At 45.9% G+C, this 128,516-nt stretch overlaps 2 protein-coding genes across 2 annotated transcripts; both read right to left on the minus strand.

Annotated features, from left to right (window-relative positions):
• Positions 1-5,422: 5,422 nt before the first annotated feature.
• On the minus strand, positions 5,423-97,317 carry LOC147125321 (uncharacterized). Its single transcript, XM_086001223.1, has 16 exons — positions 97,070-97,317; positions 85,924-86,020; positions 75,771-75,987; positions 64,505-64,647; positions 62,817-62,967; positions 61,317-61,363; positions 57,578-57,762; positions 55,302-55,388; positions 48,731-48,859; positions 45,964-46,077; positions 43,564-43,683; positions 37,885-38,218; positions 33,869-33,932; positions 27,087-27,265; positions 8,845-8,936; positions 5,423-7,061 (listed from the first exon to the last, which is right to left on the minus strand). Exons 1-16 carry the CDS (start codon positions 97,244-97,246, stop codon positions 6,942-6,944), a joined length of 2,256 nt encoding a protein of 751 aa, XP_085857349.1. The 5' UTR covers positions 97,247-97,317; the 3' UTR covers positions 5,423-6,941.
• Positions 97,318-99,658: 2,341 nt separating this feature from the next.
• Positions 99,659-100,755, minus strand: LOC147125322 (uncharacterized). Its single transcript, XM_085994312.1, has 2 exons — positions 100,637-100,755; positions 99,659-100,508 (listed from the first exon to the last, which is right to left on the minus strand). Exons 1-2 carry the CDS (start codon positions 100,753-100,755, stop codon positions 99,659-99,661), a joined length of 969 nt encoding a protein of 322 aa, XP_085850438.1.
• Positions 100,756-128,516: the final 27,761 nt, after the last annotated feature.

The following is a 128,516-nucleotide window of genomic DNA, read 5'->3' on the forward strand; positions in this document are numbered from 1 at the left end:
CAGGATAAATGCATCGTGGCTGCTTCCTGGGAAGCGGGCATTGACAGCTAGGATGCGCTGCCTGTGGTCACACACCAGCTGTACATTTAGGGAATGGTAGCCCTTCCGGTTGCGGTAATCCTCGGCATTGTGGATAGGTGCCCGCATAGCCACATGTGTGCAGTCAATGGCGCCCTGCACCATGGGGAAGCCCGCGATCCTGCCAAATCTGACTGCACGCTGCTCCTGCCTCTGTCGGGTCATGGGGAAGGAGATGAATTGGCGTCTCCTCGCGTAAAGTGCATCGGTGACCTGCCGGATGCAGCGATGCGCGGCGAACTGGGAGATGTTCGCTATGTCCGCAGCAGCGGCTTGGAAGGAGCCGCTTGCATAAAAGTTCAGAGCCACCGTGACCTTCACTTCCACCGAGAGAGACGTCCTGCACAGCAGCTGTGGACGCAGATCTGTGTGAAGCAGCTGGCAGATCTCTGCAACCACCTCCCTTCTGAAGCGCAGCCTCTTCACACAATGCGCCGCAGTCATGGTGAGATAGGACACCTGCTGCCGGTATTGCCTGAGTGGGTAAGGCCTACGTTGCCGATGCCTGATGGCCCCTCTGCGTCTAGGCATGGCTGGCCCTCTCTCACAGCGTCTGCGAGCCCTTCGCACATAATGCTGCAACTGAGGGTTGGCCCCCCATACAGCCTCCATAATAAAGTTGAGAACAGATAAATCACAATGAATCAAATGTCAAAGCACTGGCCAGAAGCCAAAAATACCTCTCCTATGTTGTCCCAAATCAGTAAGCTCTGTCCCTTGGTCTCTGTCCAGAAATCCAAAGCAGTAAAGTCATTGCAGCAAAATGGCTGGGCTTTATAGGTCAGTGTAAGTGCCCTTTAATTTGCGCTCCCCGAGGCCCACAGGGCCTCTTTTGCATTCCACCTCACAGTTCTTAGCAGCGCCACGCCCACATTGGGCGGGCGCCATTGAATTTCCGGTTTGGGGCGCACAAACAGCGTTGCGCGACGATATGACGTCATAAGCTGTGCGCGCACCTGAGCGGGCGCACTTTGCGCCGGCGCTAAAAGTCAACTGAATTTGGGCGTCGGCGCAGATCGGACTGCGTTCAGGCGCTAAGTGTCTAGCGCCGGAAATATAGCCCTTTTATGGCATTAGCGGCTGGCGCAACCCACTGAATTTCTAGGCCTGTAAGTCCCGCATTGGACTAATCAGCCACCTGCGAGCTCATTTTTAATGTGGAAGCAAGTCATCCTCAGTTCCGAGGGACTGCCTAAGAAGATGCACTCGTGAGGAGTTTAATTGGCCAAATTAGAAGTTCAAACTCCATACTTCACCTCTCCAGATACACAGACTCCACATGTTGGTCCTTTCACCAGCATTCTGTAGTAAGGCTTCAGGACGCTGTAAGTCACAAGAACTCTGTTCAAAAACTGGAAGCTGTACTTACTGAAAATGGCCAGTGAGTGTCACAAACTGATACGAACTAGGCAAGTGCTGATGGGGGAAATGTGCAGTGCATTAACCAAGGGACCTTGGGGCTGATTTTGGTGGCATAAAACTAGTGGTGGTGAATCGACCGCCCGTTATGCACCCCGCCCGTTATGCACCCTGCCCGATTGTGAAGCCAGTGGAACGGAAAATCGGGTGGGGTGTAAAATGATCCACAGCCACCAGTTTTCCGCCCGTACCCAGTGTGACAATTGCCGCCTTTATTCCCACGGTCCACTTACATTGCCACCTGAAGGCTTGCCAGAACGGTAACATAGAAACATAGAAGATAGGAGCAGGAGTAGGCCATTCGGCCCCTCGAGCCTGCTCCGCCATTCAATGAGATCATGGCTGATCATCCAAATTCAGTACCCTGTCCCTGCTTTCTCCCCATATCCCTTGATCCCTTTAGCCTTAAGAAATATATCCAACTCCTTCTTGAATATACTTAATGAATTGGCCTCTACTGCCTTCTTTGGTAGAGAATTCCACAGGTTCACCACTCTCTGGGTGAAGAAATTCCTCCTCATCTCTGTCCTAAATGGCTTACCCCTTATCCTTAGACTGTGACCCCTGGTTCTGGACTCCCCGACCATCGGGAACATCCTTCCAGCATCTAGTCTGTCTAGTCCTGCTAGAATTTTATAAGTTTCGATGAGATCCTCTCTCATTCTTCTAAACTCCAGCGAGTACAAGCCCAATCGACCCAATCTCTCCTCATACGTCATTCCTGCCATCCCAGATATCAGCCTGGTGAATCTTCGCTGAACTCCTTCCATTGCAAGAACATCCTTCCTCAGATAAGGTGACCAAGACTGCACACAATACTCAACATGTGGTCTCACCAAGGCCCTGTACAACTGCAGCAAGACATCCTCGTTCCTGTACTAAAACCCTCTTGCTACGAAGGCCAACATACCATTTGCTTTCTTAACCGCCTGCTGCACCTGCATGCTTACTTTCAGCGACTGGTGCACAAGGACGCCCAGGTCTCGTTGCACTTCCCCTTCTCGCAATCTATTGCTGTTCAGATAATAATCTGCCTTCCTATTTTTGACACCAAAGTGGATAACCTCGCATTTATCCACGTTATATTGCATCTGCTATGCTTCTGCCCAATCACCCAACCTGTCCAAATCATACTGGAGTTTCTCAGCATCCTCCTCACAGCACACACGCCCACCCAGCTTTGTGTCGTCGGCAACATGAGTGTGTGGTATTGGACATGTCCTCTGGGTCTGCGCTTCCAGAGATTGCGTTGTTGGAATTTCCTAGACCAAATGCTGGAAAAGTAGCGATAGGAAAGATGTCATATTACAAAATGTATCCTGCTATTGAACACATTCATCTTATGTAGCCACATTCTAAGAGGGCTGACTGCTGTTATAATGCAGCCAGTGTGTAGTTTAAATTTTAAAACCACCAGGTGTGAGCCGCTTGTTTATCCCATCACTGTCAAGGTGACACCGGGACCCCATTGCTGCAGTTTGGAGATCTGCTTGACAAAAAGATCAGTGTAGTACAAGTCCCAAAATTGTGATACTTGTTAAAAAAAAAAAAAAAAAATTAATTCTCGGGATGCGGCGTCGCTGGCAATTATTGCCCATCCTTACGATAGCAAAATACTGCGGATGCTGGAAATCCGAAATAACAACAGAAAACGCTGGAAAAACTCAGCAGGCCAGGGCAGCATCCGTGGAGAGAGAAATAGAGTCAACGTTTCAGGTCGAAGACCCTTCGTCAGAACTGGAAAAAAAGCAGGAAAAGGGAATAGATTTTAAAGCAAGTTGGGGCTGGGAAACGGGGAGGGGATGAAAGAACAACAGGGAAGGTCAGAGATAGGATAGAAAGCAGGAGAGATTAAGAGACATTGACATTCAAGGAATAAAGGATGGCTCTGGATGAAGTGAGAATGGCGCTGGCAGAGTGAAGGACAGCTGCCGTGTGGGAGGGAAGAAAAAAACCCAGACGAAAGTGTGGATTAAAAAAATTATTGCCCATCCTTAGTTGCCCCGAGTTAAGAGTCAACCACGTTGGCATGGGACTGGAGTCTAGGCTGGGTAAGGATGGCCGGGACATTGGGCTTTAAACTTGGTTTTACTTCATTTGAAGGAAGGTAGAAATACAAAACGGAGCTATTGGCCCAGATTTTGCGTCACTGTATCAGCGTTCACCGTTATTAGGGAGTAAATTGGACAGTAACTTCCGGCGTCCGCACATGTGCAGTTAAATCCGGAAGCTACTGTCTGAGTTGCCGTGCTCCTCCACAAGCTTTGCTTCACCGGTACCACACAAAGAAAGACTTGCATTCATATAGCGCCTTTCACAAACACCGGGCGGCTCAAAGCGCTTTACAACCAATGAAGTACTTTTGGAGTGTAGTCGCTGTTGTAATGTGGGATACGCGACAGCCAATTTGCGCACAGCAAGCTCCCACAAACAGTAATGTGAAAATGACCAGATCATCTGTTTTAGTGATGTATGGTTGAGGGAGAAATATTGGTCCCAGGACACCGGGGAGAACTCCCCTGTTCTTCTTCAATATAGTGCCACGGGATCTTTTACGTTCACCTGAGAGGGCAGACGGGGCCTCGGTTTAACCTCTCATCCAAAAGATGGCATCTCCGACAGTGCAGCACTCCCTCAGCACTGCACTGGAGTGTCGGCCTAGCTTCAGGTGCTACCTAAACCTTTATTTATATAGCATCTTCCATAACCTCAGAACATCCTAATGCCCTTTACAGCCAATTAAGTACGCTGATACAGTGACGCAAAATCCGGGCCAATAGCTCCGTTTTGTATTTCTACCTTCCTTCAAATGAAGTAAAACCATGTTTAAAGCCCAATGTCCCGGCCATCCTTACCCAGCCTAGACTCCAGTCCCATGCCAACGTGGTTGACTCTTAACTTGGGGCAACTAAGGATGGGCAATAATTTTTTTAATCCACAACCTTCTGACTCCGAGGCGAGTGTCCTACCAACTGAGCAACAACTGACACTTGGAGAGTGAAGCTGGGGTACTTACCCACTAAACTGCCAAGTAATCTTTCTGGAGCTGAAAATGTACTTTTAGAAGCCTGGAGTCTAATTCCTTCAGATTTTAATTATTGCTGGAGATTTTTTTAAAATTAAAGAAGTTAAATAATTGATTTTTAACTTTTTCTTTCTCTTTTATCTCTCTCTCTTTATTCCATTTGCTTTCTGTACATGATCTTACATTGAATTAAATAGTCTAACTTACACTTCCTGGTTTAGACACTGTGCTGCTCATTAAGAATTGCTCAATCTGATTGGTTAAGGAGATACAGTTGCTTGCCCTGTTCACACAGGCCGCAGATCCCCTGTACAGGGCTCCACGCCACAATGGCTCTCTAGTCACCGCAAGTTCCTGTGCGCAGTGCAAAAGCCCACAGAAAGCCTGTGGACAAGCCTACGTGTAACGAATGGGAGAGTCGTTCGTTCACTGCTGACCGCAAAATCCTGGCCAATAGCTTTTGTTCCTTCTCTTGTGAACCTGAAGGGCCGACACCTGCTGGTGTGCAGTGCCATAGGCCACAACAGCATTCCAGTACCCCAGCTAGATGGCCATTCCCTATCCGAGCCTGGATAGCAACTACTGGTATTGTTGATAAGCTATCAAACTGTGGGGACATCAAAGCCAAAATCCAATGTTACTGGTTTTACTGAGGCTTGTGTTCTATGACATTGGCAACAGGCCTGTTCTTTTAAATGATACCACCACTCCTTAAAGACTACTGTGCAGCGAGATCGACTCATAGGATACAGTGACAACTTTTTAAAAAGAATGTGATTCCTCTTCAGATTTTTAGATCTTTTTACTTATATATTCTGTGGAAGCAGCAATGCAATAACTGAAAGATAACACGACATTGGTTATCCCAATGTATTCAATAAAGTTGTGCTGAGCTACGAATTTTTAAGTCGCAAATTGAAAGAAAGAACTTTTATTTATATAGCATCTTCCATAACGTCAGGACACCCTAATGCCCTTTACAGCCAATTAAGTACTTTTGAAGTGTAATCTCTATTGTAGGGAAATGCAGCTGCCATTTAAAAAAATATTCATTCAAGGGATGTGGGCGCCGCTGGCAAGGCCAGCATTTAGTGCCCATCCCTAATTGTACTCGAGAAGGTGACGGTGAGCACAGCAAAGTCCCACAACAGCAATGAGGTAATGACCAGGTAAGCTGTTTTTAGTGATGTTGGTTGAGGGATAAATATTGTCCAGGACACCGGGGAGAACTCCCCTGCACTTCTTCAAATAGTGCCGTGGGATATTTTACACCCGCCTCAGAGAGCAGGCGGGGCCTCGATTCAACGTCACATCCGAAAGGTGCGACCTCCGACAGTGCAGCACTCCCTCAGCACTGCAATAGTGTCAGCATGGATGATGTGCTCAAGTCTCTGGAGTGGGGTCTGTCTCGGAGGCGAGAGCACTACCAGCCTACCACTGAACCAAACTGAAATTTAAAAGAGACAGCATGTTTGGCAAATACAACTAGAAGGTGAAATGTTTTAATTAAGCACAAGTATCAATAAAATGTTGCAAATAAAATTGCAGATATTAACTTCAGTGTCTGAAGTTTGATCAAGGTTCTGTCTAACCTGCAGGCGGTATGCGATTTCCAGGACTGACAATATATGCCAAACAAGCAAATCTCTTCCAAATGTCAAGTCACTTGAAATGCACCATTTCTACTAACTTAAGCACAGAGCCCCTCAAACATCAGCTCTAGGCAGCAAACATTCTCAGAAATACATTATTAGAATTTAAAAAATAATCCCTGAATTGGTGAGGATTAGGAATCTGCCAGCAACAACATCTTGCATTTATATATTGCCTTTAACATAGTAAAATGCCCAAGTGCTCTCAGGAGTGCAAAAAATAGCATAATTAAAAAATTAGGAAGCAAATCAATGGGAATTACCTTCCGACTCACAAGTTCAGGTCAGAGGTCCTGCAACCTCTGACCAGACAAGAGTCTCCAGAAAGAGATCATTTTCAATCCGTCATGGTAGAGATGAATGGACCAGACAAGTTCAGTGGCTTGGAGACATCGCACTGCAATAGCTGTGCAATCCCTTGTGCAAACACTAACTTTTAAGATATTTGCAGATAGTCTGCCAACGTCGGGGAAATAGTAGCAAGTGGCAGGTAATCCTGAAATAATATGGGCCTTTAAAATACAAGGCTTAACCAGCAATATCTGGCAATGTCACAGAAGTAGATTCATCGATGGATAACGGCTGCAAAAAGCATTGCAGCTCCCACAAGCATTTCACTTCCTTCATCGTCTAGTGGTCAGATGCGGAGATAGTAAGGAGGAAACTTTGCAGTCTGCAGAATAGTGGTTTGCAAACACATTTCTAATTGTTGCCATTGTTTATGAATGTTATCGCTTGATCCAGGTGTTTTCCCAATTTGTTTGTTCTCACAGCGGTTTATCATTTAACTCATCGGCATCTAAGTTTTTCAAACAAGGCATTACATTGCCATTCCAAGAATCCTTTAACCCAGGGATGATTTCAAACAACAGAAACACCAGCACTTTCTGTGTAAAAACACACCAAAAAAAACATCTGATTAATCTACATCTTTATAACAGAATAGAAATACAACATGAATTAATGTCCCCTTCATTTTATTTTATTGGCACGTCCTAATTAAAGCATATTAACCGAGAGAATCCCTGGGACTGACCAATAACACTTTTAAGCAACTTTGTTCAAAGCAACTTTATAAGCTGATTAAAGAATAAATGTTAGTGTGATGCTATAATAAATGCCTCTTGGGTTAGCCTATGGAAGCCAGAGTCCAAATGAAAATTGCTGGGGAGACAGCAGGTTAACATACAGGAAACTTTCGATTTACCGGCACCTAAATAACCGGAAATCTCGGTTAACCGGCAAAATTCAGGAGTAAGTTCAGGTAACTTTTATTACTTGCCTTCCTCCATCTGTTGCTGTGCAAGGGTGTGGCTGCAGCTGTTGCTAAGCTACAGAGACGCTTGCAACTTGTGGCCATTGTTCTGAACCTGTTGCTAAGCAACAGGGTTTGTTGCTTTATACGGAGCTCTCCGCTCCGTATCTTTTACTATAGCGTTCAGTTATCTGGAATTTTTGATGAACCGGCACCACGTTGGTCCCGTATAAAAAAAAAAGTTTCCTGTAAATAGACTTTCATGGAATCTCAACGGAGTGAAAAAAATGAAGATAAAAATCTTATCCTATTCAACAGATGGCTTTTTGTGGTCGGAACAGGACTCAACATGTGCCGTAGAGCATTTGAACATTTGAGGGATAGGGTGAGAATTGTACCATGAGAAAGGGACAGATGTGTCGGCACCCAATAGTCTTTTGTTAATATTAAGAATTTTTAGAAACAAAAGAAATGTTAAAACTTGCAATCCTGAAGACCTTGTCCAATCAACACCGTTACACATAGCAGTCAGCCATTAATCTCCCGAGAGAAAGAAGCTGTACAAATACTTCCCAATCCGCACAGGTAATCATGTAAAACCTAAACAGCACTCATCCATCCTTACATCGCTACCTTTCAGCCTTGGGCGACTGTGCTTCTTACAGTATTCCCAATCCCCTCCCCCTCACCCGAGAGGCACTTGTTACTCCAGTCCATCTACTTCAATTTATTCTTTATCCGAGGCAAATTGTAAAGGACTGTGAGTTTGCTGAAAATAATCTCAGTTATACTTTGCAATACCTCCAGGGTCAATGGTTTTCAATTCAAGAATACAGTAAGTTTTTGAATTGAGAGAAAAAATGATCACATAGGAGCGTGCATGAGATGGCGTCACTCGAAAGAAAGGGGAGGACTTGCACTTATATGGCGCTTTTCATGACTAAAATGCGTCCGAAAGCGCTTCACAGCCAATTAAATTACTTTTGAAGTGTAGTCACTGTTGTAATGTAGGAAACGCAGCAGCCAATGTGTGCACAGCAAGCTCCCACAAACAGCAATGAGATCATGACCAGATCATCTGTTTTAGGGCTGCTGGCTGAGGGATAAATAAATATTGGCCAGGACACCGGGGATAATGCCTCTGCTCTTCTTCGAAATAGCGCCGCGAGATCTTTTACGCACACCCGAGAGGTTTAACGTCTCATCCAAAATACAGCGCCTCCGACAGTGCAGCACTCCCTCAGTACTGCAATGGAGTGTCAACCTAGATTTTCTTTTGTGCTCAAGCCTCTGGGGTGGGCCTGTGAATCCACAATTGAGCCGCGGCCGACAATCAAATTTAGCGCGAAACAACATTTTGAAGCTGTCCAAGTCGAAAACACGATGTCGTGCAAGAAACATTTTGTGATACTTACATATACAAGTCTCTTATTGGTTTCTGCGTCTTGAAATATGGTTAACAAAATTCTGGCATTCTCCTTTCCATGGGATAAAAGTCGGAAGAAAGCTGAAATAAAAAACACTGGTAAAGTTCAACTTGTCCTCAACTCAATAAGAAAAAAGTCACACCTATATCAAATTTTCATTTCGATTAAGATGATGCATAGTTAATTTTTTTTAAAGTATTTTTGTTAAAAAAAACACACACACTTCTGCAATTCATTGGGCCATGCAACAAGATCACTGCTGAGAGAGAGAGAGAGTAGTAATTGTAAGGATATTAGTAAACAGATTGAGCGCACAGTAATTGTCAATCATCACTGTACACTGACAGAGTGGGCTGAATCATAAACTCCAAAAACGGATGGGCTGGGGTCGGGTGATATGTTAAAACTTAAAAAATCTCAAGCTCGACCCCAACCCACCCACTTCCGGGTTTAACAGAGGCAGGACAAGGGGCGGGCAGTCAACCCATTCCCAGGAGGTGGGTTGGCCAATTAAATATTTTAATGAGATTGGCAGCCTTTGCTTTATCCTGCCTCGGGAAACCCGGCAGCTCAAGGGAGACGAGGACAGCTTCGAGGGAAAATGTAAGTGCTTGTCCCACGGCACCCCAAGCTCTCCCCCGTACATCCCCCCCCAGGTTGGGGATAGGATCCACCCCCAGGATCAGGTGTCGCACCCCACCCTCAGGGTCGGGGATTAGACACACGCCCACTAGCAGGAGCAGGTGATTTACCTGCGGCTGTGGCCTCCACCGGAGTGTTCCCCGCCCGACTGGAAGCCAAGCCAGTCAGTCAATCAGGCTGACTTCCGGGCGGGGAACCGGTCAAAGCAAAACTATGCACACTGTGGAGTCAAAACTCCACAGTGTGCGGGGGAACCTGAATCTCCGGGTTTCCCAACAGAAATTCCGCCACCTTCCACCTACACAGCTCTCCCCGTCAGGATTCAGCCCATTGGCTCTGGAAATGGTGCTGCACTTGAAATATCCAGGAACAATTTAACTCTCAAAAATGGAACATCCTTTACAGAGGTCAAAATTCAGGATTTTGGTCACACAGTGCCATTGTTAAAGTATCTTCTGTAAATTTGTGATCTCAAAGGTCTCATAATAATGGGTGATTTTTTTTTTGGTGGTGGGGGGGGGGGGGGGGGGTGGTGGAGTTGAGGAGGGAATTTGTCCTGAGGTTATAGAATATTCCCCTCCCACTAACTAGATATTTTTTCACCAGCAGCATCTGTCGTGTATTGATTGCGAGTTTGACAGCAGTCAATACGGTAATGTAATGTGCGAGTTTAACACCAGTTAATACGGTGATGTAATGTGCCTTGCATTATGGGAATAACCCAGGAAAGCAGCAGTCAGCCATTTTAGAAATAAAGTAAAGATCACAGTTAGAAGCCTGTCTGCGTGACTTTGATTTAATTCGACGTATCTACATGCTTGATTGAACGTATTAAAGCATAGATACAACATTGGCGACGAGGATAACGAACAGGAATCATTTTAAATAGGTAGATGCCCAAGTTTTAGTTAGCTAGGATGGAGAAAACTGGCATTCAAAATTTTGCTTGCTTTGCCGAGCCAGCCACGTTGGGTCCAAGGTGGACGAGGTGGTTAACATCTTTTGAGCTTTATGCCAACGGCAAAGGACTCATTATCGACGATACCTCTACAGCTGCCACGAAGCAGAGGAGAAGAGCTCTACTTCTACACCTAGCAGGACCAGATGTCCAGGATGTGATAATAATAACAACTTCCGGGAAGTTATGTGTCACTTCCTGTGAACTGTGAACTTTGTACATACATCACTTCCTGTCATACGTCACTTCCTGTTGGACTGGTATAAATACTGAACTGCTCAGTATTGTAAAGGGGCTTCTACCAGAGGCATGGTGAAGACCTCTCTTGGATATAGTGTGATTATAAGTTGCTTAAAGCTTACTTTAAAGTTACTTGATGTGTGAGACTCCTTTTTCTTACATCAATTTAAGCAACTTAGTATTTACACTCACAAATACTAGACCTTCGGACAAACTCGGAGTTAAGGATCCAGGGAACCACCTATCATGGAAAACATCCTTAAACCTACTCGTCTGGACTTGGACCCAAACACACCAGCAGCTGGCAGGGTATGGAAGCATTGGTATCGTACTTTTGAGAATTTTCTTGATGAATGTAAAGCGAATGCTCCTACTAAACTGAGGATACTTATCAACTATGTGATCCCAACAGTGTTTGAATATGTTGATGAATGGGATAATTACGATGAGGTGATTCGGGCACTTAAAAAACTGTATGCCAAGACTCCAAATGAGGTCTATGCTAGACATCTACTGGCCACAGCCCGACAAGGGCCAGGGGAATCGATTAACGAATTCCTTCAAGAACTTCGCAGGCTCAGCGTAGATTGTAACTTTCAGGCAGCCTCAGCTGAGCTGTACCGCGGAGAAATGATTCGTGATGCTTTCATCTGCGGGATTGCCTCTCCATTTATACGCCAGCGTCTACTAGAAAGTAAAACACTTGAGCTACAAAAGGCTTTTGACCTAGCTTGTTCACTGGATTTGGCAAAGAGAAATGCAGACCTCTATCAGTTGCCCAGACCTCGATCTGCTGTTGTAACTGCAACCAGACAATGCAAGTGGTCTCAGGGTGAACCCCATCATGGAGGAATCTAATCCTGATAATTCTGATGAAGAGGAGGATGACCCCACTTTAGCAGCCTCTTGGCAATCTAGGAAGGAATGCTTCTTTTGTGGAGATTCTTTTCACCCTAGGAAATTCTGCCCTGCTTGCAATGCGATCTGCGGTCATTGCGAAAAAAAGGACACTTTGCTAAAGTTTGCCAATCAAGAGCCTCTAGGAGGGCCTATCCAGCTAAGGCCTACCGAACTGCCCCAATTAGGGCCTATCAAGATGCTCCAGCTAGGACCTATCAAGCTTCCTCTCGAGCTCTCTCCTGAAGCACACCGAGAGTTTTAGCCACTCTCTGTGCAACGACACCAATTGCAGCTGCTTGCCCACAGAACCTGTTTCATGCAGCTACAAAAGTTTCAATTAAAGGGCATATCTTAGATGCCTTAATTGACTCCGGAAGTACTGATAGCTTCATTACAGAAGAGATTGTTGCAAAATTGAAACTACATGTCTTCCCATCGGACCAGGCAATTGCGATGGCTCAGTCATCACTTAATACCAGAACCTCCGGCTTTTGTGTTGTTGATATGACACTTAATGGTCGCCTGTATCCCTCCACCCGACTTTCGGTGCTCAAGGACTTATGTAGTGATCTCATCTTAGGGCTGGATTTTCAAAAACAGCATAAGAAACTCACCATTGAGTTCGGCGGATCCAAACCTGGACTTACTATTTCTAATATACTGTCTAAATTACCGTTTTGTGCATTATCAGCAGCTTCACTTGATGAACCCTCATTATTTGCCAGTATTCCTCCTCGATGCAAACCAATAATAACGAAATCACGGCGCTTTAGTCAGGAAGACCAATCTTTTATTGAGGCTGAAATATCTCGACTTTTAGCAGAGGATATCATCGAACCATGTTCGTCGCCCTGGCGGGCTCAAATCGTCATCGTCAAGAACCCTCTAAAACCTCACAAACAACAACTATGCATTGATTATCCGCAAACCATCAAGCAATATACTGACTTGGACGCCTACCCATTGCCACGCATTGATGATATGGTTAATAAACTGGCCGAATACAAAGTGTTCTCAACTTATGATTTTAAAAAGTGCCTATCATCAGGTACCCTTGAAGGTCTCAGATAAGCAGTACACGGCCTTTGAGGCTAATGGACGGCTGTACCAATTTCGTCGCCTCCCATTCAGGGTTACTAATGGAGTGGCTGTCTTCCAATGGGCAATGGATGGCCTGGTTAAACAGGAAAACCTAAGGGACACTTTTCCCTATCTTGATAACATTACTATTGCAGGTCACGATCAACAGGAACACGACGCCAACCTCCAAAAATTTCGGGATGCCCTCCATCGCCGTAACTTAACCTTGAATGAATCTAAGTCTGTTGAGTCGCAACCGACCATCAACATCCTTGGCTACTGCGTAGGCAATGGTATCATTAAGCCAGACCCAGAAAGACTTCGCCCGCTCCAAGAGCTCCCATCACCTAAGAATCCGGCTTCTTTACGTCGGGCTCTCGGTCTGTTTGCATACTACGCTAAATGGATTCCTCATTTTTCAGACAAAATCCAACCCTTGCTGCATGCTAGATCATTTCCATTGGAAACAGCGGCTGTTGCAGCCTTTAACCTTCTCAAAAAACAGTTGGAGAAAGCGGCTCTTCACTCCATCGATGAAACATAGAGAAACATAGAGATAGGAACAGGAGTAGGCCATTCGGCCCTTCGAGCCTGCTCCGCCATTCAATGAGATCATGGCTGATCTTCGTCTGAGATCATAGCTGATCTTACCAGTTCAGTACCCCGTCCCCGCCTTTTCTCCGTAACCCTTAATCCCCTTAGCCTTCAGAAATATATCCAATTCTCTCTTGAAAATATTTATTGAATTAGCCTTCACAGCCCTCTGTGGCAGGGAATTCCACAGGCTCACCACTCTTTGAGTGAAGAAATTCTTCCTCATCTCGGTTTTAAATGATTTGCCCGCTATTTTTAGACTGTGGCCCCTGGTTCTGTGCTCCCCGGCCATTGGAAACATTCTCTCTGAATTCAGCCTGTCCAGGCCTGCCATAATTTTATATGTTTCGATGAGATCCCCTCTCAATCTTCTAAACTCCAGTGAGTACAAGCCCAAACTATTTAATCTCTCTTCGTAGGTCATTCCCGCCATTCCAGGTATCAGCCTGGTGAATCGCCGTTGCACTCTTTCCATGGCAAGAACATCCTTCCGCAGATGGGGCGACCAAAACTGTACACAATACTCCAGATGCGGTCTCACCAGCACCTTGTACAGCTGTAGTAAGGTATCCCTATTCCTATACTCGAACCCCCTTGATATGAAGGCCAACATACCATTTGCCTTCTTGATCGCCTGTTGCACCTGCATGCTCTCCTTCAGTGACTGGTGCACAAGAACACCCAGGTCCCTCTGCACTTCCCCATCTCCCAATCTATTGCCATTTAGATAATAATCTACCCTCCTGTTTTTACCCCCAAAGTGGATAACCTCGCATTTATCCACATTATAGTGCATCTGCCACGTATCTGCCCATTCCCCCAACCTGTCCAAATCGCACTGTAGCCTCCTGACATCCTCATCAGAGCCCACCCCTCCTCCTAGTTTAGTGTCGTCAGCGAATTTGGAAATATTGCATCCAATTCCCTGATCCAGATCATTTATATATATTGTGAACAGCTGGGGTCCCAGGACAGATCCTTGCGGCACCCCGCTGGTCACTGCCTGCCACTCCGAAAACGAGCCGTTTATTCCAACTCTCTGTTTTCTATCCGCCAGCCAGTTCTCTATCCACGTTAATACTTTGCCCCCAATCCCATGAGCCTTAATTTTGCATGATAATCTTTTGTGTGGAACCTTATCGAAGGCTTTCTGGAAGTCAAGGTACACCACATCCACTGGCTCTCCCCCATCTATTTTACCAGTTACTTCCTCAAAAAATTCCAGCAGATTAGTCAAACACGATTTACCCTTTGTAAATCCATGTTGACTCTGTCCGATCCTTTCCCCATTTGTCAAGTGCTCCGCTATTTTATCCTTAATAATGGACTCTAGCATTTTGCCCACAACCGATGTAAGGCTTACTGGTCTATAATTCCCTGCTTTCTCTCTACCCCCCTTTTTAAATATTGGGGTAACATTAGCTACCCTCCAATCCACGGGTACTGTTCCCGAGTCAATGGAGTTCCGGAAGATGATCCTTAGAGCATCTGCTATCTCCAGGGCCACCTCCTTAAGTACCCTAGGATGTAGTTTATCAGGCCCCGGGGATTTGTCGGCCTTCAGTCCCCTCAACTTACCCAACACCATATCCCTAGAGATACTAATTTCTGTCAGCTCCTCCCTCTCATTAGTCCCTATGTTTGCCGATATTCCTGGGAGGTTATTTGTGTCCTCCTTTGTGAATACAGAACCAAAGTATGAGTTTAATTGGTCTGCCATTTCCTTATTCTCCATTATATATTCTCCCGAATCGGACTGCAAGGGACCGACTTGGGATTTTACCAGTCTTTTCCTCCTGATATACCGATAAAAGCTTTTGCAGTCTGTCTTTATGTTTGCTGCAAGTTTACTTTCGTATTCTATTTTCCCCTTCCTGATTAATCCCTTTGTCCTCTTTTGCTGTATCCTGTACTGCCCCCAATCTTCCGGTCTGGTGCTTTTTTTTGCCAGTTGATATGCCCTTTTTTTTTATTTTATGCTGTCCCTAATTTCCCTCGTTATCCACGGTTGAGTCACCTTTTTAGGTTTATTTTTATGCCAAACCGGTATAAACATGTTCTGGAATTCTTCCATTCTATCTTTGAATGCTTGCCATTGTCTATCCACTGTTAATCCCCCCAGAAACACCACCCAATCAATCTTACCCAATTCCCGTCTCATACCCTCGTAATTCCCTTTATTTAAGTTCTGGACCTTAGTCTCTGATTCAATTTCCTCACTCTCCATCTCGACTGAGAGCTCGATCATATTATGATCGCTCTGACCCAAGGGGCCTCGTACAAGAAGATTGCTGATAAGTCCCTTCTCATTGCACAATACCCAGTCTAAAATGGCCTGATCTCGAGTCGGCTCCTCGACATATTGGTCCAGATAACCGTCCCGAAAACATTCCAGGAATTCCTCCTCCTCAGAATTTTTACTAATTTGGGTAGTCCAATCAATATGTAAATTAAAGTCACCCATGATGACAGCTGTGCTCTTATCGCACGCTTCTCTAATTTCCCTTTTTATGCCTTCCCTCACCTCCATATTACTATTTGGAGGCCTATATATCACACCCACTAACGTTTTCCTCCCCTTGCTATTTCTCATTTCTACCCATACAGATTCCGTTTCATCCGAGTTAATATCCTTCCTTTCCATTGCATTAATCCCCTCCTTTACCAGCAATGCTACCCCACCTCCCCTACCTTTTTGCCGATCCTTCCTAAATATTGTATATCCCTGGATGTTAAGTTCCCAGCCTTGCCCACCCTGCAGCCACGTTTCTGTAATCCCAATCAAATCATACTTGTTTACCTCTATTTCCACAACTAATTCATCCACCTTGTTCCTAATGCTTCTAGCATTAAGATACAAAGCCTTCAGGCTTGCTTTTTTCACACACTCATTATGAATTAGTTTGGCCCTTTGTGTTTCTCTCCTTTGCTTATTGCTTCTCACCTTTCTACCATCTATTTCTGACTTCATATGACTTCCCTCTTTTCCACTACCTAGGTTCCCATCCCCCTGCCAAATTAGTTTAAATCCTCCCGAACCGCCCTAGAAAATATTATAGTCGAATGTGATGCCTCGGAGGTGGCGATCTCGGCTACTCTAAATCAGGAAGGTCGTCCTGTAGCATTTATGTCAGAGTCTGTGTGGCCTGGATTACCCTGTGAAGGGTCGGGGAGATCATGGCTTCGTGTACGAGCCCCAATAGGACCTTACAAGGTGCCGAGCTACATTATCCTCCGGTTGAGAAGGAAGCCACAGCCATCATAGAGGCAGTACGGAAGTGGAACCATTTTCTAGCTCGCCAGCACTTTACATTAATCACGGACCAGCGATCAGTCGCCTTCATGCTCGATAATCGAAAACGAACCAAAATTAAGAATAATAAAATACAACTTTGGAGGATGGAACTGGCCTCTTTTGGTTATACCATTCACTATCGACCTGGCAAGGAGAATGTGGCCCCGGACACCCTCACGGGCATTCTGCTCCACTATGTCGTCCTCTACTCGCATAGGTGTCCATAATGGATTGTCATCCTGGCGTTACGCGCATGCTACATTTCGTACGATCACAGAATCTCCCTTTTTCTACTGGAGATGTAAAGAAAATATGCTCAGAATGCCGGCTTTGTGCGGAATTAAAACCTCAGTTCTTCCGCCCCTCAGATGGTATGCTCATACACGCAACCCAACCGATGCAACGACTTAGCATCGATTTTAAGGGCCCGGTGCCCTCTTCCACTCGGAACACATATTTGCTCACCATGATTGATGAATATTCACGTTTTCCGTTTGCCTTCCCCTGCTCCAATATGCTGGCGTCCACAGTAATCTGCTGCCTTGAGCAGGTATTTTCTCTGTGGCATGCCGGCTTATATTCACTCAGATCGGGGTCCATCCTTTATGTCAAGGGAACTCAAGGACTACCTCTCAGAACGGGGAGTTGCTACAAGCAAAACTACACCATACCATCGGAAATGGGCAGGTAGAGAGGTATAACGGTATCATCTGGAATTCCGTACGTCTTGCTTTCAGTCCAGCCGGATTGCCTCCCTCTCTTCCGTGGCCATGTTCGCGCCCGGGTGGCCCTGGAGCTGGAGCACGCGGTGTCCGCCGGCACGCTCGATCACTTTCGTGACCGGTGGGCGCCGCGGGGACTGGAGTGCATAATTGGGCTGGAGAACCAAATTTTAATTTGATTATTAAGGTTTATTTGGAGTTTTATTGGTTTATTTACAGTTTTATAGTTTATTTACAGTTTTTATTGTCTAAATTTATGGGTTCAAAAAAAAAGGACCAGACCAGCAATGGGAAGCAGTGCTTCCGGATGCATTGCACTCTATACGGTCCCTTCTTTCTACAGCCACAAATACTACACCTCATGAGCGCTTCTTTGGATTCCAGCGTTGCTCATCTCATGGGACATCACTCCCGTCATGGCTAACTACTCCTGGACCTGTACTACTCCGAAGATACGTTCGGACGTCTAAAAATGACCCTCTCGTAGACGAGGCCGAACTAACCGATGCCAACCCCACCTATGCAAACATACGATATCCCGACGGCCGAGAATCTACCGTATCATCACGGGATCTGGCTCCCTGCCCACCAGGACTTAGTGGGACATCGAGTGATGGTATTTTACCAGGAGCCTCTTGGAACCTATCGGGTACCCCTCTCCAGGATCCTGATCGGACACAAACTAGCTTGGTGCCGGTAGAACCCCGTACTCAAAGTTGCGACCCTCCCAGTACCGTGCACGAAAGTACTGATCCGCCACAGACCAGCTCTGCACCTCCCTCTGAACAGAGGCAGACCGACTTTGAACCTATTGGGGCTCATACACGAAGCCATGATCTCCCCGACCCTTCACAGGGTAATCCAGGCCACACAGACTCTGACAAATGGCCAACCACATGTAAGCGGACCAGCGACCCTCTACGACGGGAACCCAAACGGGTGCGACTCTTCCTCGTTCGGCAGCTGCGGAACAAAAGGAAGACCACAGCCTTCTAATCCTGCAGGAGGGAAGAATGTGATAATAATAACAACTTCCGGGAAGTTATGTGTCACTTCCTGTGAACTTTGTACATACATCACTTCCTGTTGGACTGGTATAAATACTGAACTGCTCAGTATTGTAAAGGGGCTTCTACCAGAGGCATGGTGAAGACCTCTCTTGTAGATAGTGTGATTATAAGTTGCTTAAAGCTTACTTTAAAGTTACTTGATGTGTGAGACTCCGTTTTCTTACATCACAGGATATCTTTTCGACTCTACCGGACACAGGAGAGCCAGCAGACTACACGGTGGCGGTTAGTGCTTTGAATCACTACTTTGTACCCCAGGTCAACGCAGCATTTGCTAGACAGACTTTTCATAAGTTGTCCCAGAAGACAGGTGAGACTGTGTGCAACAATTTGCTACTCGCTTGCGGCAGGCTGCTAAAGACTGTGCTTTTGGGGGGGGATGCGGATAATCAAATAAGAGACGCTATCCTGAGTAGGTGCACGTCAGCCTATGTGCGGAGGAAATTGTTAGAGGAAGGGTATGGTCTAACGCTCGGTCGTGCGTTATAATTGGCCTCACTATGTGAAAACGTCGAGGAGCAGATGTCAGCCATGTCATGTATAGAGAAGGCGGAGACAGATACTGTGTCGTGTTACGCAGAAAAGAGGGTATTATGTGAAAAGCTCGACAGAGAAACCAAAGGGAAATGGCGATAGGAAGGAAAGGAAATGTTACAGATGTGGACACACAGACCACATGGGCAGAGATCCAAAATGCCCAGCACGCGGACAGACGTGTCATAAGTGCAAGGGAAAGGATCATTTCTCCAGTATGCCACACAAAGGATACAAAGAAACACAGTGTGAACAATGTAGGAGGAACAAAATAACTGCATTTGCTGTTACTGGAAATAACGTGACAGAGACTTACCTTTTGTGTGGGGGAGTAAACCTGAGAATGTTAATTGATTCGGGTGCAACTAATAATGTGATAGATGAGAATACATGGGAGGGATTAAAGTCAGAACACTAAGTGTCAGCTCGACGGTGTTTAGTAAGCTAGACCTGAAATGGGGTTATCACCAGCTAGAACTGACCCATGAGTCACGAGAAATCACAACGTTTGCAGTACATAATGGAGTATACAGGTACAAGAGGCTGATATTCGGTGTATCTTCAGCTAGTGAGCAATATCAGCACGAGATAGCTAATGCCTTAGCTGGAATAGAGGGTGTTGAAAACATCTCAGACGACATTGTCGTGCATGCACACGACCAGGAAACGCACGACAGACGCCTGCATGCTGTCATGACCAGACTAATGGAAAGTGGACTGACACTAAACTCAGGTGTCAATTCAACATGGACCGATTGATTTTCATGGGAATCTTGTTGTCTGAAAAGGGCATCGGACCAACAGCAGAGAGTGCGAGCGGTGGCTGAAGCTCGGGAACCAGAGAATGCTACAGAGGTGAGGAGTTTCTTGGGACTCGTTGGGTACAGTAGCAGATTCATCCCGCAGTTTGCAACGCTATCAGAGCCACTGCGACGCCTGACGAGAAAAGACACACCATTTAAATTTGGATCACAACAGAGACAGTCATTCAGTGCACTCAAGGAAGAGTTGGCTAGAGCCAGCACTTTAGCATATTTTGATAAGGACGCACCAACCAAGGTGATAGCAGATGCCAGTCCTGCAGGTTTAGGCGCAGTACTAGTTCAGGACCAACGGGGACAAGAGGTGCCAATATGCTATGTAAGTTGTAGTTTAACAGACTGAGAGGAAATACACTCAAACAGAGAGAGAGGCCTTAGCTCGTGTATGGGCTTGAGAGAGGCTGCATCCATATGTGTATGGCCAAAAATTTAACTTGGTAACTGACCATAAGCCATTACAAGTGATATACGGCCCACACTCTAAACCCTGTGCCCGTATAGAGAGATGGGTACTTAGATTACAGCCGTACGATTTTAAGGTGATACACATTCCAGGCAAGCAAAACATTGCAGACCCACTGTCACGATTGCTGGGGGAGACAGCAAAACAGGAGAGACATTCTCACGGCTCAGATGAATATGTGAGATTTGTAGCTGTGAGTGCGACACCAAAAGCACTCACTACTAGAGAGGTGGAGGAAGCCTCTGCTACCGACCCAGAGCTGATTGAGGTACGGAAGGCAATCACAAACGGACATTTTGAGAACTGTAAAGCTTATGCAGCAATTGCAAACGAGCTGTGCGTAGTGGGGTACCTAGTTCTTCGGGGAACACGCATCGTGCTACCCACAGTGTTACACGCACGAACCCTGGTGTTAGTACATGAAGGACACTTGGGAATAGTTGGAACAAAGCAACATCTCAGAACCAAGGTTTGGTGGCCTGGCATGGACAAGGCAACTGAAAAACACTGTAATGCGTGCCACGGCTGTCAGATAGTAGCCAGACCCGACCCACCTGAACCGTTGAGACCAACACCATTACCGGAGGGCCCCTGGCAGGATGTAGCTATAGACTTACCGGGACCCTTGCCATCCAACCACTCCATTCTTGTGGTAGTTGATTATTATAGTCGCTACTATGAATACGACATCATGACCTCCACAACAACAGAGAAGGTTATTGATAGTTTAGAGTCAATCTTCAGCCGTCATGGTTTGCCAATCACCTGCAAATCTGATAATCTCAAAAGGAGTGCCGGGCTCACGGAGGGCAGCCGGCATCACGGGGGACAGCAACGGGGGCAGGTGCTGGCAGGCGGCCAGCAACAAAAATGGCCGCCCGCCACCTCCCCTTTAACTAGCACCACCCCGGCCGCAGGTAGGCCCCCCTGACCCCGGCGGAAATAGGCCTAGAAATTCAGTTGTTTGCGCCAGCCAGTAGCGCCTTAAGAGGAGGAGAAGTGGGGCGTTAAGCGGCTAGCGCCCGAATGCGGCGCGATCTGCGCCTCTCGCGAAATTCAGTTAAGATTTAGCGGCGGCGCAAAACCTTTGCGCACGCTCAGCTGCGCGCGCAGATCCTGACGTAATTTCATGGTGCAATGCCCTTTGTGCGCCCCGAACCGGAAAATCAGTTTCTGGCTGTGCAAGCGTCTAACTGAAGCTGTTGCTAAGCTACAGAGACGCTTGCAAGCTGTGCTGATTGTTTTGAAGCTGTTGCTAAGCAACAGGGTTTGTTGCTAGATACGGAGCTCAGAAGCTCCATATGTTTTAACTATAGCGCTCGATTCTCCGGCATTGTTGATAGACCGGCACCAGCTCAGTCCCGTCAGTGCCGGATACCAGAAAGTTTCCTGTACATTTATATAGCGTCTTTCGTGACCACCGGACGTCCCAAAGCGCTTTACAGCCAATGAAGTACTTTTTGAAGTGTAGTCACTGCTGTAATGCAGGGAAACAGGGCAGCCAATTTGTGCACAGCAAGCTCCCACAAACAGCAATGAGATAAATAAACAGATAATCTGTTTTAATGATATTGGTTAAGGGACAAATATTGGCTAGGACACCGGGGAGAACTCATTGCTCTTCATCAAATAGTGCCATGGGATCTTTTACAACCACCTGAGGGGGCAGACGGGGTAGAATTTCTGGGGGGAGGATTCCCTAATTTCCTTCGGTAACTTCAGCAGAAACCCTGGAGCAACAGCACAAATGGCCATTTATGCCGATTTACAGCGAGAGATCAGGACAACCTGCGTGGAAATTACTAGTGAATCATTTTAAGCTGCTGAAGCTTACAGGGTGAAGTGTGACGTAAATGGCGAGGTTAAAAAAAAATTAAAGCGCTATGTTGTAACCGGACAAATCGGGTCTGATGGAATGCAGAATGTCATGGCCTGCAGAGAAAAGGAGTTGAAAGTTAGGGCCCAGGCAGCTGTGCACAAGGTACAGTTTTTCCAGAGTAAGCAATAATCCTGTCTAAATCAAAGCAACAAATCACCTTATAGTTCAGGTGGCCGTACTGTCTGCCATAAATGGAGACCACTGTTTAGAAAAAGGATTTGGATGTGAGCTTTCTCGACATTGGGGCTATCTTACATGAAGATATTAATTGCTGCTTATGTAGGTAAGAGCACTGCTGGTGCCCCTGACATGCAGATCTTGAGCAGTTAGTGGCAACCTTAAAGTAAACTTTCTGGATTGTCTGAGGCTGGCCATTTAAGATCCGGTAAAATAAAACATGGGTTTCTCTGGTGGCTGAAACTGGTAAATTTACTTTAGAGTTGCCACTGACTCAAACACCAGGAGCTGACTGCACTAGCATAAGAAAGACTCGCATTTATATAGCGCCTTTCAGGACCACCGGACGTCTCAAAGCGCTTTACAGCCAATGAAGTATTTTTGAAGCGGAGTCACTGTTGTAATGTAGGAAACAAGGCAGCCAATTTGCACACAGCAAGCTCCCACACACAGCAATGTGATAATGACCCAGATAATCTGTTTTTTTTTTAATGTTGATTAAGGGATAAATATTGGCCAGGACACCGGGGATAACGCCCCTGCTTTTCTTCGATATAGTGCCATGGGATCTTTTACGTCCACCTGAGAGAGCAGACAGGGCCTCGGTTTAACGTCTCATCCGAAAGACGGCACCTCCCGACAGTGCAGCGCTCCCTCAGCACTGCACTGGAGTGTCAGCCTAGCTTTATGTGTTCAAGTCCCTGGAGTGGGACTGTGAACACATAAAGCTACATAATTCTCACCCCATAAAAAAGCAACTAATCATTGTCCACATTGTACTTGGAAGCTGTCCAATTGATGAATATGAATTATTCGCGAATCAATTCCATTTAGAAATTCTACTTGGCTCAATTGCACAAATTTTAAAGCATTCCTTTGTCTAAAATTGAAATCACAATTTCCAATGTGAACCCGACGCCAGAAATTTCAGTAACTAAACAAACTTCAAGCCCGTTAATAAGTATACAGAAAGCAGCCAGAAGTCATAAATGACATTCTGCAACTTCTTGCTTACCCAAACATCTTTCATGGGTTTTGTTTATCACAAATAATTGATATCAATGAAGGACAATTATTCAGAGACTGTTATCTATGTGTGAACTCATGACAAGCTCGGAATCACAATTGCTTGGCTGAACATTATTAGGGAAATTCTCGTGCACAGACACATATTTTCTAAGTTTAGCAACTAGGGTTATATTGGACAGCTAGAATTTTGAAGACCTTCACTAAATCTACAGGATTGCTTCCAATGCCAAGAACACTTGGAGAAACCGATTGTCAGCTTGGTTCAATTGTAGCACTCTTGCCTCCGAATCAGATGTTTATGGGGTCATTGACAAGATAAACACTAAAATGTTTAACATGGCTACAGATGCCACAACCCGACGGGTATAGATAGCCTCAAACTGAGATGAGAGAGAGTGAAAAGTGAGCTTAGATTTATCTACTGCCTGTAGAGGGTGGTGAATGTATGGAATGGACTGTCACGAGAGGCAGTGAGGGCTGTGTATCAGAGAGCTGTCTAAGTAGCTGGTGAAAGTTTGATAGATGGGTAAGAGAGGTATCGTGGGATATGATATTTCCTCGACAGTAAGACCAATTAGATGGACTGCAATGGTCTTTTCTGGTCGTGTACATGCCCATCTTCTTCCTGGTACATGCTTTCTGTTGCCTAGGCCCTCAGCTCTGGAATTCCCTGCCTAAACCTCTCCACCTCTCTTTCCTCCTTTAAGACGCTCCTTAAAACCTCTCTCTTTCATCTGTCCTAATATCTCTGTGATCGGTGTCCAATTTTGTGTCTTAAAATACTCCTGTGCAGCGCCTTGGGGCGTTTTACTACGTTAAAGGCGCTATATAAAAACAAAGTTTTTGTTGGAATCTCAGTTTTACTTGATGCCTCTGATCGAAATTGTTAGTGGCTTCAAATATAATCAGTACATAGAAACATAGAAGATAGGAGCAGGAGTAGGCCATTCGGGCCCTCGAGCCTGTTCCACCATTCAATGCGATCATGGCTGATCATCCAAATTCAGTACCCGGTCCCTGCTTTCTCCCCATATCCCTTGATCCCTTTAGCCTTAAGAAATATATCTAACTCCTTCTTGAATATATTTAATGAATTGGCCTCAACTGCCTTCTGTGGTAGAGAATTCCACAGGTTCACCACTCTCTGGGTGAAGAATTTCCTCCTCATCTCAGTCCTAAATGGCTTACCCCTTATCTTTAGACTGTGACCCCTGGTTCTGGACTCCCCCACCATTGGGAACAGCCTTCCTGCATCTAGTCTGTCTAGTCCTGTTAGAATTTTATAAGTTTCAATGAAATCCCCTCTCATTCTTCTAAACTCCAGCGAGTATAAGCCCAATCGACCCAATCTCTCTTCATAAGTCATTCCTGTCAGCCTGGTGAATCTTCGCCGCACTCCCTCCATGGCAAGAACATCCTTCCTCAGATAAGGCAACCAAAACTGCACACAATACTCAAGGTGTGGTCTCACCAAGGCCCTGTACAACTGCAGCAAGACATCCTTGTTCCTGTACTCGAATCCTCTCGCTACGAAGGCCAACATACCATTTGCCTTCTTAACCGCCTGCTGCACCTGCATGCTTACCTTCAGTGACTGGTGCACAAGGACACCCAGGTCTCGTTGTACTTCCCCTTCTCCCAATCTATTGCCGTTCAGATAATAATCTGCCTTCCGGTTTTTGCCAAAGTGGATAACCTCACATTCATCCACATTATACTGCATCTGCCATACATCTGCCCAATCACCCAACCTGTCCAAATCATACTGGAGTTTCTCGGCATCCTCCTCACAGCACACATGCCCACTCAGCTTTGTGTCGTCTGCAAACTTGGAGATATTACATCTAGTTCCCTCGTCTAGATCATTAATATATATTGTGAATAGCTGGGGTCCTAGCACCAATCCCTGCGGTACCCCACTAGTCACTGCCTGCCACTCTGAAAAAGAGCCGTTTATTCCAACTCTTTGCTTCCTGTCTGCCAACCAGTTCTCTATCCAAGTCAGTACCTTGCCCCCAATCTCATGTGCTTTAACTTTACACGCTAATCTCTTATGCAGGACCTTATCGAAAGTCCAAATACACCACATCCATTGGTTCTCCCATATCTATTCTACCAGTTACATCCTCAAAAAATTCCAGTAGATTAGTCAAGCACGATTTACCTTTTGTAAATCCATGTTGACTTTGTCCGATCCTGTCACGGTTTTCCAAGTGCTCTGCTATTACATCTTTTATAATGGACTCTAGCATTTTCCCCACTACCGATGTCACTAACAACACTTGGCACTGGGGTATCATTCATTTATGGGTCTGACTGTGGCCGGTTTGATCTCTCAGCCTGTCCGTACAAGCCAGTGATTCAATTTTGCAACAGCTGTATCAACCTCTTCCTGAACATTGAAAGGTCCCAGGCAAACTGGCAAAGTTGCAGCAATAATTCAATTTCCAACACTTCTGAATCAGCCCCACAGTATAAATAGAGATTTTTGATAGAAGGGAAACGGGCCCATATTCTGATAGTGTCCTTGGTGCATCAGGCAGGAATTACTGGCTCGAAGACCAATGAGGTAGTATTACCTCTCTTTAATGCCTATGGTTTAAATAATTCATCCAGCTCCTACTGTTCAGAAATAAAGTAACAAATATTTATACGAAGAAAAGCTGGGTTTTTTTTTTTTTTTTGCATTCAATCATACGAACGTACGAAAATGATGGGCGGGAAAAGATCAGCTGGTCCATGAAGGCTGGCCCACACTCGTGATGGCTGCAGCATCATGACTAGACACTTCCTACACCCCCACCCCCCAGGGGGGCTATGTCATCTCCTGGGACAGGCAAAAAGACAATGAAAAATCCAGGGCCAATAAGGGAAAATTACTCTCCGACCCCCTCGGATCAGGAGATCACATTGACCATGAGTAATTAACAAGACGACATCGGGCCAGAAATTAGGATCGGGTGCTTGCCGCGCGTGCAAGCCCCTGATGTGCACTCACCCGGCGCGCCGACATCTGAAACCTGGGCCTGCTTGGAATTCCTGTCACTGGCCCGGTTCAGATGTCGGCGCGATGTGCTTGCCTGATCCAGCGGCGTAGTTAGTACGATGTGCCGGCTGGGATCAGGTGAGCACTCTGCAGCCAATCAGGGGAAGGGAAACTTTATTCATGAGTTTGATAGTAAAGACTGTCAAACTCATGAAAAGTACGGGCACCCAAAAGACTAGTTTAACTTTAAATAAAATTTAAAAAAACATCCCAACAATTAAAAACTACAAATAACAAACTATTTTAAACAATTAATAAAATTTTTGAAAAAAATAATTTTTTAAGAAATCGGGTCTAAAGATAAACTTACCTTATTGTAAAGTCCTTAAAAACAATGAAGCTGTGGAAAAAATGTAATAATTTTAAATAATAGGCCACTTACCTTCAAGAATCCTCTCCTTACGCCTCCTTTTTATATGTGTAAAAAGTTGAGGCCCTTGCACACGGGCAAACCTGTCAAAAAGAAGGAAGTTCAACGCGTGCGCGCAGGACGTTGGACCTCTGAACCCCTTGGAGGAAATGCCGGTTTCCCGCGCATGCGCTGTGCATGCCGAAATCCGGCACTTCCAATGGGCCCACGCGAGAGTACCCCGTCCGTACTCACGCGTTGGGACCGGAATTACTGGCCCACCATGTTCTGATTTGATTCAACAGCAAGATTGGTGGCGTGTTTGAGAAAGTCAGGGGCCTGCTCCCGTGGTCAAGAAAGAGGTGGAATAGGGAGGATTTTTTTTAAAAAGGGGGCGGGGGAGATGAAAATTCTGGATCACTGAATTTTACCTGTTGCATTGTGTAGTAATTCTTCAGCTTTTTCTTTAGCAAAGGCTTTTTCTTCATTTGACCTTTCTGGAGGTGGCTCTGCAGGTTTCCCATTAGGCCACAAAGTCTCCCTCAGATGGTCAACGTACAGAGGCATCTGTTCTTTGCTGAAGCACTGGTCTAACTTTTTCTGAAGAGATCTATAAAAGAAATACAATTCAATGTGTCAAAAAGTAACTCACCCAAAAAGAGTCAGGGCAAAAAAGTTTAAACTACAGTTTAATCAACAAACGAGTAGACACATTGGGTTGGATTTTCCAAGCCCGGAGGAGGTGGAACTGCTGGGAAAGTCAAAAAGAATGGGAGCAGGTCCCGAACCCGCTTCTAACCAATCTTCCCGGGAGTCAGGTCCCCGATTTGCGCAGGGACCAGACTCCTAGTGGTGGGAAGAGGATTATAGCCACTTAACTGCCTGTTAACAGGTAGTTAACAGGCAGTTAAGAGGCTTTTTCCAATTTTTAGACTTCTGCTGCGGGCTTCCCGACGTCGGGGAACCCCGCCAGGGTAAGTGAGGCGTGCTGTGGGTCTGTTGTACTTTGGTGTACAGATGACAGCTGCAGAAGTGGTGTGAAGGATGCAATAGGACACTGGTGAGTATCAGAGGTAAGGAAATGTTGGGAAAGTCATTTTTAATGTGTTTAGATTTTTCTGTAGGTGACAAGCTTTGAAGTGTTTGTGTGGCCTCACCTCATTGAGAGGAGAAGTGACAGATCGCTTCTGTACCCACACCTGCATCTGCCAACTGTTTCATCCTAAGGAGAAAGTGACTGGAGAGCCTGGGTGCAAGGGCTCACCTGTGTACAGTGATCGACAGTGTTTGACAGCACCTCAATGCTGTCAAACATGGTCAAATCATCTTGTCAAAAATTTATGGTTTATGTGCCTTTTAAGAAAAGCAGCAGATGAAGCATCATCAACTGACATAGAAACATAGAAGATAGGAGCAGGAGTAGGCCATTCGGCCCTTCGAGCCTGCTCCGCCATTCAATAAGATCATGGCTGATCATCCAAATTCAGTACCCTGTCCCTGCCTTCTCCCCATATCCCTTGATCCCTTCAGCCTTAAGAAATATATCCAACTCTTTCTTGAATATACTTAATGAACTGGCCTCCACTGTCCTCTGTGGCAGAGAATTCCACAGGTTCACCACTCTCTGGGTGAAGAAATTCCTCCTCATTTCAGTCCTAAATGGCTTACCTCTTATCCTTAGACTATGACCCCTGGTTCTGGACTCCCCCGGCCATCAGAAACATCCTTCCTGCATCTAGTCTGTCCAGGCCTGACAGAATTTTATAGGTTTCGATGAGATCCCCTCTCAATCGTCTAAACTCCAGTGAGTATAAGCCCAATCGACACAATCTCTCCTCATACGTCATTCCTGCCACCCCAGGTATCAGCCTGGTGAATCTTCGCTGCACTCCTTCCATGGCAAGAACGTCCTTCCTCAGGTAAGGCAACCAAAACTGCACACAATACTCAAGGTGTGGTCTCACCAAGGCCCTGTACAACTGCAGCAAGACATCCTTGATCTTGTACTCGAACCCTCTTGCTACGAAGGCCAACATACCATTTGCCTTCTTAACCGCCTGCTGCACCTGCATGCTTACCTTCAGCGACTGGTGCACAAGAACACCCAGGTCTCTTTGCACTTCCCCTTCTCCCAATCTATTGCTATTCAGATAATAATCTGCCTTCCTGTTTTTGCCACCAAAGTGGATAACCTCACATTTATCCACATTATAGTGCATTTGCCATGTTTCTGCCCAATCACCCAACCTGTCCAAATCGTACTGGAGTTTCACGACATCCTCCTCACAGCATACCCTCCCACCCAGCTTTGTCGTCTGCAAATTTGGAGATATTACATCCAATTCCCTCGTCCAGATCATTAATATATATTGTGAACAGCTGGGGTCCTAGGACCGATCCTTGCGGTACCCCACTAGTCACTGCCTGCCACTCGGAAAACAACCCATTTATTCCAACTCTTTGCTTTCTGTCCGCCAACCAGTTCTCTATCCAAGTCAATACCTTGCCCCCAATCCCATGTGCCTTAATTTTGCACGCTAATCTCTTATGCAGGACCTTATCGAAAGCCTTCTGAAAGTCCAAATACACCACATCCACTGGTTCTCCCTTATCTATTCTACCAGTTACATCCTCAAAAAATTCCAGTAGATTAGTCAAGCATGATTTACCTTTTGTAAATCCATGTTGACTTTCTCCAATCCAGTCACTGCTTTCCAAGTGCTCTGCTATTACATCTTTTATAATGACACCGGCTTTCCCTTAATTGGCCAACAAGCCTGCAGGGCGGGCTTAACAAGGCCAATCAGGGGAAAATAGCGTCTGTGCGTCAGACGTCGCTAGGGGCGGGACTAAAACCCGGAAGGCAGCAGTCCCGCCCCCAACGTGTCTCGGTAAGTAAAGTCCAGCCCATTATGTTGCTAAGTATAGCACATACAGGAGTTTGCCTACTTTGAACATTTGGCCAGGTTTTGTCTCTACATGTAACTTTATTTAGGATACACATGTTTTCATCTGCTCTATTATAGAAGCTTTAGTTCATTAGGTTCCACTAATTAGGGAATAGTTAATGTGGTAATAACTAATGCATGGAGACACATCTCACCGTCAAACCTAGCATTTACATTTAAAATGTACCACCCACAATTAGAGTTATATTAGTTTAATTCCAGAATCCCTCCAAAATAATTTCCGACATATATTTAAAGCTACACAACAGAAAAACACGGTTTTCATTTTTTTTTTTTTGAATGAAGTGAACATATTAAGCTTCCTTATTTCAAATGTTTTTTCTGAAGAAATTGACATGAATACTAATATTATTGTTAAAATGCAACAGTTAATCAAATATAGACCATCAAAACTGCAGCAGAACTTCAATTTCACTGCTCCAACCTCTATTCCAGTTATTTAAACACTGAATTCAATTCAATGGCGCAATTTACTTTTGTCATGGAACTGCATTTGAAAATAGAATTAAATAGTTGTATTGTATTTTGAAGTCAGAGACCATTTTGCATTTTCCGTGGTCGCTTTTCATTTTATCTTCCTGCAAGGTGAAATGGAGAATGACTCCGTGACTAACCCTTTGATTTTCCTATCTCCCTCTGTTAGGAAGTGTCCAGCCTCCTTTGGGGCCTTCCGTAACTGAGAGTGGACACCGTTAAAGGATTTGCAAGCACAAAATCATATGGGCCATAATTTGCTGCCAATATAATGGTGAGGCTAATGGCGCTCGCTGTTATTTATGCGCAAATGGTACAGCAACTTCAGGCGAGGGGCAGATGCGCAGTTAAAGGCGGAAACCCAAAGTTGCAGTCCGAGATGCACTGCTCCGCCGTTAGCTTCGCGAAAACGGCATCTCGCTTTCTGCCTCACCATTGAAATGCACTGAGTGACGTGAAGTTGCTGTATTTGCGCGGAAGATACAAACTAAACTCGTTGCGGAAAGTTGGAGCCGGTCTGAAGTGACGCAAGGAGCCTTTCGTGGAACCAGTTACGGGGCACGTATATTTAATATTATGCCTGTATTAGCTGTCAGAGATTCTTTTAAATGATGTGCTAAGTGTTAATTACTGTCAATGAACCTCCCTGGCATTGAAAATCAACTATTAAAAAAGTGTGGAGTCTCATTCTTTCAGATTTTAATTGTTTTCGGAGATTTTAAAAATGTTAAATTAAAAATTTAAACTTTTTTTTAACTTTTCCTTTCTGTCTGTTTTTCCCCTGTCTCTTAATCCAATCTATTTCCCCCTCTTTATTTCCCTCTCTGTACCTGATTAGACATTGAATTCACCCTCTCTAATTTACACTTTCTTCTCAGTCCTTGCGCTGCTAATTTTACAATCCTTCAATCTGATTGGTTAAGGAGATACATGGGGGTCGATTTTCCTAAAGCTGTCGGGAAGGAGGTGGGACTACAACTTTCAGGTTTTAGTCCCGCCTACATCGACGTCCGGCCAATCCACGCGATTTTCCCTTGATTGACCTTGTTGAGCCCACCCAGCGGGCTCAGCAGGCCAATTAAGGGCCACCCGGCAACAGGTGACGTCACAGACTGAAATTTCATCTGTCAAGAGGTCTTGGCAGATGAAATATCAGTGTTTCACAGCTGTTTGAAGCTGTCAAACACTGACGGTCTGACTTCTAACCCGAGTCCTTCTCCACAGACTCAGTTAGAACTGTCACCGGCAATGAAAGCTGAAGGCTGTCACTTTTGACAGCTCGCAGCCATTTTGCTTTCTGTGCCGGCTGAGTGATGGACTCCCGACGCCTACAGGAAGAAAGGCTGTTAAGGTAAGTACAGGTAATTTAAACTTCTTTAGACACACCAAACACACTTACCTTTGCATTCATGCACCCATCACTCACCTGAACACCGACATCGCGACCCCTCCAAGTCCTTCAACCCGACGGCCTGACTCCTCTAACCTGGCGTGGTTTGGAGCCATCGGGAATCCCACACGACACCCCTCAAAATAGGGATTAGGCTAAAAACTGCCTGTTAACTACCTGTTAACAGGCAGTTAATTGGCACTAATCCCTTCCTGCCTCGGGTCGGCGGGTCCCAGTGCGGGGCGGGTACACACCTCCCCTGAAACTTACGTGGAGGCGGGTTTTGGGCGGGATGGTGTCGGGACCCCCGAATTCGGGATTTTCCTCCCCCCACACGCCTGAAATCCCGCCTGACGGCTCCAGTCTACCCCATGGTTGCTTATCCTGCTCACTCAGGTCCCAGATGCCCAGTTTCCTTTGCTGCAACATTATCGGCTCGCACTTTCAGCAACTTGCGGTGGATAGTATCATCGCAATTGAACGGGCGAGGGCAAGTTTAACTAACAGCAGACGATATTTGCTACAGCAAATTATGGCCGTATATCTGGCACAGCACATTGGAGCTCAGACATGGTGAATCACTGAGTCACACAGCATAGACACCACTCAGAGGCTAGATTTTCCATGTATTCATATTCATAATCACTAGGTGGAAAGTCTAGCCCTAATTAATCTTAGTTTTTTGCCAGTTAAAAGGGAACCAAAAGTAGTGATACAGACAAGGAATGGTATACATCCTTTGATATCAAGTCTTTTATTTTGTCGTAAACATGCAATTTACATGTATAAAAAAGTTGGTTAAAATAGCTGTCAACTAAATGTTCCAAAGTATCTGGAGTTTTTTTGGTGTGGTCAACCATGTCAAATGCTGCAGGGATGTCTAGGAGGACAGAAAGTCATTGGTGGCTTTGTCCAGGGACTGGTGGGTGTGCATGTTAGGTGACAATGAGACATTCTGGAATTTGAGATGGAGTGATGGTTGAAGAGGACAAAGGCGGGCTTTTTAAAAAGGAGGGGGTGAGGACAGTCATTTTGAAGGAGAAGTGAAAAAAAAAGTGCCTGAGGAAAGTGAGCAGTTGAGATGTAAGTGAGCCGTGGGCCCAGGAGGGGTGAGCTATACAGTCAGTGAACAGATTATGGGCGGGTGGGGGAGGGTTAAGAGAGCAGGTGGTGGGTTTCATTGAGGAGATTACTTTGTGGAGGGCTGAGGCAGTGATAGGTGAAAAACTACAGAGTGTTGCGGAGTAGTCGGAATGACCGTAAATAGCAAAAGGACATGTGCACTTCTAAAACAAAGAGGGAAGACCAAAGGAATATCAAGAATTTTATTGTAACATTGTTGAAATGACTGTACTCTCAGAGTGGAGCTTTTGAGTGCAGTCATGCCCACATGAATCAAAAACACAATTTCTAAATTTGCAGATGACACCAAATGTGTGGGGGGGGGGGGGTGGTGGTGGAGGCGAAGAGAGAGTCAATACTGAGGAGCACTGCAACAAATTACAAGCCGACATTAATAAACTTGCAGAATGGGCATATAATTGTCAAATGAATTTCAACACAGATAAATGTGAGGTATTACATTTTGGTAAGAAAAATAAGGAGGCCACATATTACAGGAAACTTTGGTTTATCCGGAGGTTGTATGTCCGGAATACTCGATCTAATGGCAAAAATCAGGAGCCATTTTCTGTAAGTTTTTTTAGATCTCGTTCTTTTTTTTTCCCCCAGTCAGCCACTGCAAGGTCTGTAGCTATAGCAACAGCTTCAGTTAGAGACGCTTGCAGCTGCAGCAGACTCTTTCGAAGCTGTTGCTAAGCAACAGTGTTTGTTGTCAAATACGGAGATGAAAACATGCTTCAACATTAACTTTGTATGTCCGGCAGTTTTGATAGATCGGCAACACGCCGGTCCCGTCAGTGCCGGATATCACAAAGTTTCCCGTACTTGGAAAATAAGAATCTAAGTGGGATAGAAGAGCAAAGGGATCTCCGAGTACAAATACACAAATCACTAAATGTAGCGATGCAGGTTAATAAGGCCATAAAAAAAAATCAAACCAAGCACTAGGGTTTATTTCTAGAGGGATAGAATTGACAAGTAGAGAAGTTATACTAAACTTGTATCGAACCTTGGTTAGACCACACAAGAGTACTGCGTACAGTTCTGGTTGCCATATTACAAAAAGGATATAGAGGCACTGGAGAGGGTGTCGAGAAGATTTACAAGGATGATACCAGAAATGTGAGCTGTTTCCAAGTTAAGACTTGAATTCAATGAACTACAAGAGTCTGCATTTTGAGATATTTTGTTTGCATCAGTATTAAATCAGAACCTACTGTTGGCAAACCTTTAAATACAGGAATTGTAAGCCACTTACTTCCTCATGAATGGCAGGAAATATTTCAGTATTTGAAGAAAACGTTTGTGCCAATAGGAATGCTCTGCAACAGAAAGATATATTTATCACTAAAATGACTGGTGATTACATTCATTCAATGTCACAAATAGGCTGATATATTAAGTGTAGTTAAGCATAGAATCGTACAACACAGAAGGAGGCCATTCGGCCCATTGTGCCTGTGCTGGCTCTCTTGGTCGAGCTTTCCAATTAGTCCCCCCCACCCCCACCCCGCTCTTTCCCCACAGCCCTGCAATTTCCCCCTTTTCAAGTATTTATCCAATTCCCTTCTGAAAGTTACTACTGAATCTGCTCCGCCACCTTGCCAGGCAGTGCGCTCTAGATCAGACATTGCTGAAACTTTACTCTTCTATCATAAGAAACGTAACAATGTTAATTGTAACATGTCTTCATATTATAAAAAGGATATAGAGGCACTGGAGAAGGTGCAATAAAGATTTACAAAGGATGATACCAAAACAGAGATGTTATAACTATCAGGAAAGACTGAACAGGCTGGGGCTCTTTTCTCCAGAGAAGAGAAGACTGAGGGATGACCTGATAGAGGTCTTTAAAATTATGAAAGGGTTTGGTGGGGTAGACGTAGAGAAGATGTTTCCACTTGTGAAGGAGTCCAAAACTAGAGGCCATCAATATAAGATAGTCACCAAGAAATCAAATAGGGAATTTAGGAGAAACTTCTTTACCCAAAGAGTGGTTAGAATGTGGAACTCGCTATCACAGGGAGTAGTTGAGGTGAATAGCATAGATGCCTTTAAGGAGAAGCTACATGAGGGAGAAAGGAATACAAGAATATGTTGATAGGATTAGATGAAGTAGGGTGGGTGAAGGCTCACCGTGGAGCTGTAATATGTAACGTGAAACAAGTCACAGCAGAGCGTCAACGTGACAGAAGAGTAGGGGACAGGTTCAGTTCACCTGCACGACCAAGTTCCCAACTTCATCTGAAAGATGCTGTTGATGGGGATGGGCAGGGAGAAAGAGAGTAGCCATCATCAGTGGCCGACATTGTCCACCTGAACAATGGCACTGAAAGGAGCTTAGAGGACACCGACCCACTCTCCAAGCTACAGGGGGCCTAGTGAGACCACTACAGAGGGGAAAGAAAGAGTGACTGCATACCTTTAACTATAATAAAACCAACGACAGCAATTTGACAAACCTGTGGAGGTTTCTTTCCACACACATCTTGCCACATTCTCCCTCCACAGATACAATTGCTTTAACATTAATATGCGAGAAACATGCAATTTACATGTTGAGAATAGCTGCTTAAAACAGCAGGCAACTAAACGCGGTAACTCTGGGATATTCCAAGGCAGGGTCTTATCCTGGAATGGTTCTTTAAGAAAGGAAACCCTGGTAATGATCAAATCAGAATTCTGGATTACTATTGATCCCTGCTGGAAAATGTATGTGTGGGCATCAGGCAAGGCTGTGATGCCCCTAATAGTTTTGAAGACTTTTGACATGCACTATCTATGCTCAAGTGCAGAACAGCCTCTTGGGTGAGGTACGGGAGGGCTACTGCTGCCCGAATACCACTCCAGCTCAAGTCACTGCCTCTTGGAGAGAAAAGAAAGCCAATTGTCGAGTTGCCTGATGGTAATATGAAGACTGTGTGAACATCTGTCAATTTTACACAGTTTTAAATGAAACTCTAGCCTTAATGAATGTAATTCATTGGTTAGGCTCCCTAAGGTAAGCATTTAATCCTCATCAACTAAGGGATTTAAATGGGAGATTGTTCCGTTCCAATTTAGAATGATTGGGGTGTGTTTTAGACATGTGAAGATTGCTTTGAGTATTTTCAAATGTATTAGGTGAATTGTGAAAGTATGTGGTTAAGGTACTGTAGTAGTCCAGTGCTTGTTTAAACAGTGCATTGTATTTGCAACATAATAATTATACAATAATTTAAAATACTTGCATTTCTATAGTCAGGGGAATCCAAGTTAACGTATATTCTAAATCAGTTTAGGTATCGTAGAGCAGTAGAAGTTGATGCAAGGTGTTGGCTGGATGTTACAGAAAGACGGCAGCTGCTGATATATCAGGTGGAAAGAAATGCCTGCAGGTGACTGGCTGAGGACACACCCCAAGGGTTGGGACCCAAGCACCAGAGAGGAGGACTTAACTTCAATCCAACGGTTAAACTGCCAACTGGCCCGAGGGGTTTACATCTCTTCATATTACCAATCATCCAACAGATTATAGACTTAATACTGAAAGCACATGGTTGCTTCCTTTTAACTCACTATACAAACTACATGAGCAAGCTTTGTATTACCCATTTATTGCCAAATACCAGGCAGTAAAAAGGTACCGTATTCTTTCTGTAACAATACCGTAGTTTCAGCCTATCTGTGCAGAGAACAGCCTCTTCTGAAATACACAACGGTCAGCCCTCCTACACAGAAACTTAAATATGTAACAGTAAGGTCCATTGTGACAGATACGGGCTCATCTTGCACCTTGTTATAAAATGTGTGTTATATCTTTTCCATATGAATTTTAGCACTAGACCTTTTAAAATTGCTGCCCTTGTCTGATGTTTACCATAGGATTTCCTTTGTTCGTTCATTAAGCACTTGTGGGTAGAGCAAATATCAAAAAATCGGGGTGGGGTAGAAATAAGCTAATTGTCTGCAACTGCTACAGCCCTAAAAGGTGCGAGACCAACATAAATTTCTAATGGGACATGTAATAAAATAGCCTGATGTAATAAAATAAAGAAAGAATTTATATAGCACCTCTCGTGACCTCAGAACATCCCAAAACACTTTACAGCCAATTTGATCTTTTAAAGTGTAGACCCTGGCGTAATGTAGGGAAATGTGGCAACCAATTTGCGCACAGCAAGGTCCCATAAACAGCAATGTGATAATGACCACAGAATCCATTTTTAGTGATGCTGGTTGAGGGATAAATATTGGCAAGGACTCCCCTGCTCTTCTTTGAAATAGTGCAGTGGGATCTTTTACGGCCACCCGAGAGGGCTTTGTTTTAACGCCTCAACCGAAAGACGACACCTCCGACAGTGCAGCTCTCCTTCAGCACTGCACTGAAGTGTCAGCCTAGATTTTGTGCTCAAGTCTCTGGAGTGGGACTTAAACCCACAACCTTCTGACTCAGAGGCGAGGGTGCTATCCACTGAGCCACGGCTGACACGTGGCTTCAGAAAGCCAGAGGAATTGCCTTCCACCTCCCAACCACCTGGAGTGATAATATTGATCAAGAAAAAAATATCTGGGCTTCTTCAAAAGAAACTTGCTTACTGTGTAAAAGAGTGTATTGATCTTAAGTGCAAGAAATTCCCTGGAACAGGTATAATTACCATAGTGTCTTCAGTTAATTCAGTTCTACTGTGGCAGAGCCACTGAGGGACTTTGAGCAACTGTACATAATTCCCTTTAACCAGGTTTGACTCCAACCTAAGCCTGTACCAGTCTGTTAGTGATTTCTGTGTTTGTACATACTGTTTGCATGCACGGGGCGCGGTCCCTTTAAGACTGCGGCAAAGCGCGGGTAAACGCGATGACGTCATGCCGCTAATCACGTGACCACCCAAGCGCGGGAGAAACGTCATGACGCCATCCACGGGACCGCCCTGGCAGTCCTCGTGGAGCCTCTGACCAGCAGACCTGTTTTCATGGTTCTTCAGTATCGATCTCGACAAACTGTTTAAACTCGTTAGTTCTGCATTAAAACTTGTTTGTTGAGTCGACCTCAGTTCTTAGATAGGAATTTGGCAATTCCTACACTACCGTATTTTGGGGCAACTGTGGAGAGGCATATAATGTGACACATGCTTATTTAAGAAGCTCATCAAAAAAGAATCTGCTTAAAGAAGTCCGAACAAGGCCTGCAGTGAACATGAACAAATAGTGTTGTGGGGAGTGCCCTGAATTGTAACACCCATCGTCTTATTTAGAAAATTAATGCAATTCTGCTGCAAAAGGGAAAGAGTTCACCTGTACAAATTAATTCTCCCAAGAGTTTGTGAAGTTGGCTTGTGATGCATTCTGGCTGTTCTGTTGTTCTTTCAACCTTTTTCTGAGAAGCCCGCTTTCTTCTCTTTCTGTGGTCAACGCCGACTGCATCTTTAGTTCCAGAAGTGGGTTGCATAGCTCTGAAGCCGAAATTGCACGCCGAGTTTTTATGATCTATTTCAGAAGGTCGAGGCTCGGCAAAGTCCCAGCTCCCTAGGGTCTCCCTGTTTTCTAGGGTTTTTTCTAGAGGCTCAAAATCTCCTTCCACATCCATGCCACATGGGCCCTCTGACGTATCACTGTCTGCATCAGTTTCCTATGATGTATACAGATATGTGAAACATCAGAACACTGAAATTATCATATGCAGAGTCTAATGAAGGTTTTACACTTCCTTTACAGAAACCTTGAATAGTAAATTAAGCAGATATCTCTAGCTCAGCAGTATCGAAGACTTTCCCTCCCTATCTATCTAACCTCCTCCAGCCCTACTGTGAAGGAATAAGCCATATATCCTATTTAGAAAAATAAACTATCTTATGAAAGTATTCTGGGCTTATTAAAACATGACAAACTGGGTTTGGAAATTTGGAAACCTAACTATGAAATAGCTATGAAAGAATTCTGGCTATTGAGATAAGACAGTTGTTGACCCTGAATAAATAACCTTATTGAAACAGAAGGTGCATGGCTCCGACAAGCTGATCTTTTGGGAACAAAACAATGGTTCACCCTGGATAAGGTGTTTTAATTTAAACTTCGTAAAGATGGCACATAAGATAAGGAACATCTGCCCTCGTAAAGATGACAAAATAAGGAACACCTGCCATTCACACCATTTTTATATGGTCAACCCAGAACACCTGGAGATGAGACAAGATTCTGGCTGATGTGGCAGTAAGAGTTGCAGAGGTCGGCAGAAAGATGAACAGGGATAATTTACTTGCATCAGCAGAAAACCTTAAAGGAAATACCACTGGGAAAGGGTATAAATATTGAACTCTCAAATGGGATATCAGACTCGCTTTAATCGGGCAAAGCGATTCTCGGCTTCAGAGGCGGCTTTGTAGTCTCCAACTCTTTGTACCTCGGGGATCAAAGGTATTTGATATTGATGGATATCCTGTATAAGAAACCTTTAAGCACTGTAATACTGTAGCGAAGTTAAGATTTAAAAGTAAGTTTCTCTGTTAAACAGACAGTATTTTTTCTCTTTTTAGACTGTTAATGTTGCGATTGACTGATTCACCAACTGTAAATTGCATGTTGGTTCTTTAATAAATTTCTATATATTTTTAGAATTGTCTCATAAGTCTTCCGTATCAAAAACTCGCGAACCCAATCTCTGTACACTCTTTGGTGAAGAGTTGCAGAATTCTAAGGAAGTTTTCCACACCCTCATAATATCCGGGACATTACAGTCTAGCTAAACTTATTAAAAGCGTGATCTGGAGGACGGTAACATTCTCAGGTTGTTCCTTTCCTTTATGGAGAGATAGCCCGGATCTTTAGTCCCAATTAAGCGTCTTTAGGATTCGGCTACCTCAAACTTTAGTTGAAAGTGAATGTCTGAGAAATACGCCTGATCCGGGGTAGCCCTAAAGGGGCTAGGACTAGTAAATATCCCTTCACTACAAACCCCCCCACCCTGCCCCCCTGCCGATCTCTGTGCTCCTCCAATTCTGGCCTCTTGCGCATCTCCAATATTCATTGCTCCACCATTGGCAGCTGTGCCTTTTGTTGCCTAGGCCCCAAGCTCTGGAATTCCCTGTGTAAACTTCTCTGCCTCTCTAACGCTCTACTCCTTTGACCAAGCTTTGTCACCTGCCTTAATATCTGCCTAAAATTTGTTGGATAATGTTGAGTGAAGCACCTTGGGATGTTTTACTATGCTAAAGGCGCTATATAAATGCAAGTAGTTGTTGTTTACCTTTGGGCTTCCTCACATCATCTTCTCTCTGCCCTCTGTTTAGTTCGACTCTTACCAATCCAATCATAGCCAGAGCATCTTCTTAATGGCTTCTCTTCCTGCCCTGCAACATAGTTCCCCAAGGATCTATCCTCAGCCCCAATCTGGTCCTCATCTCCAGGCTGCCCCTTGGCAGCATCATCCGAAGACATGGGGTCGCACATGTACGCCGACAACACCCAGCTCTGGCTCGCCACCACCCTCCACTGCCTCGGTGCTGTCAAACTGCTCGTCTGACATCTAGTTTTGGATGAACTGCATTTTCTTCCAGTTAAACATTAAGACGACTCAAAATCATCTTCACGCACCTCCCATCCCCCCCGATTCTATCCCCCTCCTGGGTGACTGGCTCGGGCTGAACCAGGCCATTCGCAATCTCAGCATCCTTTTCAACCCTGTGCGGAGCTTCCGACCTCATATCCTCTTCATCACAAAGACCGCTGACTTCCATCTCGGTAACATCTCCTGCCTCCATCCCTGCCACAGCCCACCTGCTGCTAAAAACCCTCATCTATGTCTTTTTCACCATTAGTCTTGACTATTCCAATGCTGTCCAGGCCAGCCTTCCATCCTCCACTCTAAGTAAACCTCAGCTCATCCGAAACTCTGCTGCCCATATCTGATCCCACAGAGTCCCGCTCACCCATCACTCCCATCCTTGCTGACTGACCTACAGTGGCTCCTGGTCACCAAACACATCCAATTTAAAATTCTCATCCTCATTCTTTCATGGCCTTGCTCTCCCTATCTCTGTGACCTTATTCAGCCCTTCAACCCGCACCCCGAAAACACACCAATCCTGACCACTTATGCAACCCCCCCACCTTTGGCAACTGTGCCTTCAACCATCTAGGCCCCCATGTTCTAGAATTCCCTACCTAAATAACTCCGCCCCTTTACGATCTTTCCTATAACCCACCTCTTTGACAAAGCTTTTGGTCACCCTTCCTAATATCTCTTTTTTGGCTTGGAGTCCATTTTTGTCTGATTTGGGACATTTTTGTGTTGAAGGCGCCATACGCATGCAAGTTGTTACTGTTGCTTTGCATTAGGGTAAATGACTGAGCTGAATGGAGTCAGTTCTGGTCACCGAGACACATAGAAAGCATTCTAGCGCTGGAGGCAGTGCAGAGAAGAGCAACGAGGTTGAACCCCAGTGTCAAAGGTCTTAGTTATGAAGAAAGACGGGAGAAACAACGTTTTACCCTTGCAAGGAGGCATCCGAGAGATGATCAAACGGAGGTACATAAGAGAGTGAGAGTGAATGGTATGGAAAGAGGTAAATCCAGAAACTTACTTTAAATATAATTGTGAGAGTAGGATAGTTCAAACAAGCAAAAGGCAAATTTAGAATTAATATCAGGAAGTTTTTCTTCACATAACAACAACTTGCATTTATATAGCACCTTTAACGTAGTGAACCATCCCAAGTGATTATCAATTAAAATTTGACACCGAGCCACATAAGGAGCTATTAGGGCAGATGGCCAAAAGCTTGGTCAAAGAGGTAAGTTTTAAGGAGCATCTTAAAGGAGGAAAGGTGCAGAGGTGGAGAGGTTTAGAGGGAGGGAATTCCAGCGCTTAGGGCCTCGGCAGCTGAAGGCATGGCCATCAATGGAGGAGCGATTAAAAATCGGGGCGGTGCAGGAGGCCAGAATTGGAGGAGCGCAGAGATCTTGGGTGGGGGGGGGATTTGTAGGCAACGATCCCTTTAAGCTGCAAGGCTGCGCGACACTCCAGGGGTCCTGCACAGCTGATGAGCTGACTTCTAAATTTTTAAAAAAACGCGCAAGCACAGACTTTTGAATGGGCCGCACGGCCCCCCAAAAAATGACGGGGAACATTGGTTGTAGGGCTGGAGGAGGTTACAGAGATAGGGAGGGGCGAGGCCATGGGGGGGATTTGAAAACAAGGATGAGAATTTTAATATCGAGTGATCAATAGATGGAATGGATCTCTGGATCGAGTGGTAGAGGCAAAAACTCTAGAATAATTAGAGATACACCTAACTGCTACAATGAGGGGACTTGAGGGTCCTTCTTGATGGATGAATGAAGATGGATCTAATGACCTTCCTCACTTGTAATTATCTTGTGAGTCCATGAGAGTTCAGTGATTTGCTGGTATTATATTGAAGTTAATTAAAAAAATAAAGTACTATTTATTGATAGCACAACACAAGGGAATTCGCAGAGAGTTGGGAAATAATGAGGAGATGATGGGGGTGGGCGGCTGTGTCAAACAGTGTGGGAAAGGTCGAGGAGTACAAGAAGGGATAACACACTGGCCATAATCACAAAGAATATTATTTGAAATTTTGGCCAGGGCTGTTATCAATGTTTGTAAGTGGGATAGAAGCTATCCCAAGGTATCTTGGTATCTTTACTGCCCCCTTTTTTTTTTTAAAGCAGGAACGTGATTGTAGCGAGACCAAAGTGACCAAATGAAACTTACTGTCGACTTCCCACCCGAGGCCCGTCAGTGTTCCCGCCGGAAACTGGCTGGAGCCTCGCTGAGGATGGGCAAAGAGATACCAGGGATGTTAAAGTGGAATAGAAAAGGTGACTCCTGAGCACACAAGTTAAATCATAGCTGCAGGACACAAGTACATATTGACCAAAAGCAAGTTCAGGATTGATGTTAAGAAGAACTTCCTTCTGCAAATAGTGATCAGTATCTCGAATGGTCTTCCAGGGACGCTCGTAGAGGCAAAAGCTCTGAAATCATTCAAGGGGCAGATGGGGATTGTAACTTTCTATGAATGTGGAGCGAGATGGACCAAATGGCCTCTTGTATATACTTATCTTTTGTGTAGAAAAATTGCAGTCACAAAGAGCGTGCAAAAATTATTTGCAGATTTGATTGCTTGGTTTTGTGGTACTTGCTGATTTACGCACGGTAGTCTGTACATCATCACATGTTTTGATTCATTGTAAAGGATACATTTTGATATTCCTTTATCTTCATTTGGGTTTCAAAGCAAAGTGGATACAACTATTGCCCCTTGACTAGGCTCATGGGGGTGGGCGGCCATGTCAAACAGTGCGGGAAAGGTCGAGGAGTACAAGAGGTAAAACACTGGCCATAATCACAATGGGGGAATCAAAATCTAGGCCGACACTCCAGTGCAGTGCTGAGGGAGTGCTGCACTGTCGGAGGTGCCGTCTTTCCGATGAGACGTTAAACCGAGGCCCCGTCTGCTGTCTCAGGTGGACGTAAAAGATCCCACGGCACTATTTCGAAGAGGAGCAGGGGAGTTATGTCGAATGCTAATTCTTTACAAACCTGATTCATAGTTTGCAGCCTCAGATTTATGGCCTGTCAGAGTACTAGTTGTCCATCTGTCAAAGAGAATCTGAGCGTACAAGGCTCCTCATTTTAGATTCAATGAGGTAAATCAGTAGGATAACTGTTTTAATTGTCCACCCCAGAGACACGACCTCCCCAATAAGAATGTCATAGGAAGTGTGGGCTTGTCTGTGGAAGGGGTCCATTGCACTCGGCATGAGAAAAGGTATCGATAGTAAGTGATAATGATAAACGTAACGTCAGAACTATTGATTTTCACACAAATAAAGACTGTAGCTGCAGGTTAAGTCTTTAAAAAAAGTTTTTGTTTTTAAAACTTGTTCATACAGTAAACTTGGTTCAGAACATAAAGAGAAACAACTAGCAACATCATGTGCTTGTACCTCATCCTCCTCGGTGAAGAGAGATGTTAACAGCCCCCAGTAGTCTCGAATCTGATCATTGGCCGAGAAGAAGTTAAGTATATTTTCATTACACAAAATGGACTCTTCAGACACCAGCTTCTGTAAGAGAAATAGCACCAGGTTTTAATTCAAGAGGTACAGTGGCAGATTGGCTATGTTACTGGACTAATGAGCTGGAGACACGATCCCACCACGGCAGCTGGGGAATTTAAATTCAATTAAATAAATCTGGAATAAAATTAAAAGTTAGTGTCAGTAATGGTGACCATGAAACTACCGGATTGTCGTAAAAACCCAGCTGGTTCACTAATGTCCTTCAGGGAAGGAAATCTGCCGTCCTTACCCGGTCTGGCCTGTATGTGACTCCAGACCCACAGCAATGTGTGCTCTGCCTCTGAAATGGCCTAGCAAAAGCACTCAGTTGTATAAGGTGGCTCACCACCACTTTCCCAAGGGCTTGCCAGCGACGCCCACATCCCATGAATGAATAATTTTTTTTTTTTAATTACTTTTTTTTTAAACTATAGAAGGGCTTCCCACTAAGGCAGATTGCCTTCCATACTGTAGAACCTAAGTGGAACTGCAGAAGCAGGTCACAACACTGTAACTGACTAGTTCCTACGGGGAACACATGAAACATTCGTATGGAAATGATGCGCTTCAGTCACCAATGGATTGTTTCTTTCAGAAGATGCGAAGGGAAGAGGAAAAGGCAAGAGATATTCTGTTACCTGTCGGCCATAAGCCACTTGCACCACACACTCCGGTTCCAGCCCAGAGGGCGGGACAGTCTAAGTGGCTTGTACTCGCTAGAGTTTAGAAGAATGAGAGGGGATCTCATTGAAACTTATAAAATTCTAACAGGACTAGACAGACTAGATGCAGGAAGGATGTTCCCGATGGCCGGGGAGTCCAGAACCAGGGGTCACAGTCTATGGATAAGGGGTAAGCCATTTAGGACAGAGATGAGGAGGAATTTCTTCACCCAGAGAGTGGAATTCTCTACCGCAGAAGGCAGCGGAGGCCAATTCATTAAATATATTCAAGAAGGAGTTAGATATATTTCTTAAGGCTAAAGGGATCAAGGGATATGGGGAGAAAGCAGGGACCAGGTACTGAATTTGGATGATCAACCATGATCGCATTGAATGGCGGAGCAGGCTCGAGAGGCCAAATGGCCTACTCCTGCTCCTATCTTCTATGTTTCTAAGTGAGTGGTTCTGAGTCTGTGGCTTCAAACCCCTCTGTGGGGTCATTGCTGCTCTGCTCCCCCGAGATGCCGTTCCTAACTCCCCGAAAACCTGTCATCGGGATCCCCGGCTCCTACTTCATTTAAAGAGGAGTGAACTCTTGGACTATGGGTATGAATTCCAGACTCGAGATCGTTTTTTCCCCCCAGTTATTACCAGATCAGGAATGACTGCACCCAGCACCAGACAGAGTATCCGCTCCTGGAACAATGACGACTTGGATTTATATAGTGCCGTTAATGTAGTAAAGCGTGCCAAGGTGCTTCACAGGAGCGTTATCAGACAAACTTTGACACCGAGCCACATAAGGGGATGTTGGGACAGGTGGCCAAAAGCTGGACAGAAGAGGTAGGTTTTAAGGAGCGTCTTAAAGCAGCACCTTCAGGTAGAAGCTTGGACCAACAAAGAGAAGCAAGCAGGAAGAGAAGGGATCAACCTTTTCATAGATCTATGATCCTGCCTTTGGGATAAGGGAGCTGGATTTAGCAATGCAAGCCTTGGAAGGGGGCACATAGATGCCACTTCCCTTGATCAGAACTACAGAAGTGATCAATGTAAAAGCAATGTAAGCTGTTTTTAACATTGCCACCGTTTTAATTCAGATTCCGGGAGACCGGCAACCATTAGTAGATGCCCAGCATTCACGCTGCTGAATCTGGTTCCACTATCCCAGTTTGTTGTGGGTCTACAGGTACACCACCAGGATAAGGGAGCCGACTTAAAGACACCAGTCTCCCGGAATCCCAATCAAAATGGCGGCAATATAAAAGCAGCTTTACACTGCTTACAGCGTCCAGCAGCAAAAGACGGCGAATGGCATCAGCTAGAGTTTTAAGATGTGAAAGTATCTCACGACATTTGACTCTGTTGTACTTCACTTAATTAATATTAATCATGCAGTTACTTCAATACATCTCTGCCACTTCAAATAAGCTGTTCATGACTGAGCTCAGCTTCAGATAGTAATGTTATGATTCATTTAATACAATCTGGAAAATAGAGAGTCATAAAAAAAAGGATTTGTGCAGCAAGATTATTCTTATAAGTAGAATGTTCATATCAGATATTCATTTAAACGATCTGCGTCATACAGAATTAAAGAATCACTGATCATATTTGGTTCTCCAACCTCTAAAAAGCCACTCAGTTGACGTTTAACGTCTTCCTTGAATTCACCGTTGATCTTGTCACATGACATCAATTTGACTGATGGGAGCTTTGTTTCAACAAAGGAGCTGATTGTCTGAAAAAGAGGAACAACGGAATTAATGGGACAATGGATCAGAACATCACCCTTTCAGTTCTGCACCCTGGGTTCAATCGCAGCCCCAACAGATGAAATGAACGTCTTCGGCAGCTGCAAGAATGCTGTATGGATTCAATTTAAGAATTCCTAGTGAGCAATTGGTCCACAACACAAAGGCCCGTGGGCCCATAACAAAGACCGCCTACTTCCACTTCCGTGACATCGCCTGTCTCCGCCCCTGCCTCAGCTCATCCGCTGCTGAAACCCTCATCCCTGCCTCTGTAACCTCTAGACTAGACTATTCCAATGCACGCCTGGCTGGCCTCCTATGTTCTACCCTATGTAGACTTGAGGTCATCCAAAGCTCGGCTGCCCGTGTCCTAACTCGCACCAAGTCCCCCATTCACCCATCACCCCTGTGCGAGCTAACCTACATTGGCTCCCGGTTAAGCAACACCTCGATTTCAAAATTCTCGTCCTTGTTTTCAAATCCCTCCATGGCCTCACCCCTCCCTATCTCTGTAACCTCCTCCAGCCCTACAACCTCCCCGAGATATCTGCGCTCCTCTAATTCTGCCCTCTTGAACATCCTGATATAATCACTCAACCATTGGTGGCCGCGCCTTCTGTTGCCTAGGCCCTAAGCTCTGGAATTCCCGGCCTAAACCTTTCTGCCTCGCTCCCTCTCTTTCCTCCTTTAAGACGCTCCTTAAAACCTACCTCTTTGACCAAGCTTTTGGTCATCTGCCCTAATTTCTCCTTATATGACTCGGTGTAAATACTTTTGTCTTATAACACTCCTGTGAAGCGCCTTGGGACGTTTTACTATGTTAAAAGGTGCTATATAAGTACAGGTTCTTGTTGTTTGGACTGGCTTGGGAACTAAATTCACACTGCCACACCAGGGGAGCTCTCCTGAATCTGGAGTCAATGCTGCCAATGTTGGGGCAGTGGGATTCCATTCACACTGCATGGGCTAAATTTTCACCTTCACTACATTAGGCCCAGGGAATTGTCACCCATTGTAGGACCCGTCCATGTTCCATTCCATACGGGTGGGCGATCTGGTCCACCAGATTATCACCCACGTGGTGAAGACAAAGATTTACCCACATAAGTTCATCATCAGTGTGAAGCTGAAACTGTCTCGCGCTGGCGTTAGAGTTGGAGCACAAGTTGGCCCAAACTGACTGAGGAGACCTCATCCTCCAGGGAATCGCACTCCGCTGTCAGATCATGCCCCAACTCCAGATTCAGGCTGCAGTCACACTATAGCTGCACTACTACTGAAGCCACTTGGCAGTCGAAGCCACCTTTGCACCCTCCTATCCGCACCTGGAATATGATGCTCACCTGGCCTTGTAACAAGCTTCACCTTGATGAGCGTAAAAAGTATAATTATGGAGAGAAACACAATTTAGAGTAGAGTGACCGCAAATTATTTTTAAATTACTAAAGAAGGTTTTTTTTCTTCCAAAGAACACTTTAGTTTAACCATTCAAAGATCACACACAAACAGGAGAACTGGCAACCATTTAACAATGAACGGCCCACTTGTAAAATTTTGAATTGCAAAATTCTTTGAAATTTTAAATGAGGGGGAAAAATCACATTGGTTTTTACACCGGTATAGTAGTGGTATATCAAGCAGGGTCTATCCCAATTTTTTTAGCATTGGTTTGGGTTGGGACCTAGAACCAACCGAACAGAGCGTATACTAACCTGATCACATCCAGTTAAGAATGGTGGACAACCAGGCAACTAACAGGAGGAAACAGCTCCATGAACATCCCTATCTTCAATCATGGGGGAGCCCAGCACACGAGTGCAAAACACAAGGTTGATTGGCATCCATTACTCATTTTATTATTTACTAAAGAGAAATGCAAGTATCTACATCTGGATTCCCAATTCATTCATCACATATAAAACACTGGCTAGACCTCAGATTCAATAGTAACTCTCAAACAGGAATTGGATAAATACTTGAAGGGAAAAAATTTACATGGCTGTGGGGAAGAGCAAGGGAGTGCGACTAATTGGATAGCTCTACCAAGGAGCCAGCACAGGCATGATGGGCCGAATGACCTCCTTCTGTGCTGTATCAATCTGTGATACTATGTGGCCATTGGCTAACATATTGGGCAACAATGGCCTACATGGCACTGGAGGCCGTTATCGTGGCTGTGCCAAGTCGGCCTAATCTGGGCTTCGACACGCCCCTCCATCCTTTGACCTTAGCTCCGCCCCTGTAGTCTGCCAACATTCACTGTCTAAACTCATGAAGATTGGCCGGAGGAGATCGTCAGAGGAGATGCTATGAGGAAGCCACTAGCGTTCATGGACCTGCAGCTCAGTATGAAATCAGTGCCCTCAGGAGAAAATGGGAGAAAAGATGAAATAAAAAAGAACCAGAGCAGCACATGGGTACAGGGAGGCCGAAAACTGCTTTGATTCTCCGCTCCAAAACGGCCAGTAACTCATCGAACACTAGTTGGCAAGTAGAAATTTCTAGACTGGCCACGGAGTTGTGCAGCTTTATTTACTGATACCACAAAATTTCTAAGTTTTAACTTGATTTTTATTTGCAGAAATTTTTCTGAACACTGAATGATCTACTCTGGAGTTTTGTACACAAGAAGCTGGTTACCTTACTCAGCTCTTTCTGAAGGTCCTCAAATTCGTGGTATTTTCTTTGAACAGACCAGCAATCCTCTGCAACTTGGAGGTTTTCTATGTCTAGTGTACAAGATGGATCCTCAATTTCTTCCCAGGATACCTGAAAGAAGTATAACATTACCATCTCAAAAATTCCCCTCACCTGTCCCAAAAAGTCAGCCAGGGCTCCCACTCTTCAATGGTGATATTGGTTAAGGACAAGATTAGCTCAGCTATGATACCTCCATTCAATCAAATAACCTGCAGACACTCACTGCCTAGGCTCAGATGTGAAGAATAATCACTTAAGTGAAGTACAAAGAGCTACAGAGGCCAGTTAAATCCTTACCCAACATGTGTCAGTCAGCACTCCCCCGCAGCTCTTTAAAAAGTATGGAATCATACAGTGAAATTACAGTATTACCAAGGCAGATTTTCAATTCAACAACAAATTGCATTTATATAGCGCCTTTAACATAGTAAAACGTTCCAAGGCACTTCACAGGAGCGTTATCAAACAAAATTTGACACCGAGCCACAAAGAGATATCAGGACAGATGACCAAAAACTTGGTCGAAGAGGTAGGTTTTAAGGAGCGTCTTAAAGGAGGAAAGAGAGGTAGCGAGGCGGAGAGGTTTAGGGAGGGAATTCCAGAAATAGGGCCTCGGCAGCTGAAGGCACAACCGTCAATGATGGAACGATTAAAAATCGGGGATGCTCAAGACGCCGGAATTGGAGGAGCGCAGATATCTCGGAGGGTTGTGGGGCTGGAAGAGATTACAGAGATAGGGAGGGGTTTGGCTATGGAGGGATTTGAAAACAAGGATGAGAATTTTAAAATCAAGGCGTTGCTTAACCGGGAGCCAATGTAGGTCAGCGAGCACAGGGGTGATGGATGAACGGGATTTGGTGTGAGTTAGGACACGGGCAGCAGAGTTTTGGATGAGCTTAAGTTTATGGAGGGTGGAAGATGGGCATCCGACCAGGAGTGCGTTGGAATAGTCAAGTCTAGAGGTAACAAAGGCATGGATAAGGGTTTCAGCAGCAGATGAGCTGAGCTGGGGCAGAGTTGGGCGATGTTACAGGAGGTGGAAATAGGCGGTCTTAATGGTGGCACGGATATGTGGTCAGAAGCTCATCTTGAGGTCAAGTACGACACCAAGGTTGCGAACGGACCGGCTCAGCTTCAGACGGTTGCCCGGGAGAGGGATAGAGTTTGTGGCTAGGGAATGGAGTTTGTGACGGGGACCGAAGGCAATGGCTTTGGTCTTCCCAATATTTAGTTGGAGGAAATTTCTGCTCATCCAGAACTGAATGTCGGACAAGCAGTCTGACAATTTAGAGACAGTGGAGGGGTTGAGAGAGGTGATGGTGAGGTAGAGCTGGGTGTCGCCAGTGTACATGTCCAACTTGACGTCGTGTTTTCAGATAATGTCGCCAAGGGGCAGCACGTAGATGAGGAATACAAGGGGGTCAAGGATGGATCCTGGGGGGACTCTAGAGGTAATGGTGGGGAGTGGGAAGAGAAGCTATTGCAAGTGGCTACGACAGGATAGGTAAGAATGGAACCAGGCGAGTGTCGTCCCATCCAGCTGCATGATAGAGAGTCATTGGAGGAAGATGGTGTGGTCAACCGTGTCAAAGGCTGCAGACAGGTCGAGAAGGACGGGTAGGGATAGTTTATCACAGTCACATAGGATGTCATTTGTGGCTTTGATAAGAGCAGTTTCGCAACTGTGGCAGGGCTGGAAGCCTGATTGGAGGGATTCGAACATGGAGTTCTACATGGTTTTTTATTTAACAAGTTATTATAAAAAAGTAGTAGGGCTAAGGCTACAGCGCTGGAGACCAAGGTTTAAAAAAAGGAGAGTAGACAAGATCAATCATTAATTATTAGATAAAGCTTGGGCTTCAAATGCTTCAAGATTCTAGGAACTAAAGAGGGAGACAAGGTATTTCAGTTTAAGATCCTGGGAAAACTCAAGTTAGAGTAGGAGATTGTGGCGTGAGTTTGGATTTCAACACAGTGTGGATATGGAAAGGAGAAGCGGGTGTAGTTGGGGATATTTGGGGGGGAAAATTCAGTTGTTTGCACCTCCCGTTAGCGCCTTAAGAGGGCGCTAACGGGACGCAAACTAACTAGCGCCCAGGCGCGGCACTGCCCACGCCTCCCGCAAAATTCAGTGGGAGGTTAGTGGTGGCGCTAACCGGTAGCGCCTTGTGGCGTTGCGCCACTGGCGATGTCATTGGCGTGCGCAGCGCCCCGCTCACGCCCCGGCCACGATCTTCGGGAGCACCCCCTGACTTACCGCCGGACGCTATGTCCGACGGGGTCAAGGGGGCATACCTGCGGCTGGGGAGGCGCAATTTAAAGGCGAGGTGCGGGGCAGCCATTTTTGTTGCTGGCCGCCTGCCAGCACCCCCGTCCCAGACCTCCTGAATCCCCCCCCCCCCCCCCCCCTCGCGGAGTGCTGGCTGCGCTCCAAGAGCCCGGCACTTCTCTTGGGTGCCGGGCTCTTTTGCCTGCACTCCCGATCCCCGGGGGCCCAGCTGGGCCCCAGGTCGCGCTGCACAAGGCTCCTCCCCTTTAAGAAGGGGAGGAAGGCCTGCAATACCACGGCGCGACGTGCGGTGCTGCGGCACATAACGCCGCAATATTGACTCGCAGCGCCCCAAGAGGGATGCAGGGTGCTTCCAGTAGTGCCCCGCTTCCCCCTTGGGGTGCAACCATTCAAGTTCCAGCGCGGGGCGCTAACTTTTCTGGGGCGCTATTGGCGAAGTTAGCGTCCCAATTGGGGCGCTACTCAATTTTTAGCCCTTGGAGTTTATTAGAACATTTAGAGGAAAGTTCAGTGGAGCACCAACCGCAGTAATATTGATAAAAGTGAAAGAAAGGTTGTAAAAGCAGGAGCATGGTTAGAAGCTAGAGGTGAGAGGGGGAATCAGTGATCAGAAAGCAAGCCTTTTTCTTGCATCATCTCCAGGAATGCAAGAGCTGTGTTAAAAGAATCACCACAGCTTTGGGAGCAGTATTCAAGTAATGGATGAACTAGGGCTTTATGGAGAGTTAAGAGTTCTTGAGGGGAACAGAAGTGATTGACACAAAAGAGGTGACAGCTTCAGTTATGGAGAAGATGTGGGCGTTCACTTTGTAATTAGATGAGACATCAATCTGAGACCCGGTGCTATTCAAGTGGATGCAAAAGATCCAATGTCACCATTTGAAGAGCAGCGGAATTCTCCCAGTGTCTTGGCCAATATTTATCCCAATATTTACCAACAGAAAAAAGTGAACTTGCCAGTTATCTCCCTACATTTTGTGGATCAATGCACAATTTGGTTGTTGCATTTGCCCAATAGTGACTAGTAATTCATTGGCTGTGAAGCGCTTTGGGACATCGTGCAGGATGTGGAAGAAGCTATATAAATGCAAGTTTTTCAGAAGAGATACTAAAAGGAAAGAAAAAAGAGATAATAACGACAAGGATGTCTATAAATGAAGAAGGACTAAGGGTGAAAGTTGTTTATTAGACATGCAAATGGCACGAAGAAACTGTGCCTTTGAAGAATTAGAGGGGAAAGTACATTGTTTACATTATCCCATTAGAGAGCAGGAGGAGATTTCTCCCAATATTATCTTGCATACTTACCACTGCCAAAATAAATAATGGCCCAGATTTTCTGGGGCCTATGACTACATACAGACAGCGTACGCAGTCGTAACTGCCCCGCAAGTTCCAGGTTTCTGTGTGCGATGCCCATGCGCGAAAACCCGGAACTTGTGATCTGTCAAGTTTCAGCTTGGATCCGCGAATCTGCAGGAAATGGACATTCGCTGGCGGAGAGTTGGGCTATTTGCCCAACGAATGCCCACGAAACTCTTACGCTAGTAAAAGCAGGCATAAGGCCTTCTTTTACCAGCATAAGGGTTTAAATAAATATTAAAATAACATTTTTAAAATCATTAAAACATTCAAATTAGTTTAGGTTATTTTTGGCCCCTTTAATAATATTAACAATTTTTGTTTTAAATGTTTAATTTAAATGGGCCAGAACTTCGGGTCCCCACGGGTGAGTACGCGCTGGGTGCTCACCCGTAGGCCCAACGAATGTGCCAGTGTCGTGCATGCACTGCGCATGTGCGGGAAATCGGAACTTCCGTTCCCTTAAAGGAAGGGGTTCACAGGTCGAATGCGTGCGCCGGAGAGGCAGCGCGTTCGCCTGGAACTTCCGTTTTTTTTACAGCTTTCTCCGGGAGGGTAAGTCTCCAGGAGCTACGCTTTTAAAAAGCAGTCGCAAGGCCTGCTTTTAACAAGGTAAGTGGTGAATTAAGTAAAATTAAAATATTTTTTCCACAGGTTTATTATTTTTAAATACTTTAAAGAAAGGTAAGTTTATTTTTAGCCCGTTAGAAACTGTAATTAATTTTTTCAAAAATTTAAATTATTGTTTAATAGTTATTTTATGTAATTTAGTTATTTTTAAAATGTGATTTAAAAAAATTTTTTGTTGAAGTTTTAGTGATGTTTTGGGGCTGAATTGAATTCATAGATTTGACAGATCAAATCTATGAATACAGATTCCCTGCTACCATTGGCTCTCCATGGCCCACGTGATCCCAGGGGACACATCGAACTAACTGCGCCCCGGGATACGCAAGCACTGCGCGCCGGCAGTTGGAGGAGGCCCAGGATCGGAATCCCACGGGGGCCCACAGCTCAACGGCCGGCACGCTAGGTAAGTGCAGGTCGGAGGCTTGCACCCGCGGGAGGCCCCTGACCTGAATTTCTGGGCCATTGTATTTTAATTCATTTTAAACATGTGGTGATTTATTTTTATTTCAGTGCTGTGAAAGTGTATTTTTTATGTCATTCCTATTGTGCTGATGGGGATTCCGTACGTAATGGGAATCCCCCTCTTTGATTAGTTGAGCCGGCCCACGTGATCTCAGGGACGCTCACGAACCGTATGCGCCCCTGGGATACGTGGGCCTTTACGCAGGGCTACGCCCACAGGCCCAGGAGCGCGAGTCTTCGTAGGTCCGGGGCCATCAGTTAAGTACTGGTATATATTAATCTATATAACCAGCTAAGAGGTATATATTTTTATACCAAGTCAATTTATCACATAAAGCTCTAAAATGGCACAGAAATTCCTTTCATTTAATTTTTTTTTTTTTAGCATAAATGAAACCAACTGGATGCACAGTAATAACTGATAAGATAGATTATGGTATGCAGAATGTGATTTAACATCATCTTCACTTCTGGAATCTGAGTTTGAATTCAACTCAGGCTGGTGAGATGGAAGGACATTTATAGATAGCAGAAAGAGGAGACTAAGTGAATTTTGACAATCCAACTAACTTCCTCGTGGATCAAAATACCATGGGGGGGAAATTGGCTTGCGCCCCCTTTGGGACGATAACTTCGCCTAGGCGCTAGCACCCCGAAAAAGTTAGCGCCCAAAATTCAATGGTAGTACCCAAAGAGGGAGGGGGAGCGCTTCCAGTAGCTCCCATTGAATATCACAGCGCTATGTGCAGCAGCGCCATGTGTGGCAGCACCTAGCACCACGGTACTGTAGGCCTCCCTCCCCTGATTAATGGGGAGGGAACCGGGGCCCTGCTGGCCCACCAGGGAATGGGATGCCGGCAAAAAAGCCCGGCACGCAAGAGAAGCGCCGAGCTGACGGTTCGCGGCCGGCACCCTGCAGGAGGAGGCAGGTGCTGGCAGGCGGCCCAAAAAAAAAACTACGGCCGCCCGACACCTGCCATTTAATTATCACCGCCCCGGCCGCAAAAACGCCGCCCTGACCCTGTCAGACATAGCGTCCGGCGGTAGGTCAGGGGGCGCGAGCCAAGTTTGTGGACGGGGCACTGCGCACGGCGACGACGTCATTGCCAGAGGCGCAGCGCCGCGGGGCACTAACGGCCAACGCCGCCGCTAACCTCCCGCTGAATTTCGCGGGAAGTGTTAGTGGCGTCATGCCCAGGCGCTAGTTGCTTTGCGCCCCCTCTAACAAGAGGCACAAAGCAACTGCCCCCCCCCCCCCCCCCCCCCACAAATTCTGACTGTGCAATACTGTACCTCATATTAGGTCCCCAATGTAGGTAATTGCTCTATTCCACAGCACTGACATACATTGAGGATAAACAATTTTAGAAAATGACAGCGATTCTATGATATTGCAATAGAAGCAGGGATATCAAAGAGCATTACAACAAGAATGAGGCTGCCTAATAACCACAGGTATGGGCAGTCTTCATGCTCCGATTTTAACCAGATGAATTCCTCGCTCAGGCCGGAGTTAAAATTACAGTCGGGTCTCAATGATGTCATTGGGCCGCAACATGCTTATGTAAAAAAGGACCCTGTTGGCTCCAGGTGGGTGTCCTTGCTGCCTGCTCAAGGGAGTAGGTTAAAATTGCAGATGTAGCGATCATGTCGGTTTTCGGACAGCTAAGAGCCAGGGCGATTTTAACTGCCCCTACTTGGTTTCTGATAAGCGAGTAGGGTTAAAATTGTTCCCATTACGTTTCAAGACATCAATTAATACCATACCTCTGAAATGGTGATCTTACAATTTCTTAGTGACGATTTTTCATTTTCAGTTGTGGGAAGAATATTTTGTCTCAGCCAGTCAAGCATCTAAAATGAAAAGAGACAGCACCATAAACAACATTTATGTTAAGATATCATTGCCATAAACAGTACTTGTCTTCTTAATTTATTGATGGCAGATCCTTTGGTTTGTGTCGAGATAGATTAAAAAAAAACATTACTACAGGAAACTTTTTTTTAAATCCGGCACTGACGGGACCGACGTGGTGCCGGTTCATCAAAAATTCCGGATAACCGAAAGCTATAGTAAAAGATAGGGAGAGCTGAGAGCTCCGTATAAAGCAACAAACCCTGTTGCTTAGCAACAGGTTCAGAACAATGGCCACAAGTTCCAAGCATCTCTGTAGCTAAGCAACAGCTGCAGCCACACCCTTGCACAGCAACAGATCGAGGAAGGCAAGTAATAAAACTTACCTGAACCTACTCCTGAATTTTGCCGGTTAACCGAGATTTCCGGTTATTTAGGTGCTGGTAAATCGAAAGTTTCCTGTACTATTTTAATAATGGGAAGGAAAAACCCGTCATGCTGTTGGTGGCTAAAATAAAACTAAACAGTGCAACATGGGAGAGGGTATTAACCACAAATAAGTGTGGATGGCCTAGTGTCACAACTAGGGGTATGAAGGGGTAAATTAGAGATTTAAGAACATGAAGTAAGAGCAGGAGTAGGCAATACGGCCCCTCGAGCCTGCTCCGCCATTCAATAAGATCATGGCTGCTCATCGACCTCAACGCCACTTTCCCGCCCGATCCCCATATCCCTCGATTCCCCTAGAGTCCAGAAATCTATCTATCACAGCCTTGAATATACTCAAGGACTGAGCATTCACAGCCCTATGGAGCAGAGAATTCCAAAGATTCAGAACCATGTGAGTGAAGAAATTCCTCCTCATCTCAGTCGGACCCCTTATCCTGAGACTATGCCCCCTAGTTCTAGACACTCCAGCCAGGGGAAACAACCTCTCAGGATCTACCCTGTCAATCCCCTTCAGAATCTTGTATGTTTCAATGAGATCACCTCTCATTCTTCTAAACTCCATAGAGTATCGGCCCATTCTACACAATCTCTCATCATAGGACAGCCCTCTCATCCCAGGAATCAATCCAGTGAACCTTTGTTGCACCGCCTCCAAGGCAAGTATATCCTTCCTTAGATAAGGAGACCAAAACTGTGCACAGTACTCCAGGTGTGGTCTCACCAAGGCCCTGTACAATTGTAGCAAGACTTCCTTACTCTTATACACCAACCCCCTTGCAACAAAGGCCAACATGCCATTTGCCTTCTTTATTGCTTGCTGTACCTGCCTGCTAGCTTTCTGTGTTCCTTGCACGAGGACACCCAAATCTCCCTGAACACCAACATTTCCCATAACTGAATTCATCTTTCTACATCCTTGGCTTGACTGGCGATTAACTCTGCATTTAAACTTGCAGGTGTCTGGAGGCAGAGTTCTAGATCACGACACTGTCTGGGACAGTCTGTGAAGCTTTGCCAGTGATATTCTGAATCATCGTCTTTCTAGTACAGACCTAGGTCGTCTAGTTTAAAGCAGCAGCAACCACTCTTGTGGTGCGGCCCTGTGCATCTTTTATTTGGTTGACAGCTTCTCTGCTGTTGGGTAAAGCCATTCTCATCGAGTTCACTGCTTTGCATGGCTTCTGGGCTGTACTGGGTCTAGCAGCAAGTGGTGGGTTTTCTGCACCTTGGGTGCAGCTAGGGCAGGAGTATTCCACCACTGGCCACCTTAAAGCATTGTGGAACACTGAAGTTGCTGGTGGTGGCAAACAGTGCCAAGCTTTCACAAACGATTCGCTCCAGTAATCGTGAGGTGTTCATACTCGGTGGTGCAGAGAGAAGGAAAGCAGAACGAGTACACAATTGCTCTGCAATGTGAGGAATGATCACGCAAAATAAACCATCATCCTGGCTCAAAAGGTGGCAAGGAGCCTTTCTTTCCAATGGCACTCAGGATAAAGTTGGGGGCCCTTCTAATAGTTACATTTTGACACAAACACCGCCCCCCCCCCCCCACTCCCCCACCCCAAACAGGAACATCCTGCAGGACAAATTTTTTACACTTCTAAATTTAAATACTTCAAAAGTCTAGTCAAAGGAAACAATGGTTTTCTTGTCACTCATTATTGTTACAGCCACTGTTTAAAATAGACATTGACTCTATAACTACCAGCTACTTTTAAAGGGATTTCCAACAGACCTCTTCTTCAGCAGAATCGTCGTCTCGGTCGTCCAAATGCAACACATTGGAAGAAGAAAATGATTTAAATTGCTGGGCATCATTTCCACATCTACGATAACACTGTTCATCAGTGTGGCATACCGTTGAACCAGTTTCCTTCTTTTTGGATTTCTTGGAGAATTTTTTTAAAAGATTGTGGAATACTTGAACAGAACAAATACTCCAATCAAAACAAAACATCAATATAAACCAGTGAACTATTTCACACTAGAACAAGAACATCGGCATCTTCGTCTGAGGAGAACAGTACAGTACAACTGGAGCTGAATTGACTTGCGAGAGACACAAAGAAACTGTGTTGCAACAAACAAGATTTCCAATGTCCCAAAGGGCATGGAGAAGATCGAGATATAGTGAGAGAAGTGAAGCTGGTGTGTATGGAGAGCATAAAATCTGAAGGAAATTGGTGGATGTACAATGGAATCATCGGCAAAAGAGTTGATAGGGTTGAAAAAGGAGCAGAGAAGGTTGTTGATAAAGAGAAGAGTGGGAGAGAACACAGAGCCCAGGGGAAGCCCTGAATTAATGGCAGAGTCAGAGGAGCAACACACTACAGCACATAGGGCAATGTGAGTGTAAATTAGATAACCATGAGCATAGCTTTTGGATAAGATCATATGATGGTTACTTGTTTATATGTTCAAGGCCCCAGACTCTGTCAATGGTTTGGAGATGTCTAAAGTGATGACAAATGTATCAATCAACTTCCCCAAGCACATAACATAGTCAAGTTAACCACTAGTGGAATGGCCATGCCAAAAACCACACAGGTGATTGTCGATTATCAAGTTTTTCTCAATTTGTTCTCAGGATGTGGATAACAATGGCAAGGTCACATTTATTGCCCATTCTTGGTTGTGATGACGATGCTGCTTCCACAATGGTGCTAAGTAGGAAATTCCAGGTGGTAGACGTCACAGGCGAGGGAGCAACCTTGGTGAATTGCTGCAGTGCATCCTGTAGGTAGTACATACTGCAACCACAGTGGATTGAGAGTGAAGGGAGTGGACAATGAGCCAGTGACAGGGACACAAATTGTTCTGTACCGGATGGTGTCAAGCTTTTTGAGTATTATTGCAACTGCACCCATCCAGGCAAGTGGGGAGTATAATGACTATCACTCTCCCAACTTGAAGACTTGAACCTTGTAGATGGTGGATCAGCTTTGAGGGGTCAGGAGGTGGGCCTATGCTCTGCTCTTAGAGCTACATTGTTGATATAGTGGATCTATTTAAGCTTCTGGTCAATGGTGAATCCCAAGATGTTGGTGGTGGGGTATTCCGCATTGATGGTGCCATTGAAGATCAAGGAAAGACAGTTGGGTTTCTCTTGGTTGAGATGGCTATCACCTGGCGCTTATGTAGCACTAATGTTATATGCCACTTGTCAGCCCAAGCCTAGATGTTATCTTGTTGTTTACTGGCATGGGCTACTTCATTATCAGAGGAGTTGTGGGTGTAGTTGAATACTGTAGAATTGTCAATGAACAATTCCACCACTGGGAAATCCTGCAACAATGTACTGGGCTGCAAAGTAGCCTCCGACAGCCAGTTATCCTTGTATCAGGCTTGTCACCAACCCTGTCACCAGCCCTTGGTGGGTTTTCCCTTTGAAGCCCATTATCCTCAAGTTTTGTTACGGCTCCTTGGTGTCATACTCGATCGAATGTTGCCTTGATGCCAAGAGCAGCGACTCTCACCTCTTTTCAACTCTTGCACCTATGTCTGGATCAAAGCTGTGATGAGGTCTGGAGCTGGCGGAACCTGACCTAAGCATCATTGAGCACGTTACTGGCGAGTAGGTGTCACTTGATGGCATTATTGATTACTGCTTTGGTCACTTTACTGATGATTGGGAGGAGGCCAATAGGACAGTAGTTCACCAAGTTGGATAGGACAAACCAAGGCAATCTTCCACATTGTCAATTAGATACCACTGGAACAGCTTAACTAGAAGAGTCACTAACTCTGGCATGTGGGTTTTCAGCAATACAGCTGGGATGTTGTCAGGGCCCATAGCCTTTGTTGTGTCCAGTGCACTCAGACACTTCCTAACGTCCTGTAGAATGCAATGAATTGGCTTTACACTAGCAACTAGGACGATGGGAACTTGGAAGGAGACAAGATCGATCATCCACTTGGCACCTTTGCTGAAAACACTTGCAAACACTTTAGCCTTAACCACTGTTGAGGATGGGGATGTTCACAGAGCCTCCTCCCCCTTTTGTTAGTTGCTTGGATATGATATGTCTACAGAGCTTTGCTCTGATCTTCTGGTTGTAGAACCATCTATCTGTGCCTATAGCCTACTGCTTTTGGTGTTTACCATGCAGGTGTCCCTGTGTAGTAGCTTCACTAGGTTAGTGCTGCTCTTGACATGCCTTCATTGAACTGAGGTTGCTCTCCTGGTTTGATAGTTTGATCAAGGAACGAGAGATGTGCTGGACTATGAGATTACCAGGTGGCTGTCACTTCAGCTGTCTAGGCCCCATGTTCTGGAATTCCCTCTGTAAACCCTTTCATCCCTCCGCCTTCCTCGTCTCCTTTAAGACCCTCCTTAATACTCTTTGACCAGGCTTTTGGTCACCCCTCCGAATATTTCCTCCTCTGGCTCGGAGTTCATTTTTGTCTGATTACACCTCTGTGAATTCCCTTGGGAGATTTGTCTATGTTAAAGGTGTTATATAAATGCAAGTTGTTGTTGTTGCTGCAGCTGCAGATTGTGGCGATATATAATTCTGCTGCTGCTGAAGGCCTGCAGTGCCACATGATGCCCAGTTTTGGGTAGCTAGATCTGTCTTTAGTCTGTTTCACTTATCACAGTGGTAGTATCACACTACTTAATGGAGAGCATCCTCATAATGGAGATGAGACTTTGTCTTCACAAGGTTGTGCAGTGGTCACTTCTACCAATGCTATCATGGACAGACGTATCTGCAATGGGTAGGTTGGCAAGGATGAGGTCAAGTCAGTACTCTTCTTGTTGGTTCCTCACCACCTGACTGGCAGCTATATCCTTCATGACTTGACCAGCTTGGTCAGTGGTACTATTATCGAGCCAGTCTTATTGGTCGACACTGAAGTCCCCCAATCTGAGCGATTCTGTGGCCTTGATTCCCTGACCTTTTCCAAGCGATATTCAACATGGAGTCATCAGTTGAAGGGGGGGTGGGGGGTTGAAAGGGATGCTGTAGGCGGTGATCAGCAGGAGGCTTGCTTGACCCTGTTTGACCTCAAGACTTCCATTGGGTCTGGAGTCAATTTTGAGGACTTCCAGGGCCACTCTCGCCCGACTGTATAATACTGCGGTCCCACCTCTGCCCTGCCAGTGGAACAGGACAAACCCAGGAATGGTGATGGAGGAATCTGGGATGTTGGCTCCTAGATATGATTCTCTAAGGCTTATCTTTGACTAGTCTGTGGAACAGGTCTCCCAACTTGGGTACTACTACTTCGCCCCCACCACCACCCCCATCAAGTAATAGATCATTTGAAAGCTAATATAGAAGATTAGAATTTTATAGCACAGAGCGAGGCTATCATGTGTGCTGGGCCTTTGCTAGTGACTTCCATAACTCTAGAAAATAGAGAAGAATTGAAATAACGAACCAAAATAGATCATACGATTACAAGATGCACAACAGGACAATGTTGTAAAAAGAAAATTCATAAAGCAGTTTCTTAGGAGAATCACTCACCACTTTTTGATTTCTTTTTCTTTTTTTCCTTGGGTATATTAGAGTCACTGCAAGAACAGAACAATAAAATCTCAACTTTGCAGGCAGGACTGATGAGAAATTGAAAACTACGGCTGCTATTTTTCCTCTCGATGCGGCTTGGGGGCGGGACAGCTGCCTTGCGGGTTACAATCCTGCCCCTAATGACGTCCGACGCACAGACGCGATTTTGCGTCAATTGGCCTTATTAAGCCCGCCCTGCGGGCTTGCCAGCCAATTAAGAGAAAGCCAGTGTCAGATGACATCAGTTGATAATGCGTCATTGCCGGTTTTCTTAACGGGGCCATGCACAATTTTTTTGACAGCTGATTTTTCAGTGTTTGACCGCACTGAGGTGCTGCAAACACTGACAATCACTGTACAAAGGTGAGCCCTTGCACCTAGGCTCTCCAGTGACTCCCTCCTTAGGTTAGAACAGATGGCAGCTGTGAGGTTACAGAAGCAATCTGTCACTGCTGAGAGAAGTTCTCCCAGTGAGGTGGGACTACACAAACAATTCAAAACTTGTCACCTACAGAAAAGTCTAAATAAATTAAAAATGATTTTCCCAACATTTTCTTACCTCTGAAACTCACCAGTGCACTATTGGATCCTTCACAACACTTCTGCAGCTATCATCAATGCACAAACATTACAGTAGACCCACAGCACACCACAATTACCTGGCGTGGCATCCGGACATCGGGAAGCCTGCAGTAGACCTGTCAAAATTGCAAAAAGCCTCTTAACTGCCTGTTAACAAGCAGTTAAGTGCCTGTAATCCTCTTCCTGCCGCTAGGTGTCGGGTCCATGCACAAATCGGGGACCCGGCACCTGGGAAGATTGATTGGAGGCGGGCCGACAGCGGGTTTCCGAATCCGACCCGGTCAATCTTTGCAAATTTGCCGGCTGTCCCACCTCCAAACCCACCCCGAGTGCCGGCAAAATTCCCCCTAACTTCTCCAAACTGACTCACCCATCAACACGATAATGACTGAATCTGTCTTTTGAAGGAGATGTAAAAGATCCCATGGAAGTATTTCAAAGAAGAGCAGGGGAGTTATCCCCGGTGCCTTGGCCAATATTTATCCCTCAACCAACATTTTTTTAAATTTTTTTTTTATTCGTTCATGGGATGTGGGCATCGCTGGCAAGGCCAACATTTATTGCCCATCCCTAGTTGCCCTTGAGAAGGTGGTGGTGAGCCACCTTCTTGAACCGCTGCAGTTCATGTGGTGAAGGTACTCCCAACAGTGCTGTTAGGGAGGGAGTTCCAGGGAACAACAGATTGGACCCAGCTGTGATGCCTTCCTCGGTTGCAGAGTCTGCTGACTTTCAGGGGGTCCGATTTTAAGTCCCGGGCGGGAACGCGGCCTTGCGAGTGGGGGCAGAGTTCAAGGAGGTGTCACTAAAAACAAATGCTTTTAGTTCCAGAGGGAGGGAGATAAAAACTGCAGCTTACATTACAAAGTCTCTACTCACATAATGATTTTGTCGTTCTTCCCAGTTTTAGGGGGAGCAGCTGGAATGACTTCCTCTTCCTTCGTCACAGGCGAGTCTTCATCCAAAAATTTGATCAACGCCTGATTGATAAAGTCAGAGTCACAAACCGCATTTATCACTTCCTCCAAACCTGTTGAGGGAGAGGAAAACTTAGAGGCAAAAAATGAATGTTTTGACAATGAATGTTTCTTACCTCACTACTTTCAGTGCATACTAACAAAATTAATAATGCTTCATATACAATATTACTACCTATAGATTCTTGTCCAGTCCCCCACCCACCCCTGCTGCCCTGAATGGGCTGACTCATGCTGGAGTGCTATTGTATGGACACAGCCTGCCCTCTATTATCTTGCCTATTGTACACGTGAGCTGACACAATGAAATATGCTCGTCTGTTCAACCATAGGGAGTGAGCCCCTGCAACTAAACCTGGTCCTGCCCCGATTTTCATGTCCAGATACTCATGCATTTTTCCCCCCCGCAGGACATTCCTCGTCTGATGCATTCTAGTAACATTCTCTATTTATTTTGTACAAGTTCAAATTCAAACTTTAAAAATCCACCAGTTCTAACCCCATGTCTCTCAATTCAACATCTAAAACACACAGCACGAGTTAAGTGGTAATATGCTTATTCGCATTTGGTCTGCCCCATCCTATAGCATATAATGGACTGCACCTATGGCAGTATATTGGACTTAATGGGTGCTAAGGTCTCCAGCTTCCGACATGTGGATCACTTACAGCTAGCAGCAACCCCAGAGTAAACTTGCTGGATTCGCTAAGGCCGATTGCAGGCAAGATCTAGCTTAAAAAACCTATCCTTCAAGCGGGCAATCTGGCAAGGTTACTCTTGGGTTGGGCAATACCAGTGTGTCAGGAGTTAACTAAGCACAATATAAAAGCAGCTATAGCAAAAAGGAAATAATACAGTTCACTTCACTGTGGATAAATCAAAAGGACAATTACCATTTTAGAGCATTCAGCTAAAATGAAAAGCTTACAAAAATCTTAAGATGATCGACAATTATAGTAATGTTTGCTGACTTGACTTAACTGCAGATTTTTTGTTCAAGAACAACAACAACTTGCATTTATATAACACCTTTGACGTAGTAAAACATCCTAAGAGCATTTTCAGACATAGAGATATTAGGGCAGGTGACCAAAAGCTTGGTCAAAGAGGTAGGTTTTAAGAAGCCTCTTAAAGGAGGAGTGAGAGTTGGAGAGGCGTAGAAGTTTAGGGAGGGAATTCCAGAGCTTAGGACCGAGGTAGCGGAGGGCACGGCCGGCAATGGTGGAGCGAAGGAAATCGGGGATGTACAAGAGGCCAGAATTAGGGGAGCGCAGAGTTCTCGGAGGGTTGTAGGGCTGGAGAAGGTTGCAGAGATAGGGAGGGGCAAAGTCATGGAGGGATTTGAACACAAGGATGAGAATTTTAAATTTGAGGCATTGCTGGACCAGGAGCCGATGTAGGTCAGCGAGCACAGGAGAGATGGGTGACCGGGACTTGGTGCGAGTTAGGATATGGGCAGCAGAGCTTCGGATGAGATGAAGTTTATGGAGGGCAGGAGATAGTACAGCAATGGACACTTTCATAAAGCACATTAACAATAACCTCATAAGTTTATTTCAGGCTTTAGTTCAGTCAGTGCTGCTACCTGCCTTTCAGTGCAACAACTTCCCTCAGTAAGTGTTGGTAAAGGTTTAGTTTCCATATTGAATCCGGAAGTAGATTGCGTATCAGGGCTTCTGAAGTCCTCCTCAGAAAACACATCTCCTCTTCACGAGTCTGGAAAATCTTCTCGCTACAACAATACACATTTTATGAGTTTTTTTTTTTTTAAAAAGCTTGTTTTATTTTGTAACACTTCAAAATAGATTTTTAAAACATTTAACTTCAGTTAGTTACAAGCAACTACTTAATACCTTAAGGAAAATCTAGCATTAAACCTATGTCATGTTTTAGAATTACGCCATTGAGGGCTCAGTGTATTCAATGCATTGAATCTTGTGGTATTGCTCTGAACAGATCCAACAAAGTCCCACTTAAATCTCTGGCCTCTGCTGATTTAGCTGCTCTCACCCACAGGATGGCAGAAACCCACAATTGGGTTCAGTGCCCTCGGGCTGGGGGTAGTTTAAAAAAAAAAATCAGCCAGGACTCCTGTTCAAGATCACTATCCAGCAAACACTATGGAAGTCCTGCTACAATTGTACAGGGCTTTGGTGAGACCACAACTGGAGTACTGTGCACAGTTTTGGTCTCCTTATCGGAGAAAGGACATACATGCCTTAGAGGCGGTGCAACAAAGGTTCGGTAGATTGATCCCTGGGAGTGAGAGGGTTGTCCTATGAGGAGAGATTGAGCCTATATTCTCTGTGGAGTTTAGAAGAATGAGGTGCGATCTCATTGAAACATATAAGATTCTGATGGGGGTTGAGAGGGTAGATGCTGAGAGGTTGTTTCCCCTGTTTGGAGAGTCTAGAACTAGGGGTCATAGTCTCAGGATAAGGGGTCGGCTATTTAAGACTGAGATGAGGAGGAATTTCTTCACTCAGAGGGTTGTGAATCTTTGGAATTCCTTGCCCCAGAGGGCTGTGGATGCGGAGTCATTAAGTATATTCAAGGCTGAGATTGATAGATTTTTGGACTCATGGAGAATTAAGGGATATGGAGATCGGGCGGGAAAGTGGAATTGAGGTCGAAGATCAGCCATGATCTTGTTGAATGGCAGAGCAGGCGCGAAGGGCCATGTGGTCTCCTCCTGCTCCTAATTCTTATGTTCCTATTCGAAGTCCAGGACTCTTGACTTTGGGTGAGGATAGGATGTGTGGGCTCTTGTAGTCGCATAGCGTGCTGAGTGGCCGGCCTATCAAATATAACCACTGGGACAGGGCACTACAATCACCTGTGGAACTGCACTCCCGTGCCAGTTGCCACTTCCCACCTTCTAAGGAGCACTGAGGCAGTTAAGGATGAGATGGACCAAAACCATTCATGAGATGCCAGGTTCATGCAAAAATGTGGGCATAAATCAATTCATGGGCCCCAAACCATTCATAGAAATTCCATTTAATAGCAGGATGGGATTTCTGATCAGCCTGCATTAATAACTGTTTGTGAAGGAGAAAAATGACATATTTCTTATTTTCATGATACATGAATAGGATTAAGCACAGTATGTAATGGCAATGGTGATTGTATATGAATGTGAATTATACAACGATAATGGGAACCGGGTATGAATGAGGATTAAACTGTGTGCATATGTATTTTGCATTACACATTTATGTTTAGTTGCCATTCATATCTTAGTTCCAAAAAAATGGAAGAGGGCACCTTCTGTATATCAGAGACTACACCCCTCTTGATGTAATACAGCGGCTGGAAAAGCTCCATTGCCTAATAACCAAGTGAGCCAAAGTTGACATTGTGATGTAAACAAATGCGGCAGCCCTTTTGTGGCAAAAGACCCGGGGGCGGAGATGAGGAGAATTTTTTTTTACGCAGCAAGTTGTTACGATCTGGAACGCGCTGCCTGAAGTAGATTCAAGAGTAACTTTCAAAAGAGAATTGGATATATAATTATGTTATGATCTTTCCTTTTTAAGTACATGTCCAATTCCCTTTGGAAAGTTACTATTGAATCCGCTTCCATCACCTTTTCAGGTAATGCATTCCAGATCATAACAGCTTGAAAAGGAAAAATTTGCAGGGCTATGGGGAAAGAGCGTGTGAGCGGGACTAAATGGAGAGCTCATACAGGCACAGAGCTGGCACAGGCACGATGGGCTGAATGGCCTCCCTTTTTGCTGTATGATTCTATAAGAAGCCAGAAACACTAGGAGAATTCCCTGCTCCTCTTCAAATGGTGCCAAAGGATCTATTAACATCCACCTGCACCACTGAAACAGGCAGACGCATCCTCAGTTTACTATCTCATTCAAATGCTGGCACCTCAGACGGTCCAGTGCCACTTCACTGAAGTGTCAGTTCAGATGATAAGCTCCAGTCCTGGAATGTGGCTTGAACTCACAACCTACTGATCCAGAGGCAAGAGAGCTGCCAAATGAGCCAATCAGGCACACACTGAACCAAACACCAGCAAATGGAATCAACAGCCAGGTGGGCTCGCTGAACAAGTTACCCGAGCACTGGTACCTTTCCTGCCTGTATACAATTCCACTTGCACGCAACTTTCTGCTCGACAAATTAGAGATCCATACGACTGGGCTCAATTTCAATTGAAAGGTTGTAATTTCTTTTAAGCTTTTCTCATCTCTTAAGGTTGGTTTGTGGTACAGTACATGAACGAGGAGAAATAAAAACCAGTTTCCAAATGTACAGAACAGTAGAGTATTGCTGGTTCAGTCACGTCAGAACTTGCATCAAACTTGCATTAGAAGGCAATACTTATTTGACTAAAACTGGGCCGCAAACAAAGCTAGAAAATGAGTTCTAGAAATCATTGGCAATAAGGAGCACGGGTAGTTACAAAGGCAGCACTTTATATAATAGCCTGGGCACATACTTAAGGAAGGGAGACTATTTTTATTCCTTCAGTGTTCAGTTCTCTTTTCGGAGCCACTTCAGTTCTCGGAATTAGGAAATACCACCTCGGGCTAAATGTCTCATTGTGACGATTGGCAGCACTTCAGGTATGGAGGCCAAATGTATGAAAAGAATTCCCCAAATAGAAATGGGGGAGGGGGAAAAGGCTGGGATATGCACAGAAGGAGCTTCATGCAGAGGGAGCTTAGAGATGACGGAAAGGGTAAGCAATGCAGAAGAAAATGCGGCAGTTTCAGCCAATTAGGATCAGAGGTTCTTATTAAGCTGTAGGAAGCATGGTAGATTTTAACTCTCCAATGCATGTGTCATTACAGGGACAGGTCATTTTCAAAGCCACGTGGTGAAGTTCATTGCAGAAACTGTATTCCACCAGAGCCAACAACTTGCTGAGGTTTAGAACATATTGACAAATAAGTAGTCATTGTAATGCTACAACACAACAAAACAAAATAAAATAAATGAATTGCCTGTCATTTTAATTCTCCACTCCACTTCCACTCTGACCTCGACCTCCTACACTGTACCAATGAAGCTCAACGTAAGCTCGAGGAACAGCACCTCATCTTTTGATTAGGCACTTTACAGCCTTCCGGGCTCAACATCGAGTTCAACAACTTCAGACCAAACCTCGGCTCCTATTTTTTCACATGGCAGCTGTTGATGATTCTGCCATTCCCATTTACACCTCATCTAGACTCATCTTTTGTTTCTTTACTTGTCCCATCACCATCTCCTTTTGCCTTGCACCATCATCCCTTTTGTCATTTAATCTCTCCTGCTTTCCACCCGATCACAGACCTTCACCTGTGTTATTTTCTCCCCTCGCCCCCCCCCTTTCCCTGTCCCTGGCCTTGCTTAAAAGCTGTTCCATCTCTAACTTTTTCCAGTTCTGACAAAGGTCATCGACCTGAAACATTAACTCTGTTTCTCTCTCCACAGATGCTGCCTGGCCTGCTGAGTATTTCCAGCATTTTGTGTTTTTATTTCAGATTTCCAGCATCTGCCGTATTTTGCTTTTGTATTAAAATAAAACAGGCCTCGGTTCCCCTTGGGGTAGGGATGGGAAATTCAACCAGGGATCCTGCTCTTGATTGTTACACAACCACGCCTGAAATTCCTCCTTATCTCAGTCTTAAATGGTCGACCCCTTATCCTGAGACTATGATCCCTAGTTCTAGACTCTCCCGCCAGGAGAAGCAACCTCTCAGCATCTACCCTGTCAATCCCCCTCGGAATTTTATACATTTCAATTGAAGATTGCTTTATTACTACATACAAATATTACACTCATAGTTATGAGACTGATACTGGTTAAGTATCAAGATGATAGGGGTAATTGAGAGCCAACCAACAAAAGTACGGTATTAGAATGGAGAGCCTTGTAATGGACCTCCAACAACTTACATTTACACAGCACCATTCACTGGACAAAGCATCACATGTTGCTTTACAGGAGAATATTTAGGGGAAAAGTTATGTATTGGAAGAGGATTTTGAAGGAGGCAAGAGAGATAATGAAATGAGACGCGAAACCGAGGCCCCGTCTGCTCTCTCAGGTGGACGTAAAAGATCCCATGGCACTATTTCGAAGAAGAGCAGGGGAGTTATCCCCGGTGTCCTGGCCAATATTTATCCCTCAATCAACATCACTAAAACAGATTATCTGGTCATTGTCACACTACTGTTTGTGGAGCTTGCTGTGTGCAGATTGGCGGCTGCGTTTCCTACATTACAACAGTGACTACACTTCAAAAGTACTTAATTGGCTGTAAAGCGCTTTGGGACATTCTGAGGTCGTGAAAGGCGCTATGTAAATGGAATTCTTTCTTTTTAACTGAAGAGGTTTAGGGAGAGTATTGCAGAGTGCAGTGGCCGAAGACTGGGATGCAGGAACTCATGCATGATAGGATAGAGGCTGCAGAGTTCTGGACGAAATGGATGTTTGTACAGGGTGAATCTAGGGAGGGCAGTTGAGGACAGCACTGGAGAAATTGAACTTTGAGGTGACAATGGCATGAAAGAGGGTTCAATGGCAGTGCAAGTGAGGTCAGCATGTAACGTTCCAAAGATGGAAGAAAGTGGTCTTGGTGATGGACACCATGATTGATGCTCAGTTCAGCTCAGGATCTAGCAGGGCGCCATTGGAATTCCAGACCTGGTAAAAAAAATTACTGGATCTTCCCGGTGACTAGCCTGCATGAATCCAGCTAGTTTACCTTGAGTTTGCTGCTGGTTTCAGAAGTCCTATGCATCAGAGCCAGTGGTCCTAGCCCACCACTAAAAAAAATTCCAGGTAGACACTTCAGTAAACTCCCCAAATAACAGTGCAAACTCCCCAAATAACAGTGCAATCCATAAGATTACATAGAATTACAGCGAATTTTACAGGACTGAAACAGGCCATTCTGACAACCTTGTCCATGCTGGTGTTTATGCTCCACACGAGCCTCCTACCACCTTACTTCATATAAACCTATCAGCATAACCTTCCTTTGCTTTCTCCCTCATGTACTTGTCTAGCTTCCACTTAAATGCATCTATGCTATTCGCCTCACGTACTCCTTGTGGTGGCGAGTTTCACATTCTAACCACTTTCTGGGTAAAGGAGTTCCTCCTGAATTTCCTATTGGATTTAACGGTGACATTTATGGCCTCTAGTTTTGGACCCCCCCCCCCCTCCCCACGAGTGGAAACATTTTCTCTACATCTAGCCTATCATAGAAACATAGAAGATAGGAGCAGGAGTAGGCCATTCGGCCCCTCGAGCCTGTTCCGCCATTTAATGAGATCATGGCTGATCATCCAAATTCAATACCCTGTCCCTGCTTTCTCCCCATATCCCTTGATCCCTTTAGCCTTAAGAAATATATCTAACTCCTTCTTGAATATATTTAATAAGTTGGCCTCAACTGCCTTCTGTGGTAGAGAATTCCACAGGTTCACCACTCTCTGGGTGAAGAAATTCCTCCTCATCTCAGTCCTAAATGGCTTACCCCTTATCCTTAGACTGTGACCCCTGGTTCTGGACTCCCCGACCATCGGGAACATCCTTCCTGCATCTAGTCTGTCTAGTCCTGTTAGAATTTTATAAGTTTCAATGAGATCCCCTCTCATTCTTCTAAACTCTAGCGAATAAAAGCCTAATCGACCCAATCTCTCTTCATACATCATTCCTGCCATCCCAGGTATCAGTCTGGTGAATCTCCGCTGCACTTCCTCAATGGCAAGAACATCCTTCCTCAGATAAGGCAACCAAAACTGCACACAATACTCAAGGTGTGGTCTCACCAAGGCCCTGTACAACTACAGCAAGAGATCCTTGCTCCTGTACTCGAATCCTCTCGCTATGAAAGCCAACATACCATTTGCCTTCTTAACCACCTGCTGCACCTGTATGCTTACCTTCAGCGACTGGTGCACAAGGACACCCAAGTCTCGTTGCACTTCCCCTTCTCCCAATCTATTGCTGTTCAGATAATAATCTGCCTTCCTGTTTTTGCCACCAAAGTGGATAACCTCGCATTTATCCACATTATACTGCATCTGCCATGCATCTGCCCAATCACCCAACCTGTCCAAATCATACTGGAGTTTCTCTGCATCCTCCTCACAGCACACACGCCCACCCAGCTTTGTGTCGTCTGCAAACCCCGTCATAATCTTAAAGACCTCTATCAGGTCACCCCTCATTCTTCTCTTTCTAGAGAAAAGAGCCCCAGCCTGTTCAGTCTTTCCCAATAGGTATAACCTCTCAGTTCTGGTCTCAACCTTGTAAATCTTTTTTTGCACTTTCGCCAGTGCTTCTACATCCTTTTTTATATTGGCCCAGAAATTCGGGTCCCCACGCGCGAGTACGCGCTGAGTACTCACGCGTAGGCCCAACGAAAGTGCCGGTTTCGTGCATGCAATGCGCATGCGCGGGAAACTGGAACTTCCGTTCCCTTGAAAGAAGGGGTTGACAGGTCGAACGCGTGCGCCGGAGAGGCAGCGCATGCGCATTGAACTTACGGTTTTTTTTCAGGTTTTTCCGGGAGGGTAAGTCTCCAGGAGTTACACATGTAAAAAGCAGGCGCAAGGCCTACTTTTAACAAGGTAAGTGGTGAATTAATTTAAATTAAAACATTTTTTCCACAGGTTTATTATTTTTAAATACTTTAAAGAAAGGTAAGTTTATTTTTAGCCCTGTTAGAAAATGTAATTAATTTTTTCAAAAATGTAAATTATTGTTTAAAATAGTTATTTTACATAATTTATAGTTACAGGAAACTTTGGTTTATCCGGAGGTTGTGTGTCCGGAAACCTCGATCTACCGGCAGAAATCAGGAGCCGTTTTATGAGGTTTTTTTCTTCTCGTGGCTTTTTTTTTTTCCAACAGTCAGGCTCTGGAAAGTCTCTCTGAAGCTGTTGCTAAGCTAGAGACGCTTCCAAGGTACGGGACGACTGTTTAGAAGCTGTTGCTAAACAACAGTGTTTGTTGTCAGATATGGAGATGAAAACCTCCGTATGCTTCAACATTAACGCTGGTATGTCCGGCAGTTTTGATAGATCGGCAACAGCTCGGTCCCGTCGGTGCCGGATATAACAAAGTTTCCTGTATTTTAAAAATGTGATTTTTAAAAAGAAATTATTTGAAGTTTTAGTGATGTTTTGGGCTTATAGTATTTATGGTTTTGACAGCTCGTCCTGTCAATTTTATGAATGGGCATTCCCTGCTACCATTGGCTCTCCATGGCCCACGTGATCCCAGGGGACGCATTGAACTAACTGCGCCCCTGGGATATGCAAGCACTGCGCGCCGGCAGCTGGAGGAGGCCCAGGATCGGAATCCCATGGGGGCCCACAGCTCAACGGCCGGTGCGCAAGGTAAGTGCAGGTCGGGGGCTTGCACCCGCGGGAAGCCTCTGACCCGAATTTCTGGGCCAGTATGTTAATACAAACCCTAAAGATTACTGAAACACATTTACAGGATGGAAGGGGGCTTTTCCTCCCAGCTAAATCCTCAAAAATCAAACAGCAGCTTGCTTATTTTTTGCTTAAGTGTCAGGATATTCAGTTTGCACATCGGTGAACTGATCACAAGCTACATGTTTGGCCTCTGAATGTACCAACTACATCACCATAACTTTAAGATAATCCAATAGAGAATGCAAGAGGAACTTCTTGACCCAGACAGTAGTTAGAATGTGGAACTTGCTATCACAGGGAGTAGTTGAGGCGAATAGCATATAAGTACTTAAGGAGAAGCTAGCTAAACACACGAGGGTGAAAGGAATAGAAGGTTATGCTGATAGGGTCAGATGAAGAGAGGTGAGGGGGAGGCTCGTGTGGACCATAAACACCGGCACGGTCCAGTTGGGCCGAATGGCCTGTTTCTGTGCTGTAAATTCTATGTAATTACCGTGATGTCATTAATACATAATAAAGCTGCAATGAAAGCAGGGTTTCCGTCCTCTGGCAAACAGGGAAAATGTCTCTATTTTATGTTATATTGTAACTAGAATTACAATTGTTGTCTTTCCTCATTGAAAAGCAAACTGAAGACCTGGGTTAAGTTGGTCAGTGGGGAAAACAGGCCAGATTGATTGATCTGGTAATTAAGCAGATAAAGGTGGGTGGGTGGTGTTTACAGAAGATGTTTAACTTTGCATTGGTTAAGGCCTTAGAAGGTGCCACACCTAGATGATGGCTGTCAAATTGTACATTAGGATACTGTACAAGTCCTTAGTCTTTTGATCTTAGGTTATGTGACAATTCTTTGGGAGACTCAGAAAATTACATATATCCGCGGGTTTTTCCTGAAATTATTAGTTCAGTTTCACTTCTGTCTGATTGAAAGTTGGACTCCGTGAATAGAACAGAAATGCTGTCTCATCCATTTAGAAACATTGCTGTAGGAAGTTGTGAAAGACCATTCCTGGAAGAGTCCTACCGATTATCGGAGTAAGGAATATATTTCTGAAGAAGTTACTTTACCCCCTTGTGGGTGAATTTCATTTATAGCTTTGTAAGTATTTGTACTACCAGTGTCTGTAATGACTTTACTTATAAATAAAACTGACTATTAGCCTGAATGCACTAGTGTGACGGTGCCATATTTACTGCCTTTCAGAGCAGACAAGAAAGCACGGAGAAAGGATTTGGGGGTAGTTAACAGGCAGTTAAGAGGATTATCCCCATTTTTCCAACAGAGGTGCGGGCTTCCCGGCGTCGGGAAACCCCGCCAAGTTCAGCGAGGCGAGCAGTGGGTCTGCGGGGGTCGGAGGGGTCCAAAAGTGTGCTGTGGAGGTGAGTGATGGGTGCAAGTGTGGAGAGGTAATATGTGAGGTGAGTGAAAAGTGTTAGAAAAAGTTTCCTTACCTTTGTTTCTCCCTGCAGGCTTCAATCGTTGGGGATCTGGAGGCTCCGGCATCTCCCCGGCAGAGATGACAGAATGGCTGCTGGATTCTCCGATGCAACAGCCATCTGCTTTCTGTTCAGGAAATAGGTTTGGTGAGCCTTGAGTACAAGAACTCACCAAACAACAGAGAATGTCAGTGTTTCACAGCTTCTCAAAGCTGTCAAACGATGACAATTCAACTGTCAAAAATTTTTGACAGATGAAACATCATACACTGACGTTCTCTGCCACCGGCTTTCCCTTAATCGGCCTGCGAAGCCCGCCGGGCAGGATTAACAAGGTCAATCAAGGGAAAATAGCACGGGTTAGCCGGACGTCGATGGAGGCAGGGCTGAAACCTGACAAGCAGCAGTCCCGCCTCCAATGCGCCCCCGTTGGCAAAATCACCCCCTCTGACACAGGCAGTCAGTCAGGTTTTTGAACAGAATCTGCAGGGGGATGCTTTGGCTCAGAAGGAGTATGCAGTAGAGTACTGTAGTTAAGAATCGTTTTAGTTAAGACAAGCAGAACGACCCACTAACACAGGGAAATGGAACAGGTTCATAGTTTTTGTATTTTTTTATTATTCATTCCTGGGATGTGGGCGTCGCTGGCAAGGCCAGCATTTATTGCCCATCCCTAATTGCCCTCGAGAAGGTGGTGATGAGCCGCCTTCTTGAACCACTGCAGTCCGTGTGGTGAAGGTGCTCCCACAGTGCTGTTAGGGAGGGAGTTTCAGGATTTTGACCTAGCGACGATGAAGGATCGGCGATATACTTCCAAGTCGGGATGGTGTGTGACTTGGAGGGGAACTTGGAGGTGGTGGTGTTCCCATGTGCCTGCTGCCCTTGTCCTTCTAGGTGGTAGAGGTCACAGGTTTGGGAGGTTCTGTCGAGTTGCTGCAGTGCATCTTGTAGATGATACACACTGTAGCCACAGTGCGCCAGTGGTGGAGGGAGTGAATGTTTAAGGTGGTGGATTGAGTGCCAATCAAGTGAGCTGCTTTGTCCTGGATGATGTCAAGCTTCTTGAGTGCTGTTGGAGCTGCACTCATCCAGGCAAGTGGAGAGTATTCCATCACACTCCTGACTTGTGCCTTGTAGATGCTGGAAAGGCTTTGGGGAGTCAGGAAGTGAGTCACTCACCGCAGAATACCCAGCCTCTGACCTGCTCTTGTAGCCACAGTATTTATGTGGCTGGTCCAGTTAAGTTTCTGGTCAATGGTGAACCAGCCACATAAATACTGTGGCTACAAGAGCAGGTCAGAGGCTGGGTATTCTGCAGCGAGTGTCTCACCTCCTGACTCCCCAAAGACAAGTTGTACTGATTGTATTAAGTGAATCCAATCATAACTGTTGGTTTGTATGTTCACTTGCTCTGAAATGAAGTGGACTAATGATTCTAATCTGGCCTCATCTTACCAAGTGCCTTCTCAGTCCACCTTTGAAGAATCTGGAGAGGCATGTGGGACAGGTGAGAAAGGTACGAATATCTGGTTAAGATCATAAAGGGGCTACGCCTCTGGGTAGTTACTTAGCTACTGGGCCGTTTGGGTACATGCCTAACCACAAGACGCTCAGACTGCTTACTGGAATTACCCAAGAGAATATCTAAAGCAAGACCCCAAACTTGTATCAGTAACCAACATGGTCTCCAGTGCGGTGTACCGTAATTAAGAGGTAATTGTTAATCCTGTGGCACATTATCCCTTACATGGTACACAAGAGATGCAGGTTCTGGATCATAGGACATTCTGTGTGTCAATGCACGTGACCATGTTTCTGTGAACGCAAGTTAGAAATGCTGGGATAGATTCTAAATCCTAACACGCACCCATCACTGAAGAGCAAAAATGCAGGATTTTAAACACAAGTGGTTAGAAGGGATGAAATGCTAGGTGATGTTGTATTTACTCTTATTTTGTCTAGAGCACCATCCTTAACCATTGGATTTTTACAACAAACAAAAACACATCATACCTTATTTTTTCTTTCTTGGCATTTCGCAAATGGTCAGTAAAGATTTGAATCAACCCTACTCCTATTCTGGTGGAGTCCAGAGTCCTGATTTTCCCGACTGCATGATCCATGGCCATGTTAAACTCATCAAGCAGGACGTGGTAGAGCGGCTGATCCTCTGTGGGCTCAGGTGGATTGTACCACAACAAGATGAATTGTGAGTAACTACAGTCAAACACTAGAAGAAAAAAAGAATACACGAAGACAAGGCATTAGCTGAAGTGGTCACAGGGGGTACGGTAGCATAGTGGTTATGCTTGACCAGAGGTCTGGACTAATGATCCGGCAACATGAGTTTAAATCCCACCTCGGCAGCTGGGGAATTTAAATTCAGTTAATTAAATAAATCCAGAATAAAAATCTAGTATCAATGATGGTGACCATGAAACTACAGGATTGTTGTAAACACCCATCTGGTTCACTAATGTCCTTTAGGTGAAGGAAATCTACTGCCCTTACCCGGTCTGGCCTATATGTGACTCCAGAGCCACAGCAATGTGGTCGACTCTTAACTGCCCTCTGAAATGGCCGAGCAAGACACTCAGTTGTATTCAAGGCAGTTCACCACCACCTTCTCAAGGGCAATTAGGGATGGGCAATAAATGCTGGCCTTGCCAGTGACGCCCACATCCCGTGAATCAATATTAAAAAAAAAAATCCTTTTTATTATGCAGACGGCAAACTGCTGAAGCAACACACAAAAGCTGAAACAACAACAGAAAATGCTGGAAAAACTCAGCAGGCCAGGCAACATCCGTGGAGAGAAAATAGAGTCAACGTTTTGGGTCAAACCCTTTGTCAAGATTTCGGATTTCCAGCATCTGCAGTATTTTGCTATCATACACAAAAGCTGCCCTTGCTTCATTTGCATAAATGTAATTAAATATTTAGAACAGCTATCTCATCCCTTTAAAAAAAAACTTCCAGTATCAGAAAGATATTTTTGTTAAACAATAAGGGTTTGAATCAACCCTAGTCCTATTCTGGTGGAGTCCAGATTCCCGATTTTCCCGACTGCATGATCCACTGCCATGTTAAGCTCTTGTACTTGTTTTTTTTTTTTACTGCCAGCGTTGTTTGATGATATTCAATGCACTATGGGGGTAGAATAGTACTTCATCCTTCACGCTGCACTCTGGTGTGGCTGGCGATGCACATGATTTGCTCAGTGTGAATTACTAATGTACAGTCAAGCCTGCAGTGTCTTGTACGCGGATGAAGACTGCGCAGAGAATACGAAAGAAACACGGGCAGCAGATAAATTGGCAAAGGCATAATTGGATTGTCCTGTGAGGACACATTCTATGCCTCTGTCAATCTGGGTTAAATCTTGCTGACAAAGAGAGAATCAAGCAACAAAAAAGACTTGCACCTCCCAAACCTGCGGCCTCTTCCACCTAGAAGGACAAGGGCAGCAGGCGCATGGGAACACCACCACCTCCAAGTTCCCCTCCAAGTCACACACCATCCTGACTTAGAGTATACCGCCAATCCTTCATTGTCGCTGGGTCAAAATCCTGGAACTTCCCTCCCTAACAGCACTGTGGGAGTACCTTCACCACACGGACTGCAGCGGTTCAATAAGGCAGCTCACCACCACCTTCTCCAGGGCAACTAGGGATGGGCAATAAATGCTGGCATTGCCAGCGATGCACACATCCCATAAATGAATTTAAAAATTTTTTTTTAATTATATGGTGCCTTTCACAATCACCAGACATCCCAAAGTGCTTTATAGCCAATTAAGTACTTTTTGAAGTGTCGTACTGTTATAATGTAGGAAACGCGGCAGCACACAGCAAGCTCCCACAAACAGCAATGTGATAATGAGCAGATAATCTGGTTTAGTGATGTTGACTACTACACTTTTAATGCATGGTTCAAATTTCTATACAGTTTTCATAAAGTGCCATTTTAAAAATGTAATCACGCTATTTTTGTGGAATTCCTGCACCAGAATAATCACTATTTCTGCTGGCTGAAAAGGGAAGGTGACATTTAGAGCTGTTTTTATACTGGCCACAGCTGGGTACCAATGCCACGAGGTCCCAACACATGGGTCTCCAGCAGGCGGCGACAACTCCAATTAAAACTTGCCAGATTTGGAAATCTGCCCAATGGGAACACAAGTTAAAATAATCTTCCAATGCGTGCCCCCTCCCCCCTCACAGTGACAGACTCCCAAAAGAGGGTGCTCATAATTCCTTATTGACCGGCCCCCCCAGACCCCCACCCAGGAAAACAGGACTGAGTCAGGCTGGTGGGCAGATATCTGCAGGAACCTCAGGCCAGGACAAGGATACGGGGAAGTGCCAGAAGACTGGAGGACAGCTAACGTAGTACCATTATTCAAGAAGGGTAGTAAGGATAAACCAGGGAATTACAGGCCAGTGAGCCTAACATCAGTGGTTGGGAAATTATTGGAAAAAATTCTGAGGGACAGAATTAGTCTCCACTTGGAGAGGCAGGGATTAATCAAGGATAGTTAGCATGGCTTTGTCAGGGGGAGATCATGTCTAACCAATTTGATTGAATTTTGAGAGGGGGTGACTAGGTGTGTGGATGAGGGTAGTGCAGTTGATGTAGTCTACATAGACTTCAGTAAGGCTTTTGACAAAGTCCCACATGGGAGACTGGTCAAGAAGGTAAGAGCCCATGGGATCCAGGGCAATTTGGCACATTGGATCCAAAATTGGCTTAGTGGCAGGAGGCAGAGGGTGATTGTCGAGGGTTGTTTTTATGACTGGACGCCTGTGTCCAGTGATGTACCGCAGGGATCGGTGCTGGGTCCCTTGCTGTTTGTAGTGTACATTAATGATTTAGATATGAATGTAGGAGTAAGTTCGCTGATGACACGAAAATTGGTGGAGTGGTAAATAGCGAGGAGGGAAGCCTCAGGCTACAGGACGATATAGACGGGTTGGTCAGATGGGCAGAACAGTGGCAAATGGAATTGAACCCTGAAAAGTGTGAGGTGATGCATTTTGGGAGGACTAACAAGGCAAGGAAATACACAATGAATGGTAGGATCCTAGGAAGGACAGAGGATCAGAGGGACCTTGGTGTGCATGTACATAGATCCCTGAAGGCAGCAGGACAAGTAGATAAGGTGGTTAAAAAGGCATATGGGATACTTATATTCTATGCCTCGGCTAATGAAGGCAAGAGCAGGGAGGTTATGATGGAGCTGTACAAAATGCTAGTTAGGCCACAGCTGGAATACTGTGTGCAGTTCTGGTCGTCACACTATAGGAAGGATGTAATTGCATTGGAGAGGGTGCAGAGGAGATTCACCAGGATGTTACCTGGGCTGGAGCACTTCAGCTATGAAGAGAGACTGGACAGGCTGGGGTTGTTTTCCTTAGAGCAGAGAAGGCTAAGGGGGGGGCCTGATTGAGGTGTACAAAATTATGAGGGGCATAGATAGGGTAGGTAGAAAGGAACTTTTCCCCTTAGTAGAGGGGGCAATAACCAGGGGGCATAGTTTCAAGATAAGGGGCAGGAGGTTTAGAGGGGATTTGAGGAAAAACTTTTTCACCCAGAGGGTGGTTGGAATCTGGAACTCACTGCCTGAAAGGGTGGTAGAGGCAGGAACCCTCACAACATTCAAGAAGCATTTAGATGAGCACTTGAAACGCCATAGCATACAAGGCTATGGACCAAGTGCTGGAAAATGGGATTAGAATAGATAGGGCTTGATGGCCGGCGCGGACACGATGGGCCGAAGGGCCTCTTTCTGTGCTGAAAAATCTATGACTCTAAGACTCATTAGGTTTTCAAACCATGATTTCTTGGAAGTATTGGGTTTCTTGGAAGTGTTGGGTAACACTATAGTCAAATAGAAAGTAGTTTGTATCATACATTGACAAAGATGCAGTACTATCTTTCCACTGGTGCTGGTATTAGAATGCTGATTAAGTTATTACAGACCTAGTATTGAGAGTTCAGAGTGTCATTTCCGTTTTCCAATTTTTTTCCCCTGCCTCTCTTTCTGAGGTAGGGCTTCATGGGCATTGGTGACTCTCGGTATCCTGCCCCAAAAGGAGGTGGGGGGGGGGGGGGGGGGGGGCGGGTGCGGAAAAGAGTGTGCGAGCGTGTGTGTTCAACAATAAGAGCCTCACAGATTCTGACCATTACCAACAGTCGCATGCGTGCACTTAACTTGGAAGCAGAGGAGCCACTGGATTGTGAGGAGAATCAGGAAGACTGGCTGACTTTATGCTCCCCCAGCCCAGAGGTGCAGAGGCCAGTTGTTTCATCCCCATGGCTTCCCCACCACAGGCCACTGATTGAACCTGGGGCATCACGTTGGCCCACCAAGCCACTGCAGATATTCCCAGCCCACCTCGTCCCCCCAGATTTTAGGAAGTGCTTGTCTGCTTTTGGTGATTCTGCTTTCAATATTGCAAGTTCTAAAATCGCATGCTCCACTGCAGTAAAACAGAAAATGCAACAAATACACAGCAGAGTAGATTATTTGCCCAATGCATTACAGTTAGTGCATGCACTAAGTACGCATTAAGGTGTAGTCATTTTGTGTATTAGCATTCATGGAACAGGCACAAACTTTTACCCATGCTTCTTAAATTGCTCTGGGATGTAAACAGCTGTTAGACATTTTAATACATTGTCCCTTAATTATTGATGTGTCTATTTGTCAAGGAGCAATTGAAGGATTACTCCCTTAATTCTTAAAGCTTATAACAATAAATGCTTATTATAGAAGTTATGCTACAGCTGTACAAAGCCCTGGTTAGCTCACACCTGGAGTACTGAGAGCAGTTCTGGGCACCACACCTTAGGAAGGATATATTGGCCTTGGAGGGTGCAGCGTAGATTTACATAGAATTACATGGGATATACGGCACAGAAACAGGCCATTCGGCCCAACCAGTCCATGCCGGCGTTTATGCTCCACTCGAGCCTCCGCCTGTCTTTCCTCATCTAACTCGATCAGCATAACCCTCTATTCCCTTCTCCCTCATATGCTGATCTAGCTTCCCCTTAAATGCATCTATATTATTCGCCTCAACCACTCCCTGTGGTAGCGAGTTCCACATTCTCACCACTCTCTGGGTAAAGAAGTTTCTTTTGAATTCCCTATTTGATTTCTTGGTGACTATCTTATATTGATGGTTTCTAGTTATGCTCTTCCCCACAAGTGGAAATATTCTCTCTGTATCTACTCTATCAAAACCTTTCATAATTTTTAAGACCACTATTAGGTCACCCCCTCAGCCTTCTTTTTTCAAGAGCAAAGAGACCCAGCCTGTTCATCCTTTCCTGATATGTATACCCTCGCATTTCTGGGATCATCCTTGTAAATCTTCTCTCCAGTACCTCTATCATTTTTATAATATGGCGACCAGAATTGTACGCTGTACTCCAAGTGTGGTCTAACCAAGGTTCAATACAAGTTTAGAATAACTTCACTACTTTTCAATTCTATCCCTCTAGAAATAAACCCTAGAGCTTGGTTTGCTTTTATAATACCCTTGTTAGCCTGTGTCGCTACTTTTAGTGATTTGTGTATTTGTACTCCGAGATCTCTTTTGCTCCTCTACCCCACCCAGACTCGCACCCTCCAAGTAATGAGTGACCTCCCTATTCTTCCTACCAAAATGTAATATCTCACATTTATCTGTGCTGAATTTGATTTGCCAATTATATGCCCATTCTGCAAGTTTATGAATGCCTTCCTGTAATTTGTTGCAGTGCTCCTCAGTATTGACTATCCCCCCCAATTTGGTGTCATCTGCAAATTTAGAAATTGTGTTTTTGATTCCAAAGTCTAAATCGTTGGCCCAGAAATTCGGGCCTCCACGGGTGAGTACGCACGGGGTACTCACCTGTAAGCCTAATGGAAGTGCCGGTTTCCTGCATGCACTGCGCATGCACGGGAAACCGGCACTTCCGTTCCCCTGAAAGGGGTTCAGAGTTCGAACGCGTGCGCAGGAGAGGCTGCGCGTGCGCATCGAACTTATGTTTTTTTTTTATAAACAGGTTTTCCCGGGAGGGTAAGTCTCCAGAAGTTACACATATAAAAAGCAGGCGTAAGGCCTGCTTTTTACAAGGTAAGTGGTGAATTAATTAAAATTAAAACATTTTTTCCACAGGTTTATTATTTTTAAATACTTTAAAGCAAGGGAAGTTTATTTTTAGCCCCGTTAGAAAATAAAATAATTTTTTCAAAAATTTAAATTATTGTTTAAAATAGTTATTTCATGTAATTTATAGTTTATTTAAAAAATGTGATTTAAAAAAAAATTATTTGAAGATTTAGTGATGTTTTGGGGCCCATAGTATTTATAAGTTTTGACAGCCCTTCCTGTCAAACTTATGAATGGGCATTCCCATTGGCTCTCTATGGCCCACGTGATCCCAGGGGACGCATCGAACTAACTGCGCCCCTGGGATACACAAGCACTGCGCGCCGGCAGTTGGAGGAGGCCCAGGATCGGAATCCCACGCGGGTCCCCAGCACAACAGCCGGCGCGCTAGGTAAGTGCAGGTCGGGGGCTTGCACCCGCGGGAAGCCTCCGACCCGAATTTCTGGGCCGTTAATCTAAATTGTGAACAGCAGTGGTCCCGGCACTGATCCTTGTGTAACACCACTACCCACCTTCTGCCACTCTGAATAGCTACCCTTTACTCCTACTCTCTGCTTTCTGTCCTGAAGCCAGCCAGCTACCCATCCATTTACCAAAATCATACCTGGACTCCAAAGGTTAAGTGTAAAGGAGAGATTACACAAACTAGGGTTCCCTGGAACTTAGAAGGTTAAGGGGTGACTTACATAGAAACATAGAAGATAGGAGCAGGAGTAGGCCATTCGGCCCCTCGAGCCTGCTCCGCCATTCAATGCGATCATGGCTGATCATCCAAATTCAGTACCCTGTCCCTGCTTTCTCCCCATATTCCTTGATCCCTTTAGCCTTAAGAAATATATCCAACTCCTTCTTGAATATATTTAATGAATTGGCCTCAACTGCCTTTTGTGGTGGAGAATTCCACAGGTTCACCACTCTGGGTGAAGAAATTCCTCCTCATCTCTGTCCTAAAAGGCTTATCCCTTATCTTTAGACTGTGACCCCTGGTTCTGGACTCCCCCGCCATCGGGAACATCCTTCCTGCATCTAGTCTGTCTAGTCCTGTTAGAATTTTATAAGTTTCAATGAGATCCCCTCTCATTCTTCTAAACTCCAGCGAATATAAGCCTAATCGACCCAATCTCTCCTCATACGTCTTGATCGAAGTTTTCAAGATATTAAGGGGAACTGATAGGGTAGATAGAGAGAAACTACTTCCGCTGGTTGGGGAGTCTAGGACTAGGAGGCATAGTCTTAAAATTAGAGCCAGACCTTACAGGAGTGAAATTAAGAAACACTTCTACACACAAAGGGTGGTAGAAGTTTGGAACTCTTTTCCGCAAATGGCAATTGATGCTAGATCAATTGTTAATTTTAAATCTGAGATTGATAGATTTCTGTTAACGAAAGGTATTAACCGCTGCAGTGTAGCAGTTTGATACAATCGTGTGACTTGCTAGGCCACTTCAGAAGGCAGTTAAGAGTCAACCACTGGAGTCAGATATAGACCAGACCAGGTGAGGACGGCAGGTTTCCTTCCCTAAAGAACATCAGTGAACCAGTTGGGTTTTTATGACAATCTGACAGTTTCATGGTCACTTTTACTGACACCAGCTTTTTATTTCCAGATTTCAAATTCTCAAACTGCCATGGTGGGGATTGAACTATCGCTCTCTGGATATTAATCCAGTTTAGAGAAATGCATAATGTGATAATCCACAGGCTGTCACGATGGGAAAATGCATCACCGACACTAAAGGGGAGAAATTCAGTATCGCCCCATTTGGGGCGCTATTATCGGCCGTGCGCAAAGTTTAGCGCCTGGCGCTAATTATCGCCTCCAACAGCAAACTTGGCTTTTATCGCCCCTGGATGTGATTGGAGCGCTAAATCAGGCGCTACACACCTCTCTTAAGGCGCTAAGGCCGAGGAGCGAGGCGCTACCTCACAGCGCTGGCGAAGCTCATGTGATTTCAGTCAGCAATGTAACACAGACACACTGGCACCATCCAGTTCTTAAAGGGGAGTTCTGACGAATGGTCATCGACCTGAAACGTTAAATCTGTTTCTCTCTTCACAGATGCTGTTTGACCTGCTGAGTTTCTCCTGCATTTTCTGTTTTTATCTTAAAGGGGAGGGTTGATCTTGCTCTCCATCCACATCCTGCTCATTGCAGCCTTGACTCTCGGCCTGAACCTCAGCCTGGAGAGACCGGTACATCAAATCTGCTGGAAAGAACAATGGAGAGACCCAGGGAAAGAGCTCAGAGTGCAGCCCCCATAGTCTCTTCTAAATCGATACAAGGAAGGGCAAATCAAAACCAACCTGCAAAGTGTTGCTCAGTACCCAAAACTCCTTCACACAGCGTTGAATCTCTCCAGAAGTCTCTCTCTCTCTCTCTCTCAGAATGCGTGGTGCAAAACGACAAAAAAAGGCAGGAAGCGGTCGCCTTTAAATAGCGCTCCCCCAGTCCCTTTCTGACAGCATAACGCTCCCTTCAACCTGTCGTTGCTAGCGGCAGGCGGTAAGGCAGGGGGCGCCACTCAATATCCGGTCCGGGGCGCTAACGGGGCGTTGCGCACTCGACGGACGTCACGATCTGCTGGTGCAGGAGATCGTGGCGGTATTGTTTAGCGCCGCCGCAAAATGTCCGGTCAATTTCACGAGAGGCGCAGATATCGCCGTGCCCGGGCGCTAGTTGCTTTGCGCCCCACTTAGCGCCCTCTTAAGGCGCTAACGGGTGGCGCTACCAACTGAATTTTTCCCCCCAAGACAACAAAGGACCTCGCCTTTAAATGTTAGAGCCTGAAAAAGGTTGACAAAGGAGAGCCACTAGTAGGCACCAAACAAAATTGTTCCAAGGAGTTTGGACACTGCAAAAAAACAATTGTGTGCATTTAAAGGCAAGTACATTGCCAGTGCTGTACTGTTGGCGAAAAGTAGTCAGTAAACGGGACCATCAAGCAGCAGACCTCCTCATTTTGGGTCAACAAGTATTTGTGATGTACCCAATTGACTACAAATAAGTAACGTGAACAATGCATTACAGCTGATTGAAGTTTTGGCATCGGTAAGCTCATGATCCACTCAGTCGTCTATGCACCCTTGGACTTATGGGCTCCTGCACATCACCACTAGAGACTTTTGGCCCGATTGCCTGCCTCTCTTCCGCGGCTATGTTCGCGCCCGGGTGGCCCTGGAGATGGAGCACGCGGTGTCCGCCGGCACACTTGAGGCCTTCCGAGACTGGTGGGCGCCGCGGGGACTGGAGTGCATCGTCACCCCGGGTAATGTAATTATAATTTGATAAGTTTTATTTAAAGTTCTGCTAATTTTCAGTTAATCTTACATTTAATTTGGTTCTAACAGAAGAGGACCACCAGAGACTTCCGCTTTTGCGTTTTCCATCCCACAATTTCTGCCCGTTCACATTAATGGCAGAAAATCACAGGCTGCTAGGCACAGAAATGGAAAAGAAACCCAGCCCACAAGCGAGTTGTTTTGCAGTCTCTCATTGGACGCAAATTGCTCATTTAAAATTTTTTTTTAACCACACCACAAAAACTTAAAGAGCTAGCGATTCTCACAGTCCCCATGATATACAGGAAACTTTGTGCTATCCGGCACCAATGGGACCGAGCTGTTGCCGTTCCCTCAAAACTGCCGGACACACCAGCGTTAATGTTGAAGCATACGGAGCTTTTCATCTCCGTATCTGACAACAAACACTGTTGCTTAGCAGCAGCTTCTAAACAGTCGGCCCATACCTTGGAAGCATCTCTGTAGCTTAGCAACAGCTTCAGAGACTTTCCAAAGCCTGACTGTTGAGAAGAAAAAAAACCCCACGAGAAGAAAAAAAACCTCACAAAACAGCTCCTGATTTTTGCCGGTGGCTCGAGCTTGCCGGACATTTAGCCTCCGGATAACACAAAGTTTCCTGTAACTAAAAGGCAGTTTGCTGTGCATTACAAACCAGCTAGCATGCGACAAATGCAACTACTGAATTCTGTACTTTGAATATTTACCTTTCCTTAGGGACAGACGAAGGGATGGATCAAGCACTGCTGAACTCTGCACTTCTCCATCAGTCACGTCCACATGATTGTTGGGTTGCTTTATTTCCTGGGTAGAAATTTATTATGAGGTTAGAATCCTAATATTGCATGTTATTTGTTCAGGAGTGATTAATATGTGCAGGGTTTTTCGAACAGTTATACTTTGCATCATCGATAGGTACTGGAGGTTTAATGAATAACTCTAAAGGCTTAGCAACCTGTTAAAGGCCACGCAAAGTATTTCAGTACTTTGTTAATTGCTTATTCTACCCATCCAATAAACTTTTGGAAAATTAAGAACCAAAAGTAATTCACCTTTTCCTTTAATTAAAAGATGCTGCATGTTTTAAATAGGAACAGTTTCAGTGATAAGTTCACCAAAAATCCCTTCTTAAAAAAAACACATCTATCCATATATTTAAAAGTCTTGCGCCTCATCTACATCTGTAGCATCACATCTTTCAAAGGCATCACACCTGAAAGTGTGGCCTCAAAAGATGTCACACCTCCAGAGTGATTGGTAACTTCACTTGAGTCAAAAAAATATCCAATTGATGAATGTCAACAAATCAAAAGTGTCAAAAAGAAAGACTTGCATTTCTATAGCGCCTTTCATGACCACCGGACTTCCAAAGCACTTTATAGCCAATGAAGTACTTTTGAAGTGGAGTCACTGTTGTAATGTAGGAAACGCGGCAGCCAATTTGCACACAGCAAGCTCCCACAAACAGCAATGTGATAATGACCAGGTAATCTGTTTTTTTTAATGATGTTGATTGAGGGATAAATATTGGTCAGGACACTGGGGATGACTCCCCTGCTCTTCTTCAAAATAGCGCTATGGGATCTTTTACGTCCACCTGAGAGGGCAGATGGGGCCTCGGTTTAACATCTCATCCGAAAGACGGCACCTCCGACAGTGCAGCACTCCCCTGGAGTGTCAGCCTAGCTTTATTAGGTGCTCAAGTCCCTGGAGTGGGACTTGAACCCACAACCTTCTGACTCAGAGGCGAGTGTGCTACCAACTGAGCCACAGCTGAAAAAGGCGGAATGCGTAACCAGCAGAAAACCAAGCAATGAAATTCCTTAGGTTTCCCCCCCGCCCCAAAGCTACCATTCAAGAACCAGCAAGTACCATAAAATTGATCAATCAAATCGCTGCCATTTTGCTTCTTCATTTCAACTAGAAATATTTAAAAATTAAATAATTCTGCAACAACATGAAAAGAAATCTTAGTAAGCTTAACCATAAACTTCATTATTTAATACTAAAAACACCTGCGGGAATCTCCCCTGCCCTGCCTGGAGCTAGAGTTGAACATTTCAGCTGGGTCTTGGTTACTGGGGATCTCCCAACAGCTGTGGACAGAGTCAGTGCATAAGAGATGCATCAGCGGAGTTTATAGCCTTCATCCAGCTCCTGTGGTAAAACTATAGTCAGCGTACACCAAGACAAGCCATGCCACATGAAAAGAGGCAGAAAATCTACAAACCTCAAACAAAATATATATATTTTTTAAAGTATTTCAGACTGCTTAAGCCATTAAAAAAATTGAGTGGAGTTTGGGACTTTTCTTGTTGCTGAGAGGGATGTTCACGAGGTCCTTTGATGCTGACCTTGGACTTTGTAGCTGGGATAGTTATCCAGGTCTGGACCAGAGCAAGTCATGGCAAATGACCACCTGTTCATGTGCTGGAAGCTTGACGCTGGGGGACAAAAAAACTTCCGCAGTAACGCAATAAAAGAAAGACTTGCATTTCTATAGCACCTTTCACAACCACAGGACATCCCAAAGCGCTTTACAGCCAATGAAGTACTTTTTGAAGTGTAGTCACTGCTGTAATGTAGGAAATACTGACAGTTCAACAAGAACTACAAGTCTGGGGTGATAAAGGCAAGAAAAAAAGCTTCTAATCATGTAAATAACTGAGAAAAAAAAAAGGATGGTTTGGGGAGGGGGAAGAACAACTAAACAACTTGCATCTTAAGTGAACACTACACTAGAGCAAAAAAAGACTATTTTTCATGTAATTAACTGGGAAGTAGTAGTTTTGGAGATGGCATTTTTAACAAATCTTGAAAATTGGTAGGTACATGGTGTATCTGTGAGGTCCTGCATCTTTTGCTATCGGTAAGGTGTATATTATAAGCCTGGATATTGCAGTGGTAATAACGAAGAAACTGTCGCCATGCGTGCGCAGATAAACGCGGAAATCCAGAAGTTGCGGTCAGTCGTTCCCTGCTCCTCCACAGGTTGTGCTGTGGAACTCCCCAGAGCCGGCAATCGCTTCAAATCACACCAAAGGAAGAAAACCTCCCTATTGTACTGGAATATCGCTGTTTAACACCACGCACCCCTCCCCCCCCGTGAAAATGGTCAGCCCTCTGTCCGAGTAGGGCGTTCACAACTGTCTTGATCTGATAAGAATTTAAAATAATGTTACAAGAATGGCACCACACTATAAAGTATGTTTGAATAGCACCCCTCTCTCTCATCAACAATGGCCCTTTCACGCTATGCACTAAATGTGTTGCAAAAGTCCAATCAGTCAAATTACTGCATTTAAAGTCAAAAGAGTAGATTACAATACAACAGTATAGGAGCATCACACCAATCAAGTACAACTAGGGTGAAGGGTCAGAAATAGGGCAACGGAAAGAGCAAAAGGTCATGCCAAGAGTGGATCAGTTGCAAGGCAGCATGATACCTCTCCCTTGAGGGTGTTATGCACCTCTATCATAGAAACATAGAAGATAGGAGCAGGAATAGGCCATTCGGCCCTTCGAGCCTGCTCCGCCATTCAACGAGATCATGGCTGATCATCCAAACCCTAGCACCCGGTCCCTACACCGACAGCCATCCCACCCAAGCCCTATCCCCGTAACCCCACGTATTTAATCCCCCCTAACACTAAGGGTCAATTTTTTTTTTATCATGGCCAATCAACCTAACCCGCACATCTTTGGACTGTGGGAGGAAACCGGAGCACCCGGAGGAAACCCACGCAAACACGGGGAGAATGTGCAAACTCCACACAGACAGTCACCCGAGGCCGGATTTGAACCCGGGTCCCTGGCGCTGTGAGGCAACAGTGCTAACCACCGTGCCACCATCCTGGCTTAGCTGCTGCCAGATTTGGGGTAGGCAAGATGCCGTTTGTGAAATGCATTTTGAGAAAGCACACAGAATTACTATTTAGAATGATGGTAACTGACATATGTTATGTTAAATTGTCAGCCCCTGGAGGAACTACACAGAATAAAAGGAAGTGACTGGACTCTCCAACCCTGTTACACAGTGCCCACTCATTCTGATACTCAAAAGTGCTAGCGAAAGCCATAAAAAGATAGATACCAATAATAACATATGTTAAACTCTTCTTTCAGTCTGCAGAAAGGAAACTGCAAGAGTTTAATCACCAGACCAAAAGAAGCATCATAAATGAATAAAACGATGCTAAATCCTTCTATCAGGTGGGAGATGTACTGCATCCGTCAAGTTAAATTATTCCTTTGTGCATTTTAAACCAGTTGGATTGCTCACTATTTATGTGGACATAACTCTTGGAAAGTTTGTTCTTAATACAGTATTATAGTCTCTCTTGGTCCCAACTATTATACTTATATGGGTGCCACAACAATCGCAAGACAACCCGTCATCCCCTCCGTTTACAAATTTGAACCATCTGACATATAAGCAGAATGAGGAATAACAGATTCAATCTACGACCATTTTTTCTCAGCCCAAATTCCTTTTGTAGTGTGCCATTTCTAAACCTGTGGATCCTAGAAATGTGTCTCAAGTAAGCCATATCTGCTGCTAACAATCTTTGTTCACCTTATGTCCTGAGGCAAGGGTGTCCAAGAGTGTTTTCCTCATTGGTCACTTAGCATATCTCATGCAGTCTCAGGGACCATAAAAAGACTACATCCCCATTGCCATTACTTTGCATATACCTCAAAGTGCTGATACTAATAGGTATTGGTGTTGTGATTAAGGATTTAAGGGAATTAAGAACAACCTTTTCCAAACCTCCAGGCACACAAATTTCAAAACAGAAATATAGGTGCAAATTGAACAGAGTCACCTGGGATTAATGGGTGGCATTGTCAGGTCTTGCAGGCTGCACGTGGCCCACTGGTCATGCAGCCCTGCCTTACAGGATCATTCAGAACAGATGAGACTAAACATTTCACAGCTAAGCGGGAAGTTGAGACAGATCTAGTTATTAGTAGGCACTTAACATGGCCAGTCACTGCGGAACAGCAACCAACAAAAGAGTGACCTAGCTAACAGTGTTAACTGGGCGCAGTTGCTACACTCTCACCTCTAGGTCAGAAGGTTAGCATTTCAAGCTGCACACTCAGATTTAAGTGAATAATCTAAGCTGACACTGCAGCACTGTACTGAGAAACTGCTAGATTGCCATCCTTCAGATGAGATTCTGAAACCAATTTCCTGTCTGCCCATTCAAGTGGGTGTTAAAAAGCTGTGTGGGTTTGGTATTCTGGACGGAGGGTGTCAAATGGGCCTAGGCCCTTCTTCACTTTCCTAATTTTAATTTCGTACAGTACAGGTCTGTTCAGACTGCATCTCGAGAAGTGCGTTCAGTTTTTCTCTCCCAAGACAGAAGGGAAAGACTTAAGCTGGTGGTGATGCAGAGAAGAATCAAAAGACCGATTCCTCACATCAGAGGAGGAGGTTATAATGAAAGACTGGAAAAGCTTGGTGGTTTTCAGTCTTGAAAGGAAATAAGAGAGGGGCCTTTATATAGAGATATACAGAAGTTAGTAAGCAATACAGTATGGAAGTGGTGAATTTGGAACCCTTCAAAATTAAATCCTGACAATGGTCTCATAATTTAAAATTAGTGCTTGTGTCATCTATCAAGATCTTGATCATTGCATCCAACGTTGCATTAAGGAATATTAGAGAACACAGCCTTGCCTCACTCCTTTGTGCATTTTAAACCAGTTGGATTGCTCACTATTTATGTGGACATAACTCTTGGAAAGTTTGTGCATGCACTCCAGAATGTTGACCATTTTCTCACCCGGTCCAGAACATCAAAAGAATTAGATTGATTAGATAGCTGGGAGCTGGTGACTTTGTCAGCACAGATTAAGTGAATGATGGATAACATTCCCACAATCAACGGATCAGATCAAAGTTCTGCAGTCCTGCCATGTCCAGTCGTGAATGGTGATGGACCATTAAACAACTAACGGGAGGAGGAGGCTCCATGAATATCCCCATCCTCAATGATGGTGGAGCCCAGCACGTGAGTGCAAAAGACAAGGCTGAAGCGTTTGCAACCATCTTCAGCCAGAAGTGCCGAGTGGATGATCCATATCGGCCTACTCCTGAGGTCCCCACCATCACAGAAGCCAGTCTTCAGCCAATTTGATTCACTCCACGTGATATCAAGAAACAGCTGAGCGCACTGGATACAGCAAAGGCTATGGGCCCCGACAACATCCCAGCTATCGTGCTGAAGACTTGTGCTCCAGAACTAGCCGCGCCTCTAGCCAAGCTGTTCCAGTACAGCTACAATACTGGCATCTATCTGACAATGTGGAAAACTACCCAGGTATGTCCTGTCCACAAAAAGCAGGACAAATCCAATCCAGTCAATTACCGTTCCATCAGTCTACTCTCAATCATCAGCAAAGTGATGGAAGGTGTCATCGACAGTGCTATCAAGTGGCATTTACTCACCATTAACCTGCTCACTGATGCCAAGTTTGGGTTCCGCCAAAACCACTCGGCTCCCGGCCTCATTACAGCCTTGGTCCAAACATGGACAAAGGAGCTGAATTCCAGAGGTGAGTTGAGAGTGACTGCCCTTGACATCAAGGCAGCATTTGACCGAGTGTGGCATCAAGGAGCCCTAGTAAAACTGAAGTCAATGAGAATCGGGGAGAAAACACTCCACTGGCTGGAGTCATACCTAGCACAAAGGAAGATGGTTGTGGTGGTTAAAGGTCAATCATTACAGCCCCAGGACATCGCTGCAGAAGTTCCTCAGGGCAGTGTCCTAGGCCCAACCATCTTCAGCTGTTTCATCAATGACCTTTCCTCCAACATAAGGTCAGAATTGGGGATGTTCGCCGATGACTGCACAGTGCTCAGTGCCATACACAACACCTCAGATAATGAAGCAGTCCATGCTCACATGCAGCAAGACCTGGACGATGTTCAGGCTTGGGCTGATAAGTGGCAGGTAACATTCACGCCACAGAAGTACCAGGCAATGACTATCTCCAACAAGCGAGAGTCTAACCACCGCCCCTTGACATTCAATGGCATTACGATCACCAAATCCCCCACTATCAACATCCCGGGGGTCATCATTGACCAGAAACTTAACTGGACCAGCCACATAAATACTGTGGCAACAAGAGCAGGTCAGAGGCTGGGTATTCTGCGGCGAGTGTCTAACCTCCTGACTCCCCAAAGCCATTTCACCATCTATAAAGGCACAAATAAGGAGTGTGATGGAACACTCTCCACTTGCCTGGATGAGTGCAGCTCCAACAACACTCAAGAAGCTCGACACCATCCAGGACAAAGCACCCCGCTTGATTGGCACCCCATCCACCATCTTAAACATTCACTCCCTCCACCACCGGCATACCGTGGCTGCGATGTTTACCATCTACAAGATGCACTGCAGAAATTCGCCAAGGCTTCTTCGGCAGCACCTCCCAAACCCCCGACCTCTTCCACCTAGAAGGACAAGGGCAGCAGGCGCATGGGAACATCACCACCTCCAAGTTCCCCTCCAAGTCACACACCATCCTGACTTAGAAGTATATCGCCGATCCTTCATTGTCGCTAGGTCAAAATCCTGGAACTCCCTCCCTAACAGCACTATGGGAGTGCCTTCACCACACGGACTGCAGTGGTTCAAGGCGGTGGCTCACCACCACCTTCTCAAGGGCAACTGGGGATGGGCAATAAATGCTGGCTTTGCCAGCGACGCCCAGATCCTATAAACGAATTTTAAAAAATTTGCAGTAAATAGAAAATGAAAGTCAAGACTCGCAAATTGTCAGGTATAATCAAGTACAGGTACTGACATAAGATTTAACCCCTGGCTGCTATTGGCCAAAGCTTTTAAACTAGAACATTTTGTATTTAGTTAGCCCTACTCACGTAGAATATCTCAGCGCTTTACAAGGAGTGCATTAACACCGAGCGGGAGGATGGGAACAATAAAGGGTGAGGACAGAAAGCACAGCTGACGAGACAGATTATCAAGAGGAATCGACAGAGGTGGCAAGAAAGTGGAATTAGGGGAGTTCCAAAGAGCAGGAGTGGAGTGACTGAAAGATTGCTTTCTGACGCGGGGAGTGAAAGGGGGGAGAGCAAGAGGATGAGCAGCAATCCAGAGTCAGAGGAGGGAAAAATGCAGGTGAGACATAAAGCTGGAAGTGATCATTCAGGCAAGACAACTGGAGGCTGCAAAGGGATTTGAAAATGAAGTGAAGAGGGAGCCAGTGGATGTTGGCATGGGTAGGGGTAAGGGACAATGGGCAAGAACAAATTCAAGCCACAGTGTTCTGCAGTAACTGAAATTTGTGAATGGTGGAGGAAGGGGTTTCAGCGAGTACAGCAATAAGAAATAAAATAATTCCTCAAGGTGATTAATGACGGGTTTTGTAGCAGAAGAATGGAGGTAGGGTGCAAGTGGGCAATGCCTCAAATGTGGAAATGCCATCTTGGCAACTGACTGGATGCAGAAAGAAAGGAAATAATTGCACTTATATACAGTAACACCTTTCACAACCTAAGGACGTCCCAAAGTGCTTCCCAGCCAATTAAGTACATTTGAAGTGTAGTCACCGTTGTAATATAGGAAACATGGCAGCCAATTTGCGCACAGCAAGCTCCCACAAACAGCATTGTGTTAATGGTCAGGTAATCTGTTTTTTTGGGATGTTGATTGAGGGATAAATATTGGCCGGGACACCGGGGATAACTCCCCTGCTCTTCTTCGAAAGAGTGCCATGGGATTTCTTTTATGTCCACCTGAGAGAGCAGACGGGGCCTCGGTTTAACACCTCATCCGAAAGACGGCACCTCTGACAGTGCAGCACTCCACTGGAGTGTCCGGCCTGGATTTTTGTGCTCAAGTCTCTGGAGTGGGACTCGAACCCACAACCTTCTGACTCAGAGGCGAGGGTGCTACCCACTGAGGCACGGCTGCCATGGAGAAGGTTAAACAGGTCAACTCAGACAGGTTGATGAAGCTGTAGTCGGTGGCATATTGGTACTAGCAGGAACCAGAAATGATGGCTTTGGTTTTGCCAACATTCAACTGAAAGAGAATTTTGACCCTCCTTGACTTGATGTTGGCCAAGCTGTCCATGATCTGTGCTACAAAATATGAAAGAATAAACTATTCCAAAAGACTGGAGTAAACCAAGTCATACCACCTTTTCAAAAGAGAAATGCAGTTTACGTCTTGCACTGAAAAATGTTGAATTATGCAATAATTCAAATTAAGCAACATAAAGAACAAGTAGGGATTTGGTGCAAAAAAAATTGAATTTTCAGATAATTTGAATTAAGTAATTTTGAATTGAGAAGTAGGCAGTAAAACCGAGTGCAATAACTCAAAAAATAAACTAGTCCAGCATCCGACAACGGAACAAACGAGGAGACACACTGCTGTTAAAGCACAAATCTTCAGTGAATGATTAACCGCTGCAGCAGAAAACAAGCTAAACAGTGCAACCTGGAGTGGAGGACTTCGCCATCTCAGTATCACTCGTAAATATGCAGTACAATCTTGGCATTTCAAACCATTAACAAACTGGATTCCCGGCGCGGGTTCAGAACTGAAGCCAAGTAGGTTTTCAAACTGGGGTCCTTGAGCCATCAGAGTTTTACATTTCTTGATGTACTAGCCCATTATTTCTGCTGCATTCCTTTGGGTAGCCAATACTTTTATTTAGAAATTAGGGCAAAGAGTTTCCAGAAGCGCGTCTACATTTGAAACCCACCTTTGACCCATCTGCCCTTGCAAACTGCTGCCCCATCTTGCCTGCAATTCCATGTTTGAATCTCTCCAATCTCTCCACACCCTGCCACAGCTCTGAAATGGTCCTAGTCAAGATCACCAAGGACATCCACTGTGACTGTGGTGCACTATCCCTCTGTGTTTTTCGGCCTCTCTGCAGCCTTTGAAACGGCCAACCACACCATCCTCCTCCTTCCACCCCTCTCCTCCATTGTCTAGCTCAATGGGACTGCCATCATTTTGTTCCAGTCTTATCGATCTAATCATAGCCAGAGCATCTACTGCATTGCCTTCTTTTCCTTCCCCTTCACCGTTATCTCTGGAGTCTCTCATGGATCTTTCCCTGGCCCGCTCCTCTTCCTCAATTACATGCTGCCCCTTGGCACCACCATCCAAAGGCACAAGGTCAGGTGCCACATGTATGCTGACGACACCCAGCTCACCTCTCCACCACCTCCTCCACTGCCTGTGTGTTGTCAGGCTGCTTCTTTGGCATCCGGTCCTGGATAAGCCACAATTTCCAGCAGCTAAACACTGGGAAGACAAAAGTATTGTCTTTGGCCCCCATCACTGAAACCACCCTCTTCCCTGGCCACTGTCTCAGGTTAAAGCAGACAGCTTGTAATGTCACCGTCCCACTTGACCCCGAGCTGAGCTGAGCTGAGCTTCCGACCCCATATCCTCCCCATCACAAAAAACACCTACTTCCATCTCTGTAACATTGCCCATCTCCGCCCCTGCCTCAGCTCACCTCAGCCATTTGTTACCTCCAGACTTGAATGTTCCAATGCTTCCTTGGCCGCCCCCCCATAAACTTCAGCTTTTCTAAAACTCTGCTGCCTATCCCCCCACCAAGTCCCTCTTACCCATCACTCCTGTGCTCGCTGACCTACATTGGCTCCTGGTCCTCGAACGCCTCCCATTTAAAATTTTTAATCCTCATGTTTAAATCCCTTCACAGCTTTGTCCCGCGCTACTGGAAGCACCCCGCATCCCTCTTGAGGCGCTGCGAGTCAATATCGCGGCACGTTGCGGTATTGCAGGCCTTCCTCCCCTTCTTAAAGGGGAGGGGCCTTGCGCAGCGCAACCCTGGGCCCAGCTGGGCCACCGGATCGGGAGTGCCGACAAAAGAGCCCAGCACTCAAGAGAAGTGCCGGGCTCTTGGAGCGTAGCTGGCACTCCGCGGGGGGGAGGGCTGTTCAGGAGGCCGGGGGTGGAGGCAGGTGGCCAGCAACAAAAATGGCCGCCCTGCACCTGGCCTTTAAATTGCACCTCCCCGGCCGCAGGTAGCCCCTCCTGACCCCGTCTGACATAGCGTCCGGCGGCGCTCCCGAAGATCGCGAGCGGGGCACTGCGCACGGTGATGATGTTATTGCCGGCGGCGCAGCGCCACGGGGCGCTACCGGTTAGCGCCACTGCTACCCTCCCGCTGAATTTCGCGGGAGGCGTGGGCGGTGCCGCGCCCGGGCTCCAGTTGCTTTGCGCCCCGTTAGCGCCCTCTTAGGCGCAAATCAACCCAATTTCCCCCCCCCCCCAAATCTCAGCTTTTAATTTTCAATTCTGATGTTAACTGGCCATTTCTCTTCATAGATGTTGTGAGCTGCTCTGTATTTGCAACATTTTGTGCTTTTATATCTGAAAAATACTACGGAAAGTACAAACCCCCTCAATTACAACTGTGTTGATTTTAGACAAGATTCTAACCCTAACCCCACTAGCCCTGGCCCCAACCCTGACCATAACAACTTAACCCCAATCTTTATCCTCAACCCGAATACCTTCATCCCAACCTCATAACCTCGAAGCCCTAGTCTTAACCCGAACCCTTAAATCGAAACCCTAAATCGCCTGCAGAAACAGACAAGAGACAACGAAACTGACATGGTATCAGGGAACGGACGGTCTGACCACCGGGTAGCCTGCGGTTGTCGAGACTGGCTCATGTTTTGGCAGCACAGGGTTTGAAGAAGGGATAAGTAAGTCTCGTATTTATATATATATATAAATATAAACCTTGCCCCCCCCCTTTTTTTTTGCTTTGCTTGGCAGTGTTTTGCTCAATGGACCCGGCGCTCTCTGAACTCACCTCCTGGAGTTGCTGGTTGCCGGGATCGGTGCCGCGGTCCTGCTCGTCCCAGCTCCTCTCGCCCACCGGAAAAGCCAGCAGCGACCAAAAGAGCATCAGCAGGATGGGCGAGGCGAGGTCCCAGTAAATGAGAGGGGCGATAAAGAGGAGCCCCAACAGCAGCTCTTTCAAGAACATGGTTGTTGGTGATTGTTCGAGAGAAAGAGGAGGAGAGAGAGAGAGAGGGGAGGAGAGCGGGTCAGCACCTCCTCCAAAAAAGAAAAAACCACAACCATTGGCTGACTCTTATAAAATTCCAGTTAGGATGACAAGTGTAATCAGAAGAAAGCATATTCACAAAAGCGCCCCTTTTTTAGAGGGACACAAACAATGAACTCTAAATTATACATAAGACAATGGGAAACTTATCAAATTAAAGCATTACAACAGTGTCTACACTTCAAAAAGTATTTCATTGGCTGTAAAGCGCATTGGGACATCCGGTGGTCGTGAAAGGCGCTATAGAAATGCAAGGGGGGAAAATTTGGTTGGTTTGCGTCGCCTGTTAGCGGGCACTAAAGGGGCGCAAAGCAACTAGCGCCCGGGCACGGTGCTGCCAACGCCTCCCGCGAAATTCAGCGGGAGGTTAACGGCGGCGGTAACCGTTAGCGCCACGCGGCACTGCGCCGCCAGCGATGACATCATCGCCGTGAGCAGCCCCCCGCTCGCGCCCCGGCCACGATCTTCGGTAGCGCCTCCTGAATTACCGCCGGACGCTATGTCCGACGGGGTCAGGGGGGCCTACCTGTGGCCGGGGCGGCGCTAATTAAAGGCGAGGTGCTGGGGGGCCATTTTTGTTGCTGGCCGCCTGCCAGCACCTGCCCCCATTGCCGTCCCCGGCCTCCTGAACAGCCCCCCCACGCTGCGCAAGGCCCCTCCCTTTTAAGAAGGGGAGGAAGGCCTGCAGTACCGCGGCACATAGCGCCGCGATATTCCCTCGCAGCACCCCAAGAGGGAGTCGGGACGCTTCCAGTAGCGCCTCGCTTCCCTCTTGGGGTGCTACCGATGAATTTCGGCCGTGGGTGTGCTAATTCTTTCGGGCACTAAAAGTAGCGCCCTGGCAAAGTTAGCGCCCCAAAGGGGGCGCGACTCAATTTTTCCCCCCAAGTCTTTATTTTCCTTTATAATGTTGTTCCTGGTGTGACTATGTACTCTAGCCCCTCCGGTGCCCACCGGTTGCGGAAAGCCTCGAGCGTACCAGCGGACACTGCATGATCCCTCTCCAGGGACACTTGGGCGCGGACATAGCTGCGGAAGAGAGGCAGGCAGTCGGGCCGAACGACCCCCTTGACCGCCCGCTGCCTGGACTTGTTAATGGCCACCTTGGCCAGCCAGGAACAACAATTGGCTGACAGCAGCGGAGTTATTCCCCGGTGTCCTGGTCAATATTTATCCCTCAACCAACATAACAAAAACAGATTACCTGGTTATTATCACATTACTGTTTGTGGGAGCTTGCTGTGTGCAAATTGGCTGCCACATTTCCTACATTGCAACAGTGACTACACTTCAGAAAGTACTTCACTGGTGCTTTGGGACGTCTGGTGGTCATGAAAGGCGCCATATAATGCAAGTCTTTTTCCTTTCTTTTTATATAAAAATATTGGAGATGCGGAAAAAAAGTCTGTTTGACTAGACTGGTCTGGCCGGTAGGAAGCTGGAAGTCGTGTGGTAAAACCTTCAGGAATACATCCAACCAGAGCTGGCAACCCTATTCACATCCCGACATTATTCAAAAACGAAATAAAAAAATTTGCTGGCATCTCTCAGCATCTGTGGGAGAAAAGTGGAAAAGGTTAACATTTCGGGTATAACTCCTCCACAGAACTCAGCTTTGTTCAACCTCTTCGCATTTTGTCAGTGGTGGCTCAGTGGGTGGCACCTTTGTCTCTGAGTCAGAAAGGTTGTGGGCTCAAGTCCCACTCCAGAGACTTGAACACAAAAATCTAAGGCTGGCACTCCCAGTGCAGTGCTGAGGGAGTGCTGCACCGTTGGAGGTGCCGTCTTTCAGATGAGACGTTAAACCGCCTGCCCTTTCAGGTGGACATAAAAGATCCCAGAGTACTATTTCAAAGCCCCGGCCATTATTTATCCCTTAACCAACATCACTAAAACAGATTATCTGGTCATTAGCTGTTTGTGGGAGCTTGCTGTGCACAAATTGGCTGCTGTGTTTCCTACTTTAAAATAGTGATTACACTTCATTGGCTGTAAGGTGTGCTGGGACATCCTGGGGTCATGAAAGGCGCTTTATAAATGTAAGTCTTTCTTTTAAATTGGTGTGTAACTTCAAAACCATATTCCACCGCAAGATTGCCAGCTCTGTGCCCTTTGGCAAGCTGTTGTTTGTTAGGGCACAATTCTGGCAAGTGTGAGCTGCCTCCATTGTCTGGTGCATAATCCATCAATGAAGCCAAATGAAAGATCCAGGTTAGCATTAACCGTACTACACATCAGCAGGTCACAGGTTCGATTCCCTGACTGCACTCACACTATAAATCTGTGCCAATCCGTTTCAGCTTTGCGGCAATGCTCAGCTTCACGTTGACGCTAAACTTGTGTCGTGTAAATGAGGCATTGAGGCACCAACTGAACGAAGGGAAGTGAGGCTACCTCCTCCAGGAAGTCTACCTCCTCCAGGAAGTCTAACTCCTCCAGGAAGTCTAACTCCTCCAGGATGTCTAACTCCTCCAGGATGTCTACCTTCTGCAGAAAGTCTAACTCCTCCAGGATGTCTAACTCCTCCAGGATGTCTACCTTCTGCAGAAAGTTTAACTCTTCCAGGATGTCTACCTCTTCCAGGATGTCTACCTCCTCCAGGAAGTCTAACTCCTCCAGATGTCTACCTCCTTCCAGGAAGTCTAACTCCTCCAGGAAGTCTACCTCCTCCAGGAAGTCTACCTCCTCCAGGAAGTCTAACTCCTCCAGGAAGTCTACCTCCTCCAGGATGTCTAACTCCTCCAGGAAGTCTAACTTCTCCAGGAAGTCTAACTCCTCCAGGAAGTCTAACTCCTCCAGGAAGTCTAACTTCTCCAGGAAGTCTAACTCCTCCAGGAAGTCTAACTCCTCCAGGAAGTCTAACTCCTCCAGGAAGTCTAACTCCTCCAGGAAGTCTAACTCCTCCAGGAAGTCTAACTCCTCCAGGAAGTCTAACTCCTCCAGGAAGTCTAACTCCTCCAGGATGTCTACCTCCTCCAGGATGTCTAACTCCTCCAGGAAGTCTAACTTCTCCAGGAAGTCTAACTCCTCCAGGAAGTCTAACTCCTCCAGGAAGTCTAACTTCTCCAGGAAGTCTAACTCCTCCAGGAAGTCTAACTCCTCCAGGAAGTCTAACTCCTCCAGGAAGTCTAACTCCTCCAGGAAGTCTACCTCCTCCAGGAAGTCTAACTCATCTTCACCCCTTTCTCATGTTAGGCCCCAACTCCAGATTCAGGCTATATCTACACTTCGTGCCAATGCTACAGTTACAGTGTGAATGCCTCTTTAACTGATCTCAGGATGGCCAGCAATTGGGGCAGTACACCTTGCCTCAGTTTTACTGGGCTAGGAAAGGGCAAAAACATTAGCCAGAGATCCCACTCCTGATTGCTATCCAATGACTTCTGCTGGAAAATGTGTAAGTAAATCCTGGCTGAGAACAAAACCATGCTCAACCGTGATGCCTTCCATGGTAGCATAGTAGGGGGGCAATCAAGAACGAGGGAACATAATCTTAAAATTAGAGCACTTCAAAAGTACTTCATTGGCTGTAAAGTGCTTTGGGATATCCTGAGGTTATGAAAGGCACAAGTTTTTCTTTTTGTGTACTTGAGGTAATTTAAGAGCTCTGTTTACAACAGTGAGTTTTTTTTTAAAGGAATATGATCCATGGTTAACACACGCTTTAACACTGGCATAGAACTAGTTTAAAGTAAAGTTCTGACTGAAAAGGTCATCGACCTGAAACATTAACTCTGTTTCTCTCTCCACAGATGCTGCCTGACCTGCTGAGTATTTCTAGCATTTTCTGTTTGTATTTAAAATTATAATTCATTGACGCATTACACTAATCTAAATAGAAAGAGATAAGCGCTAGCATTTTACAGCACCTTTCATGTGTCCTTCAATAGTAATCATGTGACAGACAGATTGGCTGGCCTGGGTGTTCTGCTGAGTAATGTGCATTCTGCTCTGCGCCTTTCTTTTATTCGTTCACGGGATGTGGGCGTCACTGGCAAGGCCGGCATTTATTGCCCATTCCTAATTGCCCTTGAGAAGGTGGTGCTGAGCCGCCTTCGTGAACCGCTGCAGTCCGTGTGGTGAAGGTACTCCCACAGTGCTGTTAGGGAGGGAGTTCCAGGATTTTGACCCAGCGACAATGAAGGAACGGCGATATATTTCCAAGTCAGGATGGTGTGTGACTTGGAGGGGAACTTGGAGGTGGTGGTGTTTCCATGCGCCTGCTGCCCTTGTCCTTCTAGGTGGTAGAAGTCGCGGGTTTGGGAGGCGCTGCCAAAGAAGCCTTGGCGAGTTGCTGCGGTGCATCTTGTAGATGGTCCACACTGCAGCCACGGTACGCTGGTGGTGGAGGGAGTGAATGTTTAAGGTGGTGGATGGGGTGCCGATCAAGCGGGCTGCTTTGTCCTGGATGGTGTCAAGCTTCTTGAGTGTTGTTGGAGCTGCACTCATCCAGGCAAGTGGAGAGTATTCCATCACACTCCTGACTTGTGCCTTGTAGATGGTGGAAAGGCTTTGGTGAGTCAGGAGGTGAGACACTCGCCGCAGGATACCCAGCCTCTGACCTGCTCTTGTTGCCACAGTATTTATGTGGCTGGTCCAGTTAAGTTTCTGGTCAATGGTGACCCCTCAGGATGTTGATGGTGGGGGATTTGGCGATGGTGCCTGGAATTGTACTTGTTTCAATCAATAAGCAGATGCAAACAGAAAAACAAATATTTATTCCTCTGAGCAAATACTTTGACAGCCTCCAGTATAAATAAGTAAAACAGTATATTGTAGGAGTCTACGTACTCCTAGCAAAAAATACTGAACTCGGAGAGGTTCAACAGAAAAGGTTTAATTGTTGAGACTGCATGTTGAACACAAAATGGCGTCAGAGACTACACCAAGTCCGACTGCCTTTCATCAGTCCACAGCTTCGACTGCTCCTCCCCCGCTCTGGGCTTAACTATGTTGCAGATCGAGTTTCTTAAAGGTGTGATCCTTCTTAAAGGCATGACGCCTGATTTATCGTCTACGGACCAAAAAGCGGATTGTGTCCTTTCTGTGATCGGTACGCCACAATATCATTGGCAGCATTCCATCTCCTCACTTCCTGGAAGTAGGGTTAATTACTGACTCGGGGCCTACATAGTCCACTCCATTCTGCCACGATTACTCTCCCCTGCTTGTCTGAATCTCAGCCCCTCCTGATAGCTACATGCTGTGTAATGACTTGCAAGATACAGATGTTGCAGCATGGCTGCCAATGCTTTTTGTCTGCATGCATGCAGCAATTACACGCAGAACAAAGCTGAGTGAGTTAGGAAATTCTGTACTTAGAGTTCAGTGAGAACAGTTCTTCCAGTTCCTGCAATAGATAACCAGGGAGTAGTTGAGCCAGATAAAGAAAGACAGACTTGCATTGATATGGCGCCTTTCAGGACCTCAGGATGCCTCAAAGCGCTTTACAGCCAATGAAGCTCTTTTGACGTGTAGTCATTGTTGTAATGTAAGAAATGCAGCAGCCAAATTGCACACAGCAAGCTCCCACAAACAGCAATGTTTCAGTGATGTTGGTTGAGGGATAAATATTTGCCACGTCAGCATGGAGAACTGTTCCTCAAAATAGTGCCATAGGATCTTTTTACATCCACCTGAGAGTTTAATCCCGCATCTGAGAGACGGCACCTCTGACAGTGCAGCACTCCCTCGGTACTGCACAAGTGCCAGCCTAGATTTGTGTGCACAAGTCTCTGGAGTGGGACTTGAACCCCCAACCTTCTGACCCAGAGGCGAGAGTGCTACCCACTGAGCCACAGCTGACACATATAGATTGGGAGGGCTTCTGTGTATGTCGCTTTAGCTGTTCTCAGCTGGGGGGCGGTGATAAGGGCATTAAAATTGTCATCAGAAGCTCTGCATTAGGAAGAGGAAGAGCAAACCCCTGCTAGAAGTCGCCATTAGGCAAGCACAGGATCAGGTTGAGTAGCTGTAAAAATGAGTAATGACCACTTCAGCACAGTACTGGATTGTGACCGGTAGCCATGGGAACATACGATAGCAAAATACTGCGAATGCTGGAAATCCGAAATAACAACAGAAAATGCTGGAAAAACTCAGCAGGCCAGGCAACATCCGTGGAGAGAGAAATGGAGTCAACGTTTTGGGTTTCGACCTGAAACGTTGACTCTATTTCTCTCTCCACGGATGTTGCCTGGCCTGCTGAGTTTTTCCAGCATTTTCTGTTGCCATGGGAACATAGCTGAGCCGTCAACGCTGCAGAAAAGGAAAGGACAGAAAACATTAACTTGTCTTTTCTCTTTGCACTTCAGCATTTTCTGTTTTTATTTCAGATTTCCAGCATTTGCGGATTTTTTCAATTTCTTTTTATCCTACAGATTCCGCTTGCTGCCCCTTTAATTGGTACAGCCAGTGTATTCACAATCCACAGGCCGCCCTCTTTCAGTTAGACTCCTGAATGCTGTGGTGGAGAGATTAATGGCAAAGCAGAAAGAGTAAGCACTAAACTTGTACAGAACCTTAGAACTTGGAGCACTGTGCTCAGTTCTGGTCCCAATATTATAAAAAGCATACTGAGGCACTGAGAGCAAAAAAAATCATACCAGAACTGAGGGGAGATACCTCTCAGGAAAGGCTGAACAGGCTGGGTCTCATTTCTCTAAAAAGAGAAGGCTGAGGGGTGACCTGATAGAGGTCGTTAAAATTATAGAGGGGTTTGATAGGATAGACGTAGAGAAAATGTTTCCCCTTGTGGGGGAGTCCAAAACTAGGGGTCATAAAATATAAGACAGTCACATTATATCCAATAGGGAATTCAGGAGAAACTTCTTTACCCAGAGAGTGGTGAGAATGTGGAACTCGCTGCCACAAGGAGTGGTTGAAGCGAATAGTATAGATGTATTTAAGGTGGAGCTCGATAGCCACATAAGGGAGAACGGGATAGAAGAGTATGTTGATAGGGTTAAATTAAGTAGGGTGGGAGGAGGCTCATGTGGAGCATAAAAACCAGCATAGACCAGTTGTGCTGAAAGGCCTGATACTTTTTTTTATTATTTGTTCACGGGATGTGGGCGTCACTGGCAAGGCCAGCATTTATTGCCCATCCCTAGTTGCCCTTGAGAAGGTGGTGGTGAGCCGCCTTCTTGAACCGCTGCAGTCCATGTGGTGAAGGTGCTCCCACAGTGCTGTTAGGGAGGGAGTTCCAGGATTTTGACCCAGCGACAATGAAGGATCGGCGATATACTTCCAAGTCAGGATGGTGTGTGACTTGGAGGGGAACTTGGAGGTGGTGGTGTTCCCATGTGCCTGCTGCCCTTGTCCATCTTCGTGGTAGAGGTCACGGCTTTGGGAGGTGCTGCCGAAGAAGCCTTGGCGAGTTGGTGGATTGGGTGCCAATCAAGTGGGCTGCTTTGTTTTGGATGGTGTCGAGCTTTATGAGTGTTGTTGGAGCTGCACTCATCCAGGCAAGTGGAGAGTATTCCATCACACTCCTGACTTGTGCCTTGTCGATGGTGGAAAGGCTTTGGAGAGTCAGGAGGTGAGTCACTTGCCACAGAATACCCAGCCTCTGACCTGCGCCTGGTTCCATTCTTATCTATCTCACGTGCAACGGCTTCCCTTCCCAGTCCCGCATCAGTACCTCTGGTGTCCCCCAAGGATCTATCCTTGGCCCCCTCCTATTTCTCATCTATATGCTGCCCCTTGGCGACATCATCCTAAAACACAGCGTCAGTTTCCACATATACGCTGACGACACCCAGCTCTACCTCACTACCTCTTCTCTCGACCTCTCCACGGTGTCTAAATTGTCAGACTGCTTGTCCGACATCCAATTCTGGATGAGCAGAAATTTTCTCCAATTAAATATTGGGAAGACCGAAGCCATTGTTTTCGGTCCCCAGCAGAAAATCCGTTCCCTAGCCACTGACTCCATTCCTCTCCCCAACGTCTGTCTGAGGCTGAACCACACTGTTCGCAACCTGGGTGTCAAATCTGACCCTGAAATGAGTTTCCGACCACATATCCGCAGCATAACAAAGACCGCCTACTTCCACCTCCATAACATCGCCCGTCTCCGTGCTTGCCTCAGCTCATCCGCTGCTGAAACCCTCATCCATGCCTTTGTTACCTCTAGACTTGACTATTCCAATGCACTCCTGGTTGGCCTCCCACATTCCACCCTACGTAAACTTGAGGTCATCCAAAATTCGGCTGCCCGTGTCCTAACTCGCACCAAGTCACATTCACCCATCACCCCTGTGCTTGCTGACCTACATTGGCAGCACCTCGATTTCAAAATTCTCATCCTTGTTTTCAAATCCCTCCATGGCCTCGCCCCTCCCTATCTCTGTAATCTCCGTCTGCCCCACAATCCCCCCCCCCCCCCCACGAGATGTCTGCGCTCCTCTAATTCTGCCCTCTTGAGCATCCCTGATTATAATCACTCAACCATTGGTGGCCGTGCCTTCTGTTGCCTAGGCCCTAAGCTCTGGAATTCCCTGTCTAAACCTCTCCACCTCGCTACCTCTCTTTCCTCCTTTAAGATGCTCCTTAAGACCTACCTTTTTGACCAAGCTTTTGGTCACCTGCCCTAATTTATCCTTATGTGGATCGGTGTCAAATTTGTTGTCTTAAAATACTCCTGTGCAGCACCTTGGGACATTTTACTACGTTAAAGGCGCTATATAAATACAAGTTGTTGTTGTTGTTGAAGCCACAGTAAGGCCTTCGACACTGTTAACCGTGAGGGATTATGGAGTGTCCTCCTCAAATTCGGCTGCCCTCAAAAGTTTGTCACCATCCTCCGCCTGCTTCACAACGACATGCAAGCCGTGATCCTGACCAACGGATCCACCACAGACCCAATTCACGTACGGACCGGGGCCAAGCAATGCTCCATCTCACCCTCAGTTAGCTCCCCACTGGAGTGGAGCTAATCTGCAGAACAAACGGGAAACTGTTCAACCTTCATCGCCTCCAGTCCAGATCCAAGGTCATCCCATCCTCTGTCATCGAATTACAGTATGCAGACGACGCTTGCGTCTGTGCACACTCTGAGGCCAAACTCCAAACCATCGTCAACACCTTCACCGAAGCGTACAAGAGCATGGGCATTACGCTAAACATCCGTAAGACAAAGGTCCTCTACCAACCTGCCCCCGCTACACAATACTGCCCCCCGATTATCAAAATCCATGACGAGTCCTTGGACAACGTGGACCACTTTCCATACCTCGGGAGCCTACTGTCAACAAGGGCAGATGTCGATGACGAAGTCCAACACCGCCTTCAGTATGCCAGTACAGCCTTCGGTCACCTGAGGAAGAGTGTTTGAAGACCAGGACCTCAAACCCAGCACCAAGCTCATGGTCTACAGAGCAGTAGTGATACCCGCACTCCTGTATGCTCCAGAGACATGGACCATGTACAGCAGGCACCTCAAAGCACTGGAGAGGTACCACCAACGCTGCCTCCACAAGATCCTGCAAATCCATTGGTAGGATAGGCGCACCAACGTCAGTGTTCTCGCTCAGGCCAACATCCCCAGCATCAAAGCTTTGACCTCGCTCGATCAGCTCTGATGGACGGGCCACATCGTCCGCATGCCCGATACGAGACTTCCAAAACAAACGCTCTACTCGGAGCTCCGACATGACAAGAGAGCCCCAGGTGGGCCAAGGAAATGCGAAATGCTTCAAGGGCACCCTCAAAGCCTCCTTGAAAAAGTACAACATCCCCACCGATCCCTGGCCCAAGACCGCGCAAAGTGGAGGAGAAGCATCCAGGAAGGCACCGAACACCTCGAGTCTCTCGCCGGGAGCAAGCAGAAGCCAAGCACAAACAGTGGAAGGAGCGCACGTCAACCCAAGCACCCCGCCCACCCACCCCTTCAACCACCGTCTGCCCCACCTGTGACAGAGACTGTAGGTCCCGCATTGGACTCATCAGTCACCTGAGAACTCATTTTTAGTGTGGAAGCAAGTCATCCTCGGTTCCGAGGGACTGCCTAAGAAGAAGAAGAAGAAGATTTATGTGGCTGGCCCAGTTAAGTTTCTGGTCAATGGTGACCCCCAGCATATTGATAGTGGGGGATTCGGCGACAGTAATGCCGTTGAATGTCAAGGGGCGGTAATTAGACGCTTGTTGGAGATAGTTATTGCCTGGCACTTGTGTGGTGTGAATGTTACCTGCCACTTATCAGCCCAAGCCTGAATGTCGTCCAGGTCTTGCTGCATGCGGGCATGGACTGCTTCATTATCTGAAGAGTTGCGAATGGCACTGAACACGTGCAGTCATCAGCGAACATTCCCACTTCTGACCTTATGTTGGAGGGAAGGTCATTGATGAAGCAGCTGAAGATGGTTGGGCCTAGGACACTGCCCTGAGGAACTCCTGCAGCGATGTCCTGGGGCTGTGATGATTGACCTCCAACCACCACAACCATTTCCCTTTGTGCTAGGTGACATAAGAAACTACTAGGCACTTGGTCTGAATATTAAACAAGGCTTTAATCAACTGTTTTTCAACATGGAGAACTAGTTGTGTCCTTCACTAGTTGCTGTTAAAGAATGTCCTGCACAAGCTGGGCCCATGCCCGAGTATTTATACTCTCCCTGGACAGCGCCACTAGCAGGCTGCCCAGTATTATTACATAAGTCATTTTCACATGAATTACAAGATTCATGTCACTAGGTATGACTCCAGCCAGTGGAGAGTTTTCCCCCCGATTTCCATTGACTTCAGTTTTACTAGGGCCCCTTGATGCCACACTCGGTCAAATGCTGCCTTGATGTCAAGGGCAGCCACGCTCACCTCACCTCTGCAACTAACATAAGAAGAACATAAGAACTAACTCAGCTCCTTTGTCCATGTTTGGACCAAGGCTGTAATGAGGTCTGGAGCTGAGTGGTCTGTGCTGTAGTAGACTCGATGTAAGCACTTGGGAAGGTCAGGAGCGAAAAAGCAAGCAACACCTCTTCCAGAAGAGGACGCTGTAAATTGAGGAGGAGAAGCTGCCCTGACAGAAGTCAGATGTGTGCCATGACGGCCAGTGTCCAACTGGCGGCGCAAGGGAGATGCGTATGGCTCCAATGACTGTTGAACAGCTGCTATGGAAGGAAATGGCCACTAGTGGGCAACAACACAGCAAGAAAGAAGCTTGCAAGGCCTAGAAATACTTTAGTGCAACACCAATGTCATTTGAAAGGTTACAAGGCATCTTTATATTGAATGATTGATGGCAGACACGGGATCGCCAGCAACTGAAGCAAAACACGACATGACAATCGTGCCGTCAAACATCTGTTACTCATATGAACAGTCGATTATTAGCAACAGCAATTAGTGAACTTACATAACATTTTGCAGCCTCAGTTAATTTATTATTAATAAATCACTGACAATTCACTCCACCATCCTTTGAATTCCGATCTTTTCTGTGCAAGCTTAAGGGTCAATATAGACTGAGTTGATTGACATCCAGTTACATAGAATTACATAGAATATACAGCACAGAAACAGGCCATTCGGCCCAACCAGCCTGTGCTGGTGTTTATGCTCCACACGAGTCTCCTCACATTCCATCGACCTCATCTCAGCCTTTCAGCATCTCTTTCTATTACCTTTTCTCGCATGTACTCGTCTAGTTTCCTTTTGAAAGCATCTAAGTTCCTGTGGTAGTGAGTTCCACATTCTCTGAGTAAAAAAAATTCTCCTTATTTCCCGATTGGATTTATTAGTAACTAACTTGTATTATGGCCCCTAGTTTTGGATTCTCTCCACATCGACTCTGTCCAACCCATTCAAAAGAAAAAAAGCCCCAACCTGTTCACTCTTTCCCGATAGCTGTAATCTCTCAGATCTGGTCCCATCCTTGTAAAAAAAATGTGCACTTTCCCCGCTGTCCTTTTATAGTATGGAGACCAGAACTGCACTCTAAGTGCGGTCTGACCAGGGTCCTATACAAGTTTAACATAACTTCACTATTTTGGAATGCTATACCCCTAGAAATAAATCCCAGTGCTTTGTTAAAATTTTTAATTGCTTTGCTGACCTGCGATGCTGCTTTTAATGATTTGTTCACCTGTATCCCTGGATCCCTTTGCTCGTCCACCCCATTCAGTTTCTTATTTTCTAAGGTGTAGGTGATGTTTCTATTTTTCCTACCAAAGTGCATCATCTGACATTTATCTAAGTTAAAGTTCAGTTGCCACTTAACTGCCCAGTCTACAAGTGTTGTAATGCCTTCTTGTATTATGCTGCATTGTTCCTTAGTGTTAGCTATACCTCAGAGTTTGGTATCATCTGCAAGTTTTGATATTGAGTTTCTTGTTCCTACTTCCAAATCATTAATGTAAATTATGAATAACCTTGTCCCAGCACTGATCCTTGTGGAACACCTCTTTCTACCTTCCTCCAACCTGAATAACCACCCTTTACCCCGAATCCCTGCTTTCTATTTTTTAGCCAATTTGCTCGATTCAGCATAGTTCTTGCTAAAAACATTTTGTAATTCACACTATCTTGCATAATGTTCAGAATCACAGTACTTCAAAATTAGCACAAGAATGCTGTGATCATAGAATCATAGAACTTTACGGCACAGAAGGAGGCCATGCGGCCCACCGTGTACGTGCCGGCCGAAAAAGAGCTATCCAGCCGAATCCCACTTTCCAGCTCTTGGTCCGTAGCCTTAAGAACATAAGGACACAAGAAATAGGAGCAGGAATAGGCCACTTGGCCCCTCGAGTCTGCTCCGCCATTCAATAAGATTATGGCTGATCTTGGGCTCAAAGCCACTTCCCCGCCCGCTCCCCATAACCCTTCACTCCCTTGTCTTGCAAAAATCTGTCCATCTCCACCTTAAATGTATTTAATGACCCATCCTCCACGGCTCTCTAGGGCAGAGAATTCCACAGATTTATGACCCTCTGAGAGAAGAAATTCCTCCTCATCTCAGTTCTAAAAGGGCGACCCTTTATTCTGAAACTATGCCCCCGAGGCGGAGCTTATAAACGGCAGCGAGGAGCGAGGCCCGACCAGAGCATCGGACCTGGGTGAGACTTGCAGCGCGAGGCGCAGCTTATAACCGGCAGCGAGGAGCGAGGCCCGACCAGAGCATTGGACCTGGGTGAGACTTGCAGCGCGAGGCAGAGCTTATAACCGGCAGCGAGGAGCGAGGCAGCAGCAGGGGAGAGAGGTAAAAAGTAATCAAAGTGTGACGTCAGCAGGAAGCAGGTAAGTGATTGGTTGGTGAGTATTTCTCTCTTTTTTAAACTTTAACTCTGGTTTATAATTTCTAAGGTCTCTCTGGTGTAGCGGGCACTGTTGGTAAACTATTTAACTGTAGTGTAATTAGTGGGATTGATTGACTTAATTTAAATTCAATTAATTAAAGGGTAAAACATGGCAGGACAGCCCGGCCCTGTGATCTGCTCCTCCTGCGATATGTGGGAACTCAGGGACACTTCCTGTGTCCCTGACAACTACGTGTGCAGGAAGTGCACCCAGCTGCAGCATTGCAGCGCTGGAGCTGCGATTGGATGCATACTGGAGCGTTCACGATGCTCGGGACATCGTGAATAGCACGTTTAGGGAGTTGGACACACCACAGGTAGAGGTTGGACAGGAAGAAAGGGAACGGGTGACCAACAGGCAGAGTACTAGGCGCAGGCAGGTAGTGCAGGGGTCCCCTGTGGCCATCCCCCTTTCCAACAGAGACACCACTTTGAGTACTGTTGGGGGGGATGGCTTATCAGAGGAAGGCAGCAGCAGCCAACTTCCTGGCACCAGGGGTGGCTCTGCTGCACAGAATGGGAGGAAAAAGAGGGGTAGAGCTATAGTAATAGGGGATTCAATTGTAAGGGGAATAGATAGGCGTTTCTGCGGCCGCAAACGAGACTCCAGGATGGTGTGTTGCCTCCCTGGTGCAAGGGTCAAGGATGTCTCCGAGCGGCTGCAGAACATCTTGGAAGGGGAGGGTGAACAGCCAGTTGTCGTGGTGCATATAGGCACCAACGATGTAGGTAAAAAGCAGGATGAGGTCCTAAAAGCGGAATATAGGGAGTTAGGAGGTAAATTAAAAAACAGGACCTCAAAGGTAGTAATCTCAGGATTGCTACCAGTGCCACGTGCTAGTCAGAGTAGAAATAGAAGGATACTTCAGATGAATACGTGGCTAGAGGAATGGTGCCAGGGGGAGGGATTTAAGTTCCTGGGACATTGGAACTGGTTCTGGGGGAGGTGGGACCAGTTCAAACTGGACAGTCTGCTCCCTAGGGGGAGTGTTTGCTAGTGCTGTGGGGGAGGGTTTAAACTAAAATGGAAGGGGGTTGGGAACCTGAGCAGGGAGACAGAGGAAAGGGAAACAAGGATAAAAGCAAAAGATAGGAAGGAGAAAAACAAAAGTGGCAGTCAGAGAAATCAAGGGTTTAAATCAAACGTGGCCACAGTAAATAATAATTCTAATAGGTCTAAGAGCATTAAAAAAACAAGCCTGAAGGCTTTGTGTCTTAATGCGAGGAGCATTTGTAATAAGGTGGATGACTTGGCTGCGCAAATAGAGGTAAACGAATATGATTTGGTTGGGATTACGGAAACGTGGCTCAAGGATGGCCAAGACTGGGAACTCAACATCCAGGGGTATTCGATATTCAGGAAAGATAGGCAAAAAGGAAAGGGAGGTGGGGTAGCATTACTGGTTAAAGAAGGGATTAACACAATTGTAATGAAGGATATTAGCTCTGATGATGTGGAATCTGTATGGGTAGAATTGAGAAATACTAAGGGGAAAAAAACATTAGTGGGAGTGTTATATAGACCTCCAAACAGTAAGGCGGAGGTTGGGGATGGCATTAAAAGGGAAATTAAAGAAGCGTGCAATAAGGGCACAGCAGTCATCATAGGTGACTTTAATCTACATATAGATTGGGCTAACCAAATTAGTAACAATACTGTGGAGGAGGAATTCCTGGAGTGTTTACGGGATGGTTTCCTTGACCAATATGTCGAGGAACCAACCAGAGATCAGGCCATCTTAGACTGGGTATTATGTAACGAGAAAGGATTAATTAGCAATCTTGTTGTACGAGGCCCCTTGGGTCGGAGCAATCATAATATGATCGAATTCTTCATTAAGATGGAGAATGAAGTAGTTGACTCAGAAACTAGGGTCCTCAATTTAAATAAAGGAAACTACGATGGTCTGAGGAGCGAGTTGGGTAGGATTGATTGGGGAATGGCACTCAAAGGGTTGACGGTGGATAGGCAATGGCAAACATTCAAAGACCGAATGGATGAACTACAGAAGTTGTTCATCCCAGTTTGCCATAAAAATAAAACAAAAAAGGTGACCCAACCGTGGCTAACAAGGGAAATTAGGGATAGCATAAGATCCAAGGAGAGGACATACAAATTGGCCAGAAAAAGCAATAATCCTGAGGATTGGGAGCAGTTTAGGATTCAACAAAGGAGGACAAAGGGATTAATTAAGAAAGGGAAAATAGAATATGAGAGTAAGCTTGCAGGGAACATAAAAACTGACTGTAAAAGCTTTTATAGATATGTGAAGAGAAAAAGATTGGTGAAGTCAAGCGTAGGTCCCTTGCAGTCAGAATCGGGGGAATTTATAATGGGGAACAAAGAAATGGCAGACCAACTAAATACATATTTTGGTTCTGTCTTCACAAAGGAGGACACAAATAACCTCCCAGAAATACCGGGGAACATAGGGTCTGATGAAAGGGTGGAACTGAAAGAAATCAGTATTTGTAGGGAAATGGTGTTAGGAAAATTGATGGGACTGAAGGCCGATAAATCCCCAGGGCCTGATAATCTACATCCCAGGGTACTTAAGGAAGTGGCCCTAGAAATAGTAGATGCATTGCTGGTCATCTTCCAGGACTCAATAGACTCTGGAACAGTACCCATGGATTGGAGGGTAGCTAATGTTACCCCACTATTCAAAAAAGGTGGCAGAGAAAAAGCGGAGAATTATAGACCGGTAAGCCTGACATCGGTAGTGGGGAAAATGCTAGAGTCCATTATAAAAGATGTAATAGCAGAGCACTTGGAAAGCAGTGACAGGATCGGACAAAGTCAACATGGATTTACAAAAGGTAAATCATGCTTGACTAATCTACTGGAATTTTTTGAGGATGTAACTGGTAAAATAGATAAGGGAGAACCAGTGGATGTGGTGTATTTGGACTTTCAGAAGGCTTTCGATAAGGTCCCGCATAAGAGATTAGCGTGCAAAATTAAGGCACATGGGATTGGGGGCAAGGTATTGACTTGGATAGAGAACTGATTGGCGGGCAGAAAGCAAAGAGTTGGAATAAACGGGTCGTTTTCCGAGTGGCAGGCAGTGACTAGTGGGGTACCGCAAGGATCGGTCCTAGGACCCCAGCTGTTCACAATATATATTAATGATCTGGACGAGGGAATTGGATGTAATATCTCCAAATTTGCAGATGACACAAAGCTGGGTGGGAGGGTATGCTGTGAGGAGGATGTCATGAAACTCCAGTACGATTTGGACAGGTTAGGTGATTGGGCAGAAACATGGCAAATGCACTATAATGTGGATAAATGTGAGGTTCTCCACATTGGTGGCAAAAACAGGAAGGCAGATTATTAATTGAATGGCAATAGATTGGGAGAAGGGGAAGTGCAAAGAGACCTGGGTGTTCTTGTGCACCAGTCGCTGAAGGTAAGCATGCAGGTGCAGCAGGCGGTTAAGAAGGCAAATGGTATGTTGGCCTTCGTAGCAAGAGGGTTCGAGTACAGGAACAAGGATGTCTTGCTACAGTTGTACAGGGCCTTGGTGAAACCGCCCCTTGAGTATTGTGTGCAGTTTTGGTCGCCTTATCTGAGGAAGGACGTTCTTGCCGTGGAAGGAGTTCAGCGAAGATTCACCAGGCTGATACCTGGGATGGCAGGAATGACGTATGAGGAGAGATTGCGTTGATTGGGCTTATACTCACTGGAGTTTAGAAGATTGAGAGGGGATCTCGTCAAAACCTATAAAATTCTGTCAGGCCTGGACAGACTAGATGCTGGAAGGATGTTCCCGATGGTCGGGGAGTCCAGAACCAGGGGTCATAGTCTAAGGATAAGGGGTAGGACATTTAGGACTGAAATGAGGAGGAATTTCTTCACCCAAAGAGTGGTGAACCTGTGGAATTCTCTGCCACAGAGGGCGGTGGAGGCCAGTTCATTAAATATATTCAAGAAGTTGGATATATTTCTTAAGGCTAAAGGGGTCAAGGGATATGGGGAGAGGGCAGGGACAGGGTACTGAATTTGAATGATCAGCCATGATCTCATTGAATGGCGGAGCAGGCTCGAAAGGCCGAATGGCCTACTCCTGCTCCTATCTTCTATGTTTCTATGTTTCTAGATTTCCCCTCTCTGCATCTACCTTGTTGAGCCCCCTCAGTATCTTATATGTTTCAATAAGATCATCTCTCATTCTTCTAAATTCCAATGAGTATAGGCCCAACCTGCTCAACCATTCTTCATAAGTCAATCCCCTCATCTCTGGAATTAACCTAGTGAATTGTCTCTGAACTGCCTCCAATGCAAGTATATCCTTCCTTAAATAAGGAGACCAAAACTGTACGCAGTACTCAAGGTGTGGTCTCACCAATACCCTGTACAGTTGTAGCAGGAAATCCCTGCTTTTATACTCCAACCCCCTTGCAATAAAGGCCAACATTCCATTTGCCTTTTTGATTACTTGCTGTACCTGCATGCTAACTTTTTGTGTAGCCTTGTAGGTTACGGTGCTTCAAGTGCATATCCAAGTATTTTTAAATGTGATGAGGGTCTCTGCCTCTACCACCCTTTCAGGCAGTGAGTTCCAGACCCCCACCAGCCTCTGGGTGAAAAAAGTTCTCAACTCCCTGCTAATCCTTCTACTAATTACTTTAAATCTATGCCTCCTGGTTATTGACCTCGCTGCTGAGGGAAATAGGTCCTTCCTATCCACTCTATCTAGGCCCCTCATCATTTGATACACCTCAATTAAGTCCCCCCTCAGCCTCCTCTGTTCCAAAGAAAACAACCCCAGCCTATCCAGTCTTTCCTCATAGCGAAAATGATCCAGTTCTGGCAACATCCTCGTATATCTCCTCTGTACCCTCTCTAGTGCAATCACATCTTTCCTGTAATGTGGTGACCAGAACTGTACGCAGTACTCTAGCGGTGGCCTAACTAGTGTTTAGTACAGTTTAAGCATAACCTCCCTGCTCTTATATTCTATGCCTCGGCTAATAAAGGAAAGTATCCCGTATGCCTTCTTAACCACCTTATCTACCTGTGATGCCCAAAAGTATCCCCATACATGGATGGGATGGGTGCTTCTAGATGTAAAAGTGAAATATAAAACCCGGGTACTTTTTAAACCTTAGGACTCAGCAGGCCAATGGGGTTATCAATGCAACTTCAGTCAATCTTCCCTGGAATATGCCTCTAATTTAAGGTCAGTTTATAGCACAGTCCCCACTGCTTACATTGGGCTTGCTGGTGTTAAAGCAGTTTGCCCGCTCTATGAGGTGGATGGTGAAACGAGTTGTGCTTCTCAAACAATAATCTCACGTTTAAACTGTTCCCAAATCACCAGTGAATAAATTGCTCAGAATTAAACAGTGATTTCTGTACAACAACAAAATGCACTTTTGTTTAGCACATTTAACATAATAAAGTCCCAAGACAGTTCACAAAGAGATAGGGAATGGATGCTAAACCCTGCAGTGAGAGATTGGGAGGGGCGACTGAATGTTTGGTTGAAACAAATAGGTTTTGAGGAGATTTTGAGGTGAAAGAGGAGGTAGTGGAGATACTGGATGAGATAAAAATTGATAAAGAGGAGGGACTAGAAAGACATGCTGTACTTAAAGTAGATAAGTCACCAGGTACGGATGGGATGCATCCTGGGATGCTGAGGGAAGTTAAGGTGGAAATCATAGAGGTACTGGCCATAATCTTCCAATCCTCCTTAGATACAGGGGGCAGGAATTTAACTCAGGAGTCGGGTTGGAGGCGGGACTACAACTTTCGGGGTTGTAGTCCCGCCTCCATCGAGATGCGGCCAATCCACGCGATCTTAACTTGATTGACCTTGTTGAGCCCACTCAGCAGGCCAATTAAGGGCCACCTGGCAACAGGTGACATCACAGACTGAAATTTCATCTGTCAAGAGATTTTGACAGATGAAATATCAGCGTTTCACAGCTGTTTGAAGCTGTCAAACACTGACAGTCTTACTTCTAACCTGAGTCCTTCTCCACAGACTCAGTTAGAAATCTCTCCTGCACAGAAAGCTGCAGGCTGTCACTTTTGACAGTTCGCAGCCATCCTGCTTTCTGTGCTGGTGAGATGAGGGACTCCCGGAACCTAAAGGAAGGAAGGCTGAAAAGGTAAGAAAAGGTAATTTACACTTCTTTAATCACTTTAGACACACCAAACACACTTACCTTTGCACTCATGCACACATCACTCACCTGAACACCGACATCTCGACCCCTCCAAGTCCTTCAACCCGACGGCGTGGTTTGGAGCCGTCGAGAATCCCACACTTCAACCTTCAAAATAGGGATTAGGCTAAAAACTACCTGTTAACAGGCAGTTAATTGGCACTAATCCCCTTCCTGCCTCGGGTAGGCGGGTCCCAGTGCGGGGCGGGTACCCGCCTCCGTTAAAACTGGCATGGAGGCGGGTTTGGGTGCAGGATGGGATCGGGACCCCTGATTTGGGGATTTTAACCCCCCGCACGCCTCCAATCCCAACTCCACGGCACAATGAAAATCCTGCCCAGGGTGTCCAATAGCCATGGAACTGTATCCCAATGTGAGTGAGTTACAGAATTTACAGTACAGAAACAGGCCATTCAACCTAGCTGGTTTATGCCGGTGTTTATGCTCTATACAAGCCTCCTCCCACTCTACTTCATCTCATCCTATCAACATACCCTTCTATTCCTTTCTCCATCATGTACTTATCTAGCTTTCCCTTAAATGCATCCATCCTATTCACCTCAACTACTCCCTGTGGTAGGGCATTCCACATTCTAACCACTCTCTGCGTAAAGAAGTTTCTCCTGAATGCCTTATTGGATTTATTAGTGACTATCTTATATTTATTGTAGTGTATGTGCCTTTAAGTCAGAACTACTTTTACAGCTCCTGTATACTGTAGTACCAGCAGTGACCACACCGGTATATAAGCTTTGCGCATGCCTCTGTACCCCCAGTCTAGAGACTACCCTCCTCCAGTAAAGACCTGTTTATTGTTCATGTACAGCATCTGTGTGATTATTTAATAATAGCATATCCACTGAACCACGGATCCAACAGTGGTGATGAGTGTCGATTCGAATCTACCTGCAACATAAAAATTTTTTTTTAAATAGTCGAGGCCAGGAACACGGGCGTCGACCATGAGCAACCGCCCAGCAGTCAGGCAGAGATTGAACTTCACAGGGGAGGCTGTGGAGAGCCGGGCTTGGTTCCCCAGCCACGATGAGCAGTAAGAGACCGACGACAGGTCCAGCGCAGACCCTTCCCGAGCAGCGGCGGCTGGAGCCGACCGACGGCGGAGAGAAAGCCGAGCAGCGTCGACGGGGTAAGACAGAGGGTGAAGAGCGCAGGGCGCAGCCGGGGGTTGAACACCGAGCGGCGTCGAGAAAAAGAAAACAAACCGGAGAGAGAGAGGGTTAAGAAACAGCCGGGTTCTAGACTGAGCGACGTCGAAAAATATAAAAAGAAGAATGCGCAGAGCACAGCCAGGGCTCACGGGCTGAACAGGGTCCACGGGGCGAAGAAAGGGGAGACGCGGAGAAGAAGGGTGAGCGCGGGAAGGAAGGAAAGCGCGGGAGACGCCATTTTGTGCCAGCGGAGAAGAAGGAGAAGCGCGGGAGGCGCCATTTGTGACAGTTAACTCACACCCAAGGATGCCGAAGAGTGGCAGTATCTCTACGTTCGACAATGAAGTCGAAGATTGGGTGACATATGTGAAACGTATTGAGGTGTACTGCAGGGCAAATGAAGTGCCAGATGCTAATAAAGCACTGGTTCTGTTAAATTCCATGGGTGCAAAAACTTATGGGTTACTGCAAAATCTAATAACCCCAGAGAAGCCGGTAAACAAGAATTTTGAAAGTATAGTAGAAATCCTACAGGACCACTTAAACCCCACACCGCTGCTGATAGCAGAACGATTTAAGTTCCATAAAAGGAACCAACACAAAGATGAAAGCAATGCTGAGTACCTAACGGAACTGCGCAAGCTATCGAAACACTGCCAGTTTGGAGCGGGACTAGCAGATACGTTAAGGGACAAGTTTGTGTGTGGGCTACAAAGTGAAGGAACCCAGAAACGGCTTCTATCAGAAAAGGACCTTACGCTGGACAAAGCTTTCAGTATGGCAGTATCACACGAAGCAGCCGCAAGGGGCGCTGCAGAGATACAACGGAGACCGCAAGAATATGGCACCAATGAAATGTCCTATGGAACAGGGAAGTGCTATCGCTGCGGCAGAACAACACATGACCAGAAAGATTGTTGGTTCAAGGACCAAGTGTGCAGACAGTGTGGGAAAGCAGGACACATAGCAAGAGTCTGCAGGTCTGGGAAGAAAACCAACAGTAAGAAATCTCCACAGGAGAAGTACAAAAAGGTACACCAGGTGATGGACAGTGGTTCAGACGAACAGAAAAGTGACACAGACTCCGGAAGCAAGGAGCTGGGTTGTCTGAAACTACATAAGGTAACAAAATGGTGGATCACCAGACTATCTGGGTTACACTCAAGATAGACGGAGTCCAAGTGAAAATGGAATTGGACCCAGGGTCAGCTCTAACAGTCATAAATCAAAGAGACTACAAGCGGCTATTTTCACACATACCCTTGAAAGCTACAGAGATTGTCTTGAAGACGTATATGGGGCAAAAAGTCTACCCCAAAGGAAAAATAAGGGTGAAAGTGACATATAAAGGCCAGGAAATACCTAAAATGGATATATATGTATTGCCAAATGGAGGACCACCACTGCTAGGATGTGAATGGATCCGGAAGATACAATTAGATTGGCATTCCATACAGGCACTAAAGGTTGAGGCCAAAAAGGATGACGACGTCACACCTGGACGACTGTCAAAAATGCTAACTGACGCAAAAGAAGTGTTCCAGGAAGGACTAGGAACACTAAAAGGAATAACAGCAACGATTAAAATAGAGGAAAATGCAAGCCCAAAGTTTCTTAAGGCCAGACCAGTGCCTTATGCGATCAGACCAGCTGTTGAAGCAGAGCTGGAAGGGTTGGAACGTTCAGGAGTACTGTCCAAAGTGGACTGGAGCGAGTAGGCTACACCCATCGTTCCTGTAATGAAGAGGTCATTGAGTAATACGCCTGGGGAACCAAAGAAGGTCCGCATCTGTGGGGATTTTAAGGTGACAGTGAACCCAGTCCTTCACACGGTGCAATATCCGCTTCCACGAATTGAGGATATTTTCGCCTCGCTGTCTGGAGGTAAACGCTTCACCAAAATTGATCTAGCCCAGGCGTACTTGCAAATGGAGGTAGAAGAAGCTTCGAAACATTACCTTACGATCAACACTCATAAAGGTCTCTATCAATACAACCGGCTGGTGTTTGGAGTAGCCTCGGCTCCGGCTATCTGGCAAAGGGCGATGGATCAGGTCCTGCAAGGGATTCCAGGGACCCAGTGTTATTTGGACGACATCTTGGTCACGGGCGAAAATGACGGTGATCACCTCGCCAACTTGGAGAAGGTGCTCACCAGATTAAAGGAGTATGGGCTATGAGCTAATCACCACAAGTGCGAGTTTTTCCAGAAACAGATCTCATATTGTGGCCACGTCATCGATGAAGAGGGGTTACATAAGTCCCCTGACAAGATTGAGGCAGTAGTCAAGGCTCCAGCACCGGGAAATGTGTCACAACTGAGGTCGTTCCTCGGGCTGGTAAACTACTACCACAAGTTCTTACCAAATTTGTCTACGGTATTACACCCACTGAGCACCCTACTGCAAACAGGGGTACCATGGAAGTGGGATGACGAACGTAGACGAGCTTTCCAGAAGTGTAAAGAATTGATCACATCAAAAGAGGTGTTGGCCCATTTCAACCCAGCGCTACCAATTCGTTTGGCATGTGATGCATCACCCTATGGTATTGGAGCGGTGCTGTCGCACAAATTCCCAGACAGGTTGGAGAGGCCAGTAGCCTTTGCGTCTCGGCCACTAACCTCAGCCGAGCGCAACTACGCCCAAATTGACAGGGAGGCCCTCAGCCTAGTATGGGGAGTAAAAATATTCAACCACTGTCTGCATGGGCAGAAGTTCACCTTGCTGACTGACCACCAACCACTTGTCTCCATCTTTAATCCTAAGAAGGGCGTTCCAGTGATGACTGCACAGCGGTTACAAAGATGGTCCCTGTTTCTAGGGGCGAATCAATATGAAATAGAATATAAAGGCACGAAACAGCATGGGAACGCTGATGGGCTATCGCGCCTGCCACTGCCTACTGTGGAGGAAGCACCAGCAGTGGACCCTATCGAGATATTTTATTCGTCAATAATTGAACGATTGCCAGTAACAAACGCGGATACAGAGAAGGAGACCCGCAATGATCCGACGCTGTCGAGGGTATATGAATTGACGGTGAGGGGATGGCCAACACATGGCGACTCACTGTTGCCAGCATTCTCATCCAGAAGAGAACAGCTGTCAGTATGCCAGGGGACAGTGATGTGTGGATCCAGAGTGGTGATTCCACCCAAGTTAAGGGAGAGAGTGCTAAATGAGCTACATGAAGGTCATCTGGGGGGAGTGAAAATGAAAAGCCTTGCTAGGGCTTATGTGTGGTGGCCGGGAATCGATCAACAAATCGAAGACCTAACTAAGAGCTGCTTAGGATGCCAGAAGGTCCAAAATGCACCACCACATGCCCCTCTACACCCATGGGAGTGGCCATCCTCTCCATGGCAATGGGTGCATATTGATTTCGCTGGTCCATTCATGGACTCAATGTTCTTAATAGCAGCGGATGCTCATTCAAAGTGGCCTGAGGTGATAAAGATGTCTTCAACCACTACAGAGAAAACGATTGCAGTCCTACGGACCATATTTGCCAGAAACGGTTTGCCAGAGCAAATTTGCTCTGATAATGGACCACAGTTTGTGTCCGACGAGTTCCAAAAATTTATGAGAAGGAATGGGGTAAGGCATTACACATCCGCCCCGTATCATCCAGCCACAAATGGATTGGCTGAGAGGTTCGTACAAACCTTTAAGAAGGCGATCAAGGCCATGTGCGACGATGAAATTCCACTACAGCATAAGATGGACAATTTCTTATTAGCCTACTGAAACGCGACACATGCAGTTACCAACCAGACCCCGGCCATGATGTTCTTTAACCGAAGGTTGAGATCTCGTCTGGACTTGCTCAGACCAAATGTGCGAAGAAATGTTGAGGACAAACAATTCCAGCACATCAATGAGAAGCCGACAAGGAGCTTCAATGTAGGGCAACCAGTCTTGGCCCGTGACTATCGAACAGAGAAATGGCAACCCGGAACGATATGTACAAGGCAGGGGCCATTAATGTACACAGTGGATGTCGGGGAGAACATTGTGAGATGCCACGTCGATCAGATCTTAGCGTCACAGGAACGTGTCAACCCCATGTCTCGAGTACCTGGGGATGAACCCGACATACCGGTAGCATCTACTTCAGACCCAGTAGCAGTGGAACCCGATGAACTACCCGATGAAAAGGGGTCAGAATCGCCTCTGCACCAAGAACAAGAACCTCCGGAAAGGCGCCATCCCGAAAGGGTCAGGAAGCCGCCCCAAAGACTGAATCTATAAATGGACTTTTGTTGTTTAATGTACATGTTGAAATGTTAATTGTTATTTGAATATTAGGGGTACTACTAATCTAAAAGGGGAGGAATTGTAGTGTATGTGCCTTTAAGTCAGAACTACTTTTACAGCTCCTGTATACTGTAGTACCGGCAGTGACCACACCGGTATATAAGCTTTGCGCATGCCTCTGTACCCCCAGTCTAGAGACTACCCTCCTCCAGTAAAGACCTGTTTATTGTTCATGTACAGCATCTGTGTGATTATTTAATAATAGCATATCCACTGAACCACGGATCCAACATTTATGACCACTAGTTTTGGACTCCCCCACAAGTGGAAATGTCTTCTCTATGTCTACCTTGTGTCAGCTGTGGCTCAGTGGGTAGCACACTCGCCTCTGAGTCAGAAGGTTGTGGTTGCGCACATAAAGCCAGGCTGACACTCCAGTGCAGTGCTGAGGAAGTGCTGCACTGTCGAAGGTGCCGTCTTTCGGATGGGACGTTAAACCGAGGCCCCTCTGCCCTCTCAGGTGGATGTAAAAGATCCCAAGGCACTATTTCGGAGAAGAGCAGGCGAGTTATCCCCGATGGCCTGGCCAATATTTATCCCTCAATCAACATCACCAGAACAAATTATCTGGTCATTATCACATTGCTGTTTGTGGGAGCTTGCTGTGCGCAAATTGGCTGCTGCGTTTCCCACATTACAACAGTGACTCCACTTCAAAAGTACTTCATTGGCTGTAAAGCGCTTTGAGAAGCCCGGTGGTCGTGAAGGGCTCTATATAAATGCAAGTCTTTCTTTCTTTTTACTCTATCAATCCCCTTCATAATCTTAAAGACCTCTATCAGGTCACCCCTCAGCCTTCTCTTTGAGAAAAAAGAGCCCTTTCAGTCTTTCCTGATAGTTAGAACCTCTCAGTTCTGTTAGCATCCTTGTAAATCTAATTTGCACTCTCTCCAATGCCTCTAATCTAAATGAATTTTTTGATGAAGTAACAGGGAGGATTGATGATGGGAATGCAATGGACGTTGTCTAATGGATTTTCGGAAGGCATTTAACAAAGTACCACATAGAAGGCTGGTTAACAAAATTGAAGCTCATGGAATAGGTGGGTCAGTGGCAGCTTGGATAAGGAATTGGCTTAATACAGAAAACAACGGGTTGTGGTAAATGGCTGTTTTTCAGACTGGAGGATGGTAGACAGTGGTGTTCCCCAAGGGTCAGTGCTGGGGCCACTGCTTTTTTTGATATATATAAATGACCTGGATATTGGAATACAGAGTAGAATTTCTAAATTTGCCGATGACACTAAACTTGGGGGTGTGGCAGACAGTAAGGATGATACCAATCGACTGCAACAGGACATAGAAAGGCTAGCAGAATGGGCAGACAAGTGGCAGATGAAATTTATATTTAATACAGGTAGACTATCCTTTATCCGAAAACCTCGGGACCAGCCGAGTTTCGGATAAAGGAGAATTTCGGATTTCGGAAGGTGGGTCGGCGGGGGTCCGCGGGGGGGTCGGCGGGGGGTCGTGCGCACGACTTATGCTGACGCTCAGCGTAAGTCAGTCGGGGTCGGCGGGGGTCGGGGCCGGCGGGGTACGCGGGGGGGGGGGGTCGGCGGTTGTCGGGGCCGGCGGGGTCCGCGGGGGGGTCGGCGGTTGTCGGGGCCGGCGGGGTCGGCAGTTGTCGGGGCCGGCGGGGTCCGCGGGGGGGTCGACGGTTGTCGGGGCCGGCGGGGTCGGCGGTTGTCGGGGCCGGCGGGGTCCGCGGGGGGGTCGGCGGTTGTCGGGGCTGGCGGGGTCGGCGGTTGTCGGGGCCGGCGGGGTCCGCGGGGGGGGTCGGCGGTTGTGGGGGCTGGCGGGGTCGGCGGTTGTCGGGGCCGGCGGGGGGGGTCGGCGGGGGGTCGTGCGCACGACTTACCCTTTATCCGAACTTCCAAAACTGGAACCCTCTAAAAACCGAAGGTTTTTTCGTTCATACGCACGACTTACGCTGAACGAAAAAACCTTCGGTTTTTAGAGGGTTTCGGTTTTCGGAAGTCCGGATAAAGGGTAGTCTACCTGTACAGAGAAGTGTGAGGTGATGCATTTTGGCAGAAGGAACAGGGAGAAGCAATATACACTTAATGGCACAGTTTTAAAGAGTGTGCAAAGGGACCTGGCAGTTAATGTGCATAGGTCCCTGAAGGTGGCAGGACATATTCAGAGAATGGTTAGCAAAGCATATGGGATCTTGGGCTTCATAAATAGAGGTATTGAGTACAAAAGTAGATATGTTATGCTGAACCTTTATAAAGCGCTGGTTAGGCCACAACTGGAGTATTGCATCCAGTTCTGGTCACCACACTTTAGGAAGGATGTGAAGGCCCTTGAGAGGGTGCAGAGATGTACCAGAATGGTTCTGGGGATGGGGGATCTTCGCTACAAGGACAGGTTGGGGAAGCTGGATTTGTTTTCATTAGAGCAAAGGAGGTTATGGGGTGATTTGATAGAGGTGTACAAGATTATGACGGGTTTGGATAGGCTAGACGGGGAACGGCTGTTCCCACTAGTTGATGGTACAAGGACTAGGGGACACAGATTTAAGATTTTGGGCAAGAGATACAGGGGGGGATGTGAGGAAAAACCTTTTTACGCAGCGAGTGGTGAGGACCTGGAACTCGCTGCCGACGGAAGTGGAGACACTCAATGTTTTCAAGGGGGGACTGGATAGGCACTTGAGGGAAATAAACCTGCAGGGCTACGGGGATAGAGCGGGGGAATGGGACTGACTGGATTGCTCTACAGAGAGCCGGCATGGACTCGATGGGCCGAATGGCCTCCTTCTGTGCCGTTATGACTCTATTATAATATGGAGACCATGTGGTCTAACCAAGGTTCGATACAAGTTTAACATCACTTCTTTTCAATTCTGCGGGGGTGGGGGGGAGAAATAGCATGAAATAGTCACAGAAATACTAGCAGGGAAGGATGTATTTTCTCTGACACCAGTATTGATTTTCCACGGATTTGATAACAGGCGAATAGAAACAACTTTGACACGGGTTCTCCTGACAGAACACGAGAGCAGCCAGCTGTTTGCAAAGCTGGTTACCATGTCAACAATGACAAATACTGCACAATGGTTCAGCTTTCCAGAGGCAGAGCCAAAGCGTGACTTGAAGTGACTTGTGCTTCCCTTATAAGGGAATGCTGCCTCCATTGTCTCAGGGTGACCTTAAAGGAAGTGAAATGATCAGAGAAAGGTTTCCCGGTCTTTGTCCCTTTTTGAGCAAAGTTGTTCCCATTGTTTTGCTAAAACCCTCATTATATCTGAGAGCAGTAGCTGAACAGGAGCCCCACCCGACTTTCCCTGGCAGCTCAGTGTGTACCTGCACCACCCATGTGGGTTATAGTTCAATCAATGGTCAATTATCTGATCCCAGTCTGGTTAGCTGTGGGCCACTGCAAGGAGCTTGAGGATCCCTGGGCTAGGAGAAGGAAAAATCTGACAGGGTTACTGTTGTGTCTGTGTGTTGATAGAGACACTGAAGACAGGAGTTGGTGTGATAGGTGTTTACTAAACAAAGTCTGGAGGGGAACTAACGGATACAACACAATATACAGGCTTATATAGCCCGAGTGGCCATTACCGGCATTACAGTACACATGGGGCTCTTAAAGGCACATACACTACAGTTACTGCCCCTGATCATCTTGTTGATAACAACTTGACATAAACTAAATCCTGTCACTGAATGGTCGATACTCACACAAAGGATTTTACACAGCTGCAATACTTTCAAACCCTCGCTATCAACACATCATGAAAGGCTTCATTAGTTATTCAAAATTCTAGAATGTACGTTTGCAGGCTTAAACAAATATAACATCTGAATAGGCGTCACCTTCCCTGTTACAATAGCCACTTTCATTTATATAGCGCTTTTAACGTAGTAAAATGCCCCAAGGTGCTCCACAGGAGTGTAGAATCATAGAATGGTTACAGCACAGAAGGAGGCCATTCGGCCTGTCAAGCCTGTGCCAGCTCTCTGCAAGAGCACTTCAGCGAGTCCCACTCCCCCACCCTTTCCCTGTAGCCCCGCAAATTTTTGGGCTTCAGGTACTTATCTAATTCCCTTTTGAAAGCCACGATTGAATCTGTCTCCACCACCCTTTCAGGCAGTGCATTCCAGATCCTAACCACTCGCTGCGTAAAAAAGTTTTTCCTCATGTCGCCTTTGGTTCTTCTGCCAATCACCTTAAATCTGTGTCCTCTGTTTCTTAACCCTTCCGCCAATGGGAACAGTTTCTCTCTATCTACTCTGTCTAGACCTCTCATGAGTTTGAACACCTCTCTCAAATCTCCTCTCAACCTTCTCTGCTCTAAGGAGAACAACCCCAGCTTCGCCACGTAACTGAAGTCCCTCATCCCTGGAACCATTCTTATAAAACATTTTTGCACCCTCTCTAAGGCCTTCACATCCTTCCTAAAGTGTGGTGCCCAGAATTGGACACAATACTCCAGTTGAGGCTGAACCAGTGTTTTATAAAGGTGGTTCATAACTTCCTTGCTTTTGTACTCTATGCCTCTATTTATGAAGCCCAGGATCCCATATGCTTTTTTAATCATTTTCTCAGCCTGCCCGGCCACCTTCAACAATTTGTGCACATATACCCCCAGGTCCCTCTGTTCATGCACCCCCTTTAGAATTGTACCCTTTAGTTTATATTACCTCTCCCTGTTCTTCCTACCAAAATGTAGTGTAATCAGACAAGAACTGACATTGAGCCAAAGAATGGGACATTGGGATAGATTGACAAAAAGCTTGCTCAAGGAGATAGGTTTTAAGCAGTGTCTTAAAGGCAGAGAGAGGTGGAGAGGCATAGAGGTTTAGGGAGGGAAGTCCAGAGCTTGGGGCCTAGACGGCTGAAGGCACGGCCACTAATGGTGGGTGGGGGTGAAGGAAATTGGGATGCGCAAGAGGCCAGAATTGGAGGAACGCAGAGTTCTCGGAAGGCTGTAGGAGGTGCGAATTGGCTGCTGCGTTTCCCACATTACAACAATGACTACGCTTCATAAGTACTTCATCGACTGTAAAAGCGCTTTGGGACGTCCAGAAGTCATGAGAGGCGCCGTATAAATGCAAGTCTGTCTTTCTTCCTTCGTTATGAACCCTTTCCTAACAATTGCTTGGGCACTTTTAAAACTCCTGCCTTTACATCATCACCTAGCAACGCAGGTCACCCACTTTCCATGAGCATTGATTTGCGTCCAGCGTCAGCGAGGCAGAAAATGGGCCTTACGACATCACCATTAAAATAACCCCGCACGTTTCTGGGCAGGTGCTTTTGAGGGTTGTGTGGAATTTGAGAAATTGGGCGGAGTTAATAAAATGGTCTGCAATCCGACAGTAAGGGGCTCCATTTCCTGCCTGAAAATGAGGTGGTGTGAAGAGGAAGCTGCCAGCAATAAACTGCAGGCTCCAACAGCTGTCAGAATACATTACCATCACATGTCTATCCGAGGTCAACGGGAGGCAGAATTCTCTACCACACAAGGTAGTTGAGGCCAATTCATAGAAACATAGAAACATAGAAGATAGGAGCAGGAGCAGGCCATTCAGCCCCTCGAGCCTGCTCCGCCATTCAATGAGATCATGGCTGATCATCCAAATTCAGTCCCCTGTTCCTGCCTTCTCCCCATATCCCTTGATCCCTTTAGCCTTAAGAAATATATCTATTTCATGAAATATATTCAAGAAGGAGTTGGGTATATTTCTTAAGGCTAAAGGGATCAAGGGATATGGGGAGAAAGCAGGGACAGGGTACTGAATTTGGATGATCAGCCATGATCTCATTGAATGGCGGAGCAGGCTCGAGGGGCCGAATGGCCTACTCCTGCTCCTATCTTCTATGTTTCTATGAGGCCAAAAAAAGTGCTGTTAAAAATGAGTACCGCGTAGAATCTGACTGAGATTAAAATAACAACAGCTGAAAATCTGGGATAAAAATAAGTCAAAGGCTGAAAATACTCAGCTAACTGGAGAGAGAAGAGCCAGGTCAACATTTCAGCATTGATAAAGGGACAGCACTCTAAAGGTTAACTTATTTTGGGTTGATGGCGAACTGGCGGTGGATTTCTGTTTTTATTTTATTGAGGTGTTTCTTATTAAAATCACAGTTGTGTCTGAAGTTAAGGAAACAGAGAAAGAGCTTGCATTTCTATAGTGCCTTCCACGGCCTCAGGACATCCCAAAGCACTTTACAGCCAATGAAGTACTATTTGAAGTGTAGTCACTGCT

Source organism: Somniosus microcephalus, chromosome 1 (genome assembly GCF_052327205.1).
Source record: "Somniosus microcephalus isolate GS21.2 chromosome 1, FLI_Smic_1.0, whole genome shotgun sequence".
NCBI classification, from domain to species: Eukaryota; Metazoa; Chordata; class Chondrichthyes; order Squaliformes; family Somniosidae; genus Somniosus; species Somniosus microcephalus.

What these genes read in the sequence shown, in the direction of transcription:
- LOC147125321 (XM_086001223.1), bottom strand. Translation starts at nt 97,246, where the DNA reads ATGTTCTTGAAAGAGCTGCTGTTGGGGCTCCTCTTTATCGCCCCTCTC. An exon ending in ACGATTCTGCTGAAGAAGAG is followed by an intron (nt 55,389 to 57,577) that starts GTCTGTTGGAAA and finishes TTTTCATTTTAG; the next exon opens with ATGCTTGACTGGCTGAGACA. An exon ending in GGGAGAATTAATTTGTACAG is followed by an intron (nt 33,933 to 37,884) that starts GTGAACTCTTTC and finishes TTTCTGTTGCAG; the next exon opens with AGCATTCCTATTGGCACAAA.
- LOC147125322 (XM_085994312.1), bottom strand. Translation starts at nt 100,755, where the DNA reads ATGGTTTTGTTCTCAGCCAGGATTTACTTACACATTTTCCAGCAGAAG. An exon ending in CCTAGCCCAGTAAAACTGAG is followed by an intron (nt 100,509 to 100,636) that starts GCAAGGTGTACT and finishes AACATGAGAAAG; the next exon opens with GGGTGAAGATGAGTTAGACT.